At 53.1% G+C, this 128,057-nt stretch overlaps 5 protein-coding genes and 1 long non-coding RNA gene across 8 annotated transcripts; 4 read left to right on the top strand and 2 right to left on the bottom strand.

The window, feature by feature from the left end:
- The first annotated feature begins 345 nt into the window (after nucleotides 1-345).
- ORMDL3 (ORMDL sphingolipid biosynthesis regulator 3) lies at nucleotides 346-13,636 on the top strand. Of its 2 annotated transcripts, none has more exons than XM_084615672.1 (4): nucleotides 346-433; nucleotides 9,005-9,210; nucleotides 11,573-11,724; nucleotides 13,333-13,636. In XM_084615672.1, exons 2-4 carry the CDS (start codon nucleotides 9,037-9,039, stop codon nucleotides 13,466-13,468), a joined length of 462 nt encoding a protein of 153 aa, XP_084471798.1. In that variant the 5' UTR covers nucleotides 346-433; nucleotides 9,005-9,036; the 3' UTR covers nucleotides 13,469-13,636. The 2 variants fall into 2 exon arrangements, with proteins under 2 accessions (XP_084471798.1, XP_084471799.1); XM_084615673.1 differs by lacking the exon at nucleotides 346-433 and adding an exon at nucleotides 1,298-1,402.
- Nucleotides 13,637-20,837: 7,201 nt separating this feature from the next.
- Nucleotides 20,838-32,433, bottom strand: LOC311513786. The gene is made up of 3 exons (XR_014709780.1): nucleotides 32,350-32,433; nucleotides 30,845-30,944; nucleotides 20,838-22,328 (listed from the first exon to the last, which is right to left on the bottom strand). It is a non-coding gene; the product is annotated as an uncharacterized lncRNA (long non-coding RNA).
- Nucleotides 22,404-33,037, top strand: LOC311513785 (gasdermin-A-like). The gene is made up of 11 exons (XM_084615883.1): nucleotides 22,404-22,583; nucleotides 25,353-25,597; nucleotides 25,835-26,024; nucleotides 26,383-26,548; nucleotides 26,657-26,750; nucleotides 26,948-26,989; nucleotides 27,594-27,623; nucleotides 28,868-29,013; nucleotides 29,510-29,660; nucleotides 30,342-30,415; nucleotides 31,964-33,037. Exons 2-11 carry the CDS (start codon nucleotides 25,381-25,383, stop codon nucleotides 32,204-32,206), a joined length of 1,353 nt encoding a protein of 450 aa, XP_084472009.1. The 5' UTR covers nucleotides 22,404-22,583; nucleotides 25,353-25,380; the 3' UTR covers nucleotides 32,207-33,037.
- Nucleotides 33,038-35,941: 2,904 nt separating this feature from the next.
- Nucleotides 35,942-45,928, top strand: PSMD3 (proteasome 26S subunit, non-ATPase 3). The gene is made up of 12 exons (XM_084615612.1): nucleotides 35,942-36,211; nucleotides 37,763-37,953; nucleotides 38,446-38,583; nucleotides 39,088-39,224; nucleotides 39,445-39,635; nucleotides 40,877-40,980; nucleotides 41,204-41,318; nucleotides 43,229-43,348; nucleotides 43,560-43,663; nucleotides 44,195-44,350; nucleotides 45,132-45,182; nucleotides 45,575-45,928. Exons 1-12 carry the CDS (start codon nucleotides 36,034-36,036, stop codon nucleotides 45,650-45,652), a joined length of 1,563 nt encoding a protein of 520 aa, XP_084471738.1. The 5' UTR covers nucleotides 35,942-36,033; the 3' UTR covers nucleotides 45,653-45,928.
- Nucleotides 45,929-51,205: 5,277 nt separating this feature from the next.
- On the top strand, nucleotides 51,206-60,192 carry CSF3 (colony stimulating factor 3; the record flags this gene model as incomplete). The annotated part of the gene is made up of 6 exons (XM_084615495.1): nucleotides 51,206-51,276; nucleotides 52,212-52,378; nucleotides 56,382-56,551; nucleotides 58,576-58,683; nucleotides 59,566-59,712; nucleotides 59,939-60,192. 6 exons carry the CDS (start codon nucleotides 51,206-51,208, stop codon nucleotides 60,110-60,112), a joined length of 837 nt encoding a protein of 278 aa, XP_084471621.1. The 3' UTR covers nucleotides 60,113-60,192.
- A 14,367-nt stretch (nucleotides 60,193-74,559) lies between these two features.
- On the bottom strand, nucleotides 74,560-108,867 carry MED24 (mediator complex subunit 24). 2 transcript variants are annotated; one of them, XM_084615982.1, is made up of 26 exons: nucleotides 108,788-108,867; nucleotides 108,056-108,194; nucleotides 103,787-103,869; nucleotides 103,175-103,213; nucleotides 100,770-100,843; nucleotides 98,376-98,599; nucleotides 97,595-97,706; nucleotides 96,654-96,804; nucleotides 96,039-96,152; nucleotides 94,559-94,606; nucleotides 93,216-93,298; nucleotides 92,832-92,918; nucleotides 92,181-92,292; nucleotides 91,256-91,398; nucleotides 89,248-89,285; nucleotides 88,367-88,449; nucleotides 85,114-85,292; nucleotides 84,730-84,829; nucleotides 83,495-83,670; nucleotides 83,034-83,298; nucleotides 82,514-82,695; nucleotides 81,914-82,007; nucleotides 81,336-81,435; nucleotides 77,861-77,938; nucleotides 77,163-77,311; nucleotides 74,560-76,266 (listed from the first exon to the last, which is right to left on the bottom strand). In XM_084615982.1, exons 2-26 carry the CDS (start codon nucleotides 108,183-108,185, stop codon nucleotides 76,150-76,152), a joined length of 2,961 nt encoding a protein of 986 aa, XP_084472108.1. In that variant the 5' UTR covers nucleotides 108,186-108,194; nucleotides 108,788-108,867; the 3' UTR covers nucleotides 74,560-76,149. The 2 variants fall into 2 exon arrangements, with proteins under 2 accessions (XP_084472108.1, XP_084472107.1); XM_084615981.1 differs by having other exon boundaries at nucleotides 77,861-77,941.
- Between the last annotated feature and the right edge of the window lie 19,190 nt (nucleotides 108,868-128,057).

Consider the following 128,057-nt stretch of genomic DNA (forward strand, 5'->3'; position numbering starts at 1 on the left):
TACCCTGCAGCGCCGGGCACGCAGCCGACGGGCAGCGAACCATAACGGAGTAAAAAGCCAAGCCCGGGCTGCTGACGATTCATGAGAGAATCACGGGGGCTGCAAACCATAACAAGTCAGAGATGGGAACCAGTGCACGGAAATACAATAAAATGAACGAGCGCATAAAACCATCTGCAGCGAGCTGGCAGGGAGCGCGCGGCGGCGGCGGCGGCGGCGGCTCCCAGGGGCCATGGGACATGTGGGAGTCCCGAGCTGCCCAGGGGAACTACATTTCCCAGCGCGCCCCGCGCCCGCGGGGGGGGGTGCTGGGGAGGGCGGAGCTGCCAGCAGCTGCGGCTGTGTTGTCCGCGGCGGCGGCGGCGGCGGGGAGCGGCGCTGGGCTGCGGGGAGAGGCCCGGGGCGCCGGGCCGAGAGGCGGCTGCGCAGCGCGGTGAGCACCGGGGCTGGGGTCTGCAGCGGGGCGGAGATAGGGGCCCAGGAGAAGGGGGGGGGCAGGGACCTGGGGCAGGCATTGAGGGGCAGAGTTGGGGGGGGGTGCAAGGCTTGGGGGGCGGCCCCCGTGATGGGAGGGGCAAGGGGGCTAAGGGAGTGTGGGGGTGCTGGACTCTGGACGAGGGAGGCGGAATGGGGGGAGTCTGCTGTCTAGGGCCATGAGAGGTCGGGAAGCCAGCTGGGGGGGGGGTGCCCACTTCCCCCTTGGGGGGAGTGGGGCTGGGAGCCTGCCAGGGCGGATTGGCAGGCTTTGGCGTGCATCATGGGGTTAGGCCCTTGGACCTTTCCTTAGCGCTCCAAAGGGTGTTGGTTCTGTCGAGCGGAGTTTTTTGGGGTGACCGGGACCTGGGGGGGTAGGACTGGGAGGGAGCTTCCGGGATGCCTTTATCCAGACTGCAGGCAAGCAGCACAAGAGGGGCCCCCAGGGGGGTATCGTGGAAGGAAGGTCTCTAGGGAGAGGTGACTTGGTGGCTTGGCAGCCCTAGATTCTTGGCGTCCACAGAGCAGATACAGTATGGGGAAGTTTCCCACAAATCCCCAGCCACGTTCCCCCCACACAGCTACTGGCCTGCAGAGGCCCTTTGGTCCCTATGTCTGACAGCATCTTTTGCCTCTCCACTGAGGCTGCCATCTCCATTGTGATCTGGGTCTTTGTCCAAAGGCCCAACTGCGCTGCCAGCCTAAGCTGGATTTGAACTGGTGACCTCGAGGTGAAAGACTGTGTCCCGTCCCCTCTTTGTCCTCCCCTCACAGACTCTCACAAAGCCTCCCAGCTGAGCTGTCGGATAAAATCGAGTTGTGCGACTGGAGCAAGGCGTCCGCTCCTGCAGCAGTTTCCTATAACACAATGTAGTGGAATGGGCTGGCACAGCTAGGAAGCAACAAGTCCCTAAGTTGCCACGAAGAGGTGAATCGTGGGTGGCATCTGGGGAAAGTGCAGACTGGAACAAATTCTGCTGAGCAAGCAGAGGTGGGGGGTGAAGCTGGAGCTGTGAGGGAGCAGAGGCCTTCTGCAGTTCATAGGCAACGTAGCCCTCAAAAGCCACTGCCAAGAAGCCATGGGGATCTACGTGCAGTTGTGGGAAATCCCCAGCAGAGGCATGCTGTGTGACTGGGACCTTTTCTTAGGGAATCTGTAGGCTGAGAGAAGCTGGGGCACGATCCCCGTAAGGTGGGTTCTCTTCTGGCTTGGGTATGTATTTCCCCTTCCTCCTGCATCCCAAGCAGTACTGGAGAGGCCTCAGGGCACCCATCTCTCCAGGACAGCCTGCAATCTTCGCTTGGCTTAGATTGCCAGCTTTTTGGGGCAGTGCCCAGTTTTATTCTGTGCTTGTACAGTTCCTAGCACCACAGGATCTGGGTCCTTGGCCATGCCTGGGGCTCCTAGGTGCTACCACTGTACAGATAAATAATACTCTTCTGTAGCCATATTGCTATTTCCATGGGGAAACCCAAGCAACTGGCAGTTTTGCTATATGCTATGGGAGCCCCTGTTCTTCCAAAGAGATAAGATTATTCTGCATTGAAAAGTCCCAGGCTGAGCTCACAAAAGTGACTCTGGGGCCCCACGAACATCCCTCAGGTGGCTCAGGGAATAAAACTGGATGATCTGAGCAATACCAGTCGTCTGGGAACTCCCATCGAAAGCTTGCGTGTGCAGTGTTTGCTTTGATAACAGCAGACTATGTTCAAATAACAGCAACCACAGATGGCTGCCAACCCCTTCTCCCCACATCACCCCACGGTCATAACTAGGGATCCGGACATTCCCCCAGTGCTCAGGATTGTTCAGATGATGTGTTCTGGAAATGGCACTTGGAAGCTGCAAATTATGGATCCAGATTTGATCCTGCTTGTATATTTTAGTTCAGGCCCTTTGCTCTAGTTGACAAGCTAAAGAGGGCACAGGTGGGACACACTGGCAGAAGCAGAACTAGTGTGAGAGGTTACATGTGGTCTGAGCATGGGCCTGGGAGCTGGGAACCCCCTGGTCCTTAGCTCAGCTCTGCCATTGATTGTTGTGTGGGTAGGAGCAAGTGACTTCGCTTCTCTGGAGAACCTTGGCATCATCTATAGAATGAGGCTGCTGATGCTTTGGGATGCTGTCAGGTGGGGATTGATTAGATAGCATCTATTACTGTAAATGCGTAGAGCTCTGTGCATCTGGGGTGTGATCAGTAATTATTGTTCCAGTCCCTCCTCCAAAAACCTGTAACCCTGGTCCTGCTACCCAATGGAGCAGACTGACGGTCTGCACACACTCAGCTTGAGCAAATGTTGTGGCACTTGTGGGTCATGTACAAAACATCCCCATTCAAACCCTCTGGTTTTTTGCAACATAGCATTCCCTGAGCTCTTTGCGGATTAAGGCCGGAGCGTCATCTCATTGATGCTGGTGTAAACCCCAGATGATCCCATTGACTTCACAGAAGTCATTCTGGGTTTCCCCAGGGTGGCTGGGGTTGGAATCTAGTGTGTTCTACTCCAACCTGTCTGGAAAGCACTTCATAGCACACCCCACACCTGATATCCCCACGGTCTCACCCCTCCTCTAGTCACTCCTACCTGTGTAAAGTGGGTGTAAAGAGACCATACCAGGTGCTAAGAAGTGAATGATGCAGCCCAAATGATCTCTTGGGGGTTTTCAGTATCATCCTATCACCTAAATTAGACTTACCCTGGCACTAATCAGCTAATACGAAGTGCTTTGAAAATTAACATGATAGTGGTGTAAAAAGGACTTGTTAAATGCCTCCAGAGCTATAGAGCCCATCTGGCAGGGGGTGGAGGTGCTGGTACATCTTGTGGCAAGTGGTGGGGCATAGCCCGTTCCCATATAACACTGCAGCAAACGGGTGCTGTACACCTCACACAATGTGGTAGGCTGGTCCCCACCTTCCAGCTGATCCTGTGGCTGGCAGGTATGTTTGGAAGGGCTGCCCTTCGACTGGGGCGCTATGGAGAAGAGCAGGTTTTAGGAGACCGCGTCCATCCCCATTAAGGAGGGTGGGGAAATTGCTCGCTCCCCAATGGCCAGCCATGCATATTGAAGGCATCATGCCCATCCGCCCAGCGAATGGCTCGCTGCCTCATGGGCCCATTAACAGCCTGATCTCCCACGTACTATGTATTGTGTAATATGTTGGTTGTTTGTCATCTGTGTTGGTTCCAAAGGACCCTCCCTTTGGAGTCCTTTACCCAGCGTGGCTCAGTGTAGGATGGTGTAACTCCTGCTGGCTTCAGGCAGAGTCGCAGAGTTTAATTTGGCTCTCGTTTCGAGTGCCATTTAAATATAGCACAGGAAGGCAAGCCACTGAATTATGGGCAAAATGTACAAGTGCTTATATAAAAACGCTAGAAATCTCAATACTCTGATGGGTGAACTAGAGTGTCTGGCATTAAATGAGGATATTAATATAATAGGCATCATGGAAGCTTGGTGGAATGAGGATAATGACAGGACACGGTAATACCAGAGTGTAAAATATATAGGAATGACAGAGTAGGTTGTGGGTGGGGGAGTGGCGTTATATGCTTAAAAAAAGAAAAAACACATAGATAAGACATGAAACAGACTGTACCATAGCGTCGCCATAGACAGAAAGTCCAGGCTTGAATAAAAAGAATATAGCAGCAGGAATACACTACTGAACACCTGACCAGGATGGGGACAGCGATTGTGAAATGTTATGGGAAGTTAAAGAGGCTACAAAAGCAGAATAATGATAGGTTAGGAAAGGGACAGATAATAAGACAGTATCGTAATGTCACTGTATAAATCCAGTGGTGCCCCCACACCGTGAATACTGTGAGCAGTTCTGGGCACCCCATCCCAAAAAGGATATGGCGGACCCGGAAAAGGTTCAGAGAAGAACAACACAGATATTCAAGGATATGGATGGAACAGCTTCCATACAAGCAGAGACTAAAAAACTTAGGGCTGGTTAGCTTACAAAAGAGACCACTAAGGGGCAGTATGGTAGAGGTCTGTAAAACCATGAATGATGTGGAAAAAGTGAATAGAGAAGTGTTACTTATCCTTTTCCCATAATACAAAAACCAGGGGCCACCTGCTGAAATTCATAGGTGGCAGGATCAATACAAACAAGGAAGTACTTATTCACATAGGAATTGCCTTGGGATGTTGTGAAGGCCAAGACTATAACAGGGTTCAAAAAAGAATGAGATAAGTTCATGGAGGATAGGTCCATCAATAGCTATTAGCCAAGATAGTCAGGGATGCAGCCCCTTAGTGAGGGCGACTCTAAACCTCTGACTGCCAGAAGCCAAGAGGGGAGGACAAGGGTGGATCACTCCAACTGCCCTGTTCTGTACACTCCCCTAAAGCCCTGGCATTGGCCACTGTCAGAGACAGGATACTGGGCTAGATGGACCATGGTCTGACCCAGTATGGCTGTTCTTATGTTCTTCTTGGGAGTCACTTCTCTGCCCTCTGGGACAAGCTCTGCTCTTTGCCAGCACAAACCTCTGTCTCCTTCCAGCTGAATGTTTGGTTTGGGCCAGAGCTGCATCTGATCCTGTGTGGTGAGGAGAATTCATGACCCCAGCGCTTTCTAGGACGTGGGGACCCCAGACAATAGCTCAGACTCTGTATGGCGCCCCAGATCTTACTGCTGCCTTTTCCGCATGTGATCTGTGTGCCAAGCAGGTTCCATGGGGGATAGTCAGGCGGTTGTGAGTTGAGGTTGAGTGGCATCACAAAGCATGTGGTGGGAGCCCAGGGCTGGCATAGCAGGGGCTGCGGGTCAGGATTGAGGAGCATTGGGACAGCTGGGTGTGCTGGGAGGCCAGGACTGGAAGAGCTGTGGTGGTCCGGATGCTGGACTGGAACAGAGCAGGTAGAAGGCTCCATAGACTTGTCTGTCACAGAGATGGGTCTAGCTCCCACAACTACTTGGACTTTTCTCCCCCTTGGGCGGATGCTCTCCAGCATTGCAACAATCCCAACCTTCACGCTCAGCCTGGCGAAACATTAAAGTCTTTCCACCCCTGAGAAACAGTTGCACTGCTGGGAAATTGGAGCTTAGCAGCCATCTGCTTCAGAAGGAGGGAGGGGGCTGGAGCAAAGTTTCCATCACTTTTCTCACGTGCTTTGTTTTTCCTGGAGGTGAACAAATCCCATCTGTAAAGCTAAGAAGCTGTGTTGTGCGGGGGAGGGGCCGTTAGCAGCTCCTAAGCAACCTTTGAAATAAGACGCAGAGACCTGTGAGGCGTGGAGAGAGTGGGTCTAGGGATGACTTCTGTACAAGAGATGTAACTATCGATCCAGGAACAGGGGTGTCCTGGACAAAAGGGATGACAGGGTATTTTAGGCAGGAGAAGAGAGAATTTGAAATGGAATCTGCAATATTTTTCTGATATTTCTCAGTGGTGGATGTCCTCGGTGGGCCGTGATCCCCATGGTGTCCACTTGAAGTTGATTGCTAATCCACATTTTACAAATGGGAAACTGAGGCACAAAAAGGCGACGGGCCTGAATTTCAAAAGTGCCTTCTTAGTTTGCAACTGGCCTGATTTTTTTCTCTGGGGCTGAGTTGGATTTTCAGCCCTCTCTGAAAATCAAGCCAGAGTGTCCTCAAGCTGGACACCCAGGATACTGAAGCAGCTGATATTCAACATGTTGTTTGGCCTCAGCATGCGATTCTGAGGTCGGTAGGAGTCTGCCCATTGACTCCAATGGGCCGCAGATCGGGCCCTACTTGACCTGCCTAAGGCTGAAGATGGGGTTAGTGTCTGAGCTGTGATTGGGATTCACGAGTTCTTGCCTCCTAGCCCCCTGCTCAGACCATGCCTCTGTCTCCCACTAGCATATCAATGGCTGGCCCCTCTCGGGGGATGAGCTGTGATCCGGGGAAGTGGTGATGAGAAGCTGAGCAATTAGCAGATTTGGGGTGTCCTGTCTGCAGGCAGTAGAGCAGGTCCAAAGTCCTCTCCAAGCATAACCACTTGTCGGCCTGGGGTGTCGAGGTTTCTAAGTGGCAGAGAAATGGGTGTGTCTGTCGGATCGCAGCCCTGCCTCGCGTTGGATGTCTGATGCTGAGCAGCATCCGCGGGTGACTACAGGAGGCCTGAAGGACGCCGCACGGCCAACAGCGGTTGCAGGAGGGAGAGTGTTTGTTCTGTGGATTCTGTGTAAGGAAACTTGGAACATCTGGCTGCTGCGTAGAGAACCCAACAAGAGGTCTGGCTGCAAAACCGCCTCCCACACAACGTGGGCATGTGGGAGCTGGAGAACAGCAGCAAATCGGTCTCCTGGCCATGGGAGTTAAACTAGCAACAGCACTAGAAACTTACCAGGAGGAGGGAGCCTGGCTTGTCTAGGCCTTTTCATTTCTGCATCTGTACTTTGGTAGCTACTAAACTTTGAATGACAAAGTTGTATGCGCCTACTAATGCAGAAATCTGTCAACTTTTTGAAAAATCTGCCAAAAAGCAACAAAGCGGCTTTGGAATAAAGCCTGACAAAATATATAGAAATTAGTTTTAAGAAGCACCCAGGGATGGGCAAACGTTTCCAAATGTTGGCCCTGACCTTGCATACACCCTTAACATAATGCATGCAACGAGTCTAATCATCTAGTCTGACCTGCTGTATAGCACAGCCCCGAAATGCCCTCCCAGTGATTCCTGCATTGAGCCCAGGAAGTGGTGGTGGAGGAGCTGAAGAGTCTTTTAGCAAGGCTTCAAGTGATGGCGAATACACCCACTGCTCTGTTGAAGGTGTGCTGGCACCTTGGTACTCGGCACCTGTGGGAGACAGATGGCGATGAGGTTCCTTGCTTCAGTCCCACAAAGGTCTGAGCTAGAGTGACCAGACAGCAAGTGTAAAAAATCGGGACGGGGGGTTGGGAGTAATAGGCATCTATATAAGAAAAAGCCTCAAATATCAGGACTGTCCCTATAAAATTGGGACATCTGGTCACTCTAGCTGAGCCTGAAAATACTTGCTTCCTTGGCTTAGCAGTGAGCTCATTGCTCAGTACCACAAGTTATCCCACTGCCTGGGAGCAATATGCTCACAGGAGTGGGCCCATCATTAGCACCTTTTGGCTGTCTCTGGAATCTGAGTTTTTTGGTTGTGATCTCGCTCTGACTGAATGACATCACAATCTGCCTTCCGATTGGCTCCAGCTTTGGAGTGTACCAGCTGGACAGCAGCCGGCTGAGATCTGATGCGGCGAGGGTGAAAAGCCTCATTTCCTGTTTGCTTTGTGATGGTGGTTTTTTATCCCTGTAGGCTGGTAGCAGCATTCGAACCTTGGCTACAGATAGGTCTGTCCAGCTCCATTCTTCTCCTGCTGCTTGTGTGTTTCATCATCAGATGAAAGTTCAGTCAGCGTGCTCTGTATTGACTCCTGTGACTGGTGTTTGCTTTTGAACCTGTTTCATTATGCCAGCGAATGAGTGCAGCAGCCCTAGGCCCTGAGATTTTACGGATTGCTGTGTATGGCACCAAATCCAACCTCTGACAATCTTCTCCTTTCCAGTAGTGAGTCTCTCTTTCTGGCCTTATCGGAATTGCTTTGAAAATGCTTCTTTCCCTGCTGCTCCTGGGGTCTGCACAGCCTACCCCACGGCAGGGTGGGAGCCTTCTCCTGTAAGGCACCCAGTGGTGAAGTGACCTCCCTGCATCGTTCCTAACCTTGCTGTCAAAGGATCTCTCTCCGTCCTCTCCTGGAGCTCTTCATTTCTCCTACCCATTGCTGCAATGATCTCTGCAAAGTCTTTAATTGGGAGACTTTTCTTTTTAACTGCTTATAAAACAAGAGCCCAGTTCTGTGATGTGGGTCAGTGTGGGGAGGCTCCTGCAGGTACGCAGAACCCTATGGCAGTCAATGGGGCTAATCCTAGGTGTAAGGTTACACACAACTAAGACTTTGCAGAATCGGGCCTGAAGTTTTTCTTAGGACCTGTAATGGCCTAGATCCTGCAAACACTTCAGCATGTGGGTAACTATGCTCCAGATTTTTCAGGACCAGGGTCTTAATGTGTCCTGCGAAAGAAAATTTGGTCCATATTATGCTGTGAAATTACCCATTTGGCTCTTCACAGGCAGTCACAGGACTGAAATCATCCATGTGCCCTGGTTCCACCAGAATATACCACTAGAATTATAAATACCCCAGTGTAGAGATGCTTCCCGTTTCCCTGGCATCTTCCACCTGAATCTCAAACTCGAGTGGATTTAGTTCGCACACAAGACTGTCGTCTCTGTTTTATAACTAGGGTAACTGAGGCAGAGGGCAGTGAAGTGACTTGCCCAAGGTTTGTGGTGAGAGGGTGGCAGTGTCTGGGACAGAATCCGGTAGTCCTGACTTCCTGTCAGGTGCTTTACCTGCAAGACAATGCTCCATGCTGGGCTGGTCTTGGCTGAATAGCAGGGACAGGGAAGGATGGGGTCATTGCATGGAGGGTTCTGGTTAGCTTCTAGCTTAGTGGAGTCTGCTGCCTCCTTGCACTGACCTGCTTCTTGCTCTTCTTGGTTCAGTTCAGGACTGCCTATCCAACACACGAGCCAGCATGAACGTGGGGACAGCTCACAGCGAGGTGAACCCCAACACCCGCGTCATGAACAGCCGGGGCATCTGGCTCTCCTACGTGCTGGGGATTGGCCTGCTGCATGTGGTCCTCCTCAGCATCCCCTTCTTCAGTGTCCCTGTGGTTTGGACTCTCACCAACATCATCCACAACATGGTAAGGGGGCACCACAGCTAACTGGCCCCATGGGGTACCCCCAGTTGGGCTCGGTCACATGGGTGGTTAGCCCTTCAGGGGGTACTGCTGAGGGATCCTACAGTGAAATCAGACCCCCCAAGTCCTGAGTTCCTGCGAGTGTGTGGGTTAGAGTCCAGCTGACTGAGCAGCCACATCCCAGGCTCAGCCCCCTTACCCCTTGAGGTCACGGGTTCAAATCCAGCCCGTGTGGTAACAACCAAACGTGTTGTTCAGTGTCCTCTGCCTGAATTGATTTTGGGTCTCAGACTAGCTCCCATCCAGGCAAGTGTCCGTATCACCAAAGCCACCCGAACAGGCCCCCCGCAGGAGCGGGAATAGGCTGTGGGGTGTGAACTACTGTCTGGCCCCCGGACGCGTGGCGGAGCAGTGCAAGGTGGGGGAACTGTGTGTGACCACTGTCCTCTTGGCTGACACAGAGGGTTGAACCTGCAACCTCCTGGGTGGGTCTCTACAGCTTGAGCTAAAAGATCAAGGACTAGGAGCTATGACAGCCTCACACCCTCTGAGGGTCAGGCCCAGAGGGGGACCAGCTGCCCAGGAATCCTCTGGTGTTACTGGCAACAAAGGGAGAGGCAGGAAGGGCAAGGTGGGTTTTTGCACCCAGGGGTGGAGGGTTTATAAAAATTAGCTGCTGACTTGTGAGCTGGGATGGGCCCATGTGAGAGGACCAGGGTACAAAACCGAGGGATGGGGTGGGGGGTTGTTGGCCATTTGTCTGAGACTAATGATACTGTATCTGGAGCAAGTGCATGATGTGAACGGGGTGTCACCGACTCGAGTGGATCACAGAAATGAAACAGTCCGTTTCCATCAGGTGTGGGCTTTGGGGGGGGGGGGTTTGGGGGGGCGGGTGAGTGGACACACTGCTGCCCTCTGCTGGGACAGGACACAACCGCAGCCATTCAGCCGAACCTTTTCCTCTGGGGCTGAGAAAAACACCACCCGCTTTTCACTGATGACATATTCTCCCCCTCCTGACTCCCCTCGTTTCGATCTGCGTGTCTCCCCGAGATCAGACCGTGGCTCCATGCAGCAGCTTGCTCCCTGATTTCCAGGTCAGAGAAACCCAGATGTTAACACAGACACAGCAGCTGGTCTGTTTGTGCCCTTTGGTTAAAGTGACTCTCGGCCTGAGATTAATCAGAGACCTTGGCCGCAGATAGGCCAAGGTTCGATTCCCTCGCAGGGCCCCTGACGCCCCAGCCTGTAAAAACCATCCAGATCTCGAGCAATCAGCAGCTGGAGCTCAGAGCAAAAGGGCTGAGATCAGCACTGGTGCGCTCTGCTCTTGTGCCAATCAGACCTCCTTGCCTTGGCCTCTGTCCAGTTTAGAGTGGTGAGTCTTAGGAGCGGGAGGCTTTTAAAGGGCCAGCAGCACTTGTTCATAAACAACAATGCCAACAGATTTGTCATTGGCTTATCCAAGGATTTGTTGCTGGTGTGTAACTGGAGTGAGTGTCAGTGGGATTTTTCCAGGAGATTGCTTAAGGTCCAGTTACAATAATACTCAGCTTTTATCTAGTGCGTCTCACCGGTAGAGCTCACAGTCCTTTACACAGGAGGTTGGTGTCATTATCTCCATTTTACAGATGGGGAAACTGAGGCACGGAGAGGTTGACTTGCCCAAGGCCAGGGCTGGAAATAGAAGCCAGGGTTCCTGAGTGCCCAATGCAGTGTTCAGTCCACTGAGCTGACTGAGGGAACTGTGGCACGTAGGGATGAAATGTCAGTTGAGGTTAGAACTGGGAATAGAGCCTGGGAGATGCCACTCTCAGCATACACCACTAACATGCAATGCAGGGCCGAGGGCAGCGAGTCTGTGGCTGTTCCATTTCAAAGGCTTTCTCCTGGCCGACAGGCAGGAAGCACCTGGTATTGTCTGTGCAACTGCATGGCCATGTTCACGCCTAAGTCTGTGCATCAGGAAGAGATGCGATACTGAAGTTTGATTCCACTCCATATTCTCCTTTGATGCCGGGGATCTGAATTTCCTAATGTGGCTGTCACCATCTTGGCCAGTGCACCAGGGAGCTCCAGAGCTAGAAGTAGGAGCTGCTACAGCTTGAGCTCAAGAACGCAGGCTTCCTCGCTGGGCTGTAACTGGCTCATATCCTGTGGGACCCTAATTGCCAATGCCCCCCCCCCCAAAAAAAACCCTCAGATGACAACAGCTCCCCCTAGTGACACAGCCCTGGCTTGCAGCTTGCGAGTGTAAGAGCTTTCCTAGGGATGAGTTGTTGGCTGAGTTCAAATGAATCTCTCCAGACACCCGGTCTCAGAGGGCTACACAAGTTTTACCTTCTGCTCCTGCTTGCTACAGAGCATGTACATCTTCCTGCACACCGTGAAAGGAACGCCCTTTGAGACTCCAGACCAGGGGAAGGCCCGGTTGCTCACGCACTGGGAGCAGATGGACTATGGGGTGCAGTTCACGGCATCGCGCAAGTTCCTGACCATCACGCCCATCGTGTTGTGAGTACTTCGGGCGGGCTGGCGGGTCGCAGCGGCACCCTGTCGAACGAAGCTAAAGCCCTCCATTGTCCTCCAAAAACAATGCTAGCTCAGTGGCCTAAAAGCAGATCCACGTATGTTGCAATAACCGATTTATTCACAGTATCCGTAGCCCACTTGTATCTGTGCTGCTGTCCACCACTCCTGGCGTGGATGTCTTGGGGATCTGCTTTGAGCTTGTGTCACGGTGCTATTCAGCCTGGGTCAGGCCAATAAAAAGCACTGATGGAAAGAGACCAGTGCAGCCCTGATGCACTTCGAAGGTCCACTATCTCACAAGTCAGCAGGGCTGGCAGTGATTAACATTATTCTTATTAATGTTAAGGTTATTTATGTGTATTATGGTAGCAGCTAAGAGCCCCAGTCACAGACCCAGGACCCCATTGTGCCAGGTGCTGTACAGATACAGAACAAAAAGACTTGTCTCTGTCTCCCCCCCTGCCCCAGTGAACAATCTACATATAAGACAAGAGACAAGTGGATACTCTAGGGATGGTTTGGGGCAAGCTCTATGAGATCAACAGGCAATAGTTTCAGCCCACCAGCAGCTTGACTGTTGTCAAGTTACACTCACTAACTGACCCCATCGCTGAATCTAGCCTCCAGACCAGGGGTATTGGATTTGGCCTCATGGCAGAAGGGATTTGGTGGGGGGCGATGAGATGGCTTTGTGGATTTTTATGGGGAATTCCTTCCCAGCACAAGGGGCAGCAAGGGAGAAGCATGAAGGTGCTCGTCTGAAAATCTAACAGATGGGCAGTGAAGGCTGGCACCCTGGCTTTACTGGAGGCAGGTGTCAAACTCTCAGGAGGGAATGAGAGAGAAGTAGGGTGGGAGAGGCCGTAAGGGGCTCTGAAAGCAAAGACAAGTAGTTTGTGTTTAGTGTGATGGAGAAATTCTTTAGAGCATCCAAAGTCTGCAGAGTCCCAGTGGAGTGAAGCGTTGGAGTCTGGATCAGACTGTAAAATCACATCAACAAGGGGAACATCTTGCTTTTCACTGCTCTCTTCCCCCTCGCTCCCCTGCCACCCACATTTCAGTTCTGACTGATGTAATCGCTGCTGGGAAATGTTGTTTTCTAGCCATCCACAGTGCGAGGGGTGGAGGGTAGGCTCCATCACATCGACTGAAAATATTTCTGAAGGGCCAGTCTCTGCCGCGTCCGTTGCTGGAAGTGCACACTAGCTACTGGTACAAAGTTTCTCAGCTGTTTCAAGTCTTTTGGGACCAGAGCTCATGGCCAGAAGAGGAGAGAGACTGAGATTCCTCCAGTGTGAGACTAAATCCACTTTGGAATCGGGGTTCACTAGCTGCTAGAAACCAGATCCTTGTTGTTTATTTTAGCTGACCCAGCTTTGCTTTGGTGGGCTAATCTGAAGCCCTGCCTCCTTACCCTGAGCCGGTGGCTAGATTCAGAGGTGGAGTCGGCTAGCGGGCGCAGTATGGGTTGTAGCAGGAAAAGCAGTCAATGAGTCGCTTGCTACTAGTATCTCTCCTGAGATCAGCCCCGGGGAGTGATGGAAGCTGTGGGTAACTGTGATTCAACTTCCGCTTCTCTCTCTCCCCTAGGTATTTCCTCACCAGTTTCTACACGAAATATGACCGGATACACTTCATAATCAACACCATCTCCCTGATGAGCGTCTTAATCCCCAAGCTGCCCCAGCTCCATGGAGTCCGGATCTTTGGGATCAACAAGTACTGAGCTCCCTGGATGCAGTGAGCAGAAGTGGAAGGGGAAATCCGGTCTTCTTAGTCCTCCCTCCCCCCCAAACCAGGATATAATTTCACAGCGGCTCTTTAAATGCAGTATCCAATAGACATGTATACCGCATGCAGGATCCTCAAGCCCAATAAATCTAAGCAAACTCTGGAGTAGCAGAATCCTGAGTAGAGTTTAGCTTGGAAGCAGGAGACTGGGGGGGTGGACTTCTTGTGCTCCTGTATCATGAGTAGATGCAGATAGACCGAGATGTCAAGGTACAAATAGGTCAGTCTCTGGGGAGACTCCAATACGCTGAATGGAAAGAGCAGGGGTTGGGAGAAAGCTTTAAGAGCTAGTAGTTATTACTATGGCAAATGCACTTTAAAATACATTGGCCCTTTTTGAGGTTAGATGCACTCACAAAGGGCTACGTGGGGAAATTAAAGGGGGGCATGGCCAGATTTCCCAGGTGTGAAAAAATAGTTGGCCACTTTAATTTTGGGAGGTGGATTTTATTCTTAAACCTCTCTCCTCCCACTGGGGAGGGAATCACTTTTTCTAATGAGAAAACAGGAAGGAGCGACCTGGCATTTCTAGCAAAGCTTTCCCATTTTCCACGGTACAGTTTGTATGATTGGGGGGGGGGAAGGGGGGAATTGGATTCCAAGTTGTTTCTGTTAGTTTAAACTATAACCAAAGTCTGTCTTTGTTTAAAGCGGAAGTGGTTATATTTTCAAGAGTGTGTGATGGGGCGAGGGGGAATGTTCTCCCCCATCACATGCAGCCCCGCAGTGTTACCCTTAATCCTACTGCCACCTAGGGCTAAGAGGTGTGATTAAAAATGTTAACTCTGCCCATCAGAGTGATCTGAGTCACCTGATGTGGAGCTCGAGGAGGGGGAAAGGCTGATGACTGACAGGCTTGCTCTAGGTGAAGGATGGATTGTCGTCAGGCATGGTAATGGGGGGCTGGTACAGGCAGAGAGGTGACTGTGATCGGTTTAAATGGGTCTCGGTCTTCTGCCCCCTTTGCCCAGGTCTCCAGTGTCTAGATCTAGATCACTGGCATTTGCCAAATACCAGTGGTGGGCACATCTCCGCATGTGACAGCCCATGCAGAAAACCGCTCTCGGACTTCTGGCTGGACTGATGACCTGTCAGCAGCAGACTATGAGCCACAAGCCAGGTTAAAGGAGCTGTAGAACGGGAATATTGTAATGGGGCTATGTTGCTAAGTGAAGGCAGGAGCAGACGACAAATGTGGCAGGCCAGCAAGAGGGCAATGGATCTGACCAGTCGTTGAAGCATTTAACTGATCAGTGGCATAGAAAATCTGAGATGTGCAGTCTGTCGCCTCCCCCGACCATGGCTGCAGAGGGCTACCCACCTGTCCGGGTCTGGACAGTGAAGGTGTTGGGCACAGCAGGAAGACGACCAACTCTTGCTTCGCTGTCGCCTTCATTGTCCAGATTTGTTGTATTTGTTTAAATCCAAAGCCCTGCCGTTCTGCCCCTGAACTGGTGGCTAGATCCAGAGGTGGGGTACGGCACCTGTCAGTTAGTGGGTGGAACTTGCAGCCCAAGAGTAAGGGGCAATGCAGCTTTGCAGGGGGAAGTTAAACCACAAGGGGAGCTGACTAACCAACCTTCTGTTTCTAACTGGTTTGATTTTGTTTATGCATCAGGAGCTTATTTCAGGCTGCTCAGTGGAGCGATCCCGGTTTCTGCTCCCTGCATTGGTGTGCGGGAGGGAACCCTACCTAGTAAAGCACATGTGTGTTTCTACTAAGTGGCTGTTAACAGACAAGCTAGTTATCCACAGAGTCAGGAGCTGGTTTGGAGGACAAGGTGGGATTTTTAATTTAAGTATAGTCTGCAGTAGAAATGCAATAATCCCAGTGTGGAAAGAGATTGTTGAATAAAGTTTTGATAATCACTGATTGGGGTAAATGAGAGGCTTGTAATTAGTAGATGGGGGGCGGAGGGCATTTCCAATGTAACAGGGAGGTTTGGATAACCAAGGATGAAGCATAGTTGCAACACTGAATCTCGCCCTCCTTCCACCCCCCCACCCCCCCCGGCCAAAAAAATTTGCCAGCTAGAGCAAAGGGTTAGCAACAGAATTGGCCCCTAGTGGCTGGGGTAGCTGTCCACTCTTTGTAACCGTAGGATTTTCTAGAGGGTCAATATGCTGGTTGAAATATGCCTTTGTTTATATTTTTCATGATACCCTTGCACATTCATGAAGGTGACTTTTTTGTTGGTGGTGATTTGATGTCTGGAGTCTTCTGACCAGGTGAACATTTTAAAGAAGACATTTTAGTTCCTGCATTAGGCAGATGCAGCTCTGGAACTGAGCAGGTAGTACGGTGGATACTGTTGATGAAGTTTAGACCTGATCTAAGGGTCCAAGCACAGGACTGGGAGACAGGAATTCCCAAATTTGAATCTCAGCCCTTGTACTGACTCCTCACCTGCCTTTGGGTGAACTGCTTAACCTCTCTGCCCCCGGTTCATCATTTGTACCCCACAGAGGGGGGAGAAATAATCAACCTACCTCACAGGGCTGTTGTGAGGCTTATTTAGCCATTGTCTCTTAAGCGCTTCAAAGACGGGAATGCTCCTGTAAGTATTAGTGAAAAGGAAGATGGTGAGAAGAATTAGCTGATGGCAGAGAAGGAGAGAACCTGCTTTGGGTTATTGAAAAATGGAGCCTGTCAAATGCAGAAGGTTAATTTATTTAATACAAGGCTCTTCCTTTCCCCCCCTCCACCCCCCATCTCTGACGTGGCTGGGAGTGGCTGGTTGCTTTGGTTAATGTACTGTATACCCCAGGGCTAGTGCACTTTTCAAGCTACTAGCCGGTGACTTCTGGGAAAAAATAGTTTTAGGCAAGTGCTATTTTCTGGTGAGAATGTCTGAGTGGATTCAGAAATGAACATTGTAGATACATGCCTCAGATGGCAACGGTGAGACGGCAGGCTTCTGCTCTGCAGAGACAGTACCTTCGCCCAGACTGCTGGGGTGATGTGCCTAGTCTAAGGTGCACGCTGCTGGACAAATGCAGAGGTCTGGCAGGTCACAGAATTACAATGCTGATGCTGAACCTTCTCCAGTGAAAGAGATGGAACACGCAGCGTGATGTTAATCTAGCTTTGGGGACAAATAGAAACCTAACCAGAGACAAAATAGTTACTTTAAAGGTGGGAATCTTGACCCAGAGAAGTGGGGCAGGAATCACTTTATCCTTGTGTTTTTGCAAAAAACCCACCATAAATAAAGACTTTTTTTTCTTTATTTGCTTAAAAACATTGTTCCTGGATACATGTAGGTTCTGCCTTCTCTCCCTCCCTCTCTCTCATGCATGTAAACTATGGAAAGCTGAAGTGATTTTGTAGCAGAAATGTAAGCAGACGCTAGGCACCAGGCCCTTGGCCGCTGTGGAGTGGTGAAGCTTGGCAGACCTACATCAGCTGGGGTCTGGACCTGCACTGTTTGCGGGTTCAGTGACACTGGTCATGTGTAATCAGTTCTGTTAAATTAATGGTGAAATGTAAAGCTACTGAAAATCGTGATCTCTTCAGGGGGGCAGTTTAAAACCCGGAGTGAGCGTTTTCCTCAACGGGTTTACAAAGATGTGACATTCATAGGCAAGTCTAATGATTTCTCTTTTATGAGCATTTCAGTGAAAACCGTTTCCGTGAAGCACTTCAGCATGTGCTTAAGACACACAGAAGTCAATGGAATTTAAGCACACACTTAAGTGTTGTGCTGAATCAGGGCCTTACTTGGCTCAAGTGAGAGGGGAATCAGGCCCTAGGACTTAACCGAAATCTCTTTTAAACTGTTAACTTTTAAAAAGAGCGATGCATAATTATGTGTCAGAGATCTGTTCCCTCTCCGTGTGCAGGGGGAGCTTCCATTAAAATGTCACTCAGAAGAGGGAGTCTGAGTGTGCAGTGATGGGGAACAGCCCCCTTCACGAGGCACTCGTAGGTGATCTGAGAGGAAAAAGCCATGAAACGCTAGTCCAAACATTACCGAACAAACCACACTGTAGATTTCCTGAAACTTTGCATTGAAACCACTTTTATAAAACAGGGGTGGGTGTGAAATGGGCCAGACATGCCAGCTCTGAATCAGAAGACAAATGATGAAGGGCCACTCAGGCCATGGAGAGTTGGAAAAAATGGCGCACACACCAAGGAAGCTCTTTGGGGAGAAGAGGGATTGTGTGCACCCCAGGGTGGGGAAGTTTGCAGGAATTTTAAGTGCTCAAGACTCTCTAATATGGCTGCAGCCAAGTGTGGTGGTCCCAGAGTGGAATTCAACCCTTGTGTAAAGCACCTAAGTGAGTTAGACCCTTGACTTTCAATGGGATTTATGTACCTAAATCACTTAGGCCCTTGGGAAAATCTTCCCCCAGGCCTTGTGCTGGCTCCCTGCATAGCGGTAGGTGTGAATTTCAGTACAGCTAATGCTTTTCAATGTAGTTTTGTCTGTTGTGGATACAGAGAAGCAATAAAGAAATGAGGGGTTTTAAAATCTATAATAATAGACCAGTTCACAGACATTGGCCTGACACAAGTCTTTCGTGTTGCCTGCTCTTGTTGCTGGGAAGCCTTTTTCATCCACCACTGAGAGAACTGTGCGCTTGTCCATATAGCACAGAAAGGGCATCTTCCCGCTTGGAGAAGATACGGAACAACAGCTTGGCGTTGCTGAGTGAAGGCCCCAGTCTCGCAATTGGATTCCAGCAGCTGGATTTTTAACCTGACACTATACAGCCCTTCCTCGTGGTCCAAGTGCAAGACTGGAACCTTCTCTCCTCACCCCACCCCCCGAGATCTAAGGCTGTTTAGTCAATGAGGATTTATTTAAAGCAGCAGCTGCAGTTTAAAAATAATTTAAATATTAAAAGAACGGTACTGGTCCTCAAAGAGGGGACAACAGCTGGGTCACTGTTGGCAGTCGCACCCAGTCAGAATCTCCTATTGCATATTATGATTTTCTTTAATAGCAGTGAGATAGATTGCTTGATTTACCATCGTGCATAAAATAGGTGCACAAAATACACTCTTTGGATCAACTTCAGCAAGCTAAATCAGTTTTGTATGGAACCTTCTTGCATTGTACATAGAAGTTTCGTTGTTTTTTCCAGTTCCCTCTCATTTTGGGGTATACAAAAAAGTTTCATCTAGAGGAACTTTCTAAGACAAAGTGTGAATATTATTTTTATTACTCCTTTGTACAGTATTCTAAGAGAAACTAATAAAGGTCAGTATTCATGTAACAACCTGTGTAGGCTCTTTACATGTGATATGTATGCGAATCAATTTCATTTTAATCGCAAACTGTACTGCCAAGAGTGGGGGAAACCAGTAAATGGCAAATGAGTATCAGATCGCAAACCTATGCTGGTAACTTAATTTGGCTTTTCCTATCCCCTTGCTGATAAAGGCATAACAAGAGCAAAGAGCTGGAGGTTGAGGTATGCAAAGTGCAAACTGGAAATAAGATGCATATTTTTAGCAGCGAGGAAAATCAGCTGTTGGAACAGATCCATGAGCGATCAGATGGATTCTCCATCACTTGGAGTTGTCAAATGGAAAGTGGTTGTCTTTAAAAGATGTTCTCGTTCAATCACCTGTTGGGCTGGAGGCAGGAATTGCTGGGAGAGATTCTCAGGCCTGCACGATGCCCAATTAAATGGTCAGAATGGGCCCTTTGGCCATAAAAATCTAGGCAACTGGAGGTAGGCACCACCCCAGGCCCACATAGAAGGGGCAGAAATGTATAAAGTCCTGGTTGGGATAATCGTCTGATCTTCCGTTTGAAAAGCAGGAGGTGAGTTGGTTGGTTTCTGGCTGATTCACAGGCTGGGAAGATGCTTACAGACACTCAGCTCAACCCCCAGACCACAATAAAGCTGGACCCCACCCTCTGCTCCCAGGCCGTGTTCAACTTGCCCTCTCAGGAAAGGCCTGGAAGCAGCGATCAGCCTGTTGCAGCAGGGCCTGGGTGTTGGCAAATCCAGGCTGTGGCAGGCCACGAAGGAGTGTGGATTCCAGAGTCACTGACAACATCCTCCTGCCAGCTTGCTCTAGTTTAACTGGGGAAGGAGGGCAAATTCAAGGGTCCCAGCTGCAGTGGGATCATGTGGCAGCAGAAGGGGGCAGTCCTGAGAGAAGTCCCCCAAAAGTTCCAAAACAAAACATGGCCCTGCACATACTTGTCTCCCTGGGGCGAGGGTGAGAGAACAAGTGCAGGATATGTTGGTTAAGGCATGACAGGCAGGTACTCACATACTACAGTGCTGAGGGCAGCAGGAGAACCTACATAGAAAAGATGCAGCAGTCCAAAGCCCTGGGGCGCTTTGCAGGTTACAAGTCAGTGCCTTGAAACGAATCAGAAATGCATGCACCCTGCAGATCTCTGACCAGGACAAAGCTGCAATGGGGCAGGGGGGGTTACAATGCATCAGGCCATTAGGTTAATGGGTGGACGCAAATCTCTAAGAATCGACACCAGCAACGCGGGGCACCTCGGATGATGCCTCCTTGAGCACGGAGCCTTCTGGCTCACATCTGGTGCAAGAGAGATGTTGTTTGAGCCAGGAGAACTGAGTTAGCAGCTTGGGCAGTTCCCCACATGCTGCCAGATGAGTCTGATGAGTGTGAAGACAGAAAGCTCTACCTCAGAGCCCAGCCGGGCTGGTTAGTTTTGTGTAGCGGGGAGGGCGGGCACCCGGTTCATTGACATCGATATTTTCTCAGTGGTGGGCTGGAGCCAATAAGCCTTAACCAGGCCCCCTGCTTAATGGAAATGCTTCCTGGCTTATGTCTTTGGGGCTCCTGCTGGTTCTAGTCTTTGTTCTTCTCACACTGTGTGATACATGGAGGCAGCACACGAATTTGCCTCACCCCCTGCCTGATCCTGGATGTTGCTTTTGGGTGACTGTGACATTCCCCTGGTGTTATCCAGACCAGTGATCTGCTAGGTCACTCCAATCCTCGGCTCTGAGAGCCAGCCTTACCCTGCTCTGCTGTGAGAACCCCGCTCCTGGGCTGTTCACGCACAGCCTCTGGTACGTAAGCTGCTCCCAGCTACGAATGAGCCCTTTTGGCCAGCTGCTGCTTGGATTCTGCAACCGAATGACATATCTCCAGTCCCAGAGACAACCCTAGGAACCTCTGTCTTGCAGGGTCCAGTTATGCCCACTGGATGCTGCAAGCTTATATGAGTTCATCAACTTAACAAAGAAATTGATATGTACCAGGCTTGTTATCCCAAGGAGTATCTGTGACAAGCTTCAAACCAAACACACTGCTTCAGGTAGAATAAACAAACAAATTTATTAACTACCAAAGATAGATTGTAAGTGATCATAAACCAAAGCACAAGTCAGATTTGGTCAAATGAAATAAAAGCAAAACGCAATCTAAGCTGATCTTAACACTTTCAATGCCCTTACAAATTTAGATGCTTCTCAACACAGGCTGGCTGGTTGCCCTTCAGCCAGGCTCTCCCCTTTGATCAGCGCTTCAGTCACTTGGTGGTGGTGTCTGTAGCATGGCAAACATCTCTCCCTTTCTTCCCTCTTCGCTTTGCCCCCCCTCTTCAGAGTCAGGTGAGTATTACTTCATTGTAGTCTCAAACTGACCAAGGGAAGGGTGGGTGACTCACTTGAGAGTCCAACAGATCCTTTGTTGCTGCCTAGGCCAGTGTTCTTTGTTCCTGTGAGGCGGGGCTGGGTTTGTCCCATACGTGCCCTGATGAGATGTGAACTGCCCCTCTACTCCTGGAGAGTTTCACCTGGGCGTGTTTTAAGCCATGAGAACACATTTTCAGCCTCATAACTATATACATTAAATTACAACCTATAACATTACTATAACAACAATGCTCAGTGAATCATGAGCCTTCTGAAGACACCCGACATGACAAACTTTGCATTGGATATCACACAATCATAAGGATGAACATGGGGGTGTAGGGTGTTCCCCCAAGGTACAGAACATCACAGTGACATAGCTGGGTCTATGCAGGGGACTACACCGCCCGCCAACCCCCACTGCATGTCCCTTTTCCCTGAGCCGCAGGCCAGATAAGGGAAAGGGTGGTGAAGGAGGAAGTGGCCAAGCTCTGTCCTGAGCTGTGCTGGAGGCAGGAACTGATGCAGAGCTGTGACGGCTGGATAGTACAGCTGGAAGCAGGTCTGTGTGGGACTGGTGGGGAAGCAGCAGTAACTGGGCAGGGAGCAACAGCAGAGACACTAACTGGGTGCTGTACAAACACAGAACAAATAAACCAATGCTGCCCAAAGAGTTCAAACTCTTAAGAGCCTGATCATGAGACTGTCGAAAGGAGTATCATAAGTGTGCACGCTGGTTCTCGAGCTGGCTTTTCACCTTCCTGCCCAGCTGGACCGATGTTTTTTTCATAAGCAAACACCCCTCACACTGCCTCTGCCATCTGAGCCTGGGGGTATTTTCACATTGGAGGTCCAGTTTTTGCCCATTTAAAGAGTCAGTCTGCAAAGGGGATGAGTTAATCTGTCTAGGTTCCTTTCTTATATGATGTCGCCCCAAAAGTATAAAGTGTCCACATAATTTTGTATATACAACTGATGGGGTGTAAAACATGCAATCCACCACGCCACGTCCGCCCATTTGCTTCTCTCACAAGGCTCCATACCGAGCAGGGCATGCTGCTGGGGCCTGTCGCTGCTGGAGATGACACCGTGAAGTGGCACTGTCGTACTCTGGAGGAGGCACGTTGTCCAAGTCCACAGGACAGCTTCTGGGCCTGACGTAGGACAAGCAACGCCAAACAGGAGTTTGCAGAAAGTTTGCCAAAATGCTGAGATGGAAAAAAAACGAGAGGACCAGCTGCTTGGAGGCAGAATTGAAAGCAAAAAAAAACAACAACCCCACACTTCGGCAGGTCGGTTCAGGCAACCACTTCCTGTACTGTCACAGGAAGTAGAGAGGAATCAGGGTTTTTTTTATTTCAACTGCTGAAAAAGGAAACTCTAAGAGGCCATGCTGAGACGAGGAGAGACATAGCTGATCACACCACTAACAAACTGGTCCTGCCAAGTCTTCAGGCAGAGTGGTAAGTGTTTAATCAAGAGACTGAAATAATGATGCAAGCTTTGGGTAATACCAGTAGGGGGAGGACTATTCCTTGTTCGACTGAAGCACAAAAAAAAGACCCTGCCCCGTTTGGTTTCTAATCAATGCCTTTCTGCTCTTTAAACAAATCCATGCTCCTGGAGTGTTTGGTTTTAAAAAGAACCACCACTTATGGGCTATGAGTAAAGCAAGTTATGTAAAACACAGGAAGAAAAGAACAGTGATTTTTTTTTTCAGGAGGGGTGGACAGTATTAACCTGAAGTATGAAGGTGAGGAGGAGCAACCCTTCTGTCCTTCTTCATAGGAGCTGAATCCCAGCCATGAGGGGAAACTTCACTGGGCACAGAGCAAAAGCATATAACTTTCTTCTGTCTGGGCAAGTTTAGTTCTGTAAATTACGATCACATTACTTTGTCCTTTCCTATGCCCTCCACATCCTAATACTTGAGATGATGGTCAAAGTACAGAGAAAAGTGGGGGCAGAGGTGAGCTCATGAGACAGACCTGAAAAGGGATGTTGCCTGGAGGGCACTAGTTTCCTTTTTGCCCCAGCCAGATGTTTAACTCCCAGCTGTAAGGATAGGGAAGCTCTCAGCTTCCATGCTCCCTATTATTGACCTAAGCTAACAACATCCAGTCCTGTATGTTCATCCTGGGGTAACTGGCACAGAATGAGACAGACTGTCTCCAAACCTGTGTGGGGAGTTATGTGAACTCCCCCTCTACAATTCCAAAACGAAACTAGTGAATCATTTTGAAAACATTTTTTAAATCTCTGTATTGGAATTATTATATGCAGCATCCATTAATCAGTGTTTGTTGTCCAGATCTTTGACTGCTCTGCCTTTCCCTAGGGCACTGGGCTGTGGATTGCGAGCTCTGGAAGGTCTGGGTCTAGTGGTTAGAGCAAGATACCAGAAGTGAAAACTTCCAGGCTCTATCCCCAGCTCTGCCACTGACTCGCTCTGTGACCTTGGGCAAGTTATATCTACTCTATGCTTCAGTTTCCCTCTCTGTGAAATGCCAGTGACAGCAACCTACCTTTGTGTTCTTGGATCGACTGATGAAAAGTACCTGCACAATAGCTAATTATTTATTATTGCCCTCCTTAGATCATAAGCTCTTTGCAGCAAGAAAATTCTCTAGCTCTTTATTTCATGAAATTTGGATGTTGATGGTTCAAGCTGAATGCTTGCTGGCGACAGTTGTTTTTAAGGATAAGGTGTAGTGGGCTGCTAGAATCCCAGGACTGGGAGAGGACAACATTGTCTGGAATCCTCTTCAACTAATCTGTTGTCATTCAAGAAATTTCATTTGTATTGTTCACCCATCGCAGGGGAGTAATGATCAAGTTCCTTTAGAAACTAATTTCATCCTCTGACCCTAAACAATCTACATGATCAGAGACGTGGGCGGCAGGTATAATAGGCCAGGGCTGGGGTGCCGCCCGACCCCTGGTTGCAGGGTTTTGGGGGAAGTTTTTGATTATGCCCCATGCAGATTCCGGGTGGCTGAAGCGGCATACACTATTCAGTTTCCCAGGTTCATCAGTAATCTCCCAGGTCTTGAGAAACATTACTGATGAACCCAGGAAGCTGAAAGAAAAGGAGTACTTGTGGTGCTTTCGTGAGCTCATGCTCATATAAATTGGTTAGTCTCTAAGGTGCCACAAGTACTCCTTTTCTTTTTGCGAATACAGACTAACACGGCTGCTACTCTGAAACCAGGAAGCTGAGTAGCAAATATCACCTCCTCAGCCACCCTGGAACCTGCATGAGGCATATCAGAAGCTTCTTTGGACAAGAATGAGAGGCTTTTCCCTGGGACAGCTTGGGGAGGGGAGGGGAGGTATGGCTGGGACTGGCCTGGGGCTCCTCTGAGAAGACTGCGGGGGGGGGGGGGTGTTCAGGGCACCTCTGGTGGGGAGGAAGGACTCGGGGCTCCAGCCACGGGGAAGGGGGTTTCAGGGCTCCAGCTATGGGGAGAGGTCATGGTGGGGGGGCAGAGCCAAGGGCTCACTTTCCCTAAAGGGGGGGCTCCACTCCCCGCCCATGATCAGAAAGTATACAAGATACGATTTGCAAGGATATGATTAAATGAACCTACTTTGGGAGATGTAGGTCCTGCTCACAACTCTTGAACTGACTCACTGTGTCTGATCTTGGGCAGATCACGTCTCTCTAACTGGGTGTAATAACCGTGGCCCATCCCAAAGGCCAGTTGTGGAGCTTAGGCCTTTCTACACTGGCATGTGTCGACCTAGCTGTGGCAGTGTCTTCACTTAAATTTGGCTCCCACCCACGTAAGTGCGTCTCTACGCCAATTTAGTAACAGCACCTCGCCAAGCAGCGTAGAGTCACAGTCAAGGTAATTAGGTGGACACTGTCAACGTAGACCCTGTTGCTTACATCAACTGTTACCGGTCTCCAGGAGCAGTCCCACAATGTTGCCCCCTGACAATGCAATCAATGCAAGCACTCCTGTTGAGGACACACACTGCTGGCACAACGATCCCAGTGTGCACTCCCACAAGTGATTTAATAACAACAATGGCTGTATGCCAGCATAAGCTAGATCAACATAGTTTTGGTCAACATGGCCTTAGGTTTTTTGCTTGTTTTTAAGAGCTCTGAGCAGGTAAAACTTGCTGTCAAAGAGCAAGATACCTTGCTGCAACCTCCAGTTGATGTCAGATGTGTTTGCTTCACTTGTCTTTGCCTCCTAAGGTAAAAGTACATTTTGCTTCAGTTAAAGGGTACATCAGGCTGCAGACAGGATGTTTCACAAGGTAACCAAAGACCTGGCAAAGCAGCTGGCTCACGATGGAGATCTGATCCCAGTTTGCAGCCTTATCGACCAAGATCAATTCAGACCCCTAAACCTCGTTCGAAGGCAACCAAAAAAGACATTATGGAGGACCCAGCACTGCTACTACAAAACAGGATTTAGGCTCTGTGACGTTCTGGTACCTGGACAGGACAGCAGAAATCCAGGTAATGCCAGTCTTCCCACATTATTTACCTGTCCAGTGTGGCAACACTGCCTGCAGCAGCCTGGGCTTGAGAGGCTGTTTTCTTTCAGTGACTGGCTAGGGAACCATGCTGCTTGTGTCTGAACTCTGTCAGGCCTCATCCTTCCTGTGTGCACAGGAGCTATGGGCCATAATTATATATTAGTGGTACAAAGAGAATGTGTTAACTCTTGCAGGGTTTCTCTTCCCCCCACCCCAGATGTTCAGGATTCACGCTCGATCACTGTTAAGGATTACACTGATGGCACAGTAGCGTGGACTATTAAGCTGCCTGATGACTTTGTGAGAACGGAAGTGACAGGAGCTGCCAGCACCTACCAAGGGAAGTCCATCAAGGTGAAAAGAGTAGAGGTCATCCCAGCAGACCTCATGTTGCTACAAGGAGAAAGGTGAGGCTGGCAGAAATGGGGGGGAAGGAAGGACTGCTCTAATTTATGCAGCTGCTGCCCATGGGCCCATGTCAGCTGCTGAGAGTAGCTGTAACAGGGCCACATCTCATTTCCCCTGGCCACACCTCTCATCAGCACTATGAAAGGAGATGGAATAGAGGCTTCCATGGCTTTGTGAACTCAGGGATTCTGCTTAGATCAGGGGAATTCCCTGGTGGACACTTAACCCAGCTTTCATCTTGCTCTCTGCCCCCAGAGTGGCAAATTCAAGAATAAGGGGAGCCAGCCAGTGTCAAGACTGTACAGTAACCTACAGAAAGAAACTCAGTAGTGATGCAGAGTTCACTTCTTTTTTTAGGAAAATCAACATGGACCATTCCTTCATTGAGGGTTTAAGGAAGCGCAGAGAGAACTTGTACGTGATCAATGAGGCTGTACAGGCTTTGGAGGAGACCACATTTTCCAAGTCCAGTACCATAGAAGGCAGCATTCTGAATGAGATCTGTGTCCATTTTTCATTAAAGGTTTGATTTCTATCTAGATTCAGGAAATGCAGGGGGGGGGAACAGCCCCCTCTTTTTAGCACATCTCTGTGCTGTGTGTGCTCGCTAACTCCTCTTTCCATGAACCAGGGCACCAGAGGCAGCCAGAGAGTCATAGTTATCCCTAAGGACTGTGTCTTGGCGTTCAGAATCAAGCCTCTCATTATTCAAAGTGAATCATGGGGTAAGCATCATCCACAAAACTCATCCACTATGAGAGGAAAAAAGCAACACATTAGAAATAAACTTCCCAAGATGTAACAGATATTTGCAAGTGGGGTAGTGGTATTTTCAGGTTTAAATACTGCTGGTGAAAACCTGAGGCATCAAATAACTCTTCAAAGGTTATAAATGGTCATTTCCCTTTTTGTATCTTCCCAGGCATTTCCCATTATCCAGATGATGAAACATTTGGTGCCGATGGTAAACAGAACACTTCGCTATCTTCCTTTGTGTTGATTCTCCCTCTAAAGCAGGATTTTTAAATCAGTTTAGTTAAAATAGTGTAACTTTGTGTATGGACACGTATCAATTTAATACTGGCTTAGAGCCGTTTACCTTGCACCACGACATTTCAGGGGCAAACTAAATTGATATAGCCAGTTTTAATCCATTGCAGGGCTTTGCACCAGTTTAATCTGTTTTTAAACTCATAGATTCATAGATATTTAGGTCAGAAAGGACCATTATGATCATCTAGTCTCAGATTATCTTAAACCAGTGCAATCTGTATGTAGACAAGCCCCCAATGTTGCTAATACGGATGTAGCTGAATTTAGCAACAGTGGGAATTTTTTTGAAAATTTCCTTAGTGCAAACAAGGCTCCAGAGTGGTTATTTTAGCCAGTTCATGAAAAATTATATTTATTAACAAGGATAATGGCTTTCCTCAAATATACGTACCCTTTATACGGACACAGTCCTTTTAGTGGAGTAAAGATAAATGCACATTGGTGTTGACAACAATTCATAATTACAAGGGCTCAACTTCTAAGTTACTTTTTCCTTCACCTCTCTGCCTTCACAGGTCCAGCAGAGGAATCTGATTACTCCCCAGGTAGGTAGCTCTTTATAACATCCTCATCGGACATCAGGATACAATGTAGACAAATCGTTTCAGGGTGTTCTGACCTTATAAGTCATTGCTCAGGGAAGCCACCTAGAGATACATGGATTTCCCAGACTTTTCACTCTGCAGAGCACTTCATAACAAAGAAATCCTCTCACAGACCCACCTCTTTTGACATCCCACTGCTTGATTCTCAGAACATTTCACTCTAAACTACCAGAAAGGTACCCACAGACTATGGAAATATCCACAAGCCAGCTAGAAAAATATTACTCCATAGATTGATGTCTGCACCACATAGGTTATAAAGATTTGTTTCTGGACTGTATACTGAGTTTCAGGGCCTGACTGCTTTCCAATTTTTCACCTTTACAGTCACAAACGCCTGTTCAGAATGGATGTAAAATGCTACCAATTCAGAACTGACTCATACCCACTAAAATGTTTTACATCCATTCTGAACAGGTGTTCAGTGATGCACACATTGTTTGCACAGGGGTAAGTGATGACACAAAGTTCAAAGGAGCGGGGAATCATGCTCACAAGGTATATTCTTGTCATCTCTCATACAGAGATCTCATATACAGGATGTGAAATTTCACCAGATGCCACAGCATGAAAATGAAAATTGACACAGTTTAAGTGGCAAATATAAGACAGTGACAATTTATGTTGACTTTCATGTGATTTGGATATTTCTCACTTATCAGAAAGCAGCGTCAGAATGTCTGTAAACAAAAATTTGATGTCATTATGTAACAATTTCATCTCACTGTACTTGTTAATGTAAAGTGGTGTAAACCTGACAATCATCATACAAAATTCCTTGACAAAGCAATGGTTTATGCTGCTGTGCATTTCATATAGACTACCCTTAACCTATGGCTTATAAATATTTTAGTGGACTAATCTTTTTTTCAGTGAAGGAATTAGAATGAGATGATTTGTATTCTATTCTAGGCTGTTATTAACTCATCTTGTGACTTTGGACAAGTTAGTTCTGTAACATAGAAAAATATTCACTTTAATAAGAAAACGCATCAAGATCCTTGGATAGGAGGCATTAACTGAGAACAAAGTATTATTAATTACCTAATGTGTGATTCTGTGAATATTCACAGAAGCCTTTCCAAATCTAAGTTTTCCACATCTAAATTTTGAGTCCTATCTGACCCTTTTGAACTGGGACAAGCAGGGAATCCTGCATTCTGACTCTCCTCCGCTGTTTTCAGATGGAGGAATGGAAGGCCTACAGAGAGAAGTTGAAAAGGAATGTGCAGAGCTCTCACAGTTGTCCACAGATCTGCGTGCCAAGTTCTTAAAATCAATCATAGCCATGATAATAAACATCGACCTCTTGCAAGAACTCAAACTCAAGGTAAAGCTCCTTTTTTCAGTCATTATGAGTTTAAAGACCTCCCGCCCCCACTCAGAGGTCCTTCCTATCCTGTGACCATCTGTCAGTTCAACACCTTCTGATCTGGTCCCCATTGCCATATAAGTAGATAAACTAAACGCGAAACCCCAGCCTTGCTCTGGAAGGAAGATGGGCAGAATTACTTGGTAGGCCTCTTTTGTCTAACTTCTATGAGTATCATTTTAAAAGGCACACCGAAATTCCTACATGTGAATATGCCAATGGACCATTTCATCCGGCATCCTGTATCTTACAGCAGCAAATATGAATATTCAACTCCCCTAATCCCCAGTTGTGCTATAGTAGATAGCTGAGGTTAGGAAAAATGTGGTCTCCCAACACTGCTTTCCTCCCAGCATAGTCAGATGCATACTTCAGATGACCACGCTGGATTAGTGTCTCTCTTAGTAGCCCCCAATCCTCGGTCCTGAAGCTTTTTTCCCCCCCTAACCCACAGCTAGAAGAGGCTTTTGAAGATGCTGATAAATGTGAGCTAAAGAGTGAGAATCCAGACTTGGAAGACTTGCTAAACACTTTACAGGATTCTGCAGGAAACATAAATCTTTACCTTGCTGGGCCGGTTCTCTACACTCTTCAAGCACTTGGTGGTAAGAATAAGTTCTGGGTATTTTAATGGGGGCACCCAACCACACCAATACATAAGAAATGAGTCTGCCTACGAAGAACAGAATGAACGATGAAGGAGAACTTGCATGGTTCAGACATTCCTTAGATTCTTGGCTACGGCAGGGTACAGTCTGCTGAGAATTTGGACCTGCTTTTGGCAGACAGTGCCACCTAATACAGTGTACCATTTGCCAGACATAGCATTGTGATGGAGTTTACATCCCGTTATGGCATCCTAGCAGAATCCTCATATTGAGGCACCTACTTGGAAACACAATGCATTGGAGAACCCAGAATATAACACAGAGGACCTGAAACCTCAGCAAGAACCTGAGAAAGGGTGGTTAAGTAACAGAAGTGGGGGAATCAGGACTCTCCAGTTCTATTCAGTTTTGCCACCACTTGTTCTGTGACTTTGGGCAAGCCACTTCCTCCCTTGCCTGTGTGGCCCACTCTGCATAATGAGAATAGTAATTTCAACCACTCACCCCCCTCACAAGGATAGTAAAACTTAATTTAGTCAAATTATTAAAGTGCTTTGAGATCATCAGAAGGGAGTGCAGACAACTGATTGTTATCCACCTGGGCTTGTCCACCCTCTGCACTTACCCTCTTACCGCCCAGAAAAAAACCCTTTTCTCACATGATTTCTTCTTTTTCAGAGCTAACTGAGGATCAGTTACTGCGGCTGGCACAGTCTGTGAAGAAGCAGATTGTATCCAAACAGCTTGAGTTGGTGAGAGAGAACGCCAGTGAAAAACCACGCCACACATCTCTCAATGAAGTCTTCCCTTTTGTGGTTTTAAATCAAAGCTATGATTAGATCAGGGCATAAGCAGCAACGTCACAGCTTGAAGTGATGCAAAGGAAGGGTTACTACAGTCTTCAGACAAGGCTGGGACCATAACTGCCCACTTTCAGCGAGATCCACTAAAACACAGAGGCCCAAATTTTCTGACACTGAGGGACACATGGCATCTACCCAGGAAGCAATGGGTGGCACGAGATTGCAGATACAGGATATGTCTAAAAAAACTGAACAGAAGCAACCCTACCAACTGTTGGCATTTTTATTCTCCTTGAGAGATGAACAGAAATTACTTTGTAATTTGAATTCAACATGTTCTAGCTATGCTGTTGCCCAGTGTAACGGGGTCGCACTCACCTCTCGTGAGCACCCTCTGCCTGAGTGCTTCCACTCTCTCCCTCTGTTTGTGGTGGGTCTTTGCTGACTCAGCCCACCGGCCAAGTCATACACAGTCTCTCTGTGAGATAAAAGCAAAGCAAACCTTTTCAGGGTACAAGTCTAACAGGGCTTCTCTCAGTGCCCTCTATAATGTCTCTCTGTTTGTCCCTGCTCCAGAATACAGTGCCCCAAGGTTCCTTCACTGGAGGCAATGGCTTCGCCCTCTCAGGGCCTTTCTGGCCCCAGCTCTTCACCTGGGCCATTACAGTTCAGTTCCCCTTCTGGGGTGCCTCAAAGTCCAGGCTACTTTCCGAGTAGCTGGTTGGGGGGGGGGGGAGAGGAACCCGGGCCCACCCTCCACTCCAGGTTGCAGCCCAGGTTCCCTGTAGATAGCAGCCATCCATAACATCCCTTTAAATAAACGGTGTTGCTGCTATAATTCCCTTGGCCACTTTCCCATGGCTCCGGCACATTCTTCACCCTTACCTCAGGGCCTTGTCCTTGTAGAGTCCCAGCAGCCAGCCTGGAGCACCAGCCACCCTCCTCCAGCTCTAGCAAGGAACTGAACTCTCTCTAGCCCTGCAGCTCTTCTTATACTGCCCTGCTGGTCCCTGATTGGCTGCTTCCCACACAGCCACTCTAGGCATCTTGGAGGACCTCTCTACTGCCCTTTTCTGGGGCAGGGTGTGGCAGGGCCACAAGGCCTCTAGCAGGGGGCCTCAGGGCCTAGTCCACCCCATCACACCCAGTTTTACCCTCACTCAGCAGTTACTGGGAGACCATAGCTGTGGGTTGCATTGGTGTGTCATGCTCCTGCTTTAAAGGCAAAATACTCACTTTTGGGGAACAACTAATCCAGGAAAAATTGGAAATAAGTGTTTATCATGATCTTAACAGAAAATAAGAATCTTAGTTCTAATAATGCACATTTACACACAGCACTTTTCACCTTCAAGGATCTCAGAGCACTTTGCATACTGAAAGACAGAGATCATTTATTCATCCACTGCAGTGACTCTGGTGAAGTTCTGACAGAGGCTTATTCCTGTAGCAGCCAGAGATTTAATATTTTGATTTTGCTTCTTTGTTGTTGCAAAGGTCAAGAGCATCTTGAAGCAAGATTTGCACCTGAAAGAAGCTTTCAGCCTGGATGCCAAGCTGGTCTCCTCGCTGCAAGAGGAGGAACTGAACATAACCAAGGCAATGATAGAGCTGGGTGGAGTAACACTACAGAGAAATGGACCTTCTTTCACTGGGACTGGAGACTTGGCAGCTTCCTCAGCCCTCAAAGCATTGTATGTAGCCTTGTATGCTTTACATCTTCTGTCTAGATCAGACTAGACATGACACCTTTCCTCACATTAGAAGGGATGTCAATAGAAAGACTGAAAAAAGATTTCCTGAGGTTGATTATGGGAAGTGAGTTTTTCTCTACAAAAAGAATCCCCAATTTTATACACACCTATACACTGTAGCAACCTTACTTTGATCTGGATGAGACTCTCTTCATGTCTCCTCAGTGCTGCTTCTAGATCAGTGGGTGGGAGAAGGGGACTGTTGCAAGTTGCCTGGCAGCCAAAGAAAGTGAGAAACCAGAACCAAGAATTAAAACAGGTTCTCTCATGACAACCCATGGCCCAGGACGTCATGAGCTTGTCTGCCATATTTTGGCAAAACTGGCCAATGGGAGCTTTTTTTTTTCTTTTTTTTTTGGAGGGTGCGCCTGCGGGCCAGAGCCGGGCAGAGCTGCTTGCGCACCTCTGCCTAGGAGCTGGACCTGCCGCTGGCCGCTTCAGGAGCAGCACGGTCTGCGGTGCCAGAATGGGCATGAAGCCTGCCTTTGCACCCCAGCTGCACCACTGACCGGGAGCTGCCAGAGGTAAGTCATCTTTATCCTGTTTTTCTAGTTCTGATAAGGTGGGTAAGGTAATATATCTTATTGGACCAACTTCTGATGGTGAAAGAGACAACCTTTCGAGCTACAGAGAGTTCTGTGTAGCTTGAAAACTTCTCTCCTTCACCCACCAAAGTTGGTCCAATAAAAGATATTATCTGACCCACATTGTCTCTCTGATATCCTGGGACAAACACAGCTACAACCCTACGATTTTGTAGTTCTGTAGTTTTGATTATGGTATTAATAAAACTCAGTTTCTCTGTGTGTATCATCAATTATCTTCTTCACACTTAATCTTGAAGTTGCTGCCAAAAAACGAACCTGTTATTGGTAACAAGTGCATTTTGCACCCCAAATTAATCATAAGGCAACAAAGTCCAAACAAACTGACCTTTAAATAATGCACAATAAATATAGTCTTTGTCTGTGTTTCTACTACTATTTGAAAACCTTCTTATTTACTTTTACATTCTATATCCTCCTCCTCTTTGTACTGCACTGGTGGTGGTTGGGTTTTTTTATATGACTGGGGTGATTTTTTTGACTGTTTGTATACCAAGAAGCCTTGATCGTGACTGGAGCCTCTGGGCACTGCTACAATACAGATAAAAACAATCCCTTTCTGGAGGGTTATGGCAGATGTTTTTAAACACACGGATCTATTCACTGATAAGCTGAGCAATTCAAAATATTTTCTTAATGTTACGTTACTTCTGAATTCCAGGTACCTTACGCCTGTCTAATCACACATTGCACTCCTTCCAAGACCCCTGGGGATACTGCAAAGAAGAGGGCCTGAGGTCCCTGGGGGGTGAATTCAAGTCTGTTGTATAAAGCACCCCATGGGCTTGTCTACTCTAGAAAGTTTCACATTAACTATACCCATAAAGTTAAAGGAGCAGACCCTTCCCTAGTGTGGGCAGTTATACCAGTATAAAAGGGCTTTTATTGGTATTGCCTATTCTAGTTTGGGAAGTGAAATATGCTATACCATTATTGAGAACCTTTATACTGGTATAACTGTCTACACAAGCACTTACATTGGTATAACAATATTGGTTTACAAAGTCACATGTCTAACCACACAGTTATACTGGCATAACTTTTCTAACACAGATAAGACCATATTTACAATGTGTCGTGGCAGATGGGCAGAAGTCATGATCAAAGCTCCACAAGACCGTAAGGAGTGTAACATTTGGATATTGCGGCTTTTGGCATGCGGGTGACTTGCTACCCTGCGTCCCCTCACTCCAGCACCACCCCAGGCCAGGAAGAATTGGGGACTCCATCCAACTTAAGGATATTGTGAAGGCCAAGACTATAACAGGGTTCAAAAAAGAACTAGATAAGTTCATGGAGGACAAGTCCATCAATAGCTATTAGCCAGGATGGGCAGGGATGATGTCCCTAGCCTCTGTCTGCCAGAATCTGGGAATGAGTGACAGGGGATGGATCACTTGATGATTCCCTGTTCTGTTCGTTCCCTCTGGGGCACCTGGCATTGGCCACTGTCAGAAGACAGGAGACTGGGCTAGAGGGACCTTTGGTCTGACCCAGTCTGGCTGTTCTTTTGTTTTTAACAGAGACACATGCAAAACTCTGCAACCGGATAAAAAAACAAATCCTAATAACGGCTCTAACGCCTGCAGTGAGTACCACCCACGAGCGCTTACTGTCGGGCACCACGGCTGCCTTGGGCGGAGGCACCAAGCTCTTCTTGAGACCTGGACTGGACTTGCTCACTGGAGCAAGGGCCGCATCTTGCCGGGTGTTTGTGCAGCGCCCAGCCCAATGGGCACAACCCCAGTAACAAACGGAAGGTGAACGGGGAGGGGGGCCAGGAGTTCCTCACCCTTTTGGAGACCGGGAGCAACAGCGGAGCTTGAGGAGTTTCCCCTGAGGAAAGAAGGTCACTGGGGGGGGGGGAGCCTCCTGTGGGAGGGGGGTCCCTGTGAGGGAGGGAGTCACTGGCAGGAAGGGGGTCCCATTAGGGGGGAATCTCCTCAGGTGAAGGGGTCTTCCCTGGGGAATGGGGGTCTTTGAGGGGAGGGGATCCCTGGGGTGAAGGGGAGGCCTTGGGGGGGGAAGGGGGTCTCTGAGAGGGAGGGGGTCCCTGGGGGGGAAGGGGGTCTCTGAGAGGGAGGGGGTCCCTGGGGGGGAAGGGGGTCTCTGAGAGGGAGGGGGTCCCTGGGGGGGAAGGGGGGTCTCTGAGAGGGAGGGGTCTCTGAGAGGAAGGGGGTCCCTGGGGGGAAGGGGGGTCTCTGAGAGGGAGGGGTCTCTGAGAGGAAGGGGGTCCCTGGGGGGAAGGGGGTCTCTGAGAGGGAGGGGGTCCTGGCAGGTGAAGGGGGTCTCTGAGAGGGAGGGGGTCCCTGGGGGTGAAGGGGGGAGGGGGTCTCTGAGAGGGAGGGGGTCCCTGGGGGGGAAGGGAGTCTCTGAGAGGGAGGGGGTCCTGGCGGGTGAAGGGGGTCTCTGAGAGGAAGGGGGTCCCTGGGGGGAAGGGGGGTCTCTGAGAGGGAGGGGTCTCTGAGAGGAAGGGGGTCCCTGGGGGGAAGGGGGTCTCTGAGAGGGAGGGGGTCCTGGCGGGTGAAGGGGGTCTCTGAGAGGGAGGGGGTCCCAGGGGTGAAGGGGGGTCTCTGAGAGGGAGGGGTCTCTGAGAGGAAGGGGGTCCCTGGGGGGAAGGGGGTCTCTGAGAGGGAGGGGGTCCTGGCGGGTGAAGGGGGTCTCTGAGAGGGAGGGGGTCCCTGGGGGGAAGGGGGTCTCTGAGAGGGAGGGGGTCCTGGCGGGTGAAGGGGGTCTCTGAGAGGGAGGGGGTCCCGGGGGTGAGGGGGGGCGCAAGGCCCGGGAGACCCCCACCTCTGTGTAACTCGCCAGACCCCTCCCCCCCCGAGCCCGCCTCCGCCTCCGCCTCCGCCAACTAGAAAAGGCCGGGGCGCGCATGCGCCGAGCTCCTCAGGCGTCACAGCGACACCGGAAATACCCGACGAGGAGGGAGATGCCCGAGCGGAGCCGGAAGTACCCGAGTGATTACGGAGACGCCAGGCGGCCGTTGGGGCTGAGCCGAGGCGCGCGGCCCGAGCGGTGACGTCCCGCTCGGCGCTCGGTTTCTCCGGCCTGCCTCTGACTCCTCCTCCGCCCGCTCTCTGGGCTCGGCTGGCCGGGCCTGGCCTTTCCCAGCACCCCTCGCGGCGGAGCCGGCCGCCTCCTCCCGCGATTGTTGCACCGTCACCGCGAGCCGCGCGAGCTCCGGGCCCCCCCCCCGCCGCCCGCCATGAAGCAGGAGGGCGCGTCCCGCCGCCGCCCCGGCGCCGACAAGGCCAAGCCGCCCCCCGAGGAGCCGCCGCCCGGGCCCCCGGACGTGGAGATGCAGGAGGCGGCGGCGGCGGCGGACGGGGCCGGCGGGGAGAAGCCGCCGCCGCAGCGCGAGCTCGACGCTGTCACGCTGGAGGGTGAGGGGGGGAGGGGCACGGGGACCCCGTGGGGGGGGCGGCAGAGGGGAACGGGGGGAGGGGAGACCGGGGGGTGGGAAGAGGAGGGGGAGGGGCAGACCCGAGGTGGGGGGGGCAGAGGGGAACCGGGAGGAGGGGAGACCGGGGGGGGGAAACGGGCCGGGGGGGGTAGACCGAGAGGCGGGGGGGGCAGAGGGGAACGGGGGGAGGGGCAGACCGGGGGGTGGGAAGAGGAGGGGGAGGGGCAGACCCGAGGTGGGGGGGGGCAGAGGGGAACCGGGAGGAGGGGAGACCGGGGGGGGGGAAACGGGCCAGGGGGGGTAGACCGAGAGGCGGGGGGGGCAGAGGGGAACGGGGGGAGGGGAGACCGGGGGGTGGGAAGAGGAGGGGGAGGGGCAGGGGGGAACGGGCCGGGGGGAGGGGCAGACCGGGAGGCGGGGGGGGAACGGGCCGGGGGCCCTGAGGCGGGGGGGGGACCCAGCAGGGCTGGGCCTCGGTACTCACCAAGTCCCAGGGGCTGTTTCCCTCTGGGAGGCCAGTGCCGGCCCCGGGCGCCTCACCCCACCGCTCTGTGAATGGCCCCGTTTCCCTGAGTCCCAGGGGAAGGCTGTGCAGGGAGAGGGATTGTGTGTGGGGGGGGTGCTGGGCGTAGGGGGGTGATGGTTCGGTTGGGAAACGGCGGCGTCGGATGGCCACGGTCCCCGTCGCCGCTCACCCGAGCACCTCGCCCCCGGCGCCAGGCAAGGCGGCGTCCTCCTCGCGCTCGCTCAGAGGGCCAAGGAGATGCAGGGGTCTGTATGGCGCTGAGCGGGGTCCGCTCCCATTGACTTCAGCTGGAGTGGCGGACGTTCGGCACTCCTGAAAATCAGACCCCACGCGGCTTGCTTACGGTGACAGAAAGCCTGTGGTAGATCCGGGTGAACTGAACTCTCGGCCGCCGCCAGCACCGTCTGTGTCCCCTCCACCCCAAGTGGCGCGTAAAGGGACCCCAGTGTTTCACTTATCTGTCAGTTTGCTCGCAAAGTGCAGTGGGACACTTCCGTGTGAAAGCTGCCGCCTGAGCTTGTTCTAATACTTGCTCTGTAATTCGGATGAAGGCAGTACTCAACTGGATCAGCCCAGCGTCCATCTACTTGGTTTGTGTTTGCACAGTACCTAGCACAGTGGGGCCCTTGTCTATCCCTGGGGCTCCTAGGTACTATTGTAATATAAATGATACTTCGGTATCCCTTTTCTCACTGTGGCCGGCACCAGGGACTGCAGAGGAAGATGCAAGAAACCTGTAGTAGACGGATATAGGATAACCTGCCTCCAGGGAAAGTTTCTTCCTAACCTCTCCCCCTCCTCCCACTTAGAGAGTGGCTTATGTCCTGAGGTATTGAGGCTTTCTCCTTAAAATGATATTAATATGAGCGGGTAGAAGCGCATATCAGCCTTCAGCAAGGAAGCAGGGGTATCACCAATATGATCATCGGGTATTAGGATTTGCCTCCTTTGTGAGAGCACTTGCCAGGGGCGAAGTGCTAGCAGGATTTCCCTGTGCTGATGCAGACATCAAAGAGCATGTGAAGCAGCTTGAGAAGGCCGTGTCTGGAAAGGAGCCTCGCTACGTCCTGCGTGCCCTACGGGCTCTGCCCTCCACCTCCCGCCGACTCAACCCCAACGTGCTCCATAAAGCCATCAATGGCTTCTTCACTTCCAACAGCACCATGCGGGACTTCCTGCTGGGCTTTCTGGAGGAGGTGAGTCTGCAGTGGGGGCACAGGAGGTTGCTGAACTTGGGGCGGTGACTCTGCTTTGGCAGATGCCGGGACTGTTAGTAGCAGAGAACATGTTGTTGTAATGGGGCGGGGGGAACAGAGACCCCAAAGGGAGTGTTCAGACATTACAACCTAATTGCTCAGGAGTGCCTGCGAAGTGAGTTGGGGGCAGTGACTCGATCCAGTTCCCAGCTGGCTTGTGTCTGTATCAAAGAAAAATCACAATGGGCATTTGCTGGCCTGCGTTGGCATCCTCAGCAGAGAGAGCAAAGACTGAGTGGGCCATGGAGACTGAACTCTCCTTTGTTCCTAGAGGTGATCCCTCCAGGTCAAGATTGTGGCACACTGGAGGCAGGCAGGGAAGTTGGTACGGGTATTGGTGATGGGTATGGCACATCCATGTTGAGTTTCCTCTGTGAATTACTAGAGGACTTCAGAGCTGTGGATCCAGCACATCTCGGTCTCTCTCTATAGCCTATGGACACAGAAGCAGAGCTGCAGTTCCGTCCCCGGACAGGAAAGGCAGCCTCAGCCCCACTCCTGCCAGAGGTGGAAACCTATCTCCAGCTGCTCCTAGTCATCTACCTGATGAACAGTAAACGATATCCAGAGGTAAAACCCCAGGACTGTCCTGCTTGCTGCATTGGGGAGATCCATCCTGCTACTGAAACCCAAGTACTGGGTGTGTATGGCCCATGAGACTGTAGGGTCAGAACCTGGGTGCTCTCCCCATTGCCTCCCTGTTCCCATGAGCTGAGTACGGGTAGACAGTGGCAGAGCTTCAGAGCAGAGAAGCTTCGTGTCCCATCCTAGCCTACAGCACCGATGGAGGCTTAGTAGCTAGCCAGCAAAGAAAATACCACTGCCTCCATTTAGTTACCTCAAGTCTGCTCTGCTAGGAGAGCTTCCCTGAAGTTATTTTAACCCCATCCCAAAGGGATTGGCTGAGATACAGCCCTTGGAAGTTACCAATATTTTAGGGATGGGGGATTTAGATTAATGGAAGTTCCCACAGCCAAAATGCTTCTGAGCGCTTCCCCTCCTGTGTTTCCTCACAAGTGAGCTCGCTCTCTCTCTTGACTTGTCTGTTTTGACCTTCCTCCTTTCCTTCCCCAGGCCCAGAAAGTGTCTGATGACCTGATGCAGAAGATCAGTCCTCAGAACCGCCGAGCCCTCGATCTGGTGGTGGCCAAGTGTTATTACTACCACTCCCGCAGCTACGAGTTCCTGAATAAACTTGATGTGGTCAGGAGGTAGGACTGGCTGCTGCTGTGTCCGATAGGTTAGTTGCAGTCCTGTGTGCTGCATTCTCCCGGAGCCTGCCTATACAGAAATGAAAGGGCCTTTTGGTGCCTAATGGTACTGTAGCCATTAGCTAGGATCGAAACCTTTCTGAGGACATTTGTGCTCTCCCCTTTTGCAGCTTCCTCCCCCCCCTCTGACAGACTCTTTCCTCTCCACCCTCTTTTGAAGTTTCCTGCATGCCCGTCTGAGGACGGCAACCCTCCGTCATGACGCAGATGGTCAGGCCACCCTCCTGAACCTGCTGCTGAGAAACTACCTTCACTATAACCTCTACGACCAGGCGGAAAAGCTCGTCTCCAAATCAGTTTTTCCTGAGCAGGCCAATAACAACGAGTGGGCCAGGTACCTCTATTACACAGGTGAGAGGCAGCAATGCCAATGCAAGCTGCTTTACTGTTGTGTTGTCTAGTGACTAGAGCAGGAGACTGGAATTAGGACTCTTGGGTTCTGTTCCTGAGGCTAGGGAAGGAGTGTGATCAAGTGGTTAGTGCCAGAGTTCGGATTCAGAGGGTTTTCTTCTGGTTCTGCCACTGACCCTGTGACCTCTGGAAAATCGTATAATCGCTGCCTCCATTTACTCACCTGTAAAATGGGCTAATACTTAGCCCAACGTGTATGTCACAATTCTTTGGCAGTGGAATTTGCCACAGAATTGTATTTCAGAATCTACACGTCCTGCCCTAGTAAATGGGAAGAAAACACTGGACAACATGCACCAAGCATAAAATGTTATAGTCTTGTCTGCAGGTCTGAAGTGATAGGTCTGAGAGCGGTGAACGGCCACATTTATCTCTGAGGGGCGATAACTGCGCACAAAGGGAGTGGTGGAAATGCCAGCCCTGTTCTCTGCTATCGTGCCCAATACCACAGTCCCCAACAGTCCCCTCTGCAGCTGCCAAAACCTCCAGCTTTTCTCTGGACTCTTGCAGTGCCGCTCAGCATCACCAGTACAAACGTCAGCAAGTAAAATTGAACTGGATGGAAACTGGAGAAAGGAGGGGCCACTGTGCTGGTCAGGTTAATGTTCACATTTAATTACATTCAAAATCTCTGTTCTAAAATTTAAGTGAAGCTGCCCCAATTTCCAGACCAGGTGCCATAAAATCCAGGGACTGTGCCGCAGACCATGTCCCTCTTGCCAGGGAGTACAATGGGCCTTGGTAGTAATCATCATGCTAGTGAGCAGAGGTGGGTGTGAGGCTTTGAGAGCTGATGGAAGGGCTGTGGATGTGCAAAGAGGTGTTCGCGTTGCTGTCCTGGGCAGGGAAGGTGTGAGGTAAAGATTGCTCGCATCCTGCTGTCCCGCTGCACCGAGTAGGTAAGTGTGTGACCTCTGAAAGACGGAGCGCCTCTCGTCCTTCGGAGCTTAGGCACCTGTACACAGATCTGCTTGTTACTGACGTGACCTCAAGTGCTGTCAGTCTCAGATGGCACCAAACTAGAGCAGCCAAACAGCTGGCGTGGCATGGAGCAGTTGGCTTGATTAGCCGTTTGTGTCAGGTTGGGCGAAGGTCCCAGTGCCTGGGCTGGGCTTTGTCAGTTAAACCAACTTCTCTCTGAAACAGTTTCTGTCCCTCTGTAACTCCCCCTTTCCTTCCAGGTCGCATCAAAGCCATTCAGCTGGAGTACTCTGAAGCACGGAGGACCATGACGAATGCCCTGCGGAAGGCACCACAGCACACAGCGGTCGGCTTCAAACAGACGGTGAGTGGGTGCGTGCGTGGTCCTCCCGGGGCACCTCTGGGTGGATGCACTTGTGCCGGCACTATGCGTCATCAGGCCCATGGAGAGGAGCAGAGCCAAGGTAGGATCCGGGGCTCTCACCAGCTTCTTGGCCAGTCTATTCGAATGAAGAATTTGCTTCCTTAGGGTGTCTAAGGCAGTTCTGACAGACTCATAGTCTCTTATGTCTGTCTTTCTGCCTAAGGTCCACAAGCTGCTCATCGTAGTGGAGTTATTGCTGGGCGAGATCCCGGACAGACTCCAGTTCAGACAGCCTTCCCTCAAGAGGTCACTCATGCCCTACTTCCTCCTGACGCAGGGTAAGGGTGCTCTGGCTACTCCCCAGAGCTTCATGATCTGTTGTTGGATGATCCAGGAACCCCTAAGTTTCTGTTCTGTACCCTACCATTTGGTCTAGCTACAGCTTCTCAAATTTTCATGAAAAATGGCAAATAATGGCGACAGCAGCTGCTAAATTGCACACTTTTATTTATGCTGTCTCATACTGCAAGAACAAAGAGAAATGATATGAAACTGAAAGATGTAGTTATAAGGGAAATGCGGGTCATAACCTGTGGAACTCATTGCCACAAGACATCAGAGACCAAAGGTGTAGATTGATTTTAAAAAAGGTTAGTTGTTTTGTATGAGAACGCTGACAGTTTCATTACGTAAGACAAAGACATTTTTTTACATAAGCATATTTTCACAAATGAGGGTCACTTTCATGGTTAGGTTGTTTTAGGCTAGCAAAATCGTGGTGCAAAAGATATAAGTGCACTTAAAAAATATGTGCTGATGTTGCTATGGCCAACTTCTGATTCCAGAGCCACATGCGCAAAATTTTCAGAATGGAAGATAATTTTTAGTAACTTTGTGCTCCGTTAGCTGGTTTGATGACCAAGGGATATTGCTCCTGCTTCCAGTGCCCATGGTCCTGGGTTCTAATCTCACCGGATCCCTGGCTGGGGGAGTAAAACTTACTTTTTACAGTGAGAGTAATTAACCATTGGAATGCTTTACCAAGGGTTGTGGTGGATTCTCTATCACCCGCAATTTTTCAATCAAGATTGGTTGTTCTTTTTTTTAAAGACATGCTTGAGTTTAAAAGGAATTATTTTGGGGAAGTTCTCTGGCTTCTGTTACACAGGAGGTCAGACTAGACGATCACAGGTGATCCCTTCTGGCCTTGGAATCTATGAAATTGTTGGTCTTCAGAAGTCACCACATCATTATAAATTGAGATAATGTTCTGCTCTTCGAAGGAGCAAAATATTTTTAACATTTCATCAATAAAGGGCACTGTCTCCTGTTTTATTTCTGGCATTTATGGCTCTAACCTCAAAATTCCACTTACTGGAACCTTTACCTGTCAGGAAGGAGTTAAGTGGTTGGCATACAGGACTCCTGAGTTCTGTTCCTACTCTGACTTTTTTCAGAGTAACAGCCGTGTTAGTCTGTCTTCGCAAAAAGAAAAGGAGTACTTGTGGCACCTTAGAGACTAACCAGTTTATTTGAGTATGAGCTTTCGTGAGCTACAGCTCACTGCATCGGATGCATACCGTGGAAACTACAGAAGACATTATATACACACAAAGACCATGAAACAATACCTCCTCCCACCCCACTGTCCTGCTGGTAATAGTTTATCTAAAGTGATCATCAAGTTGGGCCATTTCCAGTACAAATCCAGGCTATGGCCCACCTTGATTACCATGCACATTGTAGGAAGAGTGGTCACTTTGGATGAGCTATTACCAGCAGGAGAGTGAGTTTGTGTGTGTATGGGGGTGGGGGGTGAGAGAACCTGGATTTGTGCAGGAAATGGCCCACCTTGATTATCATACACATTGTGAAGAGAGTGGTCACTTTGGATGGGCTATTACCAGCAGGAGAGTGAGTTGGGGCGGGGGGTAGGGTGAGGAAAACCTGGATTTGTGCTGGAAATGGCCCAACTTGATGATCACTTTAGATAACTTATTACCAGCAGGACAGTGGGGTGGGAGGAGGTATTGTTTCATGGTCTCTGTGTGTATATAATGTCTTCTGTAGTTTCCACGGTATGCATCCGATGAAGTGAGCTGTAGCTCACGAAAGCTCATGCTCAAATAAATTGGTTAGTCTCTAAGGTGCCACAAGTACTCCTTTTCTTTTTACTCTGACTTTGTGACTTCAGCAGATCTTTTCCTCTCTCTGTTTTCTCTCAACCGTCTCCTATATGTTCCCACAGCTGTTCGGACGGGTAACCTAGCCAAGTTCAACCAGGTCCTGGATCAGTTTGCGGACAAATTTCAGGCAGACGGGACCTATACCCTGATCATCCGGCTGAGACACAATGTGATTAAAACAGGTAAGAAGCTGCCAATGCCATGTGTTGGGCTAACTAGCCCCTGTGGCTTGCTCCTCTCGTTTAATGCAGCAAAGGAGAGCAGTGTGCATTTGAGTCTCCTTGTGCTGCTTGGTTTAAAAGGCCTCTTGCGATCACACCCACTCCCCAGCTCACTCAGTGTACCTGTGGCCACATGACACTCTCCAGCTTCTGTTCTTTCTCTCACCTCCAGGTGTTCGCATGATCAGTTTGTCCTATTCACGCATCGCACTGGCCGACATTGCTCAGAAACTGCAGCTAGACAGCCCGGAGGATGCTGAGTTCATTGTTGCCAAGGTGGGTCGCTGGGACGAAGCAGAGGGTCAGGGATCAGCATAGGAAATCTAGCACTTGGCCCCTTCTCCCTGCAGTGTTCAGGGACCGCAGAGCTGTCTGATTCCTGAGGGGTTGGTCCTGTATCTTTCAGGCCCTGCGGAACCAGCGCTGTGCTCCTCCAAAAGGGTCTGTCACCAGCCTCTTACTATTGAGATCTGGGCCAACAGCAGCTCCAAGGGCCTGCATCCCAATTAACCCCTTCATGCCAAGGTGCTCTGACCCAGAGCATAGCCTTGTCCCTACCCATCTCGCTACATCTGTCGCTTCCTCGAGCAATCGTTACCAAGGGATGTTGCACCAAGAAAAAACAGGTGCTCAGGGCTTGAGAGAACAGACAAGCCAATTTGCTGTCCTGTGGGAGCGAGTCTCCGCTTCCTGAGTGCAAAGTGCTCACGCTGCCATCCCCGGCTGTTGACCCACGGGCACTCTGTGCTCGCGGACACCAGCCTTGGAGGTTGGCCCCTTGCCGTGACTGTTGCCTCTGGGCTGTAGGCCATCCGGGACGGCGTGATCGAAGCCAGCATTAACCACGAGAAAGGCTACGTCCAGTCCAAAGAGATGATTGACATCTACTCCACACGGGAGCCCCAGCTGGCCTTCCATCAAAGGATCTCCTTCTGCCTCGACATCCACAACATGTCTGTCAAGGTAGCTAGGCTCTGCCCATTGTCCAGGTGCTGGGTCAGGTGTCCCGGTGGGGCCGGTCTCCTGAGATGTGTGAGTGCAGCAGGTTGACTTAGAAGCCTCAGGCCTCCAGAAACTCCCCCAGCAGGTTCCAGGCCCTTCTGGGGTGATGGGTTGGCTCTTCTCCTTCCTCTCCCTCGCACCCCCAAATCATCTGTTGGGGCACCAGTTCAAAGCATGGTCCCTCTGCCCTCCATGTGCGCCCCACATTCTCCTGTTATCTAAACACACCCCGTTCTGTACTCTGCCAGCAAATACAGTGCACTGCAGCGGGAGCTGGGAGACAAAACTCCTGGGTTCTGTTCACCACTCTACTGAATTGCCTCTGTAAAATGGGATCCCGCCAAGCTCTTCCATGTGGGAGCTGGGAGGCCTCATTCATGCCAAAGTGCTGTGAAAGCCTCCGGTCTCAGACAGATCTCTCAGCACTCTAGCCCCAGCTGCTGGGAGCGAGAGCTGATTCCCCGGGTAGGCTCATGAGGCCTCAAAACATGTGCTACCTTTGTGAGCACATCCTGAGCTCTGCTGCCCTGGGAGGTGTCTGAAGGTTGATATCCTGTCAGTGAGGCAACCTACCTGGCCGTGCTGGAACTTGCTGATGGAGCAAGGAGCATGACCCCTGGCTGCAGTGTATGCTTGGAAATGTCTCTACAGCCTGTGAGAGGTGCCTGTGTGTTCCTTGCCTCTGCCCTGTGGCCCTGGCCAAGGTGGTCCCTCACTGATCCCCTTTTGTTTGTGTTTCCAGGCCATGAGGTTCCCACCTAAATCTTACAACAAGGACTTGGAGTCTGCAGAGGTGAGATCCCACCTGGGTTCTGGGCTTCCTGCCTGTGGGGGGAGGGGGTTGAGCGCCCCATTAGCAACCCTCCCTAGGAGTGACACTTTCCTCCCAACCAATGCTGTGTACCCATGTCGAGCCTGTGCCAAGAGCCCCATCCCTGCCCTGGTGGGAACCTTTCTGTGGCGAGCCAGGAGTTCTGTCAGGGGCCCAGTCCTTGATGCCAGCTGTGGTTTGGACAGAGCCTTCTCTTCACTCATTTCACATGAATGGCCATCACTTCCCCCTCTCTCTCGGTCACTGCTGTCCTGGCAGCCTCTCCGAGCGGCTCAGCTCCCAGTGCCCTGAGCCATCCCAGTCCCACTGCTGCAATCGGCCTGTTAGGAACGTGCCTTGCCTTTGCCTTCCAGGAGCGCCGGGAGCGGGAGCAGCAGGACCTGGAATTCGCGAAGGAAATGGCAGAGGATGACGATGACGGTTTCCCATGATCCTTTGGGGACAGCAGTGTATTTTTATTTTCCCACAGGGAATATCCTGTCTGATAGAAACCATCCTCTGGTGGCTACAATCCAGAATCTGCCTTTCTTTTATAAACTATCTGCATGTACGTATTGGGGGGGTGGGGGAAGGGGAGACACACCCAGGTTCTATATCGCCCTCTGCCTATTGTAGAGGGAAGTGCTCCCCTGCAACCATCACCCAAGAGATCAGCCTATTAAGGGAAACCCACCCTCCCAATTCCCAATAAAACTTCTTTTAAGGTTGCTTGTGGTGGATGTCATTGCTGCACCGGCGTGGGAAGCGCACAAGGGGTTAATGAATTAAACCTCCTGAGCTTTGTTACCAAACCTCTTACCCGCTCCTGGGTGCGTGACCTGCTGCTGGGTAGGTGGTGGTTACTGCTACACAGACCACGGCTGAGCCGCAGCTCTCTCAATAATAATGGGTTAAGACTTTGTTAAGCTTCAATTATGACTTTTAAAATAAAAGTTGGAAAAAAACCTCGCACGTGTGTGTGGTTTTGCGGCTTTCAGTTTCACGGTGGGGTGGGTGGAACGGCTTGGAAACCCTGAAGCTTTCGGATGCAGTAACAGAAGGGAGGTATCTTTCACAAGGTCAGATCTTTCTCCTGAGAGCGCCAGTCAGGATTCCTGGTCTCCCTTGCTCTAGTTACTGGTTATGCTGTCGCTCGTACACTACCACCGATGTGTTACCTGAAAAACCACCCTGGCTCAAGGTTAATCTCAAGGTTTCTCATTATCACTAGATGAACCTGCTAAGTCACCCTGAAACTGCTCCTTGCAGCCTCCCCTCTGCCCCATTTGTAGGTCATACACCTGACCTCTGTTGTGTATGAGCGCAGTGCCCACAAGAGCAGCAAGTGCTTCTCTGGGGTCCTATTTCTTCCCTTGTTTTCCACGTATGGGGCCGAGGTCTCCTGATGCTCTGACAGCCGCTCCCTGGGCCTTGTCTCTGCTAGAAGGAAGTATTTCAAGGTCGGCAGCTGGCAACCCTCAAAGCCAGTGTTGTGCTCCACAGAGTTGCTCTGTTCCACAGAGGTTCTTATAACCTACTCCCCACGCTAGGGCATGCGTGCCTTCCAGGTGGGCATTCGTCACAGTGCTTAACATCTGTCACGGCGGTTCTCCCTTTGCTCCCTAGGGGCAGCATAGGCTGGAGATTGGCTTGGCTGGGCAGGTTTTTAGTATCAATGCCCTGGGTTTGTCGGAGAAGACAAACACACCATTTTGGAGCAGGAGGTGGGTGGTTTGTGATGGTTCTTAACTGGTGGAGGAGTTCGTTCCACTCTCAGGCCAGCCCCGTGATAGTCCCAATATCAGCAGCAACTAGCTTTATGATTATTGCGCAGAGTTCCTTGTGTCGGAGGAGTGAAGTTGTTGATCAGGGTTCTTGATCCCACAGCCTTAGGCTCGGTTCGACTGAGGCCGGTAGTCGTTACTTCAATGCCAATAACTTTGGAACCTTATAGGCTACTACTGGGTACTGGTGCTGCTGCCTGTGACCAGCAGGGGGTGCTGCAAAACCAGACCAAGGCATGTGCACTGTCCCTGAAAGCAAGTGCAGCTGGAGAGATGGCAGGACTTCATTAAAGGCCTGGCCTGAAACAGGGCCAAGATACTCAAAACAGCCCGTGACTAACTTCAAGCCACAGCCTGATTTACACCAATCTAAACCAGGTCCGGAGGGCATCCTACTTCACCCCTCTGCGTTCCCCTGGCACCACTTCTCGTGATTTACCCTCCGGCAGGACCAATGTGCAGGGAGCCAGGGGTCCGGTCCCATAAGAGGAGAATGAAACCCGGAAGGGAAGTGCTAGTCAGTCAAGCCCTGGTCCTGCACCATATAGGTCCCCAACTTTTGGGCCAAGCTGCTCTAACCACAGGCCACCAATTCCCCCTATACTGAGTTGGGAGAGACAGAGGAAGGTCGCCACAGGGGTGTGACGCAGGGAAAGGCCTGGAAGAAATTACTGGGGTGCTAGGAGAGACAAGCCGAGCCTATTTGACAGCAAAGCCCAGCTCAGTGAATTAATCCCAGTTCCTAGCAGAAGAAGCCAGTGCTGGCTCAGGGCAGCTGGAGCCACGCTGGGGCTTCTGTTGTGACTCCCTGGATGATCTGTGTTTGGTTTCAGAGCCATAGACAATCTGGGAATGATTCCCTTTTATCCACAACGTGTGGGATGCCCCCACTCCTCACCCCCAGCCCCCTGCTATTCCAGTCCTGCCCCCTCCATCAGAAACTGCCAAGGGAACCCTCCTCCAACACCACTGTTCTCCTCAGGGCACTTAGTGCGCACGGCCAATAATGCGCTTTGTGCACGCTTAGTGCGCGTGGCCAATAATGCGCTTAGTGCACGCTTAGTGCGCGTGGCCAATAATGCGCTTAGTGCACGCTTAGTGTCGTGGCCAATAATGTGCTTAGTGCGCGCTTAGTGCATGCTTAGTGCGCGTGGCCAATAATGCACTTAGTGCACGCTTAGTGTGTGTGGCCAATAATGCGCTTAGTGCACGCTTAGTGCGCGTGGCCAATAATGCACTTAGTGCACGCTTAGTGTGTGTGGCCAATAATGCGCTTAGTGCGCGCTTAGTGCGCGTGGCCAATAATGCACTTAGTGCACGCTTAGTGCACGCTTAGTGCGTGTGGCCAATAATGCGCTTAGTGCACGCTTAGTGTGCGCTTAGTACGTGCGGCAGTCCCGGAGCCGAGGAGGGCAGCTAGCCGCTGAGGCCTCCGGGCCCCTCTCTGGTGTGAGTAATGTGCCTTGACTACACTGCACCACCAGAGGGCACCACATCACTGAAGGAAACCCACGGCAGCCTCTGGCAAGCCAGGCACTGGGTTCAAGCCAGAGGCACAATCCTTGGAGTCCGGCTGGGCGCAGACTATGGGCCCCATTAGCCCTGAGCCGTTGCCCGCTGGGCCGGAGCCTGTGAGGGGCGGGCGGCCTCCCAGGAGGGCAGCACATGTGCTGCCAGCAGGCAGGGGGCACAACCCGCGGTAGCCAGCAGTAAAGCTACGGGCACGGGTGTCCCGCAGTGGTGGGAGGGACAGCGCTGGCTGGAGCCAGGCACAGGGCAAGTGGGTGGGCGCAGCCTGCAAAGGTCCCCTCGCATCTCCACCAGTGCCCCCTGCTCCCGGCCTGCAGCCCCCCCCGATTGCTCAGCCCTGGGCTCCCCACACGGCTCCGCCAGTGCCCCCTGCTCCTGGCCTGCAGCCCCCCCCCGATTGCTCAGCCCTGCAGCCCCCCCCCGATTGCTCAGCCCTGGGCTCCCCCCAGCTCCGCCAGTGCCCCCTGCTCCCAGCCTGCAGCCCTCTGTTACCCCAACCCTGGGCTGCCCCCAGCCCTGCCTGTGCCCCTAACACCTGACCCGCAGCCCCCTGCTAGCCCAGCCCTGCGTGCCCCTCACACGACTCTGCCGGAGCCCCAGCCCCTGACACATAAACCTTCCTGAGCTGCCACCACGGCCTGCTCCGCCGGTGCTGCTCAATTGCATCCTGCAGCCGCCTGCTAGCCAAGCCCTGGCCTTCATCCCCCCACCACCCCCTACCCCGCCAAAATCCCAGCTCTGTTGGTGCCCCTCACTCCTGCCCTGCGCTCCGCCCCCGCCCTGCAGCTCTGGCCCTGGTAACACGGAGGCATTCGCAGCCAGTGCCGCTGTGCCCCCCCCCCCCCCCCCCCGCGGTAGCCTCAGCCCGGGGTGAGGCAAGCAGGACACAGAGGCTGGCGCAACCCCTGCTGCCCCGGGACAGGGTCGGGAGCGGGGCCGGCCATGGCCACAGTGCTCTTAGTGCAGCTGGGGGGGCACGGAGAGGCCAGAAGAGACGCACCTGCCGGGGAGGGGGACAGATGCGCTGAGCCCCGGGAATGGCCAGGGGGGTGCTCCGGCCTGGGCTCTGCAGCAGCTCAGACTAGACAGCTGCTCCTGGCCACAGTATTGGTGACACCCCCAGCCGAGAAGAGTCTGAAAAGCGAGATCCAGGGGCTGGCTCCAGCCTCCGCGGGGCAAGCGCGGCAGCCAGGCCCCATGGACCAGCCAGAGCTGCCCCTCGGGCCCGGCCAGGGCTCCAGGAGGATTGGGTGCTGAAGGGATCCCTCCCATTCAGGTTTAATGCAGGTTGCTCCACCCTGGAGGGGTCCTCTCAGAAAACACATCCCAGAGGCCTACCTTGCAGCATCTTACATGAGGAGCCCAGATACTTTGGTGATGGGCACCAGTATAGCTTACCTGGCCAGATAACAGGGACTTTCATCCTGAAGGGACCTCAGATGCTTTACGAGCCTCACACACTCAGAGGATTCACCTCACCCACCACTAAAATGCAGCCAGCTCTGGGGTGGCGCACTGGAGCTGAACAGCACACAGCAATGCTGGGTAGTTTCTGAGGGAAGGTGAAATACTGTAACCAGACGGGGAGAGTCGGTCCTGTGCCATGCACCAGGGCTCTCACGCAGTAATGGTAAAGCCAGACCATTTCGTATGTGCCTGTCTGCAGGGGGCAGAGGTCTGGGTTGACTCTGCCATGGCCATGCCATTAAAGCAGCACTTTCTTAGCTATCTAAGGGGTTTATCTGGTCCCCTTCGTGTCAGTCTTTACCAGCTGTCACCTCACACCCCCTGTGGGGAAGAGTGGGGCTAATGTCCCCATTGCACAGATGGGAACTGAGGCACAGTGAGGCTAAGTGACTGGTCCCAGGGCACTCAAGGAGCTGTGAAGTCAATGCAGGTCTCCAGCATCATAGAATATCAGGGTTGGAAGGGACCTCAGGAGGTCATCTAGTCCAACCCCCTGCTCAAAGCAGGACCAAACCACTGAGCCAGCCTTCCTCCCTTTCCAGAGGAATAGGGGCAGAGCCCAGGGCTAGCACATCTGGATTTGTTTGCAGTGACAAGCCGGTAGAATGAACCAACCCATCCGAGCACGATGCACGTGGCTGCGATTTCTTCACACCAAGCTCATCCCAGCTCCTCCCACTTGGGAAATCTAAGAGCATCCAGGATTTCCAAACAGGCTGGATCACATCCTGCCCTCGGTCCCCCCAGGGCAAGTCAGGAGCAAGGCCCAGGTAGTGGAACCAGGAAGACCTTGGCCTGCAGGTTTCTACAAAATTGCACCCCCAGGACACCCACAAACGTTCTCTCCCTTGGGATTCCTATTCGGCTGGACCCCGGCCCTCTGGGGAGACACCAGGTCTCAGGAGGGGCCTCTCTGAACCAGAGAGCGATCGTCCAGGAGACACAGCTGCACAAACTGGGCTGAGCGACCCCCTTGGAGAATGGGCTGCAAGGGACAGAACAGTCCTGCCCTGAGGACGTACCTAGCCACTTCCTCAGAGAGGGCCCCCTGGTGCCGCGTTCAGGAAGCCGAGTCGCTGCTCTGCGGGCAGGACGGGGTACCCCATGTCTGTGCACAGCGGGGCACAGCAGAGCCGGCGTGTGGGCATGGGGGGCAGGACTGGAGTCCATTTTCAAACCGGGAGTCCCACACACGCACTGAGGGCAGAGAGCTGCTCTCGCTCCATGGCGCTGGGCTTGCCCCACCTCAACTCAGCCTTGGGCCTCGCCGTGATCCAGGAGAGCCTCCTGTCTGCGTGAGGACAGGAGCAGCTAAAATGGAGCTCAAAGCTGGCAGCTGCGCTAAGAAAGGCCACGTTTTCCGTGCACGTTGGCCAAGCCCGGTGGAAACTCCACCACTCTTGGTAACCGTGACAAAGCTCACTCCTGGGTGCTCCCGCACCCATCCCCGTGGTTTCTGGGCTTGCACCCAGTTCCTGCCATGGAAAGCAGCTGTGACTTCCTCTCCAAGGCGCATTTCTGACTCACTCTTTTCTTTTTAATAGCCCTAATTCTTGAAAACAAAAGCCGCTGACAGTTGACGGCTGGCCACGCCCAACCGTTCGCCCCTGAGCCAGCACTTTCCATCTTCACCACTTCCAAGGAGGTGACACCAGTCTACGGGAACCCTCCACACCCCAGGTCTCAGTGACCAACTACCTCTCTCCTTTCTTCCTCACCAGGCCGGATTAACCTTGGGCCCAGTGCCAAATATATTTGTGGGTCCCCATGGGGGCAATGGAGCATGGCCCAGGGGGTTGGACCCTGGAGCGAGGGGCCAGCCAAGGGCAGGGCATGGCACGGCAGGGGCGGCTCCATCCAGCCCAGCCCAAGGCAAGGGCACTATTTACAAACTGGCAGTTGCCACCCACACAGGGTCTTGCCCAGCCCTGTCCTGCCAGCGTGCCCCTTCCCCTCGGGGGCGGGCCCATACAGCCCCCCCAGCCAACACCCCCCAACTGCCTATGGCCAGAGCCCCCACCCAACCCTCCCACAAATGCACAGAGCCCTGCCCAACTCCACCCCTGCCCACGGCCCCGCCACAACTGCCCAGCAGCCCCCACAGAACCCCCACTCCCTAGTGCCCCAACACACACAGATCTTCCCCACCCCTTCACAGCCCAGCTCCCCCTAGACCCTTCAGAGACCCACTCCCGCACGCCCTGCCTCCCGGCCGCACTCATCGGCCCAGCTGGGAGGTGACTGCGTCTGCTTCTGCACCAGTCCCAGGTCGCTCAGCGCTGGGGAGACAGGCGGGGCCCGCCCAGGAAGCAGAGACTGCCCAGAGCCGGAGGCGCCCTGGGGTCCGGCCATGGGGCGGAGAGGAGCCCTCGGCCAGCCGGCCGGAGCAAGTAATGGGTGAGGAGGAGCCCATGTGCTGGTGAGGTCTCAGCCCAGTGCAAGCGGAGCAGGCTGGGGCCCCTTCTGAGCATGGGCCCGGCTGCATGGCAGCACTGTAAACCCGGCACTGTTCCTCACAGCCCAGCTCTGTGTCACGGCCTGCAATCGCACTGCAGAAGGGACTCTTGAAAGCTTCCCATGAGAGTATCAGGAGATTCTGCCTCCCAGGAGGTGAAATTCCCCTGGGCACCAGCTCCCCAGCCCGGCTCCAGTCACACGGAGCCCCAGGCAGTGTTGACCGCCTGCAGGGGGGTGACCATCAGCCAGGAATGTCTGTGGAGCAAACTGAATTCAGCCCTGCAGCCCCTTGAGGGAGATGGGGCAGAACCTCAGAGCAATTGGCATTCACAACAAATTCTCTCCAGTCCAGGGAACAGAGAGAGGCGGAGACACAGCCCCAGGGCCACCGAGCAAGTGAGAGAACCCAGGAGTCCTGACTCCCCAACCCCTACTGCTCTAACCACTAGACTAATTTGATCCAGTGAGCGGAGTAGGGAATTGTCAGTCAGGTTCCGTAACAGGGACACCGCAAACCTGGTATCAGACCTCCCTCTGCCTCTGTTTCCCCACTCTCTTGTAAGTCGCCAGCCAGTGCATCAGTGAGCCCACTGTTGCAAAAATTAATCAGCAGTGAAATAGTGAATGCCACTGAAAGTGTCATGGTGGTCCTTCAGGTTCAGTTAACACCCCATTGAGGTGGATGGCTTGAATCATGCCCCTCAGAGCAATTGCCTGGGGCCGGCTGGATCAACTTACACTCAGCTGGTGTAATGGTTACATTCGCAACCATTAGCTGGTGTAAACCAGTGCAGGCCACTGCCTTTGGCTGACCTACACCTGCGGGGATCTGAGATCCACAGAGAGCCCCGGTGGGGGCGGCCTCTGAGGCACCGTGGAACACCCCGAGCCCAGGGTGAAGTGATTTGACCAAGGCCCCAGAGGGGAAGTGGGGGGCGGAGGGTCAGCATGAGGAGGATCTGGTTTCCCCTCCCCGCCTCCCAGCTTTTGCCTCTCCGAGAGGTCATGCGGGGACAGATGGTTTACATCCTCATGCCGGGATGCGGTGAGGCCGGTTGGACTTTTTATTTCTTTGGCACCTGCCGGGAATCCCATTTCCTTGTTCCCCGGTAGGTAGAACATGGAGCTTGCGGTCAAAAGGAGCCAGGACAATACATTCCAGGCCACCCCACTAAGTACCGCAGCCGCTTTGCCAAGGGGCTGGGTTCAAAGTCAGGCCCACAGCCCAGCTTGGACTCCGCTCGCCAGCTCCATTTCCGAGCAATCGTCCCTCTACCCCCAGTCGGGAGTTGGTTCAGCTGGCACTGGGCCAGGCAGCCCAAGCTGGAAACGTGCCTCACGGTTTCCCCACCAGCCTGCCAACAAAAGAACACTGAGGAGTTACGGAGCAGCGCCAGCATCAGATCCCCCGAGTCTGGGAAATGATCGCCATCTCCCAGAACCCAGCACAGGACCGCTCCCATCAGGGCCTTGCCACGGGTGCTGGAGCTCCTACTCGCTATGTGGGGCGCCCACATTTTTCCTCCCGGGCCCAGTCCCCACCCTGAGCCAGCTAACGCTGCTGGAAAGAGGGCTGGGACCCTGGAGAGCCTGGTTTAGATTCCTCGTGGTGTCTGTATCCCAGCAGCACTGAGAGCGAGGTGCTGCACGCACCCGGTGAAATCCTGGCCCGCAGCGATCAATGGCAAGACTCCCATTACTTGAATTTCACGCACAGCAAGTCCCTGCCCCCAACAAGCTTGCTATCTAAATAGACAAGGCAGGCCAGGAGCAGGGGGGAACCAGAGACAGCCACGTGTTTTCCATGTGACCCTGGTCACATCCCTTATACCAAGATAGCAGCCTTCAACTACCTGAAGGCCGGTTTCAAAGGGGATGGATCTAGATTGTTCTCAGTGGTGGCAGATGACAGAACAAGGAGCAATGGTCTGAAGTTGCAGTGGGGGAGGTCTAGGTTGGATATTAGGAAACACTGATGAAGTGGGTTTTAGCCCACAAAAGCTTATGCCCAAATAAATTTGTTAGTCTCTAAGGTGCCACAAGTACTCCTTGTTCTTTTTACTATTTCACTAGGAGGGTGGTGAAGCACTGGAATGGGTTACCTAGGGAGGTGGTGGATTCTCCATCCTTAGAGGTTTTTGAGGTCCAGCTTGACAAAGCCCTGGCTAGGATGATTTAGTTGGTGTTGTCCTGTTTTGAGCAGGGGATTGGATTAGATGACCTCCTGAGGTCCTTCCAACCCTAATATTCTATGAAGATCTTCCTAGGACTATTCCTGAATTTTAGGGTCTTGAGTTGGGCATCTACGATCACTAGCCATTTTCGAAAGCTGGCCTAAAGCCTTGCTGTGCCTCAGTTTCCCCATTTGTGACTCATGATCCTTCCCTATCTCCCTAGGGGGTGCTGTGAGGATCACAATCATTCATGGCTGCCTAGGACCCAGATACCACGGTGTGGGCCCCTCCAGACCTAAGACGCAGGATCTCTCAGCAAGCAGACACATGCTGTTTTAATTGTAGGCGAAGCGCATATCACATGAGGGCATGTTAGTGGTTCTACTTGAGGGCAAGTGAACGCAGCTACAAGGGAAAAGGAATGTAAAGGTGATTTCTCTCTCTTCATCATGACCTAATTACTTGGTTAAATTAACAAAACACTCCACTCAAGTTGCTCGAGAACAAAGCAACTGCTTATAGCGTAAGGATAACAAAGTTTGATCAGGACTGAGATGTCTTGTCAGCTCAAAATTAAATCTCTGATGGGGAATAAAGAATAGCTGATCTTTTAGGGAGTGACTGACTTTGGGGGCATTCCAGGGTTTAAAGAGCAATGAGAATTAGTGAGTTTCTGTTGATCTTGCCCCAGTGGGCTGGAGAACAGGTCCAGCTGTCTAAGATTGGGTCTCAAGTAGAACCAATTGGAGCCATTAGAAACCCCACATTTTGCAAAACCTGAAAACTCACATCTGTGAAAATAGGCATTCTAGGAATTTGATGTCCATGTGCCCAGCGATTTGTCACACTTGCTTAATCATTTCATCAGAATGAATTTTCCCTGACAAGACTATAAATGTCCCATATTGATGAGAGGTTCAACATTCGTGAACTGAAAGGGACTAGTGCAGCTCTGCGTCTGTCTTATTCACGTTCCCGGTAACCGTCATAAACTCAAAAGGGGAGGAGATACTGAGAAGATTCCAAGCATTTAGAATGAGATCTCTCCAAAGTAAGTATGAACCTTCACTCGACAGCGAGATACCATAGCCACTGATTTCCTAGTAGCAAACTGCTTGGATTTATTCTAGGTGAGGGGGCTGGTAAGTGTGATTTGGTGAACAGCAATGTCTACATTTACTATTTGGGAGGTTTGGGTTGTTTGATTTAAAACAAAAAACTTTTTCTTCTTCCTTCTTCCTGGTATATTTGCCTATTTATAGTGTAACCAGGGAAAGAATAGCTGGGAGGACAAATACACATACAATTTAAGAGGCATGTGTTTTATACAGGCTGGATTATGTTTTAACAGGTAGGGTTTACTCTTAATGCATGTTATGGGTGAGTTTGCCTCACTACAAACAAATTCTGAGAGTTCTGAGCATCAGAAAGCAGAGGCGATTTAAGTCAAAGTCTTGGTCTAACTTGAACTATAAAAGCTTTAATGTATAGCTTGTGTTTATTTAGACTAAGCTCCTTGGGCAGAGAGTGGGGGAACCAACACACTTTGCAGTGATGCTCACATGAGAACAGTTTCCACTGCAAGTTCTCCTGGGCACGGCCTGCCTCTCTCTGTGTGTGTGTAGTGCCCAGCAGACTGGGCCCCCAACCGACTATCTCCTCTGCACACAGAGAGGGTGCGTCTCCCGCTCTGCATCTGAGGCCACATCTGGATTCCTCTGCACCCACCTGACTGACTCTGCTCCTCTCTCTCCTCCCTTCACCCCCAGCTGTTCTGCCGTTGCTCATCAGCACTGTGCTGTGTTTGGGGTGCACCATGCTGCACGCAGCTCCCCTGCCAGAGTTCTCCGGGGATCAGGATTTCCAGCAATTCCTGCAGAAGGACCTGGAATACATCCGCAAAATCAAAGGGGACGTCGCCCAGGTGCAGGAGCTTGTGGTGAGTCGCTCGACACAAACCAGTGGGAGAGGCACTGAGGGCAGCCGAGGTCTGGGGTGGGGGTGGGCCATGCCATGGACCCAGGGGCTCATCTGTGACCTGCACAAAGGGGCTTCGTGACAGCAGATGAGAAAGCTACAGCTACACCCCTCCCTGGCGATTTGGGATCTGTCGCTCTGAAGTGATGCTGGGGGCTGCAGCCTGGCTGGAGGGGACTCGGGGGAGCTGCACAGTGCGTTAAACTGTAACACGGGAGGATCCCTGCAGCACTGAGCACTCAGGGGTGGGGCCCTGACATTCTGATCCGGAGGCTTCATCTCTGCTGAGGATCTCAGCCCCAGGCTCGCAGACAGACAGAGATCCAGGCAGACAGGCTTCCCCAGCAGCTATGCCTTGGGTTGGGCGGCAGGACTTAGCTGCCGGACAAGACAGATTGGGAGATCACTCCACGGCGTCAGACCCTTTGCTGTAGAGCAGCGTGAAGTTGTGCTGATCTTCCCCAGGGACAGATGCCTGACCAGGTCCCCACTACCTTCAGCTGGCAGGGTCACAGACAAGGGCCCTCCTGATCCAGCAAATGTAGCAAACTTCAGCCCCCGGCACGAAATACACAACAGGAGCAAGAGGAACTGTGCGTCTTCACCTCCCTCAAAGCAAGAACCAGAAACAGGGACCCATTGCCTCCCAGAGGAGTTGCAGGCTGCTCCTTCTCCTGGACAAGTGTCTTCTCAGGGACCAGGCCTGACAATTTACCCAGCCACTAGGTAGAGGATCCGTCCATGCAGCCTTCCCCTTCTGGTCGCTCTGCCCCTGCCTGATGCAGGCAGAGAGCGGATTTGAGGATCGTGAACCCTCCTCTTCAGGCTTTGGACTGCAGTTTGTTTGGCCTGATCCTCATGCATTTCTGCAGCTCTCTTTCCTCAGGCGAGCAGCCCTGTTTAGTTCAATGTTACTCCCACACCGAGGTGTTTTCAGGATCGGGCCCTTAGGATTTGGCCCCAAAAACCTTTTTTCGCACTGATCGTGTTAAATTTGGAAGCAGACTCTGGCCAGGCTGCTGGCCCGGGGGATCCGAAGGGGCATGTTTCCTGGAGATTACAGCTAGTGCTTGCCAGTATTTTAACCCTATGGGGCAGGGAGTCTTATTCACATAGCCAGTGGATTTGTTTGCTTTGGTCCAGTTTCCAAGGTCTCGCACAACCACGCCAGCCAATGAGTCCCTCTCCTTTCCTGCTATTCCCGGGGCCGTGCCAAAGGAAAGGACAATGCAAAAATGAAAATAGGAAAACATTGCTTGGGAAAAGGCAGGCGAGAATAATAGAATCAGCGAAAGGCAGGGCTGGAAGGGACTCCAGGCAGGACCAAGCAAACCCAGACCATCCATGACAGGTGTTGGTCCAACCTGCTCTTAAAAACCTCCAGTGACAGGGATTCCACAACCTCCCTGGGAAACCTTTTCCAGAGCTTAGCTACCCTGATGGTTAGAAGGTTTTTCCTAACATCTCACCTAAATCTCCCTCGTGCAGATTAAGCCTGTTACTTCTTGTCCTACCTTCAGTGGACACGGAAAACAATCCATCCCCGTCCTCTTTACAACAACCCTTAATACATCTGAAGCCTTATGAAGAGCAGAATAGGGTCGTCCCCTCCCATGTCTTACATACAATGCTCCTGTTAATACACCTCGGAACGGTATTAGCCTTTTTCACAACAGCATCACACTGTTGACTCGTATTCAGTCTGTGACCTGCCCCCAGATCCTTTTCAGACCACTGCCTACCCAGCCAGTCCCCATTCTGCAGTTGTGCATTGGATTTCCCCCCCTCCCTAAGTGTAGAACTTTGCACTTGAGTTCAGTGGGTAAAGTTTGCAGGGTTGTGGGTGGCGTCTGGAACACACCCTGGCCGTCGCATTCTTAGCACATACTGGGGTCCAGTAACAGCAATCGCTAGCTGTTGCAGAGGCAATACTTGGTTTATAATGCCCTCCTCCTGACTGTACCTTCTCTTCTCATCCCACCTCAGTGCACGACCCTTCAGCTCTGCAACGAGGAGGAGCTGATGCTTGTCAAGCAAAAACTGGGCATTTCCCAGGCTCCGCTGAACCAGTGTCACAGCAAGACCTTCCAAGTGGTGAGTCTGACCGCAAGGGACTACAGCACGGTCGGGGTGGGGAGTCGGGAGCAATCCTTGGGCTGCAGCCTAAGGCCCAAGCTTGTTCCCACTGACAGTGGAAGCCCAAGCTCCCGGTCGTACTGACTCCTGCCTGTGGCAGGAGCGCAGGAGCAGCACCCCACGGTGCTTCCCGGCCCGGGGGTGAAGGAAAGGCACTCCTGCCATGAGCGGCTGGTTCTCAGCTTTGGCTTCTCTCCAGCCACGGCAGCCTTCTCCAGAACAACAGCCATGGAACCACTTCAACCCTGTTCCTCTGCCAGCTTCACAGAGCCCGGACGCCTCTCGCGGCTCAACAGCTGGCCTCTCGGCTACGTCCAAAGCTGGGCTCCCAGGCCAGGGCCTGGCTTTTAAACCCAACCCTCAGAATACCCCAGTCAAAAATAGCCGGGCGGGGGCAGCGAGCTAGAAAGAGAGGGAGGCTTCCTCACAGCCCTAGCAAACGCTTCTGTAACTTGACTCAGCACTTCCCGCCCTCGCTGATCCCCAGCGGCCCAGTGGCAAGGGAGGGAGGGGCCCGTGCTGCCTAGCTGAACTTCACGGATCCGTCAGCCTGGGCTGGGGGGAGTCTCCGGCCCTTGCAGGGTCTTGAGCTTGGTGGTCACGTTTTCCAGCCCTGCTCTAAAGCCATGACTCGAGGAGAGTCCCTACCCCTCCAGGGGGAAGGGGAACTGCTGGCCTACTGCAGTTACAGTTAACCCCTTCCATGCTGCACTGTCACCGCAGCCAATGTGTTTCGCTGGGATAGACATTGCACAGGAAACTTGATGCAAACCAGGTCACTAAAGAGCTAGCACCCAGCTCAGGCCTCCTCTCTCAACTCCTTCCTTCTCGTGCCCACAGGATGCCTGCTTCAGCCAGATCCGGGATGGACTTCAAATCTACCACGGCCACCTCGCCATCCTCCTCCAGCTCCTGCCGGCTCACTCCAGCCTAGTGGATACCCTCCGGCTGGACGTCTCAAACCTGTCCACTAACATCCAGCAGCAGGTACACAGCTCTGCCTGCTCCCCCGGTGGGTGGGACCAGGCCATCAGGGGAGGCAGGGCCCCTAGATGCAGCCAGGATCCTGGCAGCCTTCACCCAGATCAGGTGGCCCATGCGGGGAGCCAGGCAGGGCAGGGTCTTGCAGCAAAGGTGAAGCTTCCCCGGGTGCGCCAGGTGCTGGCTCCACGGGGCCCCTGCTAATGCTGTTTACTGTATCCCGCTCCTTTAGATGGAGGATCTGGGGCTGAACACTGTGACGTACCCCAAGGCCGAGGGCCATGGCTCCCTCCCCAGCCTCTCGTCCGACTTTGACAAACAAGCCAGCGGATTCATCATCCCCGCCAACTTCAAGCGCTTCCTGGAGGCGGCCTTCCGGGCCCTCCGCCACCTCACGCTGGTGTGAAGGGGTGCAGGGACGCGCTTCCCCCACCGCAGCCTCCTGCCCGGTGTTGGAGCCTGAGAAGTCCCATGCCTTGGGGACGCTCCCGGCTTTGAGATCTAAGGGGGAGCTTTATGGGTGGGTGGGTGTATAAGGCAAAGTCCCAGATACTGGAACTGTGCCTACAAAATCGGGATATCTGGTCACCCTATGCTCCATAAAGGTTATTTATTTCTCATTTGTGAGCTTCACCACTGGCTGGTGGATCCACGCACACGGCCCCAATGCAAACACTGCCCAGCTTATTTAATATTTATCACTATTTAATATTTATGGGGGGTTTGGAATCCGTTGGCGGAAGTATTTAAGTGCAACTGGTCTATGGTATATTTTTAAAGTCAGAATCCATTTCCTTTATAACGAATCACAGGCATCATCATTGAATGTTTGGCAGCATCAGAAAATCCAGGAGCAGGGCCTGGGCTGCTGGATGTGCATTTTTATGTGTCTGTGCAATGTAGTTACTGTTTAATATTTAAACAGATGAGCATCTCCAGTACCAGGTGTTTGCTCTTTGGTAGCTGGACCAAGTATAAGACTGGGAACCAAAAGCTCCTGAGTCTAGTACCAGCTCTGGCCCAACTCCCCGTGGGATCTTGGGCAACAATCTGTGCCTCAGTTTCCCCATCTGTCAAATGGGGGATGCTAATGTTTACCTACCTCACAAAGCTGGTGTGAGGGTTAATTTTTTTCTTGTCCAGCCAAGGGCAAGGTCTGAGGAAGTAGGAAGGCAAAGCACCTGCAGAGAGGGGTTTGCTGGGAGCACTCAGCTATTGAGCGTGGAGAAGCTGCGCTCTGGAAAGCCTCCGGAGCTTTGGATTAGCCCCCAAGCACGGATGGAGCGCAGTACTCGGCCCAAGCCACTTCACTCCTTGCTTGAACACAAGCCTGCCGGGCGGGGCGGGTAAATGGGTCAGGGCTCTTGGGTTCCATTCCCGGCTTGCCCGCTGACTAGCTGCATGCCCTTATGTATGTTGCTTCCCTGATCCTTGCCTCAGTTTCCCCATCTATAAAAGGGGGGTAATCCCCTTTATCCTCAGATGAAGGCACTTTAAAATGTCATTTTCCTTCCTGGCTTGTGGGCAGTGCAGGGACAGAACTGGCTAATGTTGTTTTTGTTGTAACAGTGCATTTATGCAAAACTGATTATTATTTAACAGACTTGGCAGGAGGGCAGGCTCCTTAATTAGCAAAGTCCTTGGCTGGGGTATTGCTTATGCATAGCCAGCTCACCCTCCCAGAAACCAGGAGAGCGTGATATGAATGAACCAGTTTTTCTGTAACTTTTTATATTATTTTTATATATTTATATTTTACAAATGCACAATCCACCGTTCCTCCTCGTTCACCCATTAGATTTACATTCAGGTCACATTGATTTTATTTATTATAATTTAAGTTAATTATTTACATCTTAATTCTTATTAAACTATTATCGCTCCTTTAATTTCAAATGATTTTTTGCCGAAAATGGCTCAGACGTGAATCCTACCAGATTTCTGTATGGTTCAAATTCCAGCTACACTGAATCCAACCAGTGTGGACTGGGCTGGAGGGATTGGTGTTGCCTGTATGTTTCAAAGCTGTCACCAACAGACAACTCACATGCATTTTGATATAAATCACATTGTACTAGATTAGTGGAGACTGTGCAATTCTACCTCCCCAGATGATCCAGATGAAGAATGTCCATTCTTGAATGGTTGGAGTTTAATTAAAAGAATAAATGCAAGATCTTCATTGACAAATTCTGGAGTTTTGCCTATTAGCTTGGCCAAATGCCCAGCAGAGGGGAATATTTTGTAATTGTCTTGAACTAGTTTATATTTCAATGTGTTCTATTTATTACTGTGGCTGGCTGGGCTTTGGCTCAGACCAAATCGATTTGTATTTTTATTTAAAAAGAGAAATAAACATATTTTGGTACTTTTTAAAGCACGTGTTTGGCTGAATGTATCGGGAGGCGGGGATCCTAAGCGCTAGCATGTTTAACCAGAAATAAACCAGTCCCTTATCTAGCAAAGAGACCCCCACGTGGTTAGTTAATAGTTCTCTTTACTTGTCCAAAGTGCTCAGCTTCATGCCAGCCAATCCAGCCCAAATGCCTGCAGCCGGATATGGCCCAGCCATGGAGAATTAATCTAATATTAAACACAAGAGATGGAAGACCTGTTCGAAGGTCAAAGCCGTTTAACCCTTCAGCCCATTACAGAGCTAGACGGGGATTTTCAAAGGAGACAAAGGGAGTTGGCGCCAGCCCTCAATGGGATGTTGGCACCAAATATCTCCAGCTCCTTTGAAAAAGTTCATGCCCAAAGCTTCAGAGAGAGCAGAAGCTCCAGCAATTCAACAGCTCAAGAACCCTAGGGAGATACATCTCAGGAGCAGGGAGGGGAAAGCTGTCACCAGACCAAGGAGCACTTGAAGGGGATAAGAATCTTTCCCACGTCCTCTGCATTACCCCAAATTCTTGTCCCCTTCCTGAACACCCCTGCTCTTGAGGCTTCTGCTCAGACAAGGGCGCTCTGTATCTGGAGCGGGTGCTCCCGTGGCTCCATCTTATCGCAGCGTGGGAAAGGTAGAGCTCTGGGCCAAGGACCCGGGGGTGAAGCGTGGGAGCAGGGCTCTCTCATGTCCAGCCAGGGCAGAGAGGTCTCATTCCCCTCACCCACCAACTGTACTGCACAGCGCTCAGTTAACCTATCTCAGGATAGGGGGTTCAGCCAGGTCGGCTGGGATTGAGGGGTTCAATCCTGATGCTCCAGGCATTCTGCCCCCCACAAGTGGGTGACGGAGGCTGATCAGAGGGGGTAGTCGATATCTGGATAGCGAATGAGAGCGGGGGAGGCCGTGAAGGGCCTTGACAGTGAGGATGAGCAGCGATTGTTTGATGCGATAGAGAAGGGGAAGCCAGGGTGGGATGCAAAGATTGGGGAGACCGATCAAAACAACAGGCGAGAAGAACGATCGTCGCAGCAGCACTCGGACTGGATACAAGTGGGGCCAGACCCGGGGTGCCTGGGGAAGCCCTCACTGGAAATGCCACAGTCAGGACAGGCTGCAAAAGGGAGAACCGATACTCCCAAGACTGGTTAACACTGAAGTTAAACTCCCAGACCAGTCACAAACTGTGCTTCTGATCCCCCACTCTGGTTATCAAGAAGCAAAAAAGAACTCACACAAGCCCCCTTTATGGCATTCCAGTTCTCTGGGTCCCAGCCAGCACCTAGCTCCAGTACAGAGAGAAGTTATTTAAAAAAAACTCTGCTCACATATACAAAATGTTCTTCTGACCCCAAAGGGTCAGCCACATCACCAGGTCAGTAGAGGTTTGGATCTTACCCAAAATACCAGGCTGCCAGCCAATCCTTTAGTGGATAAAACTAAAGATTTATTATAAAGAAAAAGGAAGAAGAGAGATATTAAACGGTAAAACAGTCACATACACACAAAGACTTCAGAGTCCATAGATCAGGTTCTTAGCAGTATTGGCAAGTTTGCTGGCTTGATATTCTCCCTGGAACCCATCCAAAGCTTGGATGGGCCATTCAGTCCTTTGTTCAGAGCTTCAGTTTGTAGAAAGGCTACTCCAGAGGTAAGAAGCAGGACTGAAGACAAAATGAAGAAGATGCAGCTGCCTTTTACAGTCTTTTGCCAGGCAGTTTGATTTCTTTGTTCCAAATACAAGCTGCCCAGCACGTGGCTTGGAAGCCTTAGAGTTCTGTCCATGGGCATGCCCCTCTCAATGGGTCAGCTGTATAGCTGATGGTCCTTAATGGACCATCAAGCAGGCTCAGAAGTGCTGATGCCAAACTGTCTGGGGGGGTCACTCAGAAGCATAGCACAAGTTTTGAAATACATCCATGTGAATAACCCACAATACAACGGTGATACAAACACATAAATGAGATTATCACATTTGGCAAATGATAATATTTCTGCAGATATCTTACATGGCATATCTCTCTGCAGTTTTTCAATACTGGTATTCATAATATCCTAAAGTGTCCCCCAGATTCCGTACAGCATCGCACAAGGCGTTCCCCCAATCTCCACTCAGTGCAATCAGAGCTAGCCAATCCAGCGGCTCGAGAGCTGAATCAGAAGCCGTCAAAATATAACAGGACAAGCTGGTCTGTGCCCCACCAGGGGGTCTGCTTCCCAAACCAGACCCAGAGGCACCCACACTGAGTGCAGGTATGGCAAGTGACCTGGCCTCCGCCCCCCATCCCACCTCCTGACAGCAGAACGACTGCACCTAAAAAATCACCTGCTAAGGACAAAAGACCGTCCCCTGCAACATGCTTAATTGCTGGATCGAACTCTCTGGGGCTGAAAATGGCCTTCAAGGGGCTGGCAGGCTGATCTGGAACAACGTCCTATTCTGTGGCTTGGCTCAAACCCTAAATAAATGATCAACACCAACTCCAGTGTGCAAAAGTCTTGAACCAGCCCCGGCACCAGAAGGACTGGTTTGAAAATTATGAGGGTTTTTTTTTTTTTTTTAAGAAAAGAATACAGCACACGCGGGTCTTTTTAATTTACCGTCTGGTTTTTAATCTCCAGGTTGCACTCGGATCATGTTTGCAAGCTGCTCTCCACAGCCACAGCAGCTGGAGGACTTGGGCCCAGGCATGAGAAACCAGTGAGCATCTGGACTTTTGACTTTTTTTTTTTTTTTTAAAGAAAGGTGAGGCTCTCCCACGCTCTCTCATCTTCAAGGACCGGGACTTTACGTGAAAGCCCGAACGTTGGGTGAGTGGGCACCACTGAAGTTTAATCACAATGCCTAGCTCCTGGGCTGCCCTTTCCCCCCATACATCCCAAAGCACGTCACAAAAGCAGAGTCAGGATCATTAACCCCATTTTTATAGATGGGGAAACTGAGGCACAAAGTGGGGAGGGGAACACACACGTTAGGAGACTTTCAGATGGTCAACTCCTCAGAGCAAGGACCATCCTTACCTTTCACTCCATCCCATCCCTCAACCCACCATTGGAACTCACTGCTGCAAACACTTGACACCCCACTACACAGAGGGGCTCTGGACTCTCCGGATGCTGCACAGTTAGGCTGGGCAGCAAACAGGCCTCCCCAGCGATTTCTGCTCCCCCTTGGGCTCCTCAGCAGGAGCTCTGCCTCGGGGGCTTCTGGCTTCAGTGCAGCGTTAAACCAATGGGGCTGCAGCTGCAGGGGATTAAACTATTGCAAAGGCCAAAGAAGTCAGCAGGGTGGGAAGACCCAGAGCAAGAGCCAGGGGATGATCAAGAGGGAGATGGTATCAGGGCCAAACTGCTGCCCAGGCATGTAGATCCCAGTCCCCTCGGGAAGGTCACCCTGATGTACATCTAACAGAGGCAAGAGGGTTTTCCCCCTGGGAAGCCAGAAAGCTTTCCACTATTGCTACACTCCTGCCTGACCATCGGCTCAAGATAAAGGGAAGAGGGGGACTCCCCTGTCATTATTCACCAACTCCCAGCTGTTCTGAGAGCTCAGAGAGAGCACAGGCCTGATTTCTAATGGCCCAGAATAAATACAGACTCTCTTGTACAGTCTGGACTACCTCCCCTTCCCCAGGGCCAGCCAGTGGTGGGGTCGCAGATAAGGGGATTGCTCCTCTGTCTAAGCCTGAGATCACATTTGCATTTGAATCTGAAGCAGACCTCCTAGGTTAAGTACCCCCAGGCCTAATGCTAATAGAGGTTAAGGACAGGAGGAACGAGTAGGTCTCCCCTAGTAGGACCTGCTTCTAATGGTTACCCTGCCCTGAGCCCAATCACTTGTGTTTGGCTAAAGCATCTCTTCCAGAAAGGCAGCCAGGGCTGGAGTCACTGTAGCACTGCGTCCCACTGAACAGAGCCGTCCGCCACGGGAATCGGGACAAGCGATGCAGAAAATGCGGCTATGCCAACGAGACGCTACCCCACCTCCTGCGTAGCTGCAAGCCCCATTCGAGAGCTTGGCAGTTGCAACACAACGCCATCCAAGACCGCCTGGCCAGAGCCATCCCACCACCCGTGGGGAAGGTCGCCGTAAACTCCGCCATCCCCGGAACCAACTGCCAACTGCAACCGGACATCATCATCACCAGCGAGGACCGGAAGAAGATCATCATGGTGGACGGCACAATGCCCTTCGAGAACAGGACCCCGGCCTTCCACGATGCCCGAGCTCGGAAGGTGGAGAAATATGCCTCTCTGGCCAAAACCTTGAGAGCTAAGGGTTACCAGATCCAGACACACGCACTGATCATTGGAGCCTTAGGCCCCTGGGACCCCAGTAACAAGCGAGTGCTGAGAGAATGCGGAATCGGTTAACGCTACGCTCAGCTGAGGCGGCAACCCATGGTGTCGGACGCCATCAGGTGGTCGAGGGACATCTACACAGAACACACCACCGCACATTGGCAATACCAGGAGGGATGAGCTGGAGGCCGATGAGAAGCACAGTCAGGAAAATAACAAATACTTCCTCATGGATTGTATTTTCTAAATGGACAACCAACCTAATTCTATATATTTAATTTATTCTATATATAATTCTATATATTTTGCTTTCCACAACCAAATCTCTGTGCAACTTTTCATGAGTGATGTACCCGAGTATTCGGATTCTAATATCTAAACTGTATTGTTAAATCTCTTCACCTAAATTTGGGCTATTGCTGATTATGTACTCTGTGTATCATATAACTTTTAAAAAAGTAACTTTGTGTTTGTGGATAATCTAAGCACTATAGCCAGATGTACAGACACTCTTTCCCCAACCTGTGCATTATACCCTTTTTTTTAACATTCGCTTTAATAAAATTTTGAAATCTAAACCCAGAGTCAGGCTCCTCCAGGATTCACAAGGCCCTGCAGGTGCCTAAAATGGCTGAGCACCTACACTGTGGAAGTGAAAGTTTCCAGCTACTTTTCTGCCTCTGACCATGTGCGCTGCAGCCCACCCCAGATAAGCCCCCGAGTGACACTCAAACCAGGGGAGGATGGGTGTTCGACTAGCTTCCCTCCAGGCCAGACCCAGTAAGCATGCACCAAGCTCACAGAGTGGATGAGACCCCTGGGGTGAGCTTACACACACCGGGCAGTGGTGGCAGCAGGAGCAGCTGCCCCCCAGTGGTTAGGTACTCCGCTGGGATGTGGGAGTCCCCCGGTCCAGGTCCCCCCTCCCCCAAGGGGAGAAGCCATTCGAACTGGGCTCTGCCGCCTCTCAGTGAATGCCCCAACAACGGGGCCAGGGGATCGTCTGACGCAGGGCTCCTTCGCGGCCTCCTGTTGGAGCTGCTCCACTTCGGATAATCAATAATAAAAAGCCATTGGAGCAGAGGGATTGAATGCTGGGTCCCCCACCTCCCAGGGGAGCGCTCCAAGCACCAGACTCATGTTTGCACCCGCTCTCCCTGGGCCAATGACCCTGTCACCAGTTATCCAGAGGGGAATAGCTTCCCCAGGACAGATGGTTGGACCTGGACATCAGCTTAGCTGGCACAAGTCCACCCAGCTTGCCCCGACCTTGCAGGCTGGTGCTTTCCCAGGTAATCTTAGTGGAGTCACTCGCCCACTTCTCAGCTGTGCCACACCGAGGGAACGCTGACTCTCCTCTCTAGCAAGCGAGCACAGCTACAAAGAGGGGAGTAACTGGCTGGGCAGTTGTCCCGCTGAAAAGGATCCGGGGCTTCCAGGGAAGGGCAAACTGAACGTGAGTCAGCAACGTGATGCAGCTGTGACAAAGGCCAGTCTCAGTCGGAGGCGCATCCACACAAGTGTCAGAGGGAAGACACAGGTGGTCTGGTGAGGTCTCCGCTGGAGTCCTGGGTCCAGTTCTGAGTGCCATGTTTTTAAGAAAACTGGGGAGAGTCCAGAGGAGAGCAACGAAAATGATGAAAGGTTTAGAAAACCTGGCCTGTGAGGAAAGGTTAAAAACCCGGGCACCTTTAGTCTTGAGAAAAGATGACTGACGGGGACTTGATCAGTCTGCAGATATGATCATGGCTGATATAAAGAGGATGGTAGGAATCAATTATTCTCTATGTCCACTGAAGGTAGGACAAGTAACAGGGTTAATCTGATGGATTTCCTCAGTGAGCATGTTCCAATCTGCAGCAGGGAGATTTAGGTGAGATATTAGGAAAAAATTCCTAATTCTCAGGGTAGCTAAACTCTGGAACAGGCTTCCCAGGGAGGTTGTGGAATCCCCGTCACGGGAGGTTTTTAAGAAGAGGCTGAACAAACATCTGTCAGGGATGGTCTGGGTTCACTTGGTCCCACCTCAGCACAGAGGGCTGGTCTTAATGACCTCTTGATGTCCCTTCCTGCCCATTTCTGTGACGTTAGTGAACTACTGAGGAATAAGAACAGGAGGACTTGTGGCACCTTAGAGACTAACAAATTATTAGACCATAAGCTTTCGCGGGCTACAGCTCACTTCATCGGATGCATAGAATGGAACATATAGTAAGATTATATACATATACACACACACACACACACACAGAGAAGTTGGAAGTTACCATACAAACTGTTTTCAGAGTAGCAGCCGTGTTAGTCTGTATTCGCAAAAAGAAAAGGAGGACTTGTGCACCTTAGAGACTAACCCATTTATTTGAGCATAACGTGAGCTACAGCTCACTTCATCGGATGCATCCTGTGGAAAGTCAAACTGTGAGAGGCTAATTAATTAAGATGAGCTATTATCAGCGGGAGAAAAAAACTTTTGTAGTGATAATCCAGATGGCCCATTTAGACAGTTGACAAGAAGGTGTGAGGATACTTTACTTAGGGAAATAGATGCAATATGTGTAATGACCCAGCCACTCCCAGACTCTATTCAAACCCAAGTTAATGGTATCTAGGTTGCATATTATTTATATACACACACACACACACACACTGAGGAATACTGATGCAAACGGGAGGCAGGAAACATTTCTGCAGAAGAAATTCAGCCCCCAGCGCTACAGCAGCCCTTCCAGTCGATTGCTACATCTCTCTCTGAAGCCTCCCACAAGCCCCGTTAGCACCAGTCAGCCACAATGGGCACAAGTTGCCAGGTCAGCACTACAGCACAGACCTCTACAGCCTGGGCTAAAGGAGTAACTCCATCAGCAGGCAGCAGCGGCAGACTGGTGTCCTCAGGGAACACAGTCATGCGGGGAGGGACATAACACAGTTACCTTAGGACTACTCACAGCTCTACCATGTGGCTTCTTAAAACTGCAGGGGGAAGGGCGTGGCCTGGTTTCAGATAATTAAATTTACAAAGTAACCCACCAGCGTGTTGTGCCCTGGCCCTCTCCTCTGCTGTCAGTTTCAATTTCGGGCACATCATGGGTTGTCATGATGTGTGGGTGACTCCAGCCCAACATGAATTCCTCTTTCACTACTGCTGTGAGGGGGATTTATTTCAGGAGTGGGCCGGACTAGTATGGTGGGGACACACTAGCTCTTCACCAGTGGATATTCAGGCACTTCAACAAAGGTGGTCAGGATCGTTATCCCGATTTTACAGATGGGGAAACTGAGGCAGGGGATGTCTGGGTTGCCAGGTACATTATCAACCCACTGCATAGCTTGTGCTAAGTCACTCCTGCTCTCTAGGCCTAGCTTTCTCATGTTAGCACACACACATAAGCTGCGTCACTCTCAACAACCAGCAGCTGTCCTGTGAGAGCTTAGGAGTCAGTCCAAGGTAACATGACGTTACCCCTCACCTCACCAGGACAAGATCTGTTGCCTTGCAACAGCAGGTACCAACAGTGGTGTCTGGCCCCCAGGCCCATGTGATATAGTTTCCCTAACCTCAGATAACGCAAATCACAATGCCACATGGTGATTTTACTCCAGGGGGAGATCCCCCACAGTGGACTGTGGTTTTCACCACAGAAAATCTTTCCAGTCCCACCAACGATGATCAACCTGGCCTGAAAGAAGTCCACTCCCCAGCCTGGCAAAAAGCTGGTCACTCTGACTGGGGTTAGCACTACTGCAGGCGTGGAGCGGGCTCCCCAGAAGAGACACGGACGGCCCTCTTGCATCACTTTATGACGGCATTGACTCTGAGTTGACAGCTCTTCCTCATTCTGCTCCTGGGGTATTTTGTAGTTACAGTTCTCTCCCCCAGTTCCCTAGATTACAACAGCAGCTACTTTCCCAGCTACCAGAAACGCTTCCCCTCATCCTATGACGGTGCCGCAGCCTCCCCCAGACACCCCTGCTGTAGGTGTTAGGTGGGGAGCATGACGCAGGGGGAGTGACACAAGAGTCTTTATCATTCACTGTCCCATGAGCAAAGGGTTTCCCTTTTTTTAAATACCCCCCTTCACACCCTTATAATTTTCCAAATCCAGTCAACCCTAGTGGGTTGGCGGAAATCAGCTCAGAGAACTGGAACATCCCTATGGGGCTCTCTAAACCACCCCTGGCTGCTGTGGCAAGATGGATTTCCTCAGTGAGTGTGTTCCACGACTTTGCTCAAAGTCGTTTTTAAATGTCCCAAGCGCTGGGGTTCCCACCCCCTTGCAGGGGGAGACGATCCCATCTCACTGCCTGGACAATATCGTTGAGGTGCCTTTGGCCACGGCTCTTTTGGGGCTCGTCCCACACACAAGCTTTAGCAGACATAAAGGTATAACAAGAGCATTCATTCATCCCCCCACCCCCACCTTCCCCACTTATCAGCATTTACGGGAAACCTGTTCTCCAAACCCTGCTCCCTTCCTGTAAGGTAAAGCCAGCCGTTCAAGGAAAGCACGGCTGGGACGGCCCCGCTTTGGGCTGCTGAGCCAGCGGCTCTGGAAGCCCTTCCAATGCAGGGCAAACATTTGCAAAACTGGCAAAGGTTGGGCTGGTGGCAGGAGGCATATGTGCAGGGGCGGTCAGAACTGTTTGCTTTGCCACAACGATATCAGATCATAAAAGGGGATGCCAGGCAGGGTTACGTAGAAAGCTGCCACCCTAGAGGAGAGAGTGGCCTCTGCCAATATCCCAGAGCAAATGCTTTAGAGGAAGCCATAAAAACCCACAATGAACCTGCCTGTGCAACTGTGGGCCATCCACAGGAACTGTTTGCTCCCACCAAATCCTAAAACAGAAGCAACGGGTCTCGTTCCTCTCCTGGCTCCTGCCTCTCAAGATGCTATGCTGAGCTACTCCTGTCTAATTTAAAAGGTGCTGAAGATAATCTCCTGCAGCAGGGAGTTGTACATTACCCAAGAGCAGTGTCCGTTACTCTTGTATCACAGAAAGAAGAGTAGCAGCCGGGGGCGGGGGGGTTGTTCCCACCCCACCCCCCAGGCTCGAGGAATGACTATGCCATCATTACAGCCACATGCCAATGAGCCCTATCACCCATTTCGCAGCCCTCTCGCCCATCTCCTGCCTTTGCTACGTCAGCTGGCAGCAGTCTTGCTCAACCGCCCCAAGCACCCCAACCACTTGAAAGCCGCGGCAAGTGATTTACGAGCCCCCTTTACTGCTGCCCCTCCCTTTCTGAAAAAATGAGGGTGGGGTGAATAGCTCCAGGTTACATAACGAGGTTACATCAGCAAGGGGCTCGTTATCGCTGCTCTTTGAATCCACTTGGCGAAGCCAGCGGACAACGGCCCAGCCTTGTTACTATACACAGTGGAGCTGGCTGGACTGGGAAGCCTGCGTCCCAACTCTCCCTTTATCTTTCCTTGTCAGCCACGGACTCTCCTACCCGGACACAGTGCACGACTGTTGGCCAGCGGGTGGGTCCATGTGACAGCCAAACAGGAAGGAAATGCTCATCAGGCTTCTAGGACATGGTGCTCCCTTACCCAATCCCATAGGAGGCCAGAGAGTGTCTCAAGGAAGCTCTTGAGGGGACTCTTTAGCCAGTCACTCTAAGGGCCAACGCAGAATCCCAGGCGATGGCAAGACGCCCACTGCTTTCAAAGGCAACATTTCTGCGAGAACAGTCGCACTGTTTCCCAAAGCACAAACGACCACTCCCGTTTAGCAGTGGGCAAACCTCCCATGGATTGGTGAATTCTCGGGGCACGCTGCCTGCTTCCTGCTAGGGGTCGCATGCGTGGAGCAGAGCAGGGACTAAGGGCAAAGCAAACTGTGCTGGTGAGAAGCCCCTTGGTCTCCCCTCCCCGCAATCTCTCTGCTCGGTGAGGCCAGTTCCAAGACCGGAGTTGAATTTCCTATGCAGGACTGCGTCAGGGGCATGTTCCGTTCCAGGCGGTGCTGCCTCAGCAATGGCTCACTGCCTGAATCAGATGCGTGCGTGAGTCACACAGGGTGTTCAGCAAGGAATCCCAATGGACATTTCCCAGCAGGAATTTCTGTGCATCCTTTTTAATGGCATTGCTTAGCGGTGAATCCGCTCTCCGGGCACGTTGCATGGACGTAGCCAGAGTAAGAAAGATTGCTTTGCCTGGAAAGGTCCATACGGCAGGTTCCAGAATAAGGATCCACCCTTCTCAGCTGTGCTACAACCCCTGAGGACAAACTAGAACAACAGATCCAGGCAAACAGACGAATTCGGAGATTCCACTCATGGCACTGATGTCTTTGGCCTGGTTCGCTCCAGCTGTGACCAGGAGTGGAGATCATTCGGAAGAGAGCTTACAAGAGTCAGGTCATGCCCTGAGCTAGCCCCTAGGTACTCTTCCCAAAGATGACAATGCTGGTAAGTGTCAGAACCTCCACCTCGAAAGGGAGAGTCTCTCGCTGCAGATCTGCCACCCATCTGACCAGCAAATGGCTGCAGAGAGCAAGGAGGAGTCCGCCAACCTCCCGCACCTTGGGTAACACTGCCCAGCCAGCCAGGTGTTAACATTTCACTTCCCCACTCAAAAAGCAGTAGCCAGTCAGTTTCAGAGCCAGGATACTAGCGAGAGGGACCAGCGATCTGACACAGTAAGACAAGATGGGTAAAGGGCCAGTTAACACAGCAGAGATTTGTACAAATTGGCCAGAGGGGAATGTAATAGACCCTCCGCCAGCCTAGAGATTTTCCCCAATCCCAGCCATCAGTGTTTGCATTGGGGCAGCCACTAGATGTAGACAAGGACTGGCACAATTTGCACCACAGCAGCTCACTCCAGTTTCAAGCAGCGGTCAATGGTGTCTTTATCTGGCTGGAATTGGACAGAGAGCCCCGTGTCAGGATAGTCACATGGCAAGCTCCACCGTGCTCTTGAAATGGGATGGATCAGAGCCTGAGAACACAGGGAACTTAAGGGGAAGGGCCTAGTTACTGAGAGACTAACAGGGAAAGCCAAGTGTTAAAACTAAAGGAGCCCCTCAACGACCATTCTTTTCACTTTCCTGTCTCGAGCAAAGCACGTGAGCAAAGAAAAGATACACCAGCAAAACCTCAGCCAAGCCAACTGCTCCCACTCAGCCTGTGCACGATAAGATAATACTCCAGTCAACTCAGCATGGTCAGTGTCTGACCAAGCCCAGGGCTGGGCAATTAAAAGGAGCCTTGTGCAATTTACTCCAGGCAAACAACTACCCGGAATCAAAGCTCTGTTCTCACGCCAGCACTGACAAGGGAGTGCTGTAACAAAAGGAACTTACAATTACTCGCATGCATGATCCGGGGGTTCATCCACACGAGCCACGGTCACACTCACTCAGGGATTTCCTAGGAAGCTCAGTCCAGTGTCCCTGACTGCCACCACTGGACCCTGACTCCATAAAAAAACACATGCAGTGGTTATCAGACACACTCTCCCCAGGCAGGCTCACATCACATTTCAGAGGATGCTCTGGCTTCCAAGCACTTGTCAGAGCTGAGGAGGAAGTCTGTTGATATCCCTGGGAGCTGTAGACAGGTTTGGGGGCTCTACCTCACTGTATGCATAGATCTTTTTCTCTCCTTAGAGCGGTATTTTTATTTTTAAAATTGATCTTGTATGTAAGAGTCATGGACCGCAGATCTGAAAGCAAAAGGAATCGATACAGTATAAATCTATTAGGCACAAAATAGAGTCCAAAGGGAATTACAGAAGATACAGATTGAGATAATGCTGCTGCCTCTGGGACGGAAAGCGGGGCAAGACTTCAGCAAGTGTACGAATCCTTTCTTCTTGCAAGCAATGTTGGTTTCCTCTGGTTGGGGAAGGCAAGCTCCGGACTCCCCTACATTAAGGTTGCATTAAACCATTCTACCCCGCTTTCCCGTCGCGATGCATTCCACCAGGAGAGAGGAATGGGCAGATTTTGGGCTGGCTTCATGAACAGCTGGGAAAAGCAGGCAAGAGCCGCAGCACACTAAGGCTGTGTTATAGGAAGGGGGAGAAAAGCACCAGGCTGAATTGAGAGAAGGAGCATTTGAAAGTTGTAGGGTGCGCTTGCTCTTCAGTTTACTGTATCTCAGAACCGCTAGCTCCTTCCTCTGCTTGGCGGCAGGAGAGAAATGCCACAGAAAATGATCTGCTCACGGGGGTTTATTGTAGGTTTATTCAAGCCCAGGAGAAGCATCATTAGACATGGTACAAGTCAGTCGTAGCACACAACAGGTGTCTTACAGGGTGTCAGAAACACACTGGCCGGCAGAAGGGAATGAGCGTTTCAACCTCCGAAGGCGTGATGGAAAATTCCATGCTGAAATTCCCCCTCTGGCATCACCTGGGATGAACCCTCATTGCCCACGGACTTGAACTCAGCTTGCACCAGGTGGCAGAAGTGAGTCTGGTTCATTTCTGCCCAGGTCTCAGTGAGGGCATGTACTGCGGAGCACCGCAGTGATATCTGGACTGATTGGCAGCACCTGCTCAGGACAGGCCTGGGACAGGGGCTGCAGCAGGTCAGGCTGAGGGGCATCAGCAGAGCTGGGTGGGGGAAGCGGGCATAGCAACAAGGTGGCTCCAAGCCATCGTATTACTTGCTGTCCTCCACAAGCACTAAGTGCCACCTCTTCCCCCTGCAACAGTGCCGCATCTGCCCTCCCTTGCACTATTCTAGCTGCTTATCTTAGCAAAACTTAGGAAACGGGGTAAATCTAGCAGGAAGCTATTCCCACAGGAATCTGGGCACGCCCTGCCGACAGCCCGTCCCAGACGCACACGGGCAGGTGACATTACACGATGGAGCTAATCGGGACAGGAGGGAAGCATAAATTGTCTGCTGCAACATTTTGACTGCAGAGCCATGGCGGCTGCAAAGTTTGAAGACTCCCAAACCAGCAGAGGATCACGCCAGAGAAGGCTACAGAAGAAATCACCACAACACCCCCTTTTAATCTAGCAAAAAAATAGTTATGCCTCCCCTGTAGATTTAAAAATACCACTGCAGAAACCCCTGGGATCTGCAACTCGCAACAGGTGCCACCTTTGCTACCGACAAGATGTCGTGTGGCTGCTGCTCTGTTGGGTGTTTGGAGACGAAGGCCCATGACACATTTGTTTCAGTCACCGGTCCATGGATGAAGCAGATAAAGCTGCACGTACTGGAGGCAGGAAGGCGTTGAGCAGCTGTGGGGTCCCCGGAGCCATTCTTCAGCTCCAGTTCCCGTGTCCAGGACTCAGTCGCAACTCCGCAGATCCAACAGCAAGTGGTGAAATATACCAGCTACTGGGCCCCCAGGGAAACCATCAGTCTCTCAAGAGGCCACGTCTTGGCACAAAGGCTATTAGGGAAGTCCCAAGCATCTGGGCTTTATGAGAATAAAAAAAACTAGGACTTAAAATATTAGGAAAAAAGATCCAAGAACAGCCAACAGCATTCAGCATCAGCAGACGATAGGGAACCACAATCCCACATGGGCTGGAGAGAACGGCACCTCTAACACGCCTAGTGCTGGGGAAAGCTGCTTCTCCAGCCACCCAGGCTGTTCCTGGGAATGAGGCACTGCTAGACTCAGGGTTCACTGGTGACTCGGAGTCTGCTCCACGGCAATGGTGTCCCCCTGGCATGGAGAACAGGCAGGATCCATGCAGCCAGAGATGATCCATTGTCCGCTCCCCCTGGCTTCTGTCCCGCCTTCCCTTCACCCAGCATCGCAGAAGGGGGAGCCGTGTTCACAAAGCGGCAATGGCCTTGGCAGCGACCCGGCGACCCAGGGGCAAGCTGAGATCTGTGATGGCCAGGACAATTTTGGGACTGGACATGGTGGACACTTTCACCAGCTCTGACACCTGCCCAAAGAGAGAGGGGAGGAGAAAAACGGATGACTGAAGGCAGCGTAGGACATGCCAGTGTTCTAGAGAGAGGGCTCAGAATAGCACAAGCAAAAGCTACCAGCATGCAGGTCACCTGAGCCAGACGGTGGGACATGAGCCAGACTAGAAAAGGGAGGTGACCCTGCTGCCAGCGGGTTAAGATACAGGAGTCTGAGCCCAAACTCCTGCAGCTAGAGGCAACTTATGGGGCTGCTCTTCGGTGCTAGCAAATCAGGTACCCACAATAACAGCAATGCTTTGCCCACCTCTAGAGAGTCCAATCAGAGGATCTCAATGCACTTTGTGCCTCACAACCCCCTGCAAGGCGGGGATTAACCCCACTGTTCAGAAGGGGAAACTGAGGCACGGGAGTAGGCACGCTAGGTGCCCAAGGTCACACAACGAATCAGTGGTAAAGCGGAGAACAGAACCCAGATCTCTTGACTCCTAGTCCCAGGCTTTAAACCACAAGACCAACTTTGCCTCAGGCAGCGGGACTGAGCCGCTATAACACCGTAGCCTTCTCTGTTAGGCCGAGGCCCAGGATACTGGCTGGAGACCCTGCCCCATATAACTAGCTTCCCTGAGTCAGTTCAACGCTAGCAATCACCCAAGTTGCCCACGGTGTAAATTACTGACCCTCCACCTCCACTCCATCACGGTGAGGAGTTATAGGTCTGACCCGGCCTCATGTTGGGCCAAGCTGGGACGATGAGTAAGCAGGCTCCAGAGGCAAGTGGCCTGACCCCAGGTCGCTGGGAGTTCCATGCCACAGCAGGGCCAGGCTCAGGCACTGCAGAGCGAAGCCCATGGGTCTGGCACGCGGGGGGCTGGGTCAGAGTTCTCAGCAGGGGCTGTGGACCAGGACTCACCATTGTGAAGGGCATGAACTGCAGGATGCTGCCGCGGCTGCCCTGCTCCAAGCAGTCCACGCACTCCTCCATGAACCACTGGACGAACTGGGTGTGTGTGCCGGCTGTCTTGGCTCCCAGGATAGAGGAGATCAGCAGGAAGAGGTTTGCTGGAGAGGAGGGGAGACGGATGAGTATTTGTAGCCTCAGGATCAGCTCAGGATTGGCAAAGGGCTGGGAGGTGCCTTCAGCACCTGTGGACCCGTTCATGGGCACCTGCTGTATCAGGGCTCCTGACTCTGCCAGGCTGCTCAAGAGGAGTCAGCACCAGAAGGGCTTTACAGCAGAAAACGTACCCAACCCCTGTGCTAAGGAGACCAGCCAGCGCTCTGCTGCCGCCGGTGGGAAGGGATCCGTGCTGTGAGCCTGCCATGCAGGGACGCAAGCCAGGTCCATGCCGAGGGGAATCAACAGGAGCAGTGACTACAAAAGCAAAGCCAGTTCAGAAAGGCACCTCCCTGGGGAGCCCATACACTGCAACTGACCAGGTGCCGCTCAGCACGACAGGGGCTGATTCCACCTTCCTCTGCTGCAAAGGGAGCTGTGGGCAGGATACCCGACCTGACAGGCCATGCCTGATCCGATCCAGGCCTACGCTCCTGGAGAGCCCATGCAACCTCCTTATCAAGTCTGGGGACCAGCTCCCGCTTGGGACTCACCTAGGACTCTATTGAGAGGGTCCCTCATGCTGATGGTGTGAAGCTGGGAGGCAGACAGCGAACTGCTCATCGAACGATCTGCTGCAGAGGAGAACACACCCCGGTCAGGAGGAATAAGCCCACCGGGCACCTGCGCTCAACCACAGCTGCCAACGTTCCACCCCAGGCAAGATCAGGGACTACTGCCCCTTCCTAATCTGAACACCGCAGGACCATGGAGAAAACCAAGCCAGACGCACCCCCATCCCTGCAGAGAGGGACAGCCGAAAACTCCTGCTGTACAGAGCCCACTTGCGGGTGTGCTTTGCTCTGCCACTTGAGGGGTCTCCCTCCACCCTCAATGGGGGGCACATAAGATGCCTTCCCCAAACCCTCAATTTTATCTCTAACACAGTGATACTCAGACTTCAGCGGTTCAGGAGCCAAATTAGTGATCAACATTACCCAAAAATGCCAGTCTTGTGAATTCATTGTCTCATTTACTACAATACTATATATCCATATTTAAATGGTATGATAGTAGAAATATTTAGTTTATATATTTATTTCTCACAGAAAATAAGTTAACAGTGTACTGCAAGTTGATAACTTAATTGGTTAATAACATAGTAAAAGCATCCTGCTTGTGTGATGTAATTATTAACCAATCTAAGTTACTAACCAGTGTCTCTTGCGGCTCTTTGCAGCACATTAAAGAGCCACTTGCGGCTCTCCAGGCTCATTCTGCTCTAACACAATCAAAGGCAGAAAGCTCCCTTGAAGCTTTCCCAGCCTTTGGGGGTATTTGGATCCAGGGCTTTGGTTTGGTCCATCAGGCAGAAAGGGGAGTTATGAAGTTCGGAGCAAGGTCCAACGCTGGCTCCAAATGCGAGGTGTTAAGATGATCTCTGAAGACAACACACATGTGGATTTGAGTTGCCATGTTAGCCCATTCCAACGCTGGAGTAGGAGAAAACTTGTTTCTGCTACCACGCTGGAAATTCAGACCCACAACACACAAACTCACTGTTTGTTTGAACTCATCACCTGGATTTCTATGTTGATCACCACACTGAGGGGATTGGTTATTGCCCATTGGCTCCTATCGTTAATATTACTGTAGGTCAATTGGATGTATCACAGGATTTTAGGCATTCTTGGATTGGACTAAAAAATGCCATGGCTAATTTTTGGATGTCACTGTGCTTCACTGTTGCACAAGCCCAGATGCTTCCTGAAAGCCAGCGAGGCAGGCAAAGCTTAACAGTGTTTATTACGAAGATGTATCTGTCTTCATTTCCCCAGCAATCCACATCTGGTCTGGTTTGAATAATGGCTCTGAACTGACACTCAGTAAAATCATGATTAACATAAAGCAGTAGAACATGTATATAGTACCTTTCGTGCGGAAGTACTTGATAAAATTCAACTGATGCACATCTTGTTCTTATGGTTCACATCACCAGCACTGAAATCAGCCAGCTCTGGGGTGGAACACAGCAGCTGTTTAACAGCCTCACAAGGGCAGGGTGACAAGCCTGACAGGGCAGGGTGTTACTGATCACTTACTTAAATGTCATAACTGGGGACAGGAGGGTTCATAGACACGCTGGGCTGAAAGGGACCTTGAGAGGTCATCAAGTCCAGCCGCTGAGCTGAGGAAGGACCAAGTGAATCTAGACCATCCTGGACAGGCATTTGTCTAAACTGTTCTTAAAAATCTTTGGTTAGGGGGAGTCCACACCCTCCTGTGCAAGCCTGTTCCAGAGCCTAACCGCACGGCTCTTTAGAAGGCAGAATTCTAACATCGGAGTTAAAGTTTGACCAAGATACCAGAGTTTAACACTGCAACTTTCGGGAAAAGGACCACGGGACCTAGAATAGCCAAGGCAGTCTGAACCTCGGGTTTACACCTCAGCCAAAAGATTGCCCATTCGACAACACACAGCAGCCCAGTGTCCCTTGTTCAGTACTGGATCGCAGTGTGCTACCTATTGGCTCACCAACCTCACTTCCTACAGCAGCTTAAATTTTCTCTGGAGGTCTCACATCCAAATATTGATTGGGCCTAATTCTGCCTAGCTTCTGAGATCACGCAGGACCGGACAGGTGGCTAAGGATGCCAATAAAAAGCATATTCCCATGCAAATTGCTCGAGAACTACGTGTAAACTCAGGAAGCAGGATTTCCAAATCACTGCTCCGTCACAGCAAATTAAAAAAAAAACCCTACATGTCATGGAAAAGGGGAGAAAAAGGCACATTGAAAGAAAGAACAGGAAAGACGGTGAAATAAGGGGAAAACCACACAGAACGTCATGCATGTTTAAACAGCACAAAACCATGAGAAACCACCAGTTTAAAGGACAAGTGCTGAAAGGAAACTACTCAACAGATTGATGGGCTGGAGAATTGCAAGGGCATCTCTGATTCACTTCAGTCGAATCTGAGCGAGCACATTTCTGGCCTGTAACATCCTGCTATATATAAGCCAAGAGCCCAGAATGCGTTTCCTGTTGGATCTGTCGCAACGATTATTCATCCGTACACTAGTAACAATCAAATGTTACATTCAAGGAGACTTGTGTGGAATTCTTAAAATTAGCTTCATTTTGCTTCTTTAATGAAGGCCGCGGCGGAGTGAAATTCCACACCCGTACATTTTTACCTGGACGGGACCAGCAGGGCCAGCTCCTGCAGGCACTAGTTCGCCTGCAGCACGTGGCGGGGGGGTCTCTGCCTCTGGCAGAGAGCTTTCCTGCCCCATACGCAAAGGGCGAACACGAGGAAGATTTAACCCAAAAAGGGCCCTTGTTCTCAAGTGGGTGAGAGACACTGGGGTTAACCAGGTGTTAAAAAGCAGGGCAGCCTTCCTCACACTCGTCCCCACGCAGGTCCGTCACGCATCGTAAGGAAGCAAACTGAGGAACGAGCCCAGCCTTCATTTCTGCTTCCCACCTTTATGGCTTCAAGTCACGAACGCCTCTTTAGTGACGCCTCTAAACCTTCCTCACTTTCTCCTCCACCTGGTCCCCAAACTGGGGTCATAGCACATCCCCCATGCCGTTGCTTACGGCTTTCTGTGGTCCGCCTCTGAAGACGCTGAACGGCTGCGTTCCAAACGAGAGGCAGCTGTCCTGCAGCGCAGGGCACAGAGAACGCTATCGCCCCACTGATGTAGAGAGCCTGAATCCATGAGGGGCTGAGCACCCTCCGCTCTCAGCCACCTCAGCTGCACAGATTCACGACTAAGACAAGTGCTTTGCATTGATACAGCAACTGACGCATTCAAATATCAAGCAAGTCACCCGTGAGGCAGGTGGGTCAGTATTAACAGCCCCAGACCAAACAGAGGCAACGAAGTGATTGGCCGAGGTATCGTCGGTGGAGGAAAGTCAGGAACAGAACCAGGGTCTCCTGATGCCCAGGTCCCCACGCCCAATGCCAGCCCACAGGCCACATTGCCTCTGGGAAGCTGGTGCCACAATTTCACTTACTAGGGCTGGACAGAACATTGGCGTCCTCCTCGTTGGAGCTCAGCAGACGCATGAGCTTGGACGGCTGGGTGTCGTCCAGGGGGAACAGGCTAATGTAATCCTGGAGAGGAGGAAAGCAGAAGATTCAGGCCTGGCTGAGCTGGAGCTCGCTGGGCACCCCTAGCACCAGGAAGGTCTCCGGGCTTGGCTGCTATCCAGGCCGGCCTCACAGTCACACCCCTCCCTGGGGGCAGGGCGCAGCACGACTGGGTGAAACCAAGTGCAAGGCATGTGGCCAGGTGGGGGGTTTTAACACGCAGCAAGCAGAGGTGTAGTCCAGCTCCGTGCGGAGGGATCACCGCATGCACTTGTGCGTGCGAAAACGGTCAAGAGAACAAACTTTACCAGCCAACCCCAAAGTATCCCCGAGAGACGGCAGCCTTCCCTTTATTTGAAAACCAGCTCTCTCAAAAACAATCCGGCTTCCAGCCCATCCTGAGTGGCTGCTTAAGATGGGTTTGCCCAGACGTGCACTGCCCACAGGATATAGATCCATGCAACCCAGAGACTTTGCACTCCACACACACACACACATGTACCTCAATGTCCTCTCGGTGCCTCTTCCTTTGCCTGGCTGATGCTTGGCCCTTGTTGTGGGAGGAGTAGGAGCTCAGGGCGCACCACACAGAGAGCCTAGCGTGAGAATCACAGGAAAGGAAAATAGCGTGAACTGCAGGGGCGGTTTCCCTGGATTCAGTATCACCTCAGCAGCACAGCGGCCAGTGCTCAAGAGGATGTGGGTTCCTGCCTCCATGGCTGGCTCATTGTTTGGGGATAGCGTCATTGACAGCATGAGCTTCCCAACATGACACAGCAGCTTATCGCTTCCCCCTCGCCCCTACGGCTCTCCCCACTGAGCCCCACACACGCAATCCAGGAGACTTCATGCCTCCTGCTGGCCTAGCCAGATTTGCTTAGTCATTGCTTTGAGCGAGGGAGGCCGTGTCTAGAGCAAGGGAATGGGCAAGCAGGATGCCTGGGTTCTATTCCCAGGTGTGCCACGGACTTGCCCGGAGAGCATGGGTCACCTCCAGCAGGGATCCCCAGTCTTCCCCCACCCCCCAGCTCCAAAAGCAGGACTCTTCGGTACACGTCTGTCAAAGGGCCCCCGACGGAGGCAGGCCGGGTGGTTCCCTTACTTGGCAAGGGCCTTGCCAGGCGGGTCCATCAGGGTGTGCCACTTGGAGGAATCGGTGAGCAGGCTGGGCAGGATGTGGCCCAGCAGGGATAACGTCAGCTGGTGCATGTCCAAGCAGAAGATGGCGTAGAGCAGTTCCACTGCCCGCAGCGTGTGCTCCTTGCGGGTTTCCTTCAGCAGCTCCTGGCGGGAGATAGCGGGGGACAAATCAAGGAGTGGACTGACAGCCCTGCCACTATTGCCATGGACATGGGGATCTCTGGCAGCCATGGCTGTCACTCCTGCAAGCAACACACATGACCTGTGCACGTCCAGAAAGAGCAGCAAAAGGGAGGCAGCGGAATGTAATGGTTAGAGCAGAGGTCTGGGAGCCAGAACTCCTGAGTTCTGTTACCAGCTCCGCTGTCAACTTGCCACTTCCTCCAACACCCCTGCCACCTGTGCCTCAATTTCCCCACATGGAAACCTGGCACCATTCTACAGACAGCCCACCGGTGCAATGACTGCCCCCCAGCACGTACCTTGACCAGGTTGTTGCAGAACCAGTAGACACCTCCCATGTGCAGCAGCGTGTCGAAGATATGAATGGAGCGACTGTCGACCCAGCCCTTCTCCAGCACCTTGGTGAACACGCCTGTCAGGACCTCTTTGATGGGCTTCTTAGGGGGCAGCAGGTTCCAGTAGGGGATGGGGTCCGTCCCCGTGGAGGGGAATCGGATCTGCGTGGCCGTCTGCTGCAGGACGTCGGCGCACATGTGCTCCAGGATGGAGCTCATTATCACCACGCTGGGAAGCGAAGAGACACACGGAGCAAGCTGAATGAGAGGGCACTCCGCACCCACAGCCTGCTCTCTGCAGAGAACTCCTTCCGGCAATGTCCAGTTTGAGATTTAAAGCTACAAGAGGCAGGAAATCGAGCCCTCCGGAGACAAGGCCCCAGCCCCATGGCTGCTGTCTTTCCCCACATGACCGCCCCCCTCACCGCTCGTTGTAGAACTGCAGCGTGTTCTCGCTTTGCAGGGATGTGGCCAGCTGCCGGATCATCTGCAGCGACTTGTCTCGCTCGTCCAAGCCCAGCATGCGGACGTGGGCCACCAGCCAGGCCATGGCGCACACGGCCATGCTGCACACCTTCCCTTTGATGTTATCTGTGATTTTCTGAGGGCGAGACACAGGCAAACGGCTGAGGTTCTGCACGAGACACAAATGCTGCCCCGCCCTCTTTCCAAAGACACTGCTCTGTTTCACATCACTGGGGGGGTCCTGAAGCAACAGAACCAAATCCACCCCAGTGCAACTCCATCCGTTTCAGGGGGGTGGGTCTCGCCCCAGGGCCTTGCCCAATCCCTGCTGAAGGCAGTGGAAAGCTTGGACCAGCCCCTCGGTGGCAAGTGCTGAAAGCGAATGGTCGTACGCAGCGTTTCTATGGTGCTCTTTCTCCCCAGACTGCAGAGCCCTTGATAGACTGGGGCAGGATCAGTGTCGAGATCCCCCAGTACAGATGGAGAAACTGAGGCACAGAGAGGAGCAGCACCTCGCCCAAGGTCACAGGGCAGCAAGCAGGGCAGGATTTTGTACGCATCTCACCCTACCAAAGGGCTGAATGTTTGTAAGTTTTGCTCTCTGGAGGTGTCTGACTGCTGAGGAGCAAGAGATACACTTTGCAATAAAGCATCTGAGGGAAATGCCCAGTGGGGAAAGCTCCCACCAAAGAGCAAAATCTGGACCCCACAATGCAGGACAAGAGACTCGGTCCTAACCGAGAGTTTACACCCGCATCCAGTTTCACTGGCATTAGACACTTACATTGTGAAGGCTGGTACCACTGAGCATGTGACAAACAGATCACACTTATGGTGAGCGGTGATATTCCAAGCATGGTTTCTTTGTTTTAATTGAAGGCTGATGAAAGATGCTGGATTGACCGTTCTAGAGACGGACATCCCTGTTTACCAGGCCCGGTAACCCAGGGTTCTCTCTCTCACCCCTCCACCCCCACCCCACTGTGCTGAACCCCTATCCTGGAGGGGTGGTATTCAGAGCAAGAAGGGCATTCGGCCCCCAGGACCCGCTCAGGCTTCGGGTGAGTCTGTGAGGCGAACATTTGCAAACCTGCCTTCTGGGAACACCCAGCCCAGGGAGGTTTGTGCTGTGGCCCTACCCCCGTGGGGCAGGGCTCCCCTAAGGTGCCCGGGGAGGAGCCAGTGGCACGGCTACCTGGATCGACTCAAAGGTGAGCACTCCATTCTCCCAGGCATTGAGGATCTCCAGGATGGCCGCCGAGATGCTGAGACATACCTCGTGCCACTTCATTTGCCTGCCGGGAGGAGGAGGGGGAAACAGAGGGAGACCCGGTCAGGGGCACAGGATACCTTTAAACGCTCTCTCACCACGACCCTACCAGCCCGAAGGGGCAAGTCACATGCTGGCGGCAGCGTGGGTCCCACGGGAAAGCCGCGCTGCTGGCCATCAGCCTAAGCTGGCTTCTGGTAGAATGGGCTCAAGCAAACAGCTCTGTTGGGAATCTAGCTCAGCCCAGGCTGGAGTATGAGTGGGAGTCGGGTCCCCCCCCACCACCACACACACAGGGGAGCTACGTACACCAGCTTCATTTCCGAGGAGCTGTTCAGCAGAGCAACCAGCGATTCCACCTTGGTGGAGTCAGGCCGGAAGCAGGGATGATCGGGGTTGAGGATTTTCCCCTCCTCCGGCATGCAGGTCTGCATCCAGGTCTCGAAGAACGGCACCTCACCCGTGGGGCTGGACTCTGAGAGGATCACCTGGAAAGAGGTCCCAAGCAAAGGCCCCCTAAGAGAACGCGGAGCAGCCCAGCCAATGCACAGCTCACAGCTGATGCAACAGCAACACACAGTGGCCAATGTGGCTAATGCCAGGGGACTATTCCTGAGGGAAAGGCAAATCTCCGTGGTTCTGGCCAGTCCCAATGAGGCGAGTTACTCTCTGCCCTTGAAGTGTCACTCTCCCACGGGATTCTCCTTCCCTTCCTGTTGTGCTCTGCACAGACTGCACATTCCACCCCAGAGGTGGCTGCATTTCAGTGACTGAGTGGAAGCAGGTCCTACGTCAGCCTCTAAAAAGTACTCTTTGGATGGAGGAACGACTGCCACCAGGACCTGGTGTATCTGTCACGAGCAAGGATTCTTGCCCTGCCAACTCCTTGGGTGCAGAGTGCCCCCAAGCCCTCCTAGGGAGCATCCCTTGCTTCCCTACAAACCAATCACTCCAGGTCCCTAGCAATGTTTTGGATAATGACTTCCCAATACACCTGTGCACAGGAAATCCCGGCAGTGAGGTAGCCAAGGATTATCCTGGGCTTGCAGGAGCCGGGATGTTTGCACCAGGCTGGCCTCCGTGCCTTCGGTTTGCTGGTGTGTGGAGCTTCCCCTAGGCCCCCCCAGCCCGGTGAGCTGGGACAGCACCCTGCAGGCTCTCACAGCCCGCGGTTAGGAAGGAAGCAGGACTGGGGGAGGAGCCGACAAGGAGCCAGGCTCTGCTGCGCAGCGGGCCCAGTAAAGGATGGAAATACCAGAACGCAAATCAGCTGCAATGCAGCCGAGCACCAGGGACTCCAGCTGAATCAACCCACAGCACAAGGTTAAACCAAAAGAAACCCGGCTTGGGAGGAGTCACGCCTCCCCCAAAGAGCTGTTTCACCAGCTACCCAATTCCCTTGCCCAGATATCTGCCCCCTTTAACGTTCTCTGGAAGCGGATCTGGGCATGTGCGACATGCCAAAGGACTGTGAACTGCTAGGGTGTAGGCCTTGCCTTCCTTGGCCCTGCTGCTTCATTGGCTGTATGGTACCGTCCCGGGGGGCCTGTGGGAGTTCGGCTTTTAGAATCTCCAAATGGGAGACACGGCTGTGAATTTCCCTGTTCAGAATACAGGAGGCTGCTGCCTGGCCCACTGGCTGGACTGTGCACTGACATACAATGGAGCAGGGTTGGATTGCGGAGTACGGCTGGCTCCCAAGCTGTGGAGATTCAAGAATACCCGTATATTTCCCTACCGAGTACATAGGACTATTACTGCGCACTGCCCTCGCCTTCTAAGACAACACAAACAGTAAGCAAGACCCACAAGGCCCCGAAGAGAGACATGTTAGGATTACTTTAAGCAGCACCAAAATGCAGCCACCTCTGGGGTGACATGCCATTGCTGTTCAGCAGAACCCAGCCAAGCTGCACAAGACTTTATGATGGAAAGTAATTAACAACAAAGCCAGCTGAAGTGGCAGGGTGAGTTTACTAGCAATCCTTTGTTCCTTTCTATCTTCTCTCTCCAAGCATCTACCAGTACCTTCCAAACATTACTGAATTAATCCTCACCGCACTCCTGAGAGGTGGGCACTAGAGACTGGGAAACTGAGGCAGAGAGCAGGGAAGTGGCTTATTCAAGGCCACAGAGAGAGTCAGTGGCACAACCAGAAACAGAACCCAGGAGTCCTGACTCCCCTGTCCTAAGCTTTATCCTCTGTAAGTTAGAAAAAGGGAGGTAGGCTGGGAATTTACCCAGAATAGAGAGGTTAACTCCCCAAATACAAACATGTTTAATAGCGGGGAGAGAGTTCCCCTTACCCACCCCTGGAGCTGCTCACCACTAGACTGTCTGTACGGTATTCATACAGGCTAGGACAATGCTGCATCTTTACCCAACTGGGGACCTGGGGGCAAATGGGGGAGAAACAGACCCCCCAGAATCAAACAGGAACATGGACAAGCGAAAGAGCTGGCGTCTCTGAGCCAGAGTTAGCGCCTTCTTTCATGAGCATGACCATGTTAACTGTAGTTGCACAGCGCCCCCATGTGGGCATCCTTATATATTAATCTCAAACTGAGCAGGATGAGAGGATTCAGAGATGGAAAGAGACGTGGTGGATCACTGAGCCCATCTCGCCAGAGGTTAATCCGGACCCAGCTCTAGGAAACAAAGCAGGAGTGGGTGGGGATGGTTTTTTCTATCTCCGACTCCTGTGATGTTACAAGGTTACGCCAAATGCCCACACTCTGTGGGTCTGACACGAGAAGCAGCGAGGGGAAGTAAAACGAACAGAGTAAACCAAGGTCAGGAGCGGCCATCAATTTTCACAGGGTCACAGACTTTAAGGCTCTGATCATCTGATCGGACCCCTGCAGGACATTCAGCCAGGGATCCCTGCAGCAGATGAACCATTCTGTCATGCCCAACAATAGGGGTGGCCTCGGTTTGGGGGCGCCCAGCTGGCAGCCCCTTGACCTGGTTTTCACAGGTGCTGAGCACCCGCAGTTCACTTCAGCTGGAGTTCTGGGTGCTCAGTGCTTCTGGGGAGGGGAAAAGAAAAACCATCAGGCCCTCAGCTAGCAGCTGAAGACAGCAGCCACTGACAGACTTTTGGCTGGAAGTTAATTTCATGCGTCCGTTGGCCCGAGAACAGAACAGAACAGGAGTTCCCACAGCTTCCAGGACTCTTGCTCTTTCCAAACCCAGCCCTCTCTTTTCCAAGCTGAAAGGAAGCAGGTGAAATTAAATGCTCCGATGATCTCTGCACAGAGAGCCCTAACGGGATGCTCCCAGCGGGTCACCATCTGTGGCGATCAAACCCACCACCTCTGGATCCAAAAGCATGAGCTTCTGTCGCCCAAATGAAAAGACCCAGCTCCGTTAGATGCGCCCTCTACGTGATCCAGCCACCAGAGGGACACCAAGAGGGAAACAGCGCATTAGCCTAAGCTATAGAAGTGCTGTATGGTCTGAGCTCAGGTTTATTCGTTCAGGATCTCCTAGCTGGATGGCACGAGGTCAGGCTTCCTGGAGAAACCGGTCCACAGAGCCACACGCACGGGGGGCAGCCTACCTCAGAGCCGTAGGTCTGGGCGACGTGGCACAGCATGAGGAAGGAAATGTCGAACAGCAGGGCCCTGACAGAAGCCGCTTTGGCTGTGGAGGAGAAACCAAGCCATTACCAGAGGAGCTTTCCAACCCCAGTTCGCCCAACTCCTTCCCTCAAGGCCCCAGTGGGATGCTGTGGAGGGACCTCCCCCACCCCACTGCACTGGAACATGCTGCCTCCCGTGGGGGGCTGCTCCTGCCAGCAGGGAGAGCAGGTCGGTGTTCACACCACCCAGATCTCCTGCATAGCGGCCTCACCTGAGGGACCAACACGTCCAAGGGCAGGGAACTTTCACTAGCTCCCACCCCGCATCCTGAGCTGAGACCCTGCTGCACCACTAAGCGGCCATGGAGCCTGGAGCTAAGCCTTCCCTCCAGCCAATGGAAGGTCAGAGCATTTCACATGTTTAATCACATGCAAATATATTCATAATCCTTATCTTGGGTCCTGTGCTCAGACATCATCCCTTCCAAAGAGGGAGAGGCTAAGGGGCACTGGCAGCAGGCCAATCTCCCCCTTCCCCCGGGGAAGGAAGGGGGACTCATCTCCCCCACCCCCATCACAGAGCCCCCTGATCTGCAACTGAGCTGGGGACGAGCGGCGGGGGCTGCGGGGCAATGCACACGTGCTGCCAGAGAGGATAAAGAACCCCAGTGAGCCCTGGACCCTGCCAGAGGGAATCAATGCCCCCTTGTGCAGGCCCCTGGCTGGGACAGTGCTTTCTACTGTTACACTACGGCATTAACTCTTTCAGACCGGGGGTGCTCTATGAAAGGGCCCGGGCCCAGCTCCTCCACACTCAGTAGTAAGGGGCTCTGCAGTTCAAGCTGCCCTGTCACACTTACAGCCTTCTCCGCTGATGTGCTTGGTAAATTCATTCAGCCTGAAGAGAGGCAGAGAAAGAAGCAATGAAGCGCCATAGCCGAGGGTTCGGTCTCTGTGGCTGGTGAAACTGAAACCTCTTTATCCCTAGGGCAGGGAAGGCTGCCCACACCGGCTGCCCACGCCAAGCCTCCTCCACCCTCACTTGCCACAGCAGCTCAGGCCCAGCTTGGACCCTCTCCCCAATCAGGGCCAGCCTCCCAGTTCCCACCGGCTCCTTTCTCTGCTGGCTCCATGGCGCAGGCCCCGTCTGAAGATGGAAGGGGAAGGAGACCAGACGCGGGGCTGGGACTCTGTAGGCCTGGGTTCAGTTCCCAGCTCAGACATGTCCCCTCTGAGCTTCCATTGCCCAGGGTAAAATGGGAATGACCCTTGCTCTCCCCCACCCATTGCCTGGTCTGGTTAGCCTGGGAGTCCCTGCTGTTAGGGTTAGAGGCCCCAGCCAACCTGATCTTGGCCTCTAGCCGCTACTGCTCCATCCATCAATCCTAGCAGAGTAACAGCATCTGCCACATCTGACATGGGTGCACTGAACAGGGGGGATTCAGGCTAACCCAGGAGATGGCACCCTGTACGTTAACACACGCACACCTGTTCTAAGAAGCCAGCACCACATCAACCCGACCCACTACCAGACCCCAGCTGCACTGGCTGTTTGGTTCGCACTCTCTTTTCATATGCTTTAGTGGTTTGAAGATTTGAATGTGTGCAAAATAAAAATGACTCCAAACCCCAAGCCTGGGTTCCGCCCAAGACTGGTCTGACTATAATAACAATTCCCAAGAATGATTCCAGCTGACAGGCAGGGCTTTAACATGTCAAATAGGAAAAAGTCCTGCTTATTTATATTACCCCAGTGCTTGGACACCCCAGTTCGGATTATGCTGGGTGCTGCACAGAAAACAAGTGAGAGGTATCCCTCTGCCCCAGAGCTCACAATCTAAATAGACTAAGCCCGTCTACATTAGGAGCGCTTTGCTGCTACAGGAACACCAGTATATAAATCTCAAGAACGCACGGCTAGCGTGGACGCAGCTAAAGCTGCACCTTCCTGGTACAGTAAAAGTGCCCCACGCAAACAAAACAGGCGATAATCGGTAAAAGTGCAGCGTTGTCAGTTTAGCTGCATCTACACTAGGGGCTCCTGTTGGCACAGCGAGGTGGGTCAGGGATCACATCCCTGACTGACATAGCTACTCTGGCAGAATTTTGTAATGTAGACATAACCTAAGGAATGGAGGGGAAACTGAGGCACAGAGAGGGGAAAGGACTTGCCCAAAGTTGCACAGCAAGTCCACAGCAAAGCTGGGAATAGAACCCAGAAGTCCTGACTCCAAGTGTATGCCCTGTCCACTGGGCCCGGCTGCCTCAAGTTGGCTTACCATGTGCACTCCCACATCAGCTGGTTTTAGAGTACACGAGTTCAACCTCACAATTCTAGCTACTTATTTTTAATGCACCATCCAACACCGCAGCTCTTCCCCTGCCCGCCTGGGGACAGCGAGGGATTTTAGCGAGCAAGCAGAGTAGCAGGGCTGTTTGTTTGCGATATCATGGCTGGGGCAGGTGGATTTTGTGCCTGGGTGGTATGTTTCCAGCACAGGAGGCTAACAAACCCCCCCGCATAACGATCTGAGCTCTGAACATCTGCAGACCTATCCCGAGATTGCTGAAAAGCACTGATTAAAGACACGTTCTCAAAGCACCACAGGGGGCTTTGCTGTACAGCTCCCACTGCCAGCCGAGGCAGATGCGTGACCAAAGCCGGCTGCGTTGCTGCACCCATAGCATGAGAGGACACAAAATACAGATCGATCCAGCCTCGTTATATCTCCTGGATGTTTGCGGCCACCTGCTTCCCTCGTTTTGCTCAGAGGTGGGAGGTCTGAGGCACAAACAGGTGACACAGCTGACATGGCACCCCGCGCCCAGCGATAACCCAGCACAGACAATATCTCTGGAGTCACTCACTTGATGAACTTCCGAGCAAAAGATTTCAGCTTCCCCGTCGCTGCTGCAGCTGCCAACAGCAGATCCAGGCTCTTCCCAGACAGCATGTGGCCCAAGACGCCTAGTAGCCCCTCTGGGGATTTGGAGTGATCTGCATCCATGGTCTGGTGAAAAAACGGAGGGCCGGGGAACAAAGCAGTTTTAAACAGTGTTATAAAGCGGCTGTAGAAATCTGGGCATGACTGGAGCTCTCCGATTGGCTGTCGGTAACGCCATATGCAAGTCAGTCCTCATCAGAAGCCCCGTGGTTCTGGTCTACATGAGAAAACAAGAGATCCCGTCTCCCCAGAGGGATAAGCCCTGCCAGACGGCGCTCTAGCGTTGCTCAGCCACCACCCAAGGAGAGCTGTCAGTACCCATAATCCACCACCGGTTGCGGCTCAAGTGGGACCTGTGGGACAAAATGTACTTGCTGATTCAGAAGCTGGGGAGAGGGGCGGCCCTAACAATGCAGGGAAAGACTGCATCCGCCTGTGTGAGCTCTGTGTGCATTATCCAGAGAGAAAGGAGTTGGGAGCAGGACGTACACAGAGCTCTCTGCCTGCAGAGGCCTGAGTCATGCTGTTACAGCCCAAGTGCTTGAATATGCTGGATAAGGTCACCGCTTCCAGGCGTGGCTAAAGGGGTGGCTTGGCATGGGGAACAGCCCCTCTGACTCTTACAGCCACTACAGCAGAACAGGACACCCGTCGATCCCAATGGTGCGGCACAGGGCTGCTGGCTGCCAGCTGCCCGCAGTGAGCCTGCCTGCAAGGCTGACTAGAGGTGCCGCCTTTCTCCCAGCACTGGGAGAGAACCTGGAGCATTACAGCCGCTCACAAGCGATCAAGGGTCCCAAGTGTCCACAGCGGTCTGGGACAGGGGCAAGGAGCACTGGGGAAGTTACCTTGAGGATGTTGGTGACAGTGGGCTCGGCTCTCAGGATGAGCCCCGGGTTGGGCTGGATGTTGGCATTCTCTGCCGATTTCAAGCGTGGCGCGTGCTCCCGGTCGGCCGTCCTGGGGGAGATATGCACGGAGATGAGGGAATCAGAGAGGAGGGGCCCCCTCTTTCCCCTGCTTTCCAAACAATGTCCTTTGAGTCTGCGATCCCCCACTCCCTTCACCAAAGTGTGCCATCTACACCAAGCGGGACAGGGTTAATACAGCCCGCGGGAATCCAGCACCCACGCCCCTCCCCACATAGGGAGCCTGTGGCCAGCCAGAGCAGCAGATCTGAGCCGAGGAGGCAGTTCCCTGGGCTGACAAGGCCCCCTTCCCTCCCAGTCCCCATAGTGTGCTCAGCAGAGACCAGCAAAGGCCTTTCTCTTCCGGCTGACACACCTAGGGTCTTTTAGCCCCCGCCTCTGACTGACTCTTCCTTTAGGGTTTTGACATCTGGTTAGATCCAAACTATCCCGTTAACTTCCTCATAGTGGAATAAAGACACCCAGAGCCCCGTGATTCCCCAGGGAAAGGGATGGCAGCAAGACCCAGCTGCTATCAATGTGCAGGTCTTTCACAGGGGAACTCCCAAAGCGGCAGAGCTGGGGGCCTACCGTTTGGCGACCAGGTTGGTCATGTTGGCCTCAGACAGCAGTCCCTGTTTGCTACACTCCTGCAGGAGCAGACTGGTACAGTCACAGCTGGAATTGAGAGAGATGGAGCTAAGAGCACAAGTTTTCTACTAGATATTAAACCCAGGACACAGACCAGTTTACCAATTCGGGGCTGTGGGGCTCCTCCGGCATGAGAGACACGCTGTCCCCATGGTTCTGCGCGCAGCCCAATGGTTTTCAACAGAATCCAGTCATTCCCACAGCAGCGAGGAGGAGGAAAGACCCCGCACATGGCATACAACAGCCGTGCCCTTCCACATGCTTAGGCTCTTTCCCCTGGGTGCTCCGAGGTGAGGCGCAGACATGGGAGGGAGAAGCACTTACTTGCATCGCTGATCAGCTTTGTCCAGCAAAGGGGTGAGTTTCAGCAGGAACTCAAAGGCACAATTCACATCCTCAGTGAAATCCTGCAGCCACACAAGAGGCAAGAGCTCGATCAGACCTCGCTTCACAAGGTACAAGAGATTCTTTCAGCTGAAGCAACAAAGCCACTTAGAAACTTGGGCTCGATTCTGCCCCATCAGCTGAATAACTCTGCACAGCTTCACCTGGTGGACCAACAGAGTGTTGGCTGGTCAGTGTGACGTTAGCAAAGGGATGGATTATCCTATGGTGCTTCTGGGACACAGGGAAGGCTGGGCGGCCAGAATCTGATGTTCAGAGGTGCCGCCTCCCACTGAAGTCACAGCACGGCAGAAACACAACCCTCAGCAGCAACAGGAGCGCCAGACACTTGCCATGAAAGTCAGGCCCCAACCTCTGCTCATGCATTACAAGCTGACATCCACTGCTCAGCAAGGAGAGGGAGGAGATCCTTAGAAATGGGTTGGGTTGGTGTTTTACTGTGGAGTTCCCAGCCCTCAAAACAAAATCACCCACAGAGATAGCAAAAGAGCACTGTGGTAAATGATAAGAGCAGCCAAGCAGGGATGACTTGTGACCTCTGGCTATAAACCTTCCCCCAAGGGGTTTCAGCCTAGACCAGCTATCACAGTGGTACCCCATCCTCCCATCACACCCTTGAGGCCAGGAGTTTGTCTCCTCCCCCGGTTATGTCTCATCTTTTAGACTGTAAGCTCCTTGGGGCAGGCAGTGCCCTTGGCCGCATGGCCCCGATGTTGCCGAGACCTACACACATGCTTATGGTTACGGACACGAGGGGACCTGCTGACCAATCAGAACGTTCCTGGTGCAAAGCTGAGCACGGGCCTATGTCTCTGAGGGAGCAAGGTCTATATTTGTCTAGTACAACAGAGCCCCAAACTGGCTGTGGGGTGGGGTTACACAGAGCCCCTGCTACGGGGGGAAGGACCACCCTGGTATGAGAGGCACACACAACCCCGGGCAGAGTTTCAGAGAGTCCCTGAAACAGAGGGAGGTAGGAGGGTGGCAAGAGGGATGCAAGGAGCCCCTGGTGTGTACAAGTTCAGACGACACAAGTTACAAAGCATGTGACCTCCCAGGCTATTAGACCGTAAACTCTTTGGGGAAGTGATTGTCTGCTACTCTGGGATTGTTCAGTGCCTAGCACAACAGAGCCTCCATCTCATCTGGTCCCTGGGCACCTCCTTTACAAACTTGATCTCTGTGTGTGTGTGTATTGTGTGTACACACACACATGCACTGTAAATGATCAACACTAAATACCAACAGTCACAGCAACTCACCTTCTCTCCCTGGGGATATTTCTTTAGTTTAACCAGAACCTGAGGGATCTGAAAGAAACAGTTTTTTAAAACATTCAGATCTAGCCCAAGAGATCCTGGGTGCAGAGACTCAGGCTCATGCAGCACGATACGTGGCTCGCACCCAGGCATCATGGCACAAGACACCAGCCCTAGAGGAAACACCCCTAAGAGCTGCCCCACAGAACTGCACCAGCGACCCATCTAGTCAATGCCCTGGGACCATCTGATGATTTAACTGGGAATTGGTCCTGCTTTGAGCAGGGGGTTGGACTAGATGACCTACTGGGGTCCCTTCCAACCCTGATATTCTATGATTCTATGATCTGTTCCCGAGGAAGGTGGGAGGAAAGCCCCCTCGTGGACATTTATGGAATCACCCACACAGAAGGGAAGTGTCACAGTTTCTTCCTAACCCATCTCTCAGAGCTGAAGCAGGAGTGTCTGTTCATTTCCATTAGGTCCCCGATTCCCTTCACACCTGTCAGTCCCAGCGGAGATTACTGGGGATGAGATGGAGGAATACGAAGTTGGAATGTGTTGAGCTTGTTCTGGGGTCAGTTCCCGTCCACCGTCCCATTTTTTTTTTTTTTTTACAAAAAGCGGACAAGAGCTGGGACAGGGGATCCAGGGCCATAGGCTGCTGTTTACATTGGGGAGAGGGGAAAGAAAGACGCTAAACACATAACCTTTCAGTCTGCCAAGGACAAAGGAGGAATGTGAAAAAGGAACAGCACCAGGGTCTTAACACAACACTTATTCCCCCTCTGATCGAAATCAGACAGTCACTTAGCATTTATAAAGCATTCTGCAAGGCTATCACCCCTGCTTTACAGATGGGGAAACTGAGGCGGACATGGCCAAAGCAACATGGCAGTGCTAAGAACAGAACACAGGTCTCCTGGCTCTCAACCCTGTGCTTTAACCACCATCCCCACATTGTACACCGGGACCAAAAGCTCCAAGGAAAAAGGCGTGAGGCATGGGGGAGAAGGAGGCAGAGAACCTACTGAGATCTGAACCTTGGGATCATCTCTCCATTGCTGAGCCAGCTCTTGGCTGACAAATAAGATCAGGGCCTCTCTGCATACAGCTGGATAAAGTCAAGCCAATGTCATATCCCACAAGGGCGCAGGTTCTCCATTAAGCCAAGACCAACCGCGCTCCACAGCCAGGAACAAAGTGACACGAAAGCTGTTTTGCTAAACTAAAATAAGCCTGACAAATCAATGTTTGGTGGCTCGTGTAAACGGATGCTGCCTGCAGGCTCAGCCTCCGAGCCTGCAGTTTAACATGCTCTGTACAGCTGGGGCATGAAAAGGGTCCCCGGGTGTGGGGGGACGCAGTGGGAGAGGAGAGGTAATTGCTCGGCCAGGTTTTGGTGCTCAGCAGGTCCTGGGGGAGCCAGGCAGCGACAGACTCCGGGCTGTCGGCTGGGGCAGGATGCAGGACAAGGGGTTACCTTAAGGAAGGTGAAGGCCGTCCATTTCAGCTCCTCCGTCCCCTCTGGAGACTCGATCAGGCCCACAAAGCAGGCTTTCCAGATCTCCAGCACAAAAAGCGGTGAGGGAATGCGCTACAAGTGGGATGGAACAGATCTCAGACCCAGAGAGTCCAGTGTATGCCACCCCCTCCACACACGCACCCTACTGCCTGGGTCGTCAGAGGGGATCGAACTGTGAGCCTCTTGATTTAAAAGCAGGTGTGTCTGCCACTTGAGGAGTAACCCCATTCTCCACAGGCAAAAGCAGACTCCTAAACCTCCTACACGGACCAGCCAGAAGGGTGGGGCAGAGACCCACCTGGCATTAATGCGGGTGACACACAACTGGATTTGGAGGGAGTCATACTTCCCTACATTTCTTGCGAGATCAGGGGCCAGCCTCGGCCTCACCCCCCTCTGTGCAAGCCAGACACCAAGACGAGAAGTGACCTGCCAAGGCCAGACAGATTCAGCGCCAAAGCCGGGATTAGAGCTCAGGAGGCCCGGCTTCCAGTCCCACTAGGCCACACTGCCTCTCTGAGTCAGGATTCACCCAGGACAGTGAGAAAACAAGCTGCTGCTCCTTCACTGTACCTGCATCCGCTTCACCATCATCAGCTGTTCCACGAGAGGCTGGGTCTCTCCTGTGAGGTTCATGGTTCCTTCCAGCAGCACCACGGCATGCACGGTGGGGAAGCCGGTTTTGTTCAGCTGCTCGGAGTGGGCCGAGAGCATGGTGGGTATGCTGCAAAAGAAGAACAGTGGTAATCGGGCAGGGGGCTCAAGTGATGGTGGCGGAGACCCTACACCCGCCAGAGCTGAAGGTCATTGGGTTTCAACCCCCCCTACGCTGCTTCCACGTCTGGGTCAGGATGGGCGACGGCCCTTAGACTCTTCTCTGGTTTGACAGACGAACTTTTGGTCACTGGTGTTTAACACCCTGGGCTCTGGGCAGTCCTAGGGCTTGTCCACATGGAGAAGCGAGTCCAGAATAAGGTCAGGTGTGAATTTAAAGCCTCTGGCTATTCCGGAATAGTTCCCTGCATGGACACTCTTAGTACAGAACAGAGTCCACATGGGCGTTATTCCAGAATCGCTATTCTGGTCATGTTCCCATGTAGACAAGGCCAGAGAGTTAAAGGGGAGAGGCTGCTGAGGGGGTATCATGAGGGGCGCTTCCAGCCTGGGATGCAATGGAGTTCCAACTAGCCCTGCATCCTCCCTCCCCCGGCCAGCTCCCAACAGAGGCACAGAGGGGCAGGCCAGGCTGCACAACGGGCAGAGGAGATGCCTGGAAGGCATATGAGGCTCTCTGGCCACCAGCAGAGGAGCCGGGACCCATACAAGGGTGAGAGCAGAGTCCACAGGCCTCAGCAGTGAGCCCGCCTGGGCTGTGCCAACGTGACCCGCCCACTCGTCCCCCAGTGCTGCTCCCATGACTGCCCCGGCTGTCCCAGCCGACAGGCAGAGCAGGTGCACGGACCCCCCGCCAACTCGTAACCCCAAGCGCACAGAAGGCAAGGCAGAGGGGCTACCTCTTGATGAGGGAGATGCACTCGTCCGCCTGGCTGTGCAGCTGCAGGTTACTGAGGCTGCTCAGATTCTCCCCCAGTTTGATCAGCGACTGCTCTATGGTGCTCCACGAAGCTAGAAGGAAAGGGGAGGGGGGTGGAAGGCAAGATTTTCAACGTAGGGATCCTAGGGAGGATATGAGAGTCCCAGTAGGTCTGTACAGCTGAGAGGTCCTGACGAGGGCTGGGATTTGCCAAGGAGCCCAAGGGAGTAGGCAGCCATATCCCATTGGATTTCAGTGGGAATGAGGTACCTGACTCACACAGGCGCCGGAGGAAATCCCAGCCGAGATCTGTGCTGCCGCAGAGCTGCTCTGGGATACAGCTCGGCTTTGCACAGCGCCCTCTCCAGGTGTGCTGGGGAAAGTCATACCGCAAAGGAGCGAGTCCGCAGCAGCCATTAGCTCCCGCGGACTCCTCCTCCAGGGCAGCGGGGACTGGAGGGCAGGCAGTGCGTGTCATGTCAGGGAGCAGGTGGCTACAGCGATTGAGACAGCAGAGGAACTGGGGTTGGAGCAGCAGGGACAAAGAGAAGGCTATGGGAGGGGGAAGCAGTGATGGCACGGCTTGGCTGAGCGGGATGAAGGAGAGGAGGAGTCAAAGACGATCTCCCAGGTGATGGAGAGGATGGCAGCGAGAGAGAATGGGAGGAAAGCTCAGAAGTTCAGGTTTGACCATGGCAGAGCCACCAGCAAGATGAGCCGAGGTGAGAGGGTGGGACGGACGGAGTGGCCCAGCGACATACACGTCTCCTCCAGCTTGCCGATGTGAATCAGGGCCCGGTTTTTGGTGCTACCCAGGATCTTCTCCAGCCGCTCCAGGCACATCTTCAGCTGGTTCTCAGCAGCCGCCTGGTCCAGCATCTCTTTGAACTTCTCCGTATAGAAGGCTGCGCAGCGCAGCATCCAATTGAGGGCGCTCATCAGGGCCCGGCACAAGCCAATGCACTCCTCTGCTTTGCCATGGCAGCTGAGAGAGGGGGGCAGAAGAAAAGATTAGGTTTGAATGTCTCATTATGGGACCTTCCCCTTATTCCAGCTAGCCAGGCTCCCCCACCACCACAGCATCCAAACACCTAACAATCCTACACCTAACTACATCAGGCAGGGCTGTGAAAAAACCACGCCCTGTGCAATGTAGTTACAGTGACCTGAGCTCTGGTGTAGACACGGCTAGGTCCATGGATGAATTCATCCGTCAACCTAGCTACCTCCTCTTGGAGAGTTGGATCTACCGTAGTGAAGGAAGAACCCCTTCCATTGCTGTAGGAAGTGTCCGCGCTACAGTGACAAAGCAGCACGGCTGCAGCGTTTCTAGCGTATACACACCCAAAGGGAGATGCTCAAGGTCACACAGAGAGCTGGGGAATTGAACCCAAACGTCTCAAGTCTCAGCCCTGCACCTTAACCACTGGACCATCCTTCCCCCTATTCACATTGGCTGAAACATGTGGCTGAATTTCATCCACCTGTTGACGTTTTTCCCTCCTCAACTCACACAAAGCACTTCGTCACACTTATAACCTCCAGTGTGGTTGAAAAATCTCACCATCACGGGGTCTTCCTGGCTTCTCTGGTCTTCTAATTAAAGGGATATACTTTTCTAAGCCCGCAATTGAATTATCTTGCAAAAAGTGATCAGCATTGATCGACACACTACGGGGTGGGAGTTCTCCTTCTGGAGCACAAATCATTTGGTTCCAGAGGTTTGGATCTAATTAAATGGAGGATCAAATTAACCAAGGACTGGATGACGCAGCCAGCTTTGCATTTGGCCAGCAGCAGCTCCTTGCCAACACTTGGTGACAAATTAATATTAATTGTTGCAATTCTGCTTCAGGAAATAGAAGAGAAGCTATTTCCGCCTTTCTACCCCATCTATTCACTCCCCGGCATACGCTACGCTCAGCAATATCATTGACGCCTTTAAACAGGTTTAGCTGGGTTTTAAGGTAAACTACAAGCATTCCGGGTTTTTGAGAAACTGTTTAATGCCCCAAATCATCAACAGAACATCAGCCCCTCGCTCGCTCTCTGGACATAGCCTCAGCAGCGTTGTGGCAAACGCCTGCTGACTAGCACCAGGGCAAACGCTCAAGGCTGCAAGAATGGCCAGGTGTGTCCAGAAACAGAAGTAGCAACGGCTGCAACAATGAGGTGCATTGGCAGTGCTGGGTGTACACGGCCCAGGACCGTGGAGCAGGAAGTGCCGCAGGTGAGGACTGGGATGCATTAGCAGGGATATAATCCCTCAAATGTATGGGTTTAAGCCTACCAACTACTGGGGGTCAGGAAGATATCTTTCCGTGGAGGCAGGTTACTCCATAATGCCAGACGCAGGGTTTCTTGTACCTTCCTATAAAGCAGGCACTGGCCATGAGCAGCAATAGGACCCTGGCCTGGGCGAGCCACTGGTTTGAGCCACTCTGGCAATTCCTATATTCCCTGTGTTTAGCGCAGCTGTGTGGGGCGTCCAGGACCTGACTAGCAGGAGGGCTGTCAGTCAAGGTGCACAGGCAGAGCTGAGGGAAGTGACCTGCCCAGCTCCTACATCAGGGGTTGCCAAACTTTTGTTCGGCATGACCTCATTGTAACAAACCATTTCCTCCTGGGACCCCAGACAGCAGGACGATGTCATTTTCAAGAGCAAAATGGCATCTCTGCACAGCGCGACCTCGCACACACCATAGGTGAGACCCCGTTGCACGGATGATGCCATTTTGCTCTATAAAATGGCGTCCTCCATGCAGCGTGACCTCTTACATATGGTGCGTGTGAGGTCATACGGTGCAAAGGATGCTACTTTGTAGAGCAAAATGGTGTCCTCCATGCATCATACATGGGAGGTCACCAAGGGCTTGTCTACACCCCGGATCGGCGGACAGCAATGTAGTGTAGACAAGCCCCAAGTGTCATCCTCCATACACTAAGGGATCACTGCGACCCTACTGGCTGATGGCACGACCCCATCTGGGGGTGCGACCCACAGTTTGGGAACCGCTGTCCCACGTATCCACTACTGCTGGCTCATCAGTGTTATCGATCTTTGCCTTTCAGGGGCATTAGAGCAACTCCTCCCACAGCATCATCACGCAACCCTTCAGAAGAGAGCACAATGTAACACAACAGCAGCCCAATACCTGAGCCGATCACAAAACATATCCATGATCTCCAGCAGGGACTGGACGCAGAGATCTCGGGAGAAGTCATCGAACTACAATACAGGAATACAAGGGGATTTTAAAATCAGAAGCGTTGAATATAGATCTCAGTTTTTAAAAAGAAACATTAAAAGACAGTCTGTGACCCACTCTAGGATAGGACAGGGCTCCCTGCCAAGAGTTTGTATTGGCAGCTAGGTCAACAGCTACTCAGAAATGAAGGCTGTATTAATAGGAATGTTGTAGGCAAGACACAAAGTAATTCTACCACTCTACTCAGCACCGATAAGACAGTTCTGGGCACCATGCTTCAAGAAAGATGTGGACAAATTGGAGGAAGTCCAGAGGCGAGCAAGAAAAAATGATTAAAGGTCTAGAAAACAGGACCTACGATGAAAGAATGAAATAAATGGGTTTGTTTAGTCTGGAGAAGCAAAGACTGAAGGGGGACATGATAACAGTTTTCAAGTACGTAAAAGGGTGTTATAAAAAGGAGGGTGATAAATTGTTCTTCTCCACTGAGGACAGAACAAGAAGTACTGGGCTTAAATTGCAGCAAGGGAGGTTTAGGTTGGACATTGGGAAAAACTTCCTGTCAGGGTGCTGAAGCCCTGGAACAAATTACTTCGGGAGGTTGTGGAATCTCCATCAGAGGAGATTTTTAAAAACAGCTTAGAGCAGCGATACTCAGAGCTCAGTGGTTCAGGAGCCAAATTAGCGACCAACATTACCCAGAAGAGCCACAATCATGTGAATTCACGGTCTCATTTACTACAGCACCACTCAGATGTAAACAGTGCGACAAGGGGAAATATTGATCGATATAATTTTCATAGCAAATACGTTAATAACTTAGTGCAAGTTGATAACTTAATTGGTTAACGACATAGTAAAAGCCTCCTGAGTGGTTAATAATTAAATCACACAGGGTTTTAATATCACGTGCTGCAAAGAGCGGCAGGAGACACTTTAAATAGCCACTTGCAGTTTACGAGCCTCAGTCTGAGTATCACTGGGTTAGACAAGTGCCCGCCAGGGATGGTCTAGATAATACCTAGTCCTGCCTCAGTACAGGGGCCTGGACTCAATGACCCATCAAGATCTTTCTAGTCCTACATTTCTATGATTCTAGGTCAATGCTTCTCAACTGGTGGATCGCGACCTGCTGGGAGGGGATCATGAAAGGCAGTCAGGGGGCTACCAAGGGTTGGAAGTTTTATTACAATCTAAAGCAAAGAAAATCTCACTCCCCCACAGCCCGCATGCTCTTACCCTTCACGTGATCTCTGTCAACCTCTCGACTCTCACATACACAAATAAATATTAAAGCATTATCATCATCGATCCTTTATTCCCTTTATTTCTATAGGGAACATAAGGGGTTGTGAAAAATACCTGACTGAGAACAAGGACTCCCCACTTGAAAAGGTTGAGGAACACTGATAAGGTAACTTATTCTAGCAGGACACTAGCAATCTTTCACATGAACCACTTTTAACTCATAGCACCCTGTCCTGGGAGTGCATTTCCCTCTGTCACTAAAACACAACGTCTCCATGGGCAGATTTTCAGAATGGTTCATTGCCCAGCAAGAAAAGCCAGTCTGGGTCAGACCAAAGGTCCGGCTAGCCCAGTATCCTGTCTTCCAACAGCGGCCAATGCCAGGTGCCCCAGAGGGAATGAACAGAACAGGGCAATTATTGTGTGATCCGTCCCCTGTCGTCCACTCCCAGCTTCGGGCAGTCAGAGGCTAGGGACACCTAGAGTATGGGGTTGCATCCATGACCATCCTGGCTAATAGCCGGTGATGGACCTACCCTCCATGAAGAGTGGGAGCTGTTGGGTGCTGACTACTTGTAAAACTGACCCTTCACGTGTAACCTCAGCTGCTGGGACATTTAATACAAGTTACACTGGCTAAGATGTTAACACTGCTCCCGTCAAGGAGAAAAAACACTAGTCTCTGGCTACGACACTGCATTAACTGGCAGCGCTACATCCCAATGTTGCTGGTTTTAAGTATTAACCCCTGGATTCCCCCACCACGGCTGGAGCTGTCGACTGCTGTGAAAAGGATGTGCCAGTATGTGGTTTTAAATGTGTCGTGCACACGTTAGATGGATTAGGCCTTTCAACCTGCCTCGCAAGGAACTGCGCGCAGTTTCCCAAAGGAAAGGCAAGTGATCTCTTTCCACTGATGGTGAACAGCCTGTTCCACATAGCAGGGACACAGAAACAATCTCTTTGGTTTGTGCCATCTGATCATTGCTGACTCAGCAAAGGATGTCATTTTCCGCTTGACCTATATCTGGCAGGAGTCAGTGGGACAGAAATGGAAGCATAGATTGTAGGTAAAATGAAAGATGGCATCCGTCAAGATCTACCTTACTGATGGCCGTCAGGACGGTGGAATAAGACACCATCTAGGAACAAAAAAAGAGAGCAAGAAAGTTATTAGCTAACATTTTAAAATGCAATTGCTGTTGCCAAGGAATAATGAGGTCATTTTACAGCTGCGCTACTTGTCTCTTAAAAAGGGGCTTTGGCAGTGACCCAGCACAAATGTAAACAGACATTTTTAGGTGCTTTACACAAACTTCACATTAAACTACAATTTTAAATAATAAGCTAAGGAAAGCAAGAGTGTCTGGCAGCTGAGGAACTGTCTAAAGGGCAAGGGATCTCTATGCCCACTTGTATGCACAGGTCACCATCAGAAGCTTTATTGCTTTGGCACGTACTGATCAGAGGGACACTCCGCCACTGTCTCCTTGCAGAGGAGAGAAGCATGATCAAGTGCCGCACTGGGAGACAAGAAATTCTGCATTCTAATCCTGGCTGTCCCACTGAGTCCCTCTGTGGATCTAGACAAGTCACTTCGCTTCTGAAACTTGGTTTTCCAGGAGCAACAAGTCCCCTAACTCGGGGTTGGGAAGGTTAATTCATCAGTGTCTGTAATGCACTTTGAAAAGGAGAAGTGTTACCGAGGTTGTTACCTGGGAACTGATTGCATATTTCAGGTAGGACAAGATCAGTGGGTTGGGTGATGGGCCAATCATGGCCTGTTCAAGGAGAGCTTCTGCAATTAAAACAAGAAAGGCCGGAGATTTTAGTTCAGCTAACACATAATCTCCCATTGTGGGCACATCCCACAAGCAGGAAGGGAGACAAAGAAAACATTGCTGATCCCAAAGATTTAGCACGTTGTCTTTAAAATAAATGAACCCTACAACTGTCAATTCCCAGTAGCAGAGGACAATAAATAACTTAGGAAGCATAAAGTATCCTGCCGCTAACTCAGCTCTTGCAGACAAGCTTGGGCAAAAATGGACCCCACTGTCTGAAAGTTGCTGTTATCAATGTGCATTACCCCTCTTCCAACTTACTGGGGCCCAGTGATCTGGGAGAAAACCTCCGCTCACACACATCTCTTGGATGCTGCCACAACTGGGCGGCTTTTGCTGTTGGTTCCTGAACTCTCCAGGCCTAACGAATGGCCCCTCTGCTGAGAATGCCCATGCACTTTGGGTGCCCGCTTCCCCTGGCAATCTGCCAGAGCTTGGGTTTGGCAGCTCATGAGTGCAGTGCATGTCCTATCTGTTCAGTCAAGCTTTTAAACTGCCCATTTGCACTACTGCAGCAGAGCACGGAGGCTGTCTCACAAAGACAGATCCATATTTTGCAGCCTTTGTTTTAATTAGTCTGAGGCACCCAGATGCTGGAGGTGGAAACTGCCATTTGGGAATCACTGAATAAGTGCACCCCTCACTTTCTTGGAGGGCAACCGCTCAAAAATAATGCACCAGTCTGAATCCCCAGACAATAATAAATCACAAGCACTGAATCAGAATTGTTGGCTGCAAGACACATCCTAGAGCTTGCTCAGCAATTATGGACACTCGGAAACTAAATGCATCTTTCTGCTCACCAGAGAGGGAGAATTCTAATGAAAAGGAGTACTTGTGGCACCTTAGAGACTAACCAATTTATTTGAGCATAAGCTTTCGTGGACTACAGCTCACTTCATCGGATGCATAAAAGTGGAAAATGCAGTGAGGATGTTTTTATACACACAGACCATGAAAAAAATGGGTGTTTATCACTTCAAAAGGTTTTCTCTCCCCCCGCCCCACTCTCCTGCTGGTAATAGCTTATCTAAAGTGACCACTCTCCTTACAATGTGTATGATAATCAAGGTGGGCCATTTCCAGCACAAATCCAGGTTTTCTCCCCCCCCCCTTTTTTTTTTGGTAACTTTTCCCCTTCCCGTCATCCTATAACCAGGGAGCATGACACAACCCAGGCAAGACATCATGATCCATCGCGTATGCATCGCTACAGCTCCGCCAGGCACTGGGGCTGTTCTGGCATCTCGCTACCAGATTTTTTCCTTCGGTTTTTGGATTTGAAAGCAGCATCTGAATGTTAAAAAGGACCATTCTAGGGCTAATGCACAGTGGGTTTAAAGGAAATCACCTCATCCGAAATTATGAACAAGGAGGATCATCAGAGCTATTCCAAGTGACAAACAAGTCCTCCCTGGACTCCCCCAAACCCTGTCATTATTTGTATTATGGTAGCACTGCTAGAAAACGCAATCGAGACCAAAGGCCCATTTTACGGGCACATCATAAGAGACAGTCCTTACCCTACACAGACAAGGCAGGCAGTGGGTGAAGGGAATACAGACACACAGCGAGGGGAACAGACTTGCCAAAGGCTGCACAGCAGTGACAGAACAGGGGCTAGAGCCAAAGTCTCCAGAGTCTACCTAGTGCCTTTCCACTGCCTCCCATCCCCCTGCCACCGACACCACTCAGGTTAGCCTCTTCATAACCGGCAATCACTGGTTCACCTGTGCTGCCTCATTTCTACAGAGAGACTCTGTTATAATTGATATGGGCCAAGAGTTTCAACTCCAGGAGCCTAAAGTCAAGCTCCCGCATGCAGATTTAGGCAACGACCTGGACGTGCCCTATATGCCAACAATTCTGAACGGCTGCAATTCCCCCTGCCGCAACAGAGCTGAGGTTACGTGGCTAAATCTGGACGTGGAGCCTAACTTTAGGTACCTGGGTTTGAAAATATTAGCTACAGTGCCCAAACGGTGCTAAACACTGCAAAGGCCTAGAACTAGGCAGTCTCTCTGCCCTGAAAGAGATTATCATCGAAGAGGATAAAGCGCAGACAAAGGAGCAAAGGCAGGAAACAATAGGCAGAGAGGTGCGTAGGGCTGGGAGGAGGAATACACAGCTGCTGGGGGTGGCTGAGCTATGCATCAGGTTAGTCTCTCAATATAGGTGCATTTTTAAAGTTACAATTTTCAGAACTTGAGGGGGATGGGGGTTAGCCATAGCCTATCACAATGATATCTGAAGGATTTTTATCTTGGGACTGATTTGCAGTACACGAGAGTTATAAGTGGGAACTCAGAGTCACAAATCTTCCATGTGGATCATGTGGTACCCAGTAAATTCTTTTGTATGACAAGTATCAGATCATGCAGGGCTTTAAAAACAAAATCTGTTCACCACTGGTGAATGGGGAGCTTTCTATAATTAGGGGCAGGGAGCACTAAATTATAAATTTCTCCAGCTCTCAAAACACTATCTTTCTAATCCTTGTAGTTGTAAAGAGCACGCTCCAAATATAAATATAGCGTTGTCTTCCTGAGCCTGCAGACTGCCTCAGTCCCGCTGCTGCTGCTCAGAGCTTTTCCAAGCAGCAGCACAGCAAAAATAATAGAACACTAATCAGTTTCACAACTGTGAAAATAATCATGGACATTTTACTCTTCTGCTGCCCAAGATGGCTAACAGCAGAAGCAGAAAATGGAGCTACTCACAAGGGACAGCGACTGTAGCAGAAGAATACACCCTCTGCAGCAGCTGAGGAGATGGGGTTGGATAGAGTAGGAGATACCTCACTTTACAGTAGGCTTGCAATTGAAGGGCAAGCAAAGGAAGAAAGAAGCAGAGCGGAACTCTTTTCCATCCCAGCAGGCAAGGTGAGGCTTCAAAATTTAGCAATTACCCTCTAGCCAGAGGGTGAGATTACAAAAATCATACTCTCAAGCAATGTCCAGGCATAGCATTATAATACCCTCCTTCTACCCAGCAGGTTTGAGCTGCACTTTTCACGCTCATCCCTGGGACCTTACTCCTCTGGCCAGTAGGTGTCTGGTAAATTCTGTAAACCCTATGTTAATGCACCAATAAAGAACTTTTGAAAGGAACAGAAATGGGATCTCACAAGTGAAACAAAGAATTCCCCACCCCTCACTTAACAGAAAATGGACCCAGATGAATGGAATCGCATGTGGGGAAGATATGATCTTAGGTTATGGGAGAGCCAACCCTCATCTAGCATAATTAGGACGTTCAGTCCAGTTCTCCATGTTGGTTTGAATGGGGAATATTTCCCTTGAAAACCTCTCCTTTACATCAACTCAAGAACAAGTGATTTGTGTTCGTTTACGCAGGGCTTTCAAACACACACCACAGCCAGGAAAAACTAACATGTTACCATAATTGGCATAAAAGTCTGGCAATTATTTTACCTACGTATACTCAGCAGGTACCAACATTTAGCAGGATTTGTGTCAATCTACCTTCTTGAACTGGGATGAGAAAAACAAATTCTGATGGTATCTGTGGGTCGGAAAATGCTTTCAGTTTTTTAATAAACAATAATCCCGAATGATTATAACAACAGAAATACCTAGTTCTTATACAGCACTTTGTATCCTCAGATCTTTAAGCACTTGACAGGGGAGATAAGGATCATAATCCCCATGGTACATGTGGGGAAACTGATGCCCAAGGTCTCCAAGCAAATCAGCAACACAGCTGGGAAGAGAACCCAGATCTCTTGGGTCCCAATGTAGTGCTCTATCCACTAAACCATCCTGCATCTCTCAGTGTCAGTAATACCTCAGCTAGTTATTGCAGCCAATAATCATATTTTGTACCCTACTCATCCTAAGATTTACATCTTTGGCTTTAAGCACGAGTAGCCCTAGTGAAGGGCTCCACTCGTATATAAGTCTTTCGAGTGCAGGAGCCTTCATTCCAAAGTTTACTGTTGGGGAGTTTTTCAGTCCTGACAAGTAGGGCAAGTTTACACGCTAGCACAGAAACAACACTAAACATAATACAAGTGCAGCAGTCTGCTTTTCCGGATCATATGTTTGTCTCACTCTGTACCAAACACATAACACAGACAGACATGTGCACCCAAGCAGCCAAAGAAAACAAAACCCTGACCTGCCAAATTAAGTATGTCCCAGGTGGCTCCTTTGGGGAAGAATTTCTTCATGTTTATGGCCCACTGGTAATCACTCCACCGCTCTTTCCAGGCCTGGAGAATGGCCTGCTTTAGATTGACAACCTTCATCTTTCCGTTCTGAAAGGGAGAGACGGATGATACAGCAGCTTGTTCACAACACCATTTCTCACCCATTCCTCTCATAGATTTAGCTCACCCACACACCTCCCCGGGGGAGGGGGGGCGCTATCAATTAAGCATGCCTTTTATTTCCGTAATAAAAGATTTACTCAGAAGGAGGCAGGGCAGCCTGGCTCACCCAGGAGGCTGGGAGCCAGGACTCTGCGGCCCTATTCCCATGATAGGTTAGAGCAGGAGCACGGGCTCCTGGGTTCTAGTCACACTGGGAGGGAGCATAGGGTGCTGGGGGGCAGGACTCCTGGGTTCCCTTCCCGCTCCCAGATCTGGGGGACAAGTGTTTGCAGCAGGGGAGTAGGAGCCAGGACTCCTGGGTTCTGCTCCCAGCTCCGGGAGGGGGCAGCTCCTGTGGCTAGAGGTGGAGGAGTGAAGCCTCCCCTCCCACCTCCCCCAGTGGGGCAGCCCCATCTCCTATTAGCACCCCTTTAACTTGCTTATGGGGGAGGGGGAAGCCCCCCCCGGAAACACACCCAGGGTCTCTTCCCCCCCAACCCCCCCACCCAGAAACACAGGGGGGGGAGGGGCTCCCTCACCTTCCAGCCCTCGCAACCAGCCGCCAGACATCACCCCCTTCAGCCCCTGGGCTCCGCCATCTTGGCACCCACCAACAAGCCCTCCGCTGATTGGCTGGAAGAGCGCCGCGCGCCGCGGAGGCTGCTGGGAGGGGTAGTTTTTTGCAGCAGGCTGCCCTAGAATCATAGGCTACCTGGGTAGGAAGGGACCTCAGGAGGTCATCTAGTCCATCCCCCTGCTCAGAACAGGACCAACCAACCCCCAATTTTTGCCCCAGATCCCAAATGGCCCCCTCAAGGATTGAACTCACAACCCTGGGTTTAGCAGGCCAATGCTCAAACCACTGAGCGATCCCTCCCCCAGAGACAGAGACATCGGGCCGCCCCTCTGACCTGGGTGGGGTGGGGTGGGGCGGGGCGGTGAACTTTTCCAGCCGATAGACAATCATAGAATCATAGAATATCAGGGTTGGAAGGGACCTCAGAGGTCATCTAGTCCAACCCCCTGCTCAAAGCAGGACCAATCCCCAATTTTTGCCCCATCCCTAAATGGCCCCCTCAAGGATTGAACTCACAACCCTGGGTTTAGCAGGCCAATGCTCAAACCAAGGATTTTTTTTTTTACTGTTATTTGGGGGGGTTATTTATTTGTGCCCCTTCGCCAGCTGGAATCTATAAACAGACATTTGTGCTGGTCCCCGGCAGCTTGCGGAGAAATGGAGCTGAATCCCTGGGGGTGGGCGCCGCAGCCAGAGGGGCTGTGACCTGCCCCCATCCCACCCCGGGAAAGATTCAGCGTGCATCGTTAATTACGGTTATTTACCGTACTCTTCTTACCGTAGTGTGCACCAGGTGCCAGGCACTTCCCAAACACCCAGGAAGGCTGGCACCCACTCCCAGTCTGCGTTGTCTCTTCTCCAGTCAGTGGTTTTCAAACCACAGCCCCCGAGCAACCGGCTGGGCACTGGCATTGGGCAGAGCTCTGGGCAGGGCACGTGGGGCATTGGGGTCAGCTGGGCTCCCCTCATTTCCAACTGCTACACCAGGTTAAAAGACATGCGACATGTTTAATAATTCCCTCCATATTAGTTTCCCCAAGCAAGCAATCGCTCGAGCAACCACAAATTTCAAGATCTGTCGATTCAAAGGCCACAAGGGACTATTGTGATACATAATCCGACCATCTGTGTAACGCAGGCCAGAGAACATAAGAGCAGCAACACTGGGTCAGACCAAAGGTCCATCTAGCCCAGTGTCCTATCTTCTGACAGTGGCCAGTGCCAGGTGCCCCAGAGGGAATGAACAGGACAGGTAACAGAACAGAACGTCCCCAAATAATTCCTAGAGCAGCTCTCTTAGAAAAAAAATCCAATCTTGATTTTAAAATGGCCAGTGATGGACAATCCCCCCTGGATGTGATAGGAAAGAAGGTGGGGGCCAAGCCTTGGGGAATGGGAGGAGAGATTTCCTTGTACTCCCCTGTCTGTATCCATCTGTTGTCTCTTGTATTATACTTAGATTGTAAGCTCTTTGGGGGAGGGATTATCTCCTTCTTCTGTGTCTGTACAGAGCCCAGCACCATGGAGGGGTGCTAGGGCCATACAGATAATAAATAAGAAGATGAGGGGGAGGGCTATCCACAAGAAGGAACACTTGGGAGCCCCTTTCCGAGATACATTGGAATACTCCAGTATTTGCACCAATCCTTTGCACCTCTTTACACTTACTGTAGGGAATGGTGCAAATACAGATGTACCATTCCTTCATTCTCTGGGACAACTGGCAGGTTAGTAAGGGGAAAGTGCTCTCTTTCCAACCTGGCGCTCACATCTCTATCCAAGCCTTCTGGCTGAGGGAGGCCATCTGAAGGGGCAGACCTGGCAGATGGTTCTGGATCATCTTCATTCCCTTCCCCGTCTCGAGGGGATGTGGCAACGCTGGGATGGAAATACTCTGCTACTGCCACACACACAATCAAAATATTTGTGCAAAGTCTCAGATTGACTCACATGCTGGGACCCGTTGTCTACGCAGGCCTCACCAATCAGATCAAGGCAGCATGCTGCATCCTGGGACCTGTCTTCAAGGGCCTCCCAATCAGGCTCGAGCTGGGACATGTTCTCCTTGGGAGCTGCAGCTGTGTGTTCGAGGAGGAGCTGCAGCTGGCAACCCTGGCGCTGAAGACAGAATCAAAGCCACCGTCTTGGCTACCCACTCCCAGGCGCATCCCAGCACAGGCTGGCTTCGGGGCTGACGGGCACCTGATTTATTCTTCATTCCCCATCGCCACCCCCTTTGCTGTTTAATGCTTAGTTGGGGCTCCTGGTCAGAGTGATTTGGGGAGGGAGCGTTGACTTAGACCCAGGATGATCCTATGACTAGGACAGTGAATTGGGACTGCGAAGAGCTGGGGGGGAGGGTGTCTCTTCCTCTGACCTGCTGCGTGACACGCTCCCTCTCTGTGCCTGGTCCCCCCACTCCTAGTCTAGCTAGAGTATAAGATAATTGGGGCAGGAACTGTGCACAGTCTCACTGCAGGCCTCAAGGTGTTGCCATTAATACACAGGATAGATAATAACCGGGGCTGGTCCAGGAGCCAGGGCTCCTGGGTTCACAGATTCAGGTGGCAGCATCTCGATTTCCCACTCTTTGGAAAGGGGATCACCCCCCCGTCTCACACTGGTGGTGCTGGGGCGATCCACTGCAACCACAAACCTCTTGGGGAGGGGCTAGAGGGAGGCCAAAGATTCTGGACACACCCATGATGGGCACACTGCAGCCGCCCAGAATTCCCTGGTGGAGCCCAGAACCTCCGGCACCAAAGCCCATGCCCCGAGGGCTTAAGCTAGGGGAGACTCCTCATTGGTTATTAATGAGATAGGGGCCGCCGCCTAGGACACACAGTTGTGTCATTCTGATTCAATCCAGCAGGGGGCACACAATCCAGAATACTTTCTCTCACACACACACAAACCAGAATACTGCAGCCCCTTCCAGATTTCCCCCGAGCCCCACAGCTGCATTTCACCAGTGGGGCCCATCCCCAGCACCGCAATGGCCTTGTGCCCCCAGCAGTCTCCACAGTGGTGCAGCTGGACTGTCCGCGCCCACAGAACCTGCTTATTACTGCAGTGGAAGCCGCACGGGGGAACGCTCTGGCCTTGCGGTAGCCGAAACAACAGGGAACTTTCCCCCCAGGATAGCAGCTCTCTCTTCTCTCTCTCTTTCCTGGCATCGGTTTCCCCCCACAAAATGCCACCCACCCTCACGGGGTGGCTGGCTGGTGTGCCCAGATCACCTGATCCCTCTCCCACGAAACTCAGTGTCTCCCAGTCACATGCCCTACGCTCACAACAGAGAACTGTGCCGTTCACCATCTGCCAGGATAATTGGGCAGCGGCTTGGAAGGGAACCTGGAGGAGGAGCTGTGTCCCTGGCAGCGTTAACCCAGCGAGCTGCCAGCTCCATGTGAGGGATCTGCACTTACATTGCTGCAGATATGCTTTGGGCTGGGCCAGGCAAGGCCCTGGTACCGTGGGCGTGCCAGTGTGGGGGTTTGGCCCCTCGCTCCAGAGTTGTCCTCGAGGATCCTGCATTTCAAGGGTGCAGAACAGGGTACGTTTGCAGGCTTGGCTGAGCTAATTCCACCCGGCGTCAAGGCGAAGCCAAGATGCAGACTGGACCCAGCTCAGAATCAGGTCTGGGTTATGCCTAAAAGGCCCCCTGGCGTGAGTTCACAGCCTGGTTTTCAGAGGTGCCTGACACGTTGGCTCCAGCGGGACTTGCCGGACCTCAGCACTTCGGACCCTGTCTCTGCAGCGACAGCTGAAGGCAACGGAGTCTGACCTAGTTCCCAGCTTCGCCATAGAAGCAGTGGACTGAGCTGTGGGCCCTCAGCCAGGACTCCTGGGCTTTATTTTTGGCCCTGCCACTGACTCCCTGCGTGACCTGGGGCAAGTCCCTCCTCCTCTGACCTGCAATTTCTGACAACGCTGCTGACTGACTGCTCCCTTTGTGGAGCTCTGGGTGTCTGGGATGAACGGCAACATGGCAGAGCACAGCACTGCAACCAACTAGTGAGCTTGGCTGAGTCACCAGTGCCCCCTGCTGGATGGAATCGCAAACTTCTCGGCTGTGTGTCATAGGTCCTTCACTTCTAACAGCGATTCCCCTTGAGCGGCCATGCAAGGGCTTTCAGTGCTGCTCTGAGATCTAGCCCCAGGCAGTTCTGAGTCCCTCTGAGCTATTTAGGAAGCTCCTTGCTCCCATGGAAGCGGCAATCCACCTCTTCGCCTTTCTTTCCTCTCCTGTGACTATGCCAGACGTTGTTCTTTTTCTTTCCCCAGAGGCAGGGAGCAGGTGACAGAGACTTAGAATAATGACCATCCCACGCGTGGTTTCAGAACCCTTCTCTCTTCCCCTCCAGAGTCTTCGTCTGCTGCCCGGGGATGCCCCCTCTCCCTGCCCAGGCCACACACAGAAGATGGAGCAGAACATGGCTGGGAGAGGGGAATCCTCAAACGGGCCTGACCGTCCTGAAGGCACAGCCTGGCCTGGCCCTGTTCACTGCACATAACCTTGCCTTTTCCCCTTACTGCTTGTATTACAAGACAACCCCAAGCCCCACCCAGGGCCCTGCCGAGCCGGGCAGTGCACAGGTGGAGAGACTGCCCCGACCCAAGTGCTCACAGGCTAACCTGACGAACGTTGTGATCTCCATGTTCCACGGGGGAACGGAGGCACAGAGGACTCCGCTGAGGTCATGCGCCAAGTCAGAGAGAACCCAGGAGTCCTGTTCAGCGCGCTGCCCCCGACCCCATAATAACCCAGCTCAGAATGTGCCCTTCTGCAGGGAGGATGTGAATACGGGACTCAACCCCCAGCCGCAGCGGGGCCGCCCTGGGCCGCCTCAGCAGGGAGGCCTGTGGCGATGTCTCGCCTCTACCTGGGGTGTGCCGGCAAGGCTGGGGGACTGCCACGGCCCGCGCTGCCCTCGCCATCAGCAGAGGGCGCTACCCTCCCGGGCGGCTGAGCCTGTGCCCAGGACTGCAAGCGCCAGAGCAGCCTGGGTCCCACCGGGGGGCTGAGGGCCCAGCCCTGCTGTGCCCCGCAATGCCAGGGCCCTGGCCTGGCTCCCCCCAGCCAGCGTGGAGCACCTCTGGGATCCCACTGGGATACAAGCGACTGCCCTGGCCCCTGCCCCAAGCTGACACCGCGTGGCCGCTGCCCACACACACACACACACAGACCCTGGGTGGGGGGCTGTAATCCGCAGTGTTACCCCCCTTCCAGACAGCGCAGGGCTGTTCCCAGCCAAGGGATTCTGCACTATGGCCAGCAGAGAGTGCTGAGCAGCTGGGCTCCCCCCGGCCACCCCTGGCACCCTGTCCGTTGTACATACCCCCTGCCACACACACACACACACACAGGGCCCTTGTTTATTGTTCAGCCAGGCTCCTTCCCAAAGAGGCGGTCGAAGCCGGGGGTGGGCAGGGGGGCTCTGCGGAGAGGCAGCAGCTGTCAGCTGAGCTGGCGTCTGTCCAGCATGGCTCTGTGGGGGCCATTCAACAGGCCGGGAAACAGCCTTGACTTCCTACGCTCGTGCCACAGCACCGACAGCCCCGCCTGGGCCGGAAGGATCCGCTTGCCCCTGGCCATACCAGAATCCGCAGCCCCCACTGGCCAGGGCTCCTGGCCCAGCAGCCTGCTTGCCGTGCGGCGGCTCCATCTCCCCAGAGCCCCTCAAGCCCAACCCGCAGCCCCCTGCTATCCCGGCACCCCCCGCTGCCCTAGCCCTGGGCTCCCCCCAGCTGTACCAGGACCCCTCAGTCCTGACCCGCAGCCCCCTGCTACCCCAGCCCCGTGTTCCACGGATCTGCACAAACTGGGTCTCTAGCCAAGTTCGGCGAAGACGTTTGTCCTCTGTCCAGGGCTAAAGGTGACCGATCACATGACTGTGCCGTGTCAGCAGCAGGTTGGAGCCCAAAGCCTGGGCAAGCCAGACCTAGAAGAGGCAGTGATAAGGTGCCCCCGGGGCTCCCCCCACCACCACCACGTTCTTTGCCAGGCAGGGAAGGGAGAGTCAGGCATTTACCCCAAGTGACACCGGCTTTTTGTCCCTTTGTTGTACGGCTTCTGCTCTGGCTCTCGGACCTATTCACTGAGCCCGGGCACCATGCAAAATATGCCAGGCACTGCCAGCGGTGGGACCCAATGCCAGGAGGGATCCATACTGCGGGGAGAGGCCGTGGCAACGGCAGGAGGAGCTGAAGCAACAGGGAAATCATTTCAGAATAAAAGGGGCCCTGGGTGCCCAGTAGGGGATTCCCCCTTCCCCACCACACCCTCGGGCCCCTCATAGCTTTGAAGGCAGCTGGAGAGAGAGCGGAGTGGGAATGGTTACTCAGGATCCTGCATTTATGGAAGCAGCTCCGGATCTCAAAGCGCTTTGCAGAGGTGGCCCCGTATCATGGTGCTACAGACGGAGAAACTGAGGCAGGGGGGACTCACCCATGCTGTCAGAGTGACAGAGGTGGGTGCCCGCTAGCACCACGTCCGGGCACAGGGGTCCTGAAGAGACTTAGTCCCTGCCCCCGCCCGGCGGTGCTCAGCTTCAGGGATGGGATGTGCTTGCCTTCAGAGATGGGAAAGGCACAGCCCCGTGAGCCAGCTCTGGTCTCACCCAGGAGAGAGGCGGTCTGGGCTGCTGCGGTCCGGCTGCTGGCTGACCCACCAGGCCTTTGGGTGGAAGGCATCCCGGAGCATTGGCAGCCTGCGAAAAATCCAGGGCCCCAAAGCGCGGGAGAAGGCCGGGGTCAGCAGCTTGGGAGCAGCTGGCCAGCGTCAAGCGCGTTCCGCAGAGTCAGCAGGCGAACAGCTGGGGGCCGGACGCAGAGCACGGGGGTAAAATATTTGGGTTGTTACAACATCGACGTCAGAGACAAAGACAGAGGCACCGAAAACACGAAGGGCCCCGGAAAGGGCCTGGAACCTTTTGTTCCCAGTGCAGGAAGGACCAACAAAGCCCTCCTGACAGGGCTGCCAAACTACGCCCACTTGTGCTGGGGCCTAGTCCTGCCTGCCAGGGGGGACCCCCCCGGCATACCATTCCCTAGCACGGCACTGCGGTCAGCCCTGTCTCAAAGGGCAGAGCGCCCCCCCGACTGAGACCCAGCACCCCCCCCCGGCATAGCGCCCCCTAGCATGGCACTGCGGTCAGCCCTGTCTCAGAGGGCAGAGCGCCCCCTATCGAAACACCAGCCGTGCTTTCGGCTGCCCCTGGGGTTTCCCTGGCTGCTCTCCCATCCCAGCACGGGCCCCTGGGGAGCACTGAGCCGGTCCTCGAGGCCTGTGCCTTTGCCAGCCTGGGCTGTGGGGGAATGAGCAGTACTGAGGTTATCCTGCTGGAGAGCCGTGGGTGCACAGGGGCAGCGTCCGTTTCCGGGGGGCTCCGCTCCTGTTCAACACGTCGCTCTGGGTGGGAATTTCCCTGGGACCCTTCGCGGGTGGGGAAAACGCCTCCTCAGCTCTTCTGGCCGGCAGGGTGAGCCCACCCAGCTGTGGCCTCTGGAAAAGGAAACCATGCCCCTCAATCCCGACCCGCAGCCCCCTGCTAGCCGTCTCTGGCTTAATTACAGGCAGAGAGCAACCCCGCCCCGAGAAAAGAGCTCGTTTAGCAGTCTCCTAATGAACCTGTCTGCCGGGGAGGCGCGGACCCCGCCGAGACCCAATTCCACGCCACGCTCCACTTCCCCGAGCCGGGGCCGCGCTGGAGGGAACCGGGGGGGCCACAGGCCTACCGGTGCCCCTCAGTGCCGACCCACAGCCCCCTGCTCTGCCAGCCCTGGGCTCCCCTACCCCACTGCTTTGCCGGTGCCCCCCAATCCCGACCCACAGCCCCCTGCTCTTCCCATATGCACCCCCTCCCAAACACACACGCTGGGCTGCAAGCAGGCAGCCAATCTCGGCCCGCCGGCATGAGGTACCTGCACCCACACTGGGGGAGAGCCCTGTCTCCTGCTGCCCCCACCCTTCTGGGGCACAAGCAACCATTCGTGTTCTAGAGCAAGATGAGGGTTCTCGAGCAGGGGCACATCGTTATTCTGGAGCAGGGTACACCTACAGACACTTGTTCTAACGCAGATGCACGTTCTAGAGCGGGAAGGGCTGGGGCGAGCTGGTCTAGAACATCGACATTCTAGAGCTGTGCTTTCTAGAGCCAGGGAAGGGTTGTTCTGGAGCAGGGCATTCCGGAGGCCTGTATCCCTGAACCTTCCTCTCCCTAGGCAGTGAGGAGCTGAGGGGTTTGGCCAGTCTCCCGTGGGCAGTGGAGGGGGCAGGTTTCTCCCCCGGTGTGGGTTTCTGGTAGGGAGGGGGCAGGTGGCTGGGCTGAGACTCTGCTGTGTCCTGATGATACAGGAGCTGTGTGGGCTGCCGGACCCCTCCTGCCAAGAGACCCCCCTCCCCGCACGCACCTGGGACGGAGCTCACGTCTGCCCCCCACCTGCTCCATCCTCCCTCGGGCCGGGTGCCTGCACTGGATGGGAAGTTGCACAGGGTGGGGATCCCCTCAGAGCTCCTGCCTGGCGGGGTCTGTGGCCAAGGCTGGGCAGCCCCGACGTGCCCCCAGCCCCGACCTGCCCCCAGCCCCAGCAGCGGTGTCGGCCCGTGGGGGTGGGTTCTAGCCTGAGCATTGGCTGGTTTCAAGGCCTGCTTTGCTCCTTGCCTGGAGGGGATGGGGTGGGAGCATCTCTCCAAGCGTTGTGGTGTGCAAGCCGTGGGGCCAGGCTCCAGTTCCCTCTCCCCACCCTCCCTGCAGGCCTGGCCACACAGGCCCCATTGGGTCCCTGCCTCCTGCACTCTGGTCCTGGGCCCCCCATGGGGCCTTTTTCCCCTCTGCTGCCCACCCCCGGGGAAACACAAACCCTGCCTCTGGGGTTCTGAGAGGATCTGGGCTCAGCCCTGCCCCATGCTAGGGGCAGGAGTGTCGGGCTTTGGGCTGGGCAGGACCAAGCCTGGATGCAATGAGCAGTGCCTGGGAAAGCAGCCTGGGCCGGGGGCAGCCCGCCAGGCCCCTCCACCTCGGACTAACTCCCTGAGGTTCCAGCCAGTATCATGCCATGCCTAGATCCTCCGCCTGCCCGCCAGGAACCAAATCCCAGCCCAGGTACAGGGGCAGGGAGGCGCCGGGAGCTTTGCCAGCCAAGGGAACGTCCGCTCCGGCAATCGCACTGATGAGAAATAACAAAGGCCACTTAATTCCCAGCGTTAATTATTCATCCTGGCCCCGCCAAGCAGGGAGCCACAAATCCCCCTATTATGGAGCCGGGATTAAGGGGATTTGGGCAGGGCCTTGCCGGCTTGTGGAAGTGACTCCTGGAGAGGGCAGCCGGCGCTGGAGGAGCACGGGTGGGGCCGGAGGTGGGGAGGGGCTGGTGGGTATTAATAAGGACAGATTTCCTGTGACCAGGGCTACGCACGGGGCCCTCGGCACGTCTGACAGCTGCAGGCTGGGGGCGGGGGGATCTGTAATGGGACACTTGTTCTTCCCTGTCGGTGGGGCGCTGGTTCGAATCCAGCTTGGGGTGGTGGCAAGCAGAAGGCAGCCCTGTCCAAATGCTCTAGAGAGCGACCCGGGCCCGGCCCCCAATGCGTCTGGGATGGGACGTCAGGGGCAGGGGGGCCACATAGGCGGCACCACGGCAGACCAGGTCTGTCCGCAGCGGGGTGGGGACCCTGGGGGTGAATGAAGCTGGGCGGGGCGAGGCTGCTGGAGCCCATGGATTGCAGGTGCAGGGAGATAGCAAGCTGCAGAGGGCAGCTGCCCTCCCACAGCCTGGCCGGCACCAGGGGGCACGGGCAGCCGGTGGCCTGGCTGGGCAAAGAGCTCCTGGGTGCCCAGGGTCCGTTTCTCGGGCAGGGCACTGCAATCTGAGCTCTCTGGGCTGCTCTGTTCCCAGCCTGGCCACGGCTCGCAGCCTGCTGTGCCCACATTTTCTGCACACTGTCCAGGCTGCCACAACCGATCACGCTCAGGATGTTCCTGCAGGAGCAGGCTGCCTCCTCTGCCCCCCGCCCCCCCCGGCCCTGGGGACACGCTGCCCTGCCGGGGTCCTGCCGACACCTGCACCTGCCAGGTGACAAGGGGTGTGTTGGGGGGCATGTCTCTGAGCCACACGGGGGACACACAAACCCCTGGGAGGGGCCAGCCACAGCACGGAGAAGGAATTGGAGGGGCTGCAGTTCGGGATTGAGGGGCAGAGGCAAAGGGGGCCAGAACAGTTCCCAGTGGGTTGGGAGCGGGGGGTTAGCGGCCGGTTCCCTTTTTAAGAATGAGGCCCCTCCCCCCGCAGCTGGGAACGGAGCTGCGGCATCTGGGGGGAGGAATTCTTGCTTCGGGGAGCCCGTCGGATTCTCAGCCAACGTCCCCCTCCTGGGACCAGCCTTGGCAGGAAGCCCTGGACCAGCTGTGTCCAGCCCCCCTGGCAGGCGGCGCTGGGCTCCCACGGCCCAGGCAGGGCAGGGCTCCGGACGTTCTCATCCTCCTGCAGACATGGGGAAACCAGTCCCGTGGGGAGCTGGAGCCAGTGGGATCCCCCAGCACCGCAGGGGTTAATGGCCCTCCCCACCCGGCACCAAGGGGAGGCAGATGCTGGGAGCAGCCCGGGGCAGGGACAAGGGCCAGCCCTGGGGTCAGGGGCGCTGTCCAGGGACCCCGGGATCAGGCCTCCGCCATGCTGGAGAAGAGCGATGGGCGAGCGAGCCCTTTGCCCCCCCAGGTGGCTGGTTCAAATCCAGCCCCGGGTGACGGGAGCTCTGGGCCATTCCCCTCAGTCCCTGGTGCCAGGCCTGGCAGAGCTGCCCCAAGCAGCTGAAGGAGACAGAGCCCCCCATGTGTCTGTGTGCAGCGCAATGGGGGCCTGGATCCCTGCTCGGGCGGGGAGCCAGAGCTCACAGCACAAACTGCTAAGGGTCACCACCACAGGCCCACTGCCCTCCCAGAGCTGAAGATAGAACCCAGGAGTCCTGGCTCCCAGCCCTTCCCCCACAACCACTACCCCCTTCCTGGGGCTGTCTCCCTGAGACCCCCCATTCAGTGGCCCATATTGTTTCTCTCGTCCCTGGCCTGGGGGCCGGGGTGGGGAGCTGCAGGCTCTGGACAGATGGCTGGGGGCAGGGGGTGAGGGGGGCTGGCTGCGGTTCCCACCAGTGCGACTCCCCAGGGCTGGAGTTTATTGGGTGTGAACCGTTTCCTTCCCAGGATGAGTTCCCAGCAGGAAGCCGGGCTATCACTCCCCCTCCCACTCCCCAGGTCCTGCCCCTGGTTATCATGGGCCCTTAGGCAAGGCCCGCCCTGCCCCATGCCTCAGTGTCCCCATTAGTAACAGGGGCAAAGCCAGCCTCTTGACGGTGGCATGGGTCACCTGCCATTTTACAGCCCGTTTCACAAACGGGGAAACTGAGGCACTGAGCAGGCATGGGACACGCCCAAGGTGGAGCAGTTAATCAGGCAGAGCTGGAAAAAGGAGTCCTGGCTCCCAGCCCCTCCCCTCCCCCCGCCTTTGCCCCATGCACAAGCTACTGTCTGGTTCCTGGCATGGCTCCCCCAGCTGCATCCCAGCAGCTACAGCCCCCAGCAGCTGATCCCCCAGGCCTTGTGCAACATCCTGGGTGGCTTTGGGACAGAGAAGCAGCCAGCTCCATGCAGCTGCCAGTGCCACGGGAACGGCCTGTCCCTCCAGGGTGCTCCAGGGCGGGGCATCGCTGGGCACAGCCAGAGCCGCAGCGCAGAGCATGCTGAGCCTGGGGAGCACCCTAGGCCCTGTGGGGAAGGGAAGAGCCACTGCCCCCTGCTGAGCCACCCAGAATCATCCCACTCAGGGTCCCCACGTCACCAGCGTTAGCCAAGCAAAGTCAGGGAAACTGAGGCACCGAATGGGGGACGCGACCTCCCAAGAGCAGGGAACAGAACTCGGGAGTCCAGGCTCCCAGAGGTGGCTGGGAGAGCGACCCTTGAATGGTGCTGCTGAGCAACTGCTAGGCCTCACCCCAGAGGTGGGCGCATTCCAGGTGGGGTGAGGGATCCCTCTGTGTTTGGGGATGGTTTGGCATGGATGATGCTGGAGAGATGAGCTGTTTCCAGCTCCGCTGGCTGGTGGGACAGTTGCAAGGGGAAGCAGCTAGTACTCTGCCTCCTGGTTTACCCTGTTAGGTGGATCCTTGCAGAAGAGGAGAATGCCAGAGGGACCCGGTTGAGATGCGTCTCTCTCCAATCCAAGATGCACTCGCCTGGAACAAGCTTATTAAAATTCATCCTGCAGCTCGGCATCCATGGGTCTATCTATATATAGCTTGGGCCCCGGTGGAACAGCCGGCGCAGACGGGGCTGCTGGTTCAGCCAGGAACCGCGCCGGAGAGGCTGGATTTTAGGATCTGTGTCCTGGGGTCTGAGCCCACTGTGGGTTGTCGGAACAGTGACCGTGGGCCTGCACTTCACCTGACCTGCAGCCCCCTGCTAGCCCAGCCCTGGGCTCCCCCGTAGCTCTGCTGGGTGCCCCTCAATGCCGACTCACAGCCCCCACTAGCCAAGCCCTGGGCTTCCCAGGCCAATGTCCTGTGCCAGCCTGTGAATGCACCCAAAGCAATTTGGAAAGTCATGTTTCCAGTCCCAAAAAACCCTGTGACCTCCAGCTTCCAGCCCTCTTCTGTCATAGCCACCGCCCCCTCTTCCCCCCCCCCCCCCAGCGGATGCTGCCCTGAGGCCTGGCTGATCCCTGCTGAAACCAAAGGGCCCTTTGACAGACAGCTGTCTATCACCTACTGGGGGCCGGTGTCATCCCAGCTGCTGTCTAACTGGGCGGAAGGGAGGCTGGGTTTCTGGACCTGAAACACCTTGGCAGCAGCCTCAGGAGTGAATTTGCAGTCACAGCAAGTGCCAGTCCACAGGCTTCAGGGCCACAGCTGAGAGGCAGGGCTGTGGTCAGGAAGGAATGATCTTTCTCCCATCCCTGCCCTTATGGGAGGGTGTCGAGCAGAGAGGGTGCTGGGAACCCGGACTCCTGGGTTCTATTCCCAGCTCTGTTCCCATGTGAATGTGGGCGAGCCCCTTCCCCAACACATGCCTCAGTTTCCCCCCTCTAACATGGGGCTAATGATCCTGCCCCACCCCTGCAGGCTCAGCTCACCAGCGCAGACAAAGCCCTTTGTGATCCATGGAGGGGAGGCCTGGGATCTGGGCTGGGATTATGCTCATTGGAGCACCCCCAGTCCCGGGGGGCAGGGCAGTATGTGCTCAGGGAGCTCTGGGGACACTGGACTCCCCCTTGCCTTGCTGAGCCGTCCCTTCCCCAAAGGATGAGCTCAGCTCTGGCTGGTCCCTTATCGCAGCCAGACGCTGCTGCAGACGCTGCTTATTTGCAGAGGATAAAGTGTACGGTACAGCGAGGGCTAGCACGGGGGGGCTGCACGGCCTCACCCCCACCCCCACACTGGCTCACTGCCTCCAGCTCAGGGCGGGGCCAGAGGACCGCCACAGCCCCTGTCAGGGGAAGAGGGTACCAGTGTCCAGCGGGGACTGCTAGCAGCCCCTGAGCCTGCCCCCCGCAGCCTGCCCAGGAGAACCCTCAGCCCACTTCCCAGGGGGGGCTCTCGGGCCAGCGGGCAGGGGGCAGCACTCCCTGCAAAGAGGCAGGTGGGGATGGGTGGCAGAGACTCGCCCGATGGGTGACACGGTGCCAGGCTCCCCACCTGCTCTCTGGCAGAGGCTCCGCCCCCAGGCCCTGCCTTTGTGTGGTGTGTCAGGGGAGGGAGGGTGGTGGGACATCCATTGGTCTGAGCCAACTTCCCAGGCAGGGCCTCATTACCTCCTCCTGGGCTCCCCATTACATAACAGGGTCCCCGGAGTACACTCCCGCGTGCCAGTCCACCAGGTGATGAGGTGGCAACGGCCCTTTAAGGGCAGGCATTCTGGGACTTGTAGTGCCCAGGGTCCATTAGTGGGTGGGAGGAGCTGAAGCAAGGCCTGCTGGGAGAGGAGACAAGGTATAAAAGCCAAGAGAAGCTGCCCCAGAGTGGTGCCTGAGGGAAGGGGTAGCAGCCCTGGCTGGGGGGCGACTGGCATCCAGGCTACTGCAGCACTGAGGGAGCAGAGCCCAGCCCAGTATGCCAGTGAGGGACCCCATCTCCAGCACAGCCCCTCGCTGTCCCTCCCCGCCTCCTGACCCCCACTCTCCAAGGCTGAATTGCTGCTGACTCAGGAGCCCCAGGAACACAGGGCTCCCAGCAATCAGGGCTCTGGTCTCTCCAAGTCACGCGATTGCAAATCTCCCCCGCAAGGCTCATCCCCCACAATTCGGCCAGGCCTGGCACAAGGGGAGGTGTCTGGGGCTGCAGAACAGGGACAGCAGGAGAGCCCCCTCCCATGCTATATCAGCCTTGCCTCCCGCTCCCACGCCCCTCGAGTCTGACCTGCGCTCCCAGCTGTGTCAGCCCTGCAATCTCCATACCCCTGGTGTTGTGGATCCCCTCCAACCTAAGCCGCACCCCCGTCCCCCAAGCACGAATTATAATGTTCACCATTGGACCAAACTGTTACATTCCCTGAACCCCAGCAAACTCCTTTCCCGCAGTATCCACTAGCTCTCCAAAGCTGCTCCCCTTGCTCTGCACACACATACACGCCCCCTGTGACGAAGAGGGACTGTTCTTAATGTTTCCTCTGAATATTGTGGGGGTGCCTCAGTTTCCCCTATGCAGTTCTTAAGTATCTAGGTGGTGGGATAAGGATGTATGATCGTTGCAGAGCCCTAGAGGGCAGGTGTGTGCAGGAGTCTGGACACAGAGAATGGCCGACACCCTGTTTCCTGGCCACTGATGGCCTGGGCCCTTCCCCCTGCAAGGTGAGAGCTAAAGGGTTGGAGAACAAAGGAACCAGGTGACCTCCTGGCCCGGAAAGGGACAAAGCCTGGAGGAGGAGGGGCTGGAGAGAGTTTCAGTTTGGGGCTGGCTGGGGACATGGAGTGAAGTGCAGATGGGATTGTCTGGCTCACTGCCCCCCAAAATGGACCCAGATGAGGGGTCCTGTTCTCTGCACCTACAAGCTCTGTGTTAGACCATGTTCCTGTCATCTAATAAACCTCTGTTTTACTGGCTGGCTGAGAGTCACGTCTGACTGTGGAGTTGGGGGGCAGGACCCTCTGGCTTCTCTAGGAACCCGCCTGGGCGGACTGGCTGTGGGAAGCACACGGAGGGGCAGAAGAGGCTGAATGCTCCGAGGTCAGACCCAGGAAGGTGGAAGCTGGGTGAGCTGTGTGTCCTGCAGACAGGCTGCTCCCAGAGAGGAGACTTCCCCAGAGTCCTGACTGGCTTCGTAGGGAGCAGTTCCAGAGCATCGCCCGGGGACTCCGTGACACCCCCCGCCTGCCCCTTCCCCTCCCTCCTGAGCAAGAGCTGAGCTGACAGAAGAGCCATGCGTCCCTGTGGACAGGACACCTGGTTGTGAGGTGCGGCCATCTCTCTGCCCACCCCCAGACTGGGTCCTCGGGGCTGCACGCCGGACCTGTGCAGTTTTGGAGATGGCAGCTGCCAGGAAGGGGCGGGAGCCAGAGCTGGGAATGGTTTGGGGTACAGGGAAAGAGGGTCAGTGCTGTGTGTCTCAGGGCATCACCTTTTAATGCCCTTCCCTTCTTGCCCACCATGCCGTGCCGGCCCAGACACCTGCCATATGGGAAAACAGCCATGGATTGCTGCACCCAGTCCCCAAATGCAGCTGCTTCTGGGGTGGAGCACAGCAGCTCTTTAACCGCGCAGGGCGACGCTGGGTGGGGGCCGTGTTCAGCTGATGCCACAGCGGGGCCTTTGGGATGGTAGTACAGAATGAGGCGAGTTGGTCTATGGCCGGGATACCGGCGTTCACGCCCTGGCTCCCGTCACACTGGCAGCCTCACGCGACGGAGGCACAAAGCCCCTCTGATGCTGGGGGCCCGAGCGTTACAGCTCAGCAGACCCTTGGCCTCATAACGGCTGAGCAGCCTCTATCCTAGACTCAGTTGGGGGACAGCCCAGCGTGGACCCTCTACCAGCCAGTCCTTGTCCCCCTCAGCCATGGGGCTGGCAGACAGGATGCACAATAGTACCTCCGACCCTGTGCAATCTTCCCCCGCCCAGCCTGTGGGTACCCCAGGGGAGCATAGGGGGGCCGACATCTTCACCACAACAAGGGGATTGTCATTGCTCCCCTGTGAGATCATCGCTCTCCCCCGAGCAACCACAGAGTGCTGGGCTCTGATCCCGGCCTCTCCTCCTGACGGGCGTTTATCTCCGGCTGATTTATGTGCATGGCTGTGGGGTGGGGGGCTGCCTCTGTGCGTGTGAATGTGACTACACCCCTGTGCGTGGGTGTCTGTCTGTCTCCGGCTGTGCATGCAGAGGCCTGTGTGTGGATGGTGCGTGCGTGTGTTTGCATACAGCAGTGCACTTCTCTCTGCATGTGTGAACACGTGTGTTTGCACGCCACCTACATGTCTGCATCTTGGGCCATTTGTGTGTGCCTGCATGCCCAGGTGTGAGCAGGCATGCGTTTTGCATGCTCCAGTGTCTGTGTCTCTGGAGCTGCGTGTTTGCACACCATGTGTGTGTCTGTATCTCTGTGTGTGGGAAATCACTCTGGTCTGGTTCCAGCCTGCCCCACGTTTCTAAACTGTCCAGCCAGTTTCATGGACTGCGGGGCAGGTTCTGCTCTAGGTTACACTAGGGGAAGTTGTGAGCCCAGAGGATTTTCCCTGGTGTAACTGAGACTAGCATCCGCCCTTTTCTGTCTCTGCACCCCTCCCAGGCACTTGTACCCATCTAGACCCAGCTTCCTTGAAGCCTGCCTGCCTACCTGCTGCTGGCCGGAGCGCCCCTGCCCTCTGGGCCAACCTCTCTATGCCTTTCCACCTCACCGACAGCTGCCCCAGCCCTGTGGCCACCAGGAGAGACACTGGACCGGTGGAGAATTAACATTTAGCCAGTGCCAAGGATTTAGGTGGTGTCTAACCAGAGCTGGAATTCAGCTAGGCTGGTGTGCTGAGACCAGTGCTGGTCATACTGCTGATATTGTCCCAGCGTTTGCTGGTGCTTCCCTGGCGCTCGGTCTGGATCCACCTGGTGCCTCGACTTGCCCTTAGACTGCAAACTGTGCTGCCGGGACTGTCCTGTTCGGTGTACGTGCAGAGCCTACCACAACCCTCCAAGGTGCTACCGTAAGACGACGACTCCTCAGAACTCCGAGCTCTGGGCGTCTCCTCGTGAAAAGCCAGCGGGATTTCCCAAGGGAGAAACCATTAGGGCTCCATAATCTTTTGATGGGGTCCTATAGAAGTGACAAATGACCTACGGAATTTAATCCTTTCTACAGAAGAGTGGGTGTGGGGTTTTTTAATCATCCTATAGATTTCCACAGCCAGGAGAGAACCCGCCGGGGGAAGAATCGGGAGCCCATAGACCAGTGATCACTTTGCATTCAATTTGACAGGGCTTCTCCAGCATGGGCCGCCGGCAAAGCTGACGACTACAGAGGGAAAGGAGAAGTCGGTGTTCAATGGGGCACACGGCAGCCCAGCGGCTTAGCTCCTTCTCCTCCCAGCCCCGGTCTCCCTGTTATGAAGAGGTTTCTGCTTTACATGGTGTTCTTTATTATCATTAATGAAAATTAATGCATGCTTCCTGCCTTCAAAGAGATTCATAAACGTTAGCTAATCTTGACTACGCCCCAGGAGTTGCAAAAAATCTAGGCCCAGCCCGTGTCTAGACTCAGCAGGAGATAGATCTCCCAGGCCCTGCGCTCGGAGCCCCGAGAATCTCCATTCAGCTATAAGCCGCGTGGGGACTTTTATGGTTATTATCCAAATTGCAGCAACAGCTGAGAGCCCCCGTCATGCACCAGGCCCCATGGTGCTAGGCGCTGTACGAACACAGACTAAAGGGATGGCCCCTTCCCCAAGGAGCTTACAAATGCACAAGATGCCGGACAACATACAGACAGGGGAGCATGCGGTAAAGGGACCATGACACGCAGTGTAGCAGCTCTTATTGCAGCCAGTAGAGGGCAGCAGTGTGCACGCACCACACACATTCACTTGGGAAATAGCCACGTTTGATAAATGGGGAAACTGAGGCACCTAGCGACAGCCATCAGGGAAGGTGCTGGGAGTAGGACCCAGGAGTCCTGCATTCAGACTACTCTACTAGACCACATTGGCTAATGCGGTAAAATAACTGGGTTGTTTGTGTCCTGGAGCACATGGCGGGTGCAGTGAGATGGGGTGGGGGCAGAGAGGCTGGAGGAGGGACAGGGTGTGGCGGGGAGAGGGAATTAGGTGATGCTGGGGATGAAGGGAAATGGGGTTGTGGGATGCAGGGGCTGGGGAGCAAGGAAATGGGGGGGCAGGGGCTGGGCCTGAAGAGCAGGGAATGGGGGGCACACGGGCTGGGGTGTAGGGGGATAGGGTGGGGATGCAGGGGTTGGGGGGCAGGAAATGGGGTGGGGGCACAGGGGCTGGGGGCAGGGGAATGGGGTGGGGATGCAGGAAATGGGGGGTGCAGGGAAATGGGGTGAGGGGTGCAGGGGCTGGGCCCGGGGAGCGGCAGGAAAATGCGGTGGGGGGGCAGGGCTCGGAGGCAGGGGAATGGGGGGTGCAGCAGGGGCTGGGGACAGGAATGGGGTGCAGGGGTATGGGGGCACAGAATGGGGGCACAGGGGCTGGGCCCGGGGAGGAGGGGATGGGGGCACAGGGAATGGGGGGCATGGAGTGAGGGCACAGGGACTGGGCCCAGGGAGGAGGGGATGGGGGGCAGCGGAATGGGGGCACAGAATGGGGGGCACAGAATGGGGGTGCAGGCAAAGGAGTGGGGGCACAGGGAATGGGAGGCAGGGGAATGCGGGGCACAGAGTGGGGGCTGGGCGTGCAGGCAATGGGGTGGGGGTACAGGGAATGGGGGGCACAGAGTGGGGGCGCAGGGGCTGGCCCGGGGATGAGGGGATGGGATGCAGGCAATGGGGTGGGGGGCGCAGGGAAAGGGGGGCAGGGAATGGGGGATACGGAGTGCGGATGCAGTGGCTGGGTCCGGGGAGGAGGGGCCGGGGGGGTACAGGCAATGGGGGCAGGGGAATGGGGGGCACAGGGGGGGGGCGCAGGGGCTGGCCCGGGGAGGAGGGGCCGGGGGGGCGCAGGGGAATGGGGGACACGGAGGGGGGGCACAGGGGCTGGCCCGGGGAGGAGGGGCCGGGGGGGCGCAGGCAATGGGGGGCAGG

Source organism: Lepidochelys olivacea, assembly GCF_965140295.1.
Source record: "Lepidochelys olivacea isolate rLepOli2 genome assembly, chromosome: 27".
Classification (NCBI taxonomy): domain Eukaryota; kingdom Metazoa; phylum Chordata; order Testudines; family Cheloniidae; genus Lepidochelys; species Lepidochelys olivacea.

Coding starts and splice junctions, on each gene's coding strand:
- LOC311513785 (XM_084615883.1), top strand. CDS start 25,381: ATGTTTCACAAGGTAACCAAAGACCTGGCAAAGCAGCTGGCTCACGAT. Junction 25,598..25,834: donor ACAGGACAGCAGAAATCCAG/GTAATGCCAGTC, acceptor CCCCCACCCCAG/ATGTTCAGGATTCACGCTCG. Junction 26,751..26,947: donor TATTCAAAGTGAATCATGGG/GTAAGCATCATC, acceptor GTATCTTCCCAG/GCATTTCCCATTATCCAGAT.
- PSMD3 (XM_084615612.1), top strand. CDS start 36,034: ATGAAGCAGGAGGGCGCGTCCCGCCGCCGCCCCGGCGCCGACAAGGCC. Junction 38,584..39,087: donor ACAGTAAACGATATCCAGAG/GTAAAACCCCAG, acceptor TTCCTTCCCCAG/GCCCAGAAAGTGTCTGATGA. Junction 43,664..44,194: donor CTGAGTTCATTGTTGCCAAG/GTGGGTCGCTGG, acceptor TCTGGGCTGTAG/GCCATCCGGGACGGCGTGAT.
- ORMDL3 (XM_084615672.1), top strand. CDS start 9,037: ATGAACGTGGGGACAGCTCACAGCGAGGTGAACCCCAACACCCGCGTC. Junction 9,211..11,572: donor CCAACATCATCCACAACATG/GTAAGGGGGCAC, acceptor TGCTTGCTACAG/AGCATGTACATCTTCCTGCA. Junction 11,725..13,332: donor ACCATCACGCCCATCGTGTT/GTGAGTACTTCG, acceptor TCTCTCCCCTAG/GTATTTCCTCACCAGTTTCT.
- MED24 (XM_084615981.1), bottom strand. CDS start 108,185: ATGAAGGTTGTCAATCTAAAGCAGGCCATTCTCCAGGCCTGGAAAGAG. Junction 81,436..81,913: donor GGCACCGAGAGGACATTGAG/GTACATGTGTGT, acceptor CCTCCTCTCCAG/GATTACATTAGCCTGTTCCC. Junction 77,942..81,335: donor CAATGTTCTGTCCAGCCCTA/GTAAGTGAAATT, acceptor TCTCCTCTGCAG/CAGATCGTTCGATGAGCAGT.